We start from the raw sequence: 110,256 nt of genomic DNA on the forward strand, positions 1-110,256 counted from the left end.
GGCCTTCCTACTTGGGCTGGTTTTCAAACCATGATCCACAGATCTCAGCCTTCTGAGTCGCTATGATTACAGGCATGAGTCACCAATGTCCAGCTCTGTTTTTCTTTTTAAAGTTTTAATAGAATAAATTGTGCCTCCCTGAACCAGGGTCGGCTTGGTCCCCAGCATGCTAATCCCACTGGCTTATGAAGGAACAGCTGTTACCTAAACAAGACGCTCTGGTCAGGGTAGCATGACCCAGGGGAATATGATGACCTCAAAGATCGGTCACAATGCAACTGGGGAAAACAACCCACCTAATTTCCAAAAGTAAGAAAAACATGCAAAGAAACCACCCTAGGCAGTGGTAAAGGCAACACCACCACTTATTTAGATTAAAATATCTCGTTCACAATAAGAAAGGAGAGAATACATACTGCAACTATTTTAGATAAAATCGGTCTGTGCAGAAAACTATGATTTCAAAAAAAAAAGTCCATTTTTTTCCAATCTGCTTGAAAACTTTTATGCTTCACTTGTACTATGCCCAAACTAATAAACTATGTCTAAAACAGTTACTGGGAAAATATGGGTGATGCGGAAGTAAAAGATCATTTAAAAGAAACATTTCTTCCCCTCCACAACAAATTGTTTAAATAGGGATACAGGTGGACCCATTGGTCCAAAACGAACTTTACAACTTTGGTGGGGGGGGGAGGGTTGGGGGGGGATGGGATGGGAAGGGGAAACAAAGGAAGAGGCTACAATGCTTGATGAGAAATGTACTTATTGTCTTGCCCATGTAATTGTAACCCCTCTGTACAGTATTTTCACAATAAGAAAGAAACATTTCTACTCTCTCTAGATAGAATGAGAAATAAAATTTAAAAAGTCATTCCAGCATAATAAAAATGTGATCGAAGTGTCACTCTGCTGAGCAGGGTGGCTCATGACTATAATCCTAATCCTAGCTACTCAAAAGGTGAAGATTGAGAGAATCATGTTTCAAGGAGAGCATAAGCAGAAAGTTACCAAAATTAACCCAACTAATAAAAAGCTGGGCATGAAAGTATATTCCTGTCACCTTAATTATGCAGGAAGAATAAATAGAAGAATTACTGTCCAGCCTAGCCTGAGCAAAAAGTAAAGACCCTATTGGAAAAGGAAGGAAGGAAGGAAGGAAGGAAGGAAGGAAGGAAGGAAGGAAGGAAGGAAGGAAGGAAGGAAGGAAGGAAGGGAAGGAGGGAGGGAGGGAGGAAGGAAGAAGGGAGGGAGGGAGGGAGGGAAAGGAAGGAGGGAGAGGAGGGAAGGAAGAAATAGGAATGGGTGCATGGTTCAAGAAGTATAGATCCTGCCTAGCAAGTGCTAGGCTTTGAGCTCAAGCTCCAATATTGGCAAATAAAAGTCTTTCTAATATTAAAATAACATTTCATTTGGAGGACATACTTCCATGATTATAGAAGAGACGTTCTCTATTGCAATATTGAATCTCCAGAGCAAACATAATAGTTAAAATAGTTCAAAAATGAGTGAGAAATGATTTTTTAATCATCAGAGCATAACCAAATCATTTGTTGATGGTTGACATATTCTGTACTTTGTCCTATCTATTTTCATTTGTTTCTACTACCTTCTTCCTCATTTTCATAATTATCTTCTTTGGAATTACTTTAGACACATAATACAATTTATAACACTCACAGTACCAGAAAAATTGCTTTTATGCATAGATTTCATCCTTTTTTAACTTTTTTTTGTCGGTCATGGGGCTTGAACTCAGGGCCTGGGTGCTGTCTCTGAGCTTTTCTGCTCAACACTAGCTCTCTACCACTTTGAGCCACCGCGCCATTCAAACTGGTGCTCTACCACTTGACCTACAGCTCTACTTGCAGCATTTTTGGCGATAATTGTCTTGGAGACATTCCTGCCTGGCCTGGTTTTGAATCAAGATTCTCAGATCTCAGCCTCCTGAGTAGTTAGGACTATAGGTGTGAGCCATTGGTGTTTGGCTTTGTTATTAATTTCATTTCATTTATTTCATATCATACTATTTCCTTTGCCCTTCATTTGATCATCTAATGAAAATCCTTCTACTTCTTTTTTTTAATTTTTAAAAATAGTTTTTATTTTGTTTAAAAGAAGTTAAATAGTTTGAACAAATCTTACATATTTCTATCTGTCCTTAGAATTTGTCACCATGGTTAATATCATAGTTAGGTAAAACTGAAGCCTATAAAATTTATGATAATTAGACTTTTATGGCTCGCTTTCTCATGCTTTCTTTTTCTTCCTTTCAGCAATTGTCTTCCGTTTCAGTCTTTGTAATCTTCTTATCATTTCCTTTTCCCTTCCCTTCCTCTCTTCCTTCCTTCCAACTATTTCTAAGCCATGAATTCAGCATTCCACAAATATCCCTTTATTTCAAACGTTGTGCAATATATAAATGTACTCAGGAAGTATAAGGATTTCTCTTGTACATTTGTCCAGACTGGAAATAAGTCCTCAGAAATCACAACTGAAATTTTCCTTGTATCTGACGAGATGAAGGATTAAGGAATGCCAAAGGGTTAGAATCAAACAAGAAAATATCCATTTGCCAAAATCATTGTAGGAGTGGTACATAGAGCAAATCTTTGTGTCAGACCCAGTGTCCATTCATCAGTAACAGTAGACTTTCTCTTTTGATAATCCAATGGAGGAAATTCCCTGTATCCTGGCCAGCAGTGAAGAAATGTTGCTGGTGTGTGTGTGTGTGTGTGTGTGTGTGTGTGTGTGTGTGTGTGTGTGTGTGTGTGTGTGTGTGTGTGTGCGTGTGCGTGTGTGTGTGTGTGTGTGTGTGTGTGTGTGTATGCACGCTAGTACTAAAGCTTGAGCTCAGAGACTGGATGCTATCCCTGAGCTTCTTTTGCTTAAGGTGGGTACTCTAACTACTTGGACCACAGCTCCATTTCTGGCTTTTTCATGGTTGATTGGAGGTAAGAGTCTTGTAGAGTTTCTTTCCCAGCTGGCTTTGAACCATGATGTTCAGATCTGATTCTCCTGAGTAAAGTAGGCTTAGGCATGAGCCACTGGTATTTGGCTAATTGATGCTTATAAATCATACTACATAAAGCTACCTCTATTAAGAGCTAGCTCAGCTTGTTTTGGGATTTTGTTTTCTTTTCTTTTCTGTCCCTCAGGGGATTGAGCTCTGGGTCTGGGCACTGTCCCTCAGCTTTTCAGCTCCAGGCGAGCGCTCTACCACTTAAGGCACAGTGCCAGTTCTGGTTCTCTGGTGGTTTATTGGAGATAGGAGTCTTACGGACTTTCCTGCTCGGCCTGGCTTTGAACCGTGATCCTCAGATCTCAGCCTCATGAGTAGCTAGGATTACAGGCAGGCCTGAGCCACCAATGCCCGGCTGCTAGCTCAGCTTTTTAAAGGGGCAGGTGGGGTCTGATGAGATGTACATAGTCTACTTGCAAGTTTGAGACCCAGTGAGCTGGTGTTGGGTTTTTGCCACACCCACACATTGGTAACGAAGAAAATTTGGCTGCTAGGCACTCATGGCTCCTGCCTGTAATTCTAGCTACTCAGGAAGCTGAGATCTGAAGATCAAGGTTCAAAGCCAGCCCAGACAGGAAAGTCCATGAGACTCTTACCTCCAATTAACCACCAAAAAGCCAAAAGTGGAGGTGTAGCTCGAGTGGTAAAGCACTAGCTTTGAGTGAAAAAGCTAAGGGACAGAACCCTGGCCCTGAATTCAAGCCCCAGGACTGGCACAGATGTGCACATGCAAAATCAGCTAAGTTACTTCATGTTTCGGACCCTCATTTCATTAGTAACAAAGTGAGAAATTGGATCTCGCATGTCTCTTTCGACCCTAACATATATAGTCCATCAGGAAAACAATTTCAAAGGAAAAACTACAGTGGCATTTCTGTGAATGACAGTGGATAGAGTGAATAACCAGAGAAGGGGCGGGGGAGTGAAATATGGAATGCAACTGTTGTGAGCTGCTGGGCTGAATGAACATGCAAATACTGTTTTATGAATACATGAGATCAATTTAATTGACAAATTCCTGCCATGCTTGTGGTCTAGGGATATTCTATATGGACGCAATCATTTCTTCCTGGCAGGTCAGAACCTCTCCTGGGAAGAAGGCTGAATTTCAGCAGTGTGTTTGGGATCTCAGAGAATTTAGGGAAATGAGTGTTGACTCCAAAACATGATGACTAATGAAGCCAAAGGTTCTTTGTTGAGTTTCGTAAAAGCTGAACAGCCAGCCCATAATCACTGAGCTTATCATTTGCCTAAAAATGTCCCATACTTCCTTTGTGATAGAGCAAGTGGAGAAATAAAAAAAAAAAATCAGCAAGAGCTCTAATAAACCCAAATAAATCCTTGAAGTTTAGAAGAAATAATCCAGATTTTTGAGTGGCAAAAAAACAATAATAATTGAGATTTTAAGAGGAACAACAGGGCTGGTAAGGTAGCTCAGTAGTAGAGCGCTTGCCTTGCATGCATGAGACCCTGGGTTCGAATTCCTCAGTACCACATAAGCAGAAAAAGCCAGAAGTGGTGCTATAGCTCCAGTGATAGAGCACTAGCCTTGAGCTGAAGAGCTGAGGGACTGCACCCAAGTCCAGAGTTCAGGTCCTACAATGGACAAAAAAATTAAAATAATAATAATAAATTCCTTAAAAGAAAAGGAGCAATGCCCCTCCTCTCTTATCCCCCCTTTTGCTTTCAATGTATTTATTTTAGCTATATTAATTCTCATACTTTCCAAAGAAACTTGCTTTTATATTTCTTCAAAGCCCAACCAAATCCCAAAGTTGAAAAATGTCAGTTCTGTACAAGGCTCTCTGTGTAACATGGCTGTATTCATGCAGAGCGATGAGCAAGAGGATTTCACGCTCTCTCAGTGTGGTCACTGTTGGCAGAGCAAAAACATGAGTTCTATAATCCCTTCCATAGTTGCAAAATTGCTTCTGTGGATCACATCACTGGGACTAGTGACAGTGAAGTTGGACACTATCTTGAGTTTGAATGACAAAGACTTCAACATTCAAGAGGACTAAAGTTGCATGCATTCACATGCAATGATCTTATTTGTTGAAGGTACCAATTGCAAATGTGGTTGTAACACTGAATGAACTATGCATGAAATGTAGCTCATTTCATCTAACAGGGGTTTATTTGGCTAAGAAGGCACAAGCGTGATGTGTGTGCCAGGAAGATTGCTATTTAATAAGCGGGGAAAAATGGGGCTCATAAATGTTTGTGGAGGACTGGAATGTTCTATGCAAAGATGAGATTTCAGTGATGTATTATTTAAAGGTTAGAACAGCACTTTGGAATTTAAAATGTCTGATGCACTGTGCATCTCACAGCTGTATACAAATGCCCTCTGTTTGGAGAAAAACTCGGTGAATTCAATTTTCCTAGTGCAACTGAGAGGAGTTAAGAATCAACAACAACCCAGTCATTGGTATCTTAAGCATATAATCTAGCTACTCAGGAAGAGGAGATCTGAGGATCATAGTTCAAAGCCAGACCAGGAAGGAAAGTCAAGGAGATTTTTCTCTCCAATTATTGACCCCAAAAAGCCAAAAGTGGTAGAGTGCCAATGCCAGCATTGAGCAGAAAAGCTAAGAGACAATGCTCAGGCCCGAGTTCGAGCCCCACTACCAACACTAAACAAAAAAAATTAAAAATCTCAGGCTGATGGTAAATTAACATTGTATGGTCAGATATGAATGTCTTTGCAAGTGGTTGAATTCTATTTTCCTAAGATTCTTAATGAATGTGCTAGTGCAATACCTTATAAGTTACATAGCACATGAAAATTTTTATGATTGTAAACATATAGTTATTGAAGAAATAAAAATTATTTTGCTTTAAAAAATGAAAAAGTCAACAAACAAATAGGACAAACTTCCCCATAATCCTTTACTCTAAACCAATATTAGAAGGTAAATAAATACTCTGCTATAAAGTTTCTTCAGGAGTTTGGGTTTAGAAACAGTCAAAGGATAAAAATTTCAATATTTAGGGTAAAATCTTAAGTGTTCAAGAGATACTCAACTAGAGCTCACCTTAGCAAATGTGCTGGGGTGAGGTATCAGGAAGCAGTTTAATGCCTGTTTTCTTGGCATAGACAGGAAGCAAGACATCTCTTAGCATGTGACATTACTCAAATTCATGAAAGTACTGGCTGCAACAGCTGGGGTTTTTCAGAGCTTTTACCCATCAAGTTAGTCTGGATAAATTGTAGGTTGTTTTTCAATATGATTCTCCCTTGCTTTCCTACGAAGATGAAAGTCACAAGAGTTGCATAGTATAAATATGTGTATGAAAATTGTTATAAGCCGGGCGCCAGGGGCTCACACCTGTAATCCTAGCTACTCAGGAGGCTGAGATCTGAGGATCCCGGTTCAAAGCCAGCCTGGGCAGGAAAGTCCGTGAAACTCTGATCTCCAATAAACCACTAGAAAACTGGAAGTGGCGTTGTAGCTCAAGTGGTAGAGTGCTAGCCTTGAGCTGAAGAGCTGAGGGACAGCACTCAGGCCCAGAGGTCAAGCCCCACAACTGACAAAAAAGAAAAAAGAAAAAGAAAGAAGAAAAGAAAAGAAAATTGTTATAAGTTTATGTCCTGAGGCAATACTGACACATTCATTGGAGATCTATTTTGCTCTATTGATAAGTTTCAGGATAATTTTCTATGACAGAACTAGGGCTTGAACTCAGAACCTGGGCAATGTTTCTTAGCTTTTGCTCAAGACTGGTGCTCTACCACTTGAACCACACCTTCACTTCAGCTTTTTGCTGATTAATTGAAGATAAGTCTTAGAGACTTTCCTGCCTAGGCTGGATTTGAACCGTAATCTCAGATCTCAACATCCTGAGTACTAGGATTACAGGCTGGAGCCAGGAGCACTTAGAGGCCAAAGCAATCTTGAGCAACAAGAATAACATTGGAGGACATTAAACTTCCCAATGTATTACAAAGCTATACTAGTAGTAATAATAATGATAATATAATAGCAATAAACCACAGAAGAATGTCATAAAAACAGACACATAGGACAGATTAAAGAACTCAGAAGATTAAATTCATGCATTTAAGGGCAATTGACTTTTAATGAACTGTCAAAAACACACAATGGGAAAAGGAACCTCTCTTTGATAATGATGACAAGAAACTGAATATTCACATAGAGAAGGATGAATTTACACTCTCTTTACAGACCATATTAAAAAAATCAACTCAAATGGACTAAAGACAAAAAAAAAAAATCCAAAACAGGAAAACTACATAGAAAAAAAAATAAAAACCCACCAGGAGAAAACTCCATGACATTAATCTAGAAAATGATCATTTGGAAACAAATCCCAAGGCACAGATAAGAAAACCCAAAAGTAGGGGCTGGGAAGGTGGCTCAGTGGTAGAGCGCTTGCCTTGCATGCCTGAGGACCTGGGTTTGATTCCTCAGCACCACATAAGCAAAAAGAAAAAAGCCAGAAGTGGTGCTGTGGCTCAAGTGGTAGGGCACTAGCCTTGAGCTGAAGAGCTGAGGAACAGCGCCCAGGCCCAGAGTTCAGGCCCCACGACTGGACCCCCCCCCCCGAAAAAAACAAGAAAACCCAAAAGTAAGAGATTGGAATACTCAGGCTCTAAGTTCAAATCCTGAGACTGGCACAAGAACAAACAAGCAATCAAACAAACAAAAAAAGTTTGGAAATATTTCCTTTTTCCATTTTCTCAATCTTCTGGAAAAGTTTAGGGAGGGCTGATATTCAATGTGTAGTAGAATTCAATAGACACTTTTCTTTGATAAGCAAGTTTGTATTATTGATTCGATATTCATACTCATTATGGGTCTGTTCAGATGCTCCGTTTCTTCACAATTCCAAGATGAATGATTGCAGGAAATATCTCATGTTCCATGGGAGAGATAGATTTTCATTTTGGTTTGGGGCTGGAATCTAACTATAGCAAATACCTAACCAGGTAGTTTTATTTTGTTACCATGCCTAGCTGTAGGTAAGGTAAATACAGTTCAGACTTTGACATCTGGCCAGATGTGACAGAGCTGTACACCCGTGAATCCCTGTTTACAATCAAAACAAACAACACCAATCACCCATGGACATTCATGTTTCCCTTTATCTTTGTTCCTAGACAGTTGATGATCTGTTTTCTGTTCCTAAAGATTAGTTCAAATTTTCTAGATTTTTTGTTTGGATTCAGGACCTTGAATTTGTGGGGCAGGTGCTTTGTCCGCCTTGAGCCATGTCTGCAGCTCATGCATTTCATAGAATTTTATATAAATGGAATCATACAACACATACACTGTTTGCTCTAGCTTGCTCATTCATTGATTTTGTTATTCATCCACATGGATGCTTATATTGATACAACATTTTTATTGCTGACTCATTTCCTTTTGATGGTTACACAACATTTTGTTCATCCAGTCGTTTTCACCATTAATGCGTATATTTGGAGTATGAATTCCATTTTCTTTTGTTTTGGGAGTATATTCTTTTTGGTGTTTGTGCCATTACTGGGCCTTAATCTCAAGGCTGGGCTCTGTCCTTAGCTTTTTTACTTAAGGCTGGTGCCTTGAGCCACAGCTCCACTTCTGGCTTTTTGCTGGTTAACTGGAAATAAGAGTCTCATGGTCTTTTGTTCTTGCCCAGGCTGGCTTCTAAACATGATCCTCAGATCTCAGCCTGCTTTATAGCTAAGATTACAGGCATGAGTCACTGGTGTTCAGCTCGAAATCTTTTTAAACCCATCCCTAATGTAATGACTGCCAATCAATCAGTATTGAAGCAGGAGAGGAATTGTGTTGGCCTTCTCTGCTTTTAGTTAATAGCAAATATGTCTTAACAAGTTGTCTTTTTACAAATGAAGTTGTATTCCTATAAGATAATAGCTGATGGAATTTAAAAAAAAAATCCCTCTGATGCAACTGAGCTGCTTGTCCACAAGAATTGCCATTCCAAATTATTCAAAGCTTTCTAGGCAATGTTTCAGACAGAGAGAAAATTAAGCAAACATTTGTAACTAAACAAAATGTACAGTTGGACAAACACAAAGATTCTTTGTACAAATGTTTTATTCTAGCTCTGTTTTTTATTTGGGGGAAAATGTATAGCTCTGGAAGCAATTTAGTAAATCGATTGCATGTAAATTATAATTAACTTTGTACAGAGATCATTTGTATTCTTAAAAAGAGGTAGATAACTCAAGGACACAGGCACCATGTTCAAATCTTAATCTCAGAGTGCAGGGAGACAGAAATAGACCCAATGTGTTGATGCCAATTCTGAATGTGTAAGCAACTGTTTCAACTACCATTCCTGTTCCGTGTACTATATAGCTATTTGACAATAATAGGATCTAACACATTTATGGCTTTGAACACTGAGAGATTTCCTGAATAAGATCATTCTCATTCAATCTGCCCACTCTACACCATTGAGGTAAATTAGAATTTATACACCCTCAAGCCCCAAACCTAAAAATGCAATATCAAATTCAAAGTGTTTAAATATGAGTGCAAGTAAAATTCTTTAAATAAAAATAGCATCGTTCAAGGAGTAAAATATGTGGTTTGAAACAGAAATGAAAAGTCTAGCTTGAAAAAGAAATGCTGGTGTTTTTAGAGGGCCTGCCCTGTGCATAGTTGTTCAGGGATTTTTGATGCTCACGGCTTTGACTCAATGAACAATGGGTCTTGTGGTCCACATTCCCAGCCCATAGATGGCTAGGGAGAGATCAACAGGTTTCAAACTCATGCAAGGTAAGAGAGCAGGGAAAATAATTTAAGGAGAGAAAAGAGGGAGAAGATAAGGGAGAGCGAGGAAAGGAAGCAAGAGAAAGAGAAGGAAGGAAGAAGGAAGGAGAAAGAGACAGAGAAAGACAGGGAGAGGGGAAAGGAGAATTGGAGGGATCGAAAGAAAGAATAGAAGCATAGAGAAAAGATCAGGGGACTGAATTAAAATCGAAAACAAAAACAATAGGGCCAGATGCGGGGAGTTCATGCCTGTAATCCTAGCTACTTAGGAGGCTGAGATCTGAGGATCACAGTTCAAAACCAGCCTGGGCAGGAACGTGTGTGAGACTCATGTCTGATTAACCAATAGAAAGCTGAAAATGGAGCTCAAGTGATGGAGCAAAAAAGTCAAGTGAGCCAGGCACTAGTGGTTCATGCCTGTAATCCCCAACTACTCAGGAGGCTGCCATCTAAGGATTGTGGTTCGAAGCCAGAGTAGGCAGGAAAGTCCGTGAGACAATTTATCTCCAGTTAAACACCAGAAAACCGGAAGTGGATCTGTGGCTCAACATGGTAGAGTGCTAGCCTTGAATGGACAAGCTCAGGAACAGCATCCAGGCCTTGAATTCAAGCACCACAATTGACAACAAAGAAAAAAAGAAAAAGAAGAGAAAAGAAAGAAAGCCAAGTGACAGTTTGAACCTTTGAGCTGAAATCCCAGTACTGGCAATAAAATAACATAACATACCATAAAAAGAAGTTGCACCATGTTGTAGATCAAGGGCTGATTCCTGGAGGTGAAAATTGGGACATTAGACCATGTAGATTGACTCTAAATCCTGATGGCCAGTTCACCACGCGCAAAGCATTGGTGCCCAGTATGGCCACATTAGATCTATCAGTGAAGGCCCTATGGAAGCAGCTGCCACTTTCCATAGGACTACTCTGCTGGCTGAGCTTTCTCCTACTCTCTTTGCTATCATACTTCCTTTTTTTATTGTCAAGGTGAGGTACAGAGGGGTTACAGTTACATAAGTAAGGTAATAAGTACCTTTCTTGGCAAACTTGTTACCACTTCCCTCATTTTTCTCCTGCTTTTGCTTCCCATAACCCCCACATACCCCCACCACCAAGTCGTACAGGTCATTTCCAACATACTGTCTTGTGAATATCTCAGTTGCATTGGTATTGTATATATGTTTATTTGAATTAGGGAAGGGAAGGGGGACATCAGAATGGTGAGACAAAGGACAAAGGGAGAGCTAATGCTATCATACTTCTTCATCACCAGACTCAAATTTATTGAATCTGGTCAGAAGAAAGACTACATCCAATGTAAGTTTTTTCTTCTCTTCTGGGTCTCCAGGCCCTTTTGATCAAGCACTATCTGCATTCCCCCATTTCCCTCTTCTTACTCAGCCTAAGTATGTCATTCCATCCATCTCTTCTGCTGTATCTTCCTACATAGAAGACCTTCAGGATTTTGAAAGCTTCAGGTGTACTTACATTTTCACCCCTTTCATTTGTCCTCATCTTTGGCAAGCTGCCAATTACTCACACTCCACGAGGCCCCTCTCTCCATACCCTTGATCTCCAAATAGCTGAATGCAAGAGTGATGTGTGTGTGTGTGTGTGTGTGTGTGTGTGTGTGTGTGTGTGTGTGTGTGTGTGTGTGTGTGTGTGTGCGTGAGCACATGAGCACCAGTACTAGTGTTAACCTCAGGGCCTGGGAGCTGTCCCTGAGATTCTTGGCTAGAGGCCAGTGCCCTACCACTTGAGCCACAGTGCCACTTCAGCTTTCTGGTTGTTAATTGGAGATAAGAGTTTCACAGACTTTCCTGACCCAGCTAGCTTCAAACCATGATCCTTAGGTATCAGCCTCCTGAGTAGCTAGGAATATAGGTGTGAGCCACTGGCACCTAAAATGCCAGGTTTAAACTCTCATATACATGTGTGTGTGTGTGTGTGTGTGTGTGTGTGTGTGTGTGTGTGTGTGTGTGTGTGTGTGTGTGTATAAAACACTTTTCTGGAAGAGAACTTAGACTTCTGAAGCTTTTCAGAAGGTCTGATAAGAATTGATCTGATGTGTGGCCTTGTTCCTGTAAGAAATGGTATCTTACAGTTGTGAGGGGTGGCCTTGATCAAGGCACACTGGATTCATGAACTGCTTTAGTGAATGGCAGCTCCTTTGTACAACTACTTAAAGATAATAAAAACATTTTTTAAATTCTTGTAGGAATCTTAAGTTTCTTGACTCTGTGGGTTTTAAGAAACATTTCTCTATGCTCAAACATCTAGTACACTGGAAATCGTATATATTCTTGGAGAGATATTTAAATTGCAGCAGAGCAAAACAAAGAGTCTTTCTAATCAAACCAACCACACTGTAAACACATTCTTAAAGTTAAGCTAAGTACATTTTATAGAACCATTGGACTAAACTAACCTCTAATTATTCCACAACTATTAGTTCTCCAATGGCTAAATTGCAGCTTAACAACATTTTCCTTTCAATTCATTGCATTGAGTCATCAATAATTTCAAGACATTTTATTTTCAGTTAAAACTTGGTATGGGATAGCAGTAATCTAATTGTGGAAGCTACAGTGATAGCTAAGACAGAGACCAATGAGTTATCTAGAAATTACAGCTTTTTCAATAATAGCTACTTCAGATATGTATTGGTCAGGTTTCAGCTTTTAGTACTTAAAGTATTATTAAATACCACCATTCAGGACTATTTACTATCCTATAGTAATATAAACTATCTTATTATAGCCTTAAAGTATGAAACTAAATATCTACGTTTTATAAAATTGATGGCTAAATTTAAAATATGGCTTCTCTAATTTCTGAAACTATAGTGATTTCAGACAATTGAGGAAGAGTATAACCTAAATCACATAGAGAATGTTCCTTATTTGTGGAAATGTCGTGGGGGGTTTATGCTTTCTTCTCAAGAACTCTGCATTTATGCTGAGTGTGTACCTAGAAACAAGAGTTCCCATTGTTGGGATTTTCCTTTTTCTTTTTCTTTGTGATGGTGTCTTTTTTATTCTGAAGTTATTTTTTGATGCCAGGTCTGAGGCTTGAACTCAAGCACTGTCCCTGAGATGTTTTTGTTCAAAGGTAAGGTAGCTACACGTAGCTCTGCTTTTGGCTTTTTCAACACTTAATTGGTGATTTTAAAAAAGTCTTGTAGACTTTTCCTCTTTAAAACTGTGATCCTCACATCTCAGCCTCCTGAGTAGCTAAGATTACAGGTATGAACCACCAGCACCCAGGCTATTTTAGAGAGGTTTCAATTTACATGTCAATTTATAAGTGTGCTTCATCTTTTTTCACTGTAATATATAGATTTTATTAAATAAATACATGATGTTTATAATGAATATAAGTACTCGACTTTGGACATGAAAAATAACAGAATGGGACTCTTCCACGTGAATTTTCTTGTAAATATCCCAGTGTATACTATTTTACTATTTTTTCTGTTTTCATTTTATTTGTTTCACAAAGCTTGTCCAGTGTGCTATGTTTCTCTCAACAGAGTGCCTTTTTCAGATATTTGTGAAGACTGTGGCACAATCTCATTTTTAAAGTTTTTATTGCTATTATAAAGATGATGTACAGAGGGGTTACAATTATATAAGTCAGGTAAAGAGTGTTTCTTTTTTTTTTTCAGGTGAGGGGTAGGTTTATTCATCCTTCAGGCTGGCACCAGGCCATCTTGGCCCTCCATGCGGTGGGGAAAGGCCTGGGAAAGAGATCTGGGAAAGAGAGAGAGCTGGGAAAGAGAAGAGAAGGAAAGAGAGAGAAAAGAGCTAGAAAAGAGCAGAGAGAGAGCTAGAAAAGAACAGAGAGAGAGCTAGAAAAGAGAAGGGAGCTGGGAAAGAGCTAGAAAAGAGCAGAGAGAGAGCATCTGGGCCTGGACTAGGCCTTATCTAGGGTATGGGCAGAGAAGGGTGTGGCCACATCAAATTCAGATGTGACCTCATCGGATGCAGATGTGACCTCTTCCAGGTGTCCCAGTTGCCTAGGTAATGCAGGTACTGGGTGGAGACTTTGCTGCAAGGAGGGTGGAGTCTGCTCACCATCCAGGAGTGGACCTTACATTCCAGCCTTTTAATAATCATGAAATAGGGCGCGGATTCTCTCTGGCTACTTCCTGCAGACAAGGGGCATCGACAATAGGGGTAAAAGGCTGAAATTTGGTCCCCTGCCAGAGAAGGCAGTGAGCAGCAGCAGTCCCTTGGTGGCGTGAGTCCTTAGATGAAGTCTGGAGAAGTCTCATGAGCATTGAGGGGCTGGAAAAAAATACTAGAGAGCAAATAAATGGCAAGAGGAAGGACTTGGGCTGAAAATGTTGGTAGAAATGTCCCTAGTTACTTCTGACATCTGGCAACTAGGTAGAGAAGTCAGGTGACAAAGGCAAGAATATAAATTCCTGTTCAATTAATAGGTAGACAGGTATAGACATTGGATGGGCAGGCTTCTTACTGCTACTGACCTCCCGGCTCTGGTTAATTTTGAAATGGCAGGCACAAAGTAGCTGATGTGACATCATCTCCTCTTACTCCTCTCCATGTTCCCTTGTTCCCTAGGCTGGCTGAGTCTAGGTGCTCGTTGCTGGAATGGTTTGTCCCAGTTGGTATTCAAGGAGGTTTGAACTCAAGGCCAAGGCCTGGGCACTGTTCCCTGAGCACTTCTGCTCAAGGCTAGTGATCTACCACATTGAGTTACAATAGCACTTCCAGTGTTTGGCTGGTTAGAGATAAGAGTCTTGAGCCATGCTTCCAGTTTTCAGCCCAGGTTGGCTTTGAACTGAAATCTTTGCCACAAAAGCCCTTTATTATTTCCAATTAAAGCAACAAAGAGATCAAGTAGAATAAGTAGAGCTTACCTGGTCCTTATCAAGAATTGCCAACAAATATTCTGCAGTGACAAAACTTGTTAGATGTGATGAGAATTTTAGTACAGATAGGCCCAGTATTTTAGAACCATCTAGTCGGTAGAATACACAACACAAAACAAAAAAGGCAAAACTCAAAACCTAAAATTTTGACAATGTTTAGACATCTTGGCTAACAAAGCACATCCCGTGGTTGGGCCTCAGTTACCAGGGCCTGTGAAAAGAGCAACTTGTTAGCAAGGCACCTTAAAATAGATGGATGGAGTAGTAAGCTTGGTAGAAGGTTAAGGGCCAGATGGGGCCAAACCCTTAACCCACCATGTGGCCAAGATGGCGAACTCAAGATGGCGAATTTCTAAAAAAAAAATACAAAGAAACCCTGAACAAATAGATCAAGCCTACATTGGCTAGCCTTTGAGAGGGAACCTAGAGGGGGGTCCCCGGGAACTAGCCTGCATCGCACTCTTCAGGGCACAAGCCAAAATGTAGAAAAGAGAAAGGGAGAGATAGGGAAAGTTGGACATGAATGGCAGAGAGAGCAAAGACAGCCTGAAATTAAACAGACTTCTGGCCATTTACCATTGCAGTGGCAAAAACTGTCTACATCTGAGAATGGCATAAAATGAGGCTCTCTGGCTTTCCAGGGAGCGTGGGAGGCATTTCAAAGGGGATTCACAGCTCGGGCGTGACTTGCAGCACCCCATTAAATGTGTAGGAGAGTCAGTCTGGTGAGTGAAGGAGAGCTGACCATACAGAAGTGGCGTCCCAACTTCCCCCAGAGCACTCTAGAGAGAAATGGCCAAGCCCCCAAAGCCAAGCGTCCTTGGCTTCAGAGGTGACCGGCCTTTCAGCTAAGGGCCGTAGGAGCTCTCTGGCGTGGCACCACGTCTGGACAGAGACTGAGCAACAGAGAGCTGTAGAGAGTAGTTTCACTCACCAGAGTAGAGAAGTGGTGTGGACATGGATGTGAAGGCAGCAATGGTATCAATGCGCTGTGGCCGCAGCAGACAGACCGGTTCGCAAAAGGCCATCAGAACTGTGGGTATTCCTCAGAGCAAAAAGGGAAAAACAAACAGAAAAAGAAAAAAGAGGAAAAAAAAACAGAGAGGAATCCCAGCTATCCTGACTTTGAGCCCTTTATCCGAGTCACGGCACCATTTATGTTAGGTTTTTTAAAAAGAGATAACCGAGTAAGAACAGCACCACACACGTGGTATTCTGGTAAGGGGTAGGTTTATTCATTGTTCAGGCTGGCACCAGGCCATCTTGGCCCTCCATGCGGTGGGAAAAGGCCTGGGAAAGAGATCTGGGAAAGAGAGAGAGCTAGGAAAGAGAAGAGAAGGAAAGAGAGAGAAAAGAGCTAGAAAAGAGCACAGAGAGCTAGAAAAGAGAAGGGAGCTGGGAAAGAGAAGAGAAGGAAAGAGCCAAGAAATAGCTAGAAGAGAGCAGAGAGAGAGAGCAGAGAGAGAAAAGTGTTTCTTTTTGGACAATGTCACCCCTTCCCTCCCTCTCTCCCAGTGTTTCCCTCCCATCCCCACTCACAAGTTGTATAGTTCATTTTCCACATAGTGTCTAGCTTTCTGTACCTCCCCTTATCCTCCCAAAGACAGATAAATGAATAAACAAGACAAAAAGAAAAGAAAATGAAAAACAACAACAAAGAAAAACACACTTGTTTCCCTTTCCTGGAGTTCACCTCAAGGAATGTAATTTTATATGATCAGATGCGCATAGGCATTGTGCCTTTGTGTTCCTCTCCTAAAAGAGTCCTCCTTTGGTCTCATTGTGTGTGAATGCCTGGAATCCTGGATAATTTATCATGGCCCAGTGTATTTTAGATCTAGCTTCTGCATATGAGAGAAAACATGCATCATTTGCCTCCCTGAGCATGGCTTACCTCACTTAATGTGATTTGTTCTAGGCCCATCCATTCCCTGCAAATGACATAATACTATTCCTTCCAATGGCTGTGTAAAATTCCATGGTGTATAGGTACCACATTTTTTTTTGGATCCACTAATCTATTGTAGGGCATCTGAGCTGTTTTCACAACTTGACTATTGTAAGAAGTGCAGGAATGAGCATGGATGTGCACTATCCTGGCTGCACAAGCTCATTTTTACAGGCCCAACTTTAACACATGACAGAAATCGAAGTCTGTTTGTGGCTTACTGCACTTTCTAGATCAATAGAGCAGACCTATGCTAAGGAAGTTTCAGTCCATTTTCTAGAGTATACTTTTAGGTTCTCTTTGGATTTTGTACAATGCATCTTGATCATTCCTTCCATCATTCTCCCTTCATCTGTCCCAACCCCACCCATTCCCTCAAATCACCAATGTTCCTTGATCCTAGAGTTCAAATTACTTAGCAGTTTTTGGAGATTACGTAAAGATGGTAACAAGAAAGTCCCAGGATGGCATTGTCCAGTATCCCATGCTAAAAAGATTATGTGGTTTAAGCTTGACAAATGTAAAGTGACATCTATGGTGTCCTTTTGTAGAAACAGATAAAGGAACTAGTTCACTAAGGGAAAAAGAATCCTTCGCAGGAATCAAAGAGATGCATAATCATGGTCTAAAAAGGAGCAGGGCCAAGCAAAGGATCTTCAGGACAAGGCTCATAGGAGATGAAAGGGGAAGGTTTTAAATTCATTTCATGTTGACTACAGATAAGGAATTCACTAGATCAAAGCCCAGCAATATAATGGGAGCAAGTTGAGTACCAGTAGATTTAAAAACTTGTATTCTGTCAAGGGGTAATGTGTAAAATGAAATCCATTATTACCCTATACTACCATTGTTGGGCATCTTTCCAGAAGATTTCGAGTCAGGATACGGTAAGAACACTTTCACTTCCATGTTCATTGCTGTACTATTCACCATAGCGACATTACAGTAACAGCCAGAATGTTCTACAATGGATGAAGAAAAATGTGACATGTATGTGTGTGTGTACATATATATGTTCTACATACATTCCATTCTGCATGTGTATATAGAGAGATGAGTAAAAATCCTTTACATATAATTCATCAATATAATTCTGTTATATATAAATCATATATACATAATGCCATTATACACTAATTATGTTATATATCCTCATATGTATATATATATATATTATTCATCTATCAAAACGAATAATATATGTTATTTGCCAAAAAATGTTAAAAGAAGTCAATTGAGCTCAGAGAGATAATAGGTCCATGTTTTCTCTCATATGTGAAAGTTAGATCTAAATTATAATCATATATGGAAACATATGTAGGTTCATATGCATACACACAAAAACAAATTGCCTAAAGTATGATAGACTCAGGGAAGGAATTCAACAGTGTAACTCCTCTGAACAACTAATGAACAATTGCACAAATTTTTTGTGCAAGATTAGAAAACTGAAACATGTGTTTTCAGGTATATGTGAGATCAAGAGAGGGGGACAGATGAATGGAGAGAGGAAGGTCGTGTGGACACAGTCATAATACTAAATGAACACATGTGAACATGGAACCAGATAATTTGAGGATATGGGTAAGATTGGAAGAGAAGGGCAGAATGATGGAAGGGGTGACCTTGATCAAGATACACTGTACTCACAAACTGACATGTTGAATTGAAACCTCTTTGAACAACTACTTAAAGGTAATTATTAAAAAACAAAAAAGGAAGTTCAGCCAGGCACCATTGGCTCACACCTATAACCCTAGCCACTCAGGAGGCTGAGATCTGAGGATTGCAGTTCGAAGCCAGCCAGGGAAGGAAAGCCTGAGAGACTCTTATCTCCAATTAACTACCAAAAAGTCAGAAGTGGAGCTTTGGCTCAAGTGGTAGAGCACTAGCCTTCAGAAAAGAAGCTCAGGGACAGCACCCAGGTCCTGAGTTCAAGCCCCAGGACTAACAGGAAGAATATAGGAAAATAAAAAGAGCCATGGCTTTATGGTTCCCTTTGCTGTTAGAAAGTGTTTTGCCTAGAATTATTATAGTTTCTTATGTTTTCAAGAGAGCCAAAAAATCCAAATTTTCTTTTACAAACTTTTTTAATGAACACAATAAGTGTTGTTGAGACTTTTATCAAAACTATGAAAAATAGGGCGGCAGATTCAGCTCGGAGCAGTTTTCTTTCTTTCTTTCTTTCTTTCTTTCTTTCTTTCTTTCTTTCTTTCTTTCTTTCTTTCTTCCTTCCTTCCTTCCTTCCTTTCTTTCTTTCTTTCTTCCTTTCTTTCATTTTGTCAGTCATGGGGCTTGAACTCTTGGGCTTGGACTTTCCTGCCCAGGCTGGCTTTGAACCACAATCCTCAGATCTCAGCCTCCTGAGTTAGCTAGGATTACAGGTGTGAGCCACCAGCGCCCGGCTTGTAGCAGGTTTTATATAATTTCAAATATAATGAGTGCTCTGGCTACAAATTGCATTCTCCACATCTGGATAGTGAGTTCAAAAAGTGGACTCTAGTGTCCCCAGAAATATCTAATATTATACTAGTCACTTGGTAACACAGATTACTTCACACAAGAGTATTATTTTTTTTGGTAGAGGATTGGTACTTGGGCCTGAACTCATAGCCTGGACTCTGTCCCTTAACTTTGTTGCTCAAGGTGGCACTCTACCATTTGAGCCACAGCTCCACTTCCAGCTTTTTGGTGGTTCATTGGAGATGAGAGTCTCATGGACTTTCCTACTCAGGCTAGCTTAAACCACAATCCTCCAATCTCAAGCTTCCTGAGTAGCTAGGATTATAAGCATAAACCTCCAGCACCCAATAACAGTGTTTTCTGATGTCACAGATTGACACTTGTACAGAATATACTGTTAGGAAGTGACAGAGCAGGTTTTGTCAGAAAGAATGTTCTATTTCCTGTCGCTCCTACCTTTTGTTTTAGTTTCCTGGAATCTTGGGCCCAGTTCAAGTCCCCTTCCTAAGTTATGATCTCCTTTTCATTTTTTTCTCTTTCCTCCATCCTTATCATATTCATTAACCCTTGACCCTGAATCCTGGGAGAGGACGGGTGGTTAGCTTGATAAACCACAATTAGGGAACTCATCCTAGCCCACATTTCACAACCAAGGAAGCGGAAAAGTATTGGGTTGATTGAATGTGTCGTGGCCCACAGCAATTCCTCTTTGGAAAGATAGACTTTTCATTTCTCAATGCCGACCATCCACATCCTTAAGGTTATTATCCTAAGGTAATATTACCCTAACAGCCCAAGAGTTCTTCCAACTGAACTATTTCTCTGAAATAGGAAATTGTCTCCAGATTGTCCTCTCCTTCCCTGTCCAACCCTCACCACAAGAAGGACTAACCATCTAATGCCTGCTATGGCTGGGGATAGAGCACGGAGTTAGAGTCTCATGCTTTTCCCAGCTTCATCTCTCCTTGTCATTCTCCATTCTCGGCTCAAGTAGTCCAAAATATAATCAAAGAATTGCCAAGTGGGAAATAAGATTGTGGTCCTTCATTTCTCAATGTATGTGTGTTGGGGGCGGGTGCTCACACACACATGCATGCCCATGCTGGTACTAAGACTTGAACTCAGGGCCTGGGCTCTGTCCCTGAGCTTTTTTTTTTTTTTAAATCAAGGCTAGTGCTCTACCACTTGAACCACAGCTCCACTTTCAGGTTTTTAGTGGCTCATTGGAAATGAGAGTTTAATGGATTTCAGACTTTGAGATTTCAGCCTCCTGAGTAATTGTTATTACAGGTGTGAGCTACCTGTGCAAGGCTCTACAAAATTGTCTTGACAAATTGCATTTGTGTTTGTGAAACAGAACGATAACACATGTTGTGTCATGATTTTAATGTTTCAGATGAGGGAACTAAAAGCTACTAGTTAAAAATCAAACTATTCGCTGTCCTACCACTAACCCATAGCAGAGCCAGGATCCAAAGCCAAACCTTTAGCTTCTAAATCCAGAACTCAGTTCATTTTACCACATAGCTGTCCCTCATAAAGTTTTAATGAAACTTCCTCAAGGTAAGCCAGGATTAGCCCCAAAGTCTGGGATAGGGTTAAGACCAAAAAAAAAAAAAAAATAGAGAAAGGTACTCAACTGCTGGGGTGAAAAATTATAGAAGCAGAAGGTTGGAAGGGCTAATATATCAACTCTGTTTCTAATAATAGGCATTCCTTACTACTAAATTAAATATCCTGACATCAGTCTTTTCCTTTACCATTCATAGTTGTTCCTTCCAAAATCTCATTCTTTCATCCTTCAGAATGCTACCAGGATCCACACTTTTCTCCCATTTACATAGCTCTGTGTGTGTGTGTGTGTGTGTGTGTGTGTGTGTGTGTGTGTGTGTGTGTGTGTACTGGGGGCTTGAACTCAAAGCCTGGGTGCTCTCCTGGAGCTTTTTTGCTCAAAACTAGTGCTCTACCACTTGAGCCACAGCTTCACTTCCAGCTTTTTGGTGGTTAATTAGAAATAAAGAGTCTCACAGACTTTTCCTGCTGGTGTGGTTTCAGACAGTGATCCTCAGATCTCAGCCCCGTGAGGAGCTAGTATTACAGGCACGAGCCACAAGCAATCCAGCTAACACAGTTTTTATTACTCTGTGCTTGCTTACAGCAATTCTCCTAAGGCGTCAGACTAGTGTTGCCTTCCCCTTTAGCCTCAGAAATACTACTCTGGGCATCCGTGTGTGTGTTTTGTTGTTGTTGTTGTTGTTGTTGTTGTTGTTATTGGGGCTTGAACTCAGGACCTTATGTTCTCCATTAGCTTTTTTTCTGTGTGTGCAGTCCTGGGTCTTGAACTCAGGGCCTGGGCACTATCCCTGAGCTTTGTGCTCCATGCTAGCACTCTACTGAGCCACAGTACCAATGCCGCTTCTGGATTTTTGGTGGTTAATTGGAGATAAAGAGTCTCATGGACATTTTCTGCCCAGTCTGGATTCAAATTTTGATCCTCAGATCTCAGCCTCCTGAGTAGCTAGGATGACAAGAGTGAGCCACCAGTGCCTGGCTCTTTTCATCTTTTTATTCTGACTGCTTTATCATTCTTAAAATGTCTCATATATATATATGAAGGCTTGATACTGTCTGGTCTCACTGGAGGATAGGATGGAACAAAGGTTAAAAAGACAAGAACTAATTTGGATTATGTCATGTTTTACTTATAATCAGTACACTGGAAGCTTCCTTGGAGTATTGCATCACTGGTTCCCAGGGAACTGACCACCGCCCTGCAATCACTGTGCGTCACAGAAACAACCACAAGCAAACATTTCATGACATCTTAACCGACCGATGAGGAGAGTAAAGCCAAGTGTTAAAACTACTAGGGAAGCAGGGAGTCGTGGCTCATGTCTGTAATCCTGGCCACTCAGGAAGCTGCAATCTGAGCCTGGGCAACCTGGGAGGAAAATCCATGAGGCTTTTACTTCCAATTAGCTACCAAAAAGCCAGACGTAGAGCTGTGGCTTAAGAGATAGATGAGTTTTAAAAAGCTCAGGGACGGTGCCCAGGCTTGAGTTCAAGTCCTAGGACCAGCACACACACACACACACACACACACACACACACACACACACACACACACACACACACACACATTATGAAGAGAAGGTCTCCATCATGTATTGCATCCCAAATTCTATTTGCCTTAACTGAATTAGATGGCCTTGATGAAAACTAGAAATTTCAGGGGCTCAGAAAATAAGTTCAGCATTTCCCACTTGTGATTCTCTTCTGCAGTTTAGATAGATTGAAAGAAGGAATGAAAATTCTAATTCAGAAATAGTGTTGAGTGACACCGCTTTGAGAGACATGAATTCTTTGTTTTAGAAATTTACCTAGAGTCTAGAAACTCAATGGAAAGAGTTGCAGATGGGCACCGGTGTCTCAGGCTGATAATCAAAGCTATTTGGGAGGCTGAAATCATGAAGATCAAGGTTTGAAGCCAGTTTGACAGAAAAATCAGAGAGATGGCATCCCTAAAATAATCAGCAAAAAAAAAAAAAACCTCCAAAAGTATGGTTCAAATGGTAGCATGCTACCTGAGTTCAAACCCTGGTATTGGCAAAAAACAAAAAGACTTCTACATATGTGTACATATGTGTGTAGATAGATAGGTAGGTAGGTAGGTAGGTAGATAGATAGATACATAGATACATAGATACATAGATACATAGATAAATTATTTGTGTGTGCCAGTACTGGGGCTTAAACTTGGGGCTTGTTCCTTAGCTTTTTAGCTTAAGGCCAGCACCCTACCAGTTGAGCCCACAGCTCCACTTCTGGCATTTTGGTTGTTAACTGGAGTTAGGAGTCTCACAGACTTTTTGACCAGGCTGGCTTCAGACAGTGATCCTCAGATTTTAGCCTCCTTAGTAGCTAGGGTTACAGGCATGAGCCACCAGCCTAACCATGACTTTTTCTAGACAGGCCGAATTGCCTTTCTTCCTTACAACTCTCCCTCAGCCTTGTAATTTCCTCAACCACTCAACTCCCTTTCCAAAACCATCAGTACTTAAAAAAAAAATTAACCTCATCTTTTGTCTGTAATTTTTCAATTTGCATTCTCTCTGTGAGCCGCAGCAAACCAATTTCCAACATTACCATTCGGCTCAGAGGGCTTTCAGAAAGGTCACCAATGATCCCCAAATTTCCAGAGTCACATGATCTTTCTAGTTTTTGCTGTATTGGATTATTTTTACTTTTTTTTTTTTCTGTGTCCACCACAGCTTGCATACATTGGTTTTGGAAGCATTACTGTGCACCAAGCTTGACAATAATCTCGTGGATTTTTAAACATTGTGTTTCTAGGTGCTTCCTTTTCTGACTATTTTCTGTCTTTCCGGCAGTGACCCAATGTGTATCGAAACTACAGATGATTACAGTTTAAAAAAGCAAACAGTCTTTCAAAAAGAAATCTTGGAGGGGCTGGGAAGCTGGCTCAGTGGTAGAGCGCTTGCCTTGCATGCATGAGGCCCTAGGTTCGATTCCTCAGCACCACATAAGCAAAAAGCCAGAAGTAGCGCTGTGGCTCAAGTGGTAGAGTGCTAGCCTTGAGCTGAAGAGCTGAGGGACAGCGCCCAGGCCCAGAGTTCAGGCCCCATGACCGGACCCCCCCAAAAAAGAAAGAAAAGAAATCTTAGAAATATAAACTTAATGCTTACACACATAGAGTAGGATTGGTTTTGTTTTTATTTTTATGTCCATACTGGGGCTTGAACCCAGGACCTCCCATTCTCATCTCCTTTGGTTTTTGTCCTCAAGGCTGGTGCTGTACCACTTGAGCTACACCTTCACTTCTAGCCTTTTGCAGGTTATTTGGAGATAAGCTTTCTCTTGGATTTGTCTGTCCAGGCTGGCTTTGAACTGTGATCCTCAGATCTCAGCCTCCTGAGCAGCTGAAATTATAGGTGTGAGCCATTAGTATACAGCTGGATTGATTTGTAAATAGATGCTCTGTTCAACTTTTTAGCAGAGGCAAGCTTTTCATTTAGCAAAGTAATTTATCTAACTATAAACTTATCCAAACTTGAGCTAAGTCATTAAAGAAGCATTTTACTACTTAAATTAGTAAAGTATTACCTCTTGTTTTACTATAAACGTGCTTATTATCAAGATTTTAAGTAGCCTAGAAATAACATATGGAATGTATACCAAAATGTATGTTGTCACACATGCTGAAGCAATGAATTTGCCTGAATCTGAATTAATTAGGATGTTAGCAGATGCCACCTTCCATCAAGTGAAACATTCCAAATGATTATAAATGCATTGCATCATGAATTGTATTACCATCCTGATAATAAACAGAATTATCCAGAAAAGGGAAATTCCACCTTTTGTCTTACTCATCGTGTGTGTGTGTGTGTGTGTGTGTGTGTGTGTGTGTGCGCGCGCGCGCGTGCGTGCTGGTTCTGGGGCTTATGGCCCAGGTGCTGCCCCTGAGCTTTGTTGCCCAAGACTAGTGTTCTCCCACTTGAGCCACAGCTCCCCTTATGGATTTTTGGTGATTCATCAGCGATAAGAGTCTCCCAAACTTTCCTGCCCAGGCTAGCCAGATCTCGGCCTCCTGAGTACCTAGGATTACAGGCATGAGCCACTGGCACCCAGTCTATTTTGCTCATCTTTTGAAAACTAAAGGATCACTTTTTTCTTTTTGTTCAAGAAGATAATTCAAAATATTTCAGTATTTTGTTATTAGTTAAAATGTAAGTTTACTTAAGATATTCTGTGGGTTATACTGACAAACCCATAAATCTGTGCACAACTGACGAACACATAAATTAGTTTTTTTAACCATATTCTTGAGAATAATTTCACTATCCTTAAATATCCTTAAATTTCTTTGTGTGTCTTCTATTTATTTAACCTTTCCAACAACTTCTAATCATCTTAAGACTTTTTACTGTTCTGTTTTCTTATGTCTAGAATGTCAGATAGTCACAGCTATCAAGTTTAAGTCTATTCAGATTGTCTTATTTTTTACTTAGAAATATATACTAAGCTTTTTCCATATCTTTTGCAACTTGCTAGCGAGAAGGTTAATAAGATCTACATTACTGTCTCTCTCTCTCCCTCTCCCTCTCTCTCCCTTCCTTCCCCCTTTTAAATTCTTAAAAGGCAAACCAGCTAAACACCAGGGCTTCCACCTTGTACATATGTATTCTTTTGGAAGAGTAGGGAATAGACATTTCCTAAAGTGCAGCATAACTGGCCCTTTCTAGAAGGAAAATAAGAACAGAATCGTTGCCCGGCGGCTCAACTGACACCATGTGGCTCACACATGTGAAATCCTCTGAGGATTGCAATTCAAAGCCAGCATAGGTGGGAAAGTCCATGAGACTCTTATCTTGAATTGGCCAGCAAAAAAGCCAGAAGTGGAGCTGTGACTCCATCTTTGAATGGAAAAGCTCAGGGACAGTACCCATGTCCTGACTTCAAGCCCCAGGAGGGACACACACACACACACACACACACACACACACACACACACACACACACACACACACACACACACACACACACACACACACACACACACACACACACACGACAGAATTGTAATCTCCACTGGACAGCCTGAAGAGCCTGAAGCTTTGCCCTGGTTGTCATTTTGAACTGACTGAAACTACACATGAATATACAGGCCAACAATTAAAGACAGAGAACAGCCAAAGAGCACTAACCCAAATGCTAGAAAATTATGCCTTTTCTAAGTCCCAGATAGTGTTTAAATTCGCTTACCCATTAGTTAAAACAGAAAGAAGGAAAGAAAGAAAATTGGGGAATAGTTTTTCCATTTGTCAAACGTTTGTTTTGGGTCAGAAAAGGTTTCCACTTCACTGTAAAGGGCTAGGCCATTTTAAAGTCTTAGTGTGCCCTTCAATTAAGAGGCAGATATTATATGCAAATAACCATCTATAAAGGTAATATGTATGTTTCTGGTCAATTCCTTGAAAGCAGTATTTACAATCAAGCTAGGCAAACTTACAAAATGGCAAAGTATATGTTGAATTCACCCAAACAAATCATTTCCAATGTATGTTTACAGTTTATCATTGCTCTGGTGGGCAGTTATCTCATAAATTACAGCCTATGCATCCATAGTCAACATGAAATCAGAGAAAACCCTGAACCAGAAGTTAGACTGACTTTAAATGTTGAAGCCTTTCTACAAATGGTTTTCAAATCTTGTCTAGTAAAAGATATATATTAGCCACGATCTTGTAGCTCATACCTGTAATCCTTACTACTAAGGAGTGGCTGAGATCTGAGGATCCTAGTTCAAAGCCAGCCTGGGCATAAAAGTCTGTAAAACTCTTATTTCCGATTAACCAAGAAAAAACTGGAAATGGAACTGTGGCTCAAGTGGTAGAGTGTCTACCTTGAGCAAATAAAAACTTAAAGACAAAACTCAAAGACAGGACTTGAGTTCAAACCCCAAGACCAGCACGAGAATAAAGGAAAGAAAAAACTTTGTATTTTTTATTGATCACTGTGACCTTATTTCTAATTCTCACATCATCTTTCCCTAAGTGAATATCAGTGATTAAGAATTGGAAATTTTCTACTTAGCAAAAGCTTGAAAAATGAGGAGACAATTGTGTGGCAATGTTAAATAATTTAAAATAATGTCTTAAATAATTTTAAATTAATAATAATTTGTAATCACGGACTATTTGGGGGAACTATTGCCTCATGCTCTCCCTTGGCCTTTTTTCCACAAGGTTGATGCTCTACTAATGGAGCCACAGCTCCACTTCTGGCTTTTTTGTTGTTAATTGAAGAGAAGAATCTCCTGGACTTTTCTGTCCAGTCTGGCTTTGAATCACAATCCTCAAATCTCAGTCTTCTCAACAGCCAGGATTACAGGTGTGAGCTACCAGCACCTGGCCTAATTTTTCATGTTTTAAAGGACAAGAGTTATATAAACTGAATCAATAACTCCTTTATTGTATTTGTTTTAGGTCAGATTACTTCACCAACCTGAGACCACTGTCATGCAGAATTCTGTCTTCCTATATAACATGCCTGGATCACTGTGAAGCACGGGACAGTAGAATAGCAGCTCCCACATCTGACTGAGGTAAACAGGAAGTATCTCCATGTCTGTTTCCCATTAGTGATAGAACAAAGCCTTACCAGCAGCCATCTCCCCAGCCTCCCATCCAACCTCAGTTCACCCCTGCCAATCTGAACCCCCAAACAACTTCTCTATTACCTGACAGGAACAGAAGAGCTCTGCGAGACATGTAAGCCTAGCTTTTGACACCAACTTTCTGAAGATGTAGCACAATTGGCACAAGATGAATGAGTCAAGGAAGAAAGTCAAGAGACAGGATCATTTGCTCATCCTGATCTTGAATAATATCCATCCCAGGTTTCTTGTCTGACCCTTACCATAGGTGAGAATGGTCTGAATTTATTTGATGTTATTTTTCATGACCTTTCAACCCTGACACTCTCCTCTTTCCACATCTGCCTGATCACAAACTCCTTCAAGGCAAATCTCTGTTTCCTATTAAAATGAACATTTTGGCACTAATTTGGAATAGTGAAAGATAATGTTTCTGTTCAATTTTAAAAAAAATAGGAGAAAGAGAAGACACTTTGAAATGAGTTGAAACCTAAATATCTTCCCCTTCTATTGTCTCCAAATAGATGAGAGAGAGAGAGAAAGAGAGAGACAGAGAGACAGAGAGATCGTAGACAGATTTGTACAAGCACTAAGGCTTGAACCAAGAGGCTTTGCTCTTGCTTGGCTTTTTACTCAAGGTTGAAACTCTACCCACTTAAATCATGCCTCCAGTTCCAGATTTTTGCTGGTTAATTGGAGATAAGAATCTCTCAGATTTGTCATTTCAGGATGGAACATGGATCATATCTCAGTCTCCTGAGTAGCTAGGATTGCAGAAATATACCACCAGTGCTTGGCTTTCTACTGGTAGGGACATCTGTATCTTTGTTTATTTCTCAGAGAGGCATGTTACCTCAGAAAAAAGTCACATGACACTATTGGAGAGAAGTCATGTGATGATCCTTACTCTCAGACCCATCAATTTTACATGAGATTAACAAAAATAGCTAACTAATAAGGCAACATTGCTTGGATTGTGTTGACTTTTTTTATAAACTTGAAAATACACTACCCTTTGTTACTGAATCCGTTCTATGATAAACTCTACCCTTCCTATTATCCAACTCTCACCAGTGGCAATGATGTCGTGTTCTAGATTGAATCAGTGAACAGACTCTTCACTGCCACATTTTACATTCCTCACTACTTTCACTCTGTGCAGTTGGCAACATCTTCCCAAGGACCGGCATGGGATGAATGCTTTATAGCTAGTAACTGTGCAAGAATAGCTAAAAGCAAGGCCGTGGCCTGTAGCCACGTTATTACCGTTGAAGCTGGGTTTGTCTTGTGTGAAGAGAAGACCGTTGGATTGCCAGAGTCTGAAAGCAAAAGCAAAGGGTGCACGTGTCAGGCGGGAAACACAGAAATGGAATCGCGTAGGGAGAATGCCAGCATCTGGCCTGGCTGTGGATAATGAGGAGGGTACAGAAGGAAGTCAGCATTTCGCAGGAGTGCTGTACCACAGTGAAAGTTGATACTATAGAAAGTCTTGGAGCAGAAAGAAAGAATCAATAATCATGACAAAATTCTGTGGGAGGTGGATGGGGGGTTGGGGAATGCCAGTACTGGGGCTTGAACTCAGGGCTTCAAGTTCTCTCTTAGCTTTTTTTTTTTTTGGCTCAAGGCTGGGGCTCTACCGCTCAGGGCACACCTCCGTTTCCAGCTTTTTGTAGATAAGATTATTGGAGGTAAGAGACTCACACAGTTTCTTACCCAGGCTGGCTTTGAACTACCATCCTGAGATCTCAGCCTCCTGAGTAGCTAGGATTACAGGCGTGAGTCATTGGCACGCAGCAACAAAAATCCCTAAGTAGTCAAAACAGTAGCCTATGGTCAATGTTGACACTTAGGGAATAAAAAGAATAGTAGCTATTATTGGCTTATTTGATAAGTATAAGTATAGTTTAAGTGCTTTAAAGATCTTTCCTCCATTTATTAATCTGAATGTGAATATCTTGAATTCAGGGCATGGGCACTGTCCCTGAGCTTCTTTGTTCAAGACTAACACTACTACTTGAGCCACAGCTCCGCTTCTCTTTCTGCTAGTTAACTAGAGATGAGTCTCTTGGGTTTTTCTGCTTGGACTGGCTTTGGCTTTGAACCACAATCATCACATCTCAGCCTCCTGAGTAGCTAGAATCACAGGCGTGAGCCTGTAATTTGGCACCTGGCTTAACTTTCTTTATTTGGGGGGGGGGAGAGGGGGGTCAGTTGTGGGGCTTGAACTCTGGGCTTGGGCACTGTCCCTCAGCTCTTCAGCTCAAGGTGAGCGCTCTACCGCTTGAGCCACAGCGCCACTTCCGGTCTTCTAGTGGTTTATTGGAGAAAAGAGTCTCATGGACTTTCCTGCCCGGGCTAGCTTTGAACCGCAATCCTCAGATCTCAGCTTCCTGAGTAGCTAGGATTACAGGTGTGAGCCACCAGGGCCCGGCTTAAACTTTATTTCTTAACAGAAATTTTTCTTACAGAAACTTACTCTTCTAGAGGTTAGAAGTCCATGATGAGAATGCCCCAGATTTAGCACCCAGAAAGGCCCATTCCTCATAGATGCTATCTTCTATGTGTCCTAGCATGGCAAGACAGAGTTCCCTCAGGGCTTGATTTTTTGGCAATCGTGGGGCTTGAACTCAGGGCCTATGCACTGTATCTGAGCTTTTTTGCTCCAGGCTAGTGCTCTAACACTTTGAGCCACAGCTGTACTTCCTCAAGTCTTTTTTTTTTTTTTTTAAGGTCACTAATCTCATTCACGAGAGCTCCACCCTCAAAATCGGTTTTACCACCTTGAGGGTTAGGTTTGAGCATATGAACTTGGAGATTATATAAACATTCAGATTATACCTCATCATTTGTGGTTAGGCTTTTTTGTTTTAAGTTTGGCTTCTTTATTTGTATTATCTCTAAGTAATTGTACAAAAGAGTTGCCAGTCAACAAAGCAATTTGGGAATACAATGCATCTTGATCCATGTCACCTCTTTCATCATTTACAAACCACAGAGCGGCTCCATACAGAGTGAATTACATTACAGGAAGTAGAGTCCTGGGCTTAGAGATCTTGAATCTTGGGCTAGGAATGTGGCTTAGTGTTAGAATGCTTGCCTAGCATGCATGAAGCCCTGCGTTCGATTCCTCAGTACCACAAACAGAAAAAGCTTGAAGTGGTGCTGTGTCTCAAGTGGTAGAGTGATAGCCTTGAGCACAGAGAGGCTCAGGGACAGCACTCAGGCCCTGAGTTCAAGCCCCAGGACTGGAGAGAGAGAGAGAGAGAGAGAGAGAGAGAGAGAGAGAGAGAGAGAGAGAGAGAGAGAGAGAGAGAGAGAGAGAGAGAGAGAGAGAGAGAGAGAGAGAGAGAGAGAGAGAGAGAGAGAGAATCTTGAATCTTTTCATAATGGGCAATTGGCCTGCTTGGCATTGCACCAGAGACCAATATATGTATTATACCCATAGATAAGAGTGATCTGAACTTATTTTCACAACCTTACAATCCTCACACTCTTCTTTCTACATCTGCCTGGTCACAAACTCCTTCAACGCAAATCTGTCTCTTATTAAAATGGACATAGTATTTCTATGTTTCAAGGCCATTCTACTGAATAGATGTTACTAAATGTGTGTGTGTGTGTGTGTGCCAGTCCTAAGGTTTGAACTCATAGCACTATCCCTGAGCTTTTTTTGTTTAAGGCTCATGCTCCACCACTGAATTGAGCCACAACTCTTCTTATAGCTTTTTGCTGGTTAATTGGAGATAAAAGTCTCAAGGACTTTCCTCCCCTGGCTGGCTTTAAATCGTGATCCTTAGATCTCAGCCTCCTAGGATTGTAGGCATAAGCAACCAACATCTGGCTGTGTACTAAAATGTTTAAGCTTTATGGACTATATTCTCTTTTCAACTATATTACTCTGCCATTGTATTATAAAAGCCTTAAATAAACAATATGTAAATACATGGACATGATATATTCTAAGAAAACTTCATTTATAAGTAGCAGATGAAAACTAAATCAACTCCCAGGCGACTCATCCTTGACTAAAAAAATGTACTCTTTCACAAGACATCTAAGTCTATGAGACACCCAAGAATACTCTTCCAACACTATGAGTTTTCCATTCTAATTAAAAGCTAGATTTCTTTCCTAAAGATACCACATAATGACCATAGCAGATCAGAGAAAATACCACTTTTTTAAAACCATATATAATTGAGTGCCAGTAGCTCCTGTTATCCTAGCTACTCAAGAGGCTGAGATTTGAGGATAGTGGTTCAAGCCAGCATGGGCAGGAAAGTCCATGAGATTCTTATCTCCCATTAACCACTAAAAAGTCAGAAGTAGAGGTTTGGTTTACTGGTAGATCACTAGTTTTGAGCACAAAAGCTCAGGGACAGTGCCCAGGTCCCGACTTCCAGCCCCATGACCAGCAAAAACAAACAAACAAAACTGACCCATTTAAAAATTGCTTACTCAATCTTTTTTCATTTCTTATGTGCCAGGTATTACCCATGTTCTGGTAATATCCAGTGAACAAATCAAAAGCATTTATAGTATGGTAAAAGGAGAGAGATCAGAACCAACGAGTAAATGTAAACCAGTACTACGGAGGTAAAGAAATGGAATGACTTTATTTAGAAAGAATATTTCAGTCAGGTGCCAGTGGCACAGACCTGTAATTCTAGCTGCTCAGGAGGCTGAAATTTGAAGATTGTAGTTCAAAGCCATCCCTGGAAGGAAAGTCTATGATACTCTTATCTCCAATTGACCACTAAAAGGCCAGAAGTGGAGCTGTGGCTTAAGTAGTAGAGCCTAGTCTTGAATTTAAAAAGGTATGTGAGAGCTTGAGGCCCTGAGTTAAAGCCTCAGTACTGGCATGAGAGAGAGAGAGAGAGAGAGAGAGAGAGAGAGAGAGAGAGAGAGAGAGAGAGAGAGAGAGAGAGAGAGAGAGAGAGAGAGAGAGAGAGAGAGAAAGGGACAGAAACAGAGACAGAGACAGAGAGACAGAGAGAGGAAGGAAGGAAGGAAGGAAGGAAGGAAGGAAGGAAGGAAGGAAGGAAGGAAGGAAGGAAAGAAAGAAGGAAGGAAGGAAGGAAGGAAGGAAGGAAAAAGGAAGAAAAAGAAAGAAAGAAAGAAAGAAAGAAAGAAAGAAAGAAAGAAAGAAAGAAAGGAAGGAAGGAAGGAAGGAAGGAAGGAAGGAAGGAAGAAAGAAAGAAAAAAAGAAAAAAGAAAGAAAGACAGGAAATTTTGTAAAATAGAAATTTTTGGAAATTGCCTTTCAAAGTATAAGGGAAAACACTGTAACAGACGCAAATACACTATGTGCATCAATAATCCAAATGCAAATTAAAACAGCTGAGGCTGGGAGCCAATGGTTTTCATCCTAGCTACTCAGGAAGCTACAATCTGAAGATCATAGTTCAAAGCTAGTCCAGGCAGTCCATGAGTCTCTTGTCTCCAGTTAACCCACAAAAAACTGAAAGTGGAACTGTGGCTCAAGTGGTAGAATATCCGCCTTGAGCAAAAAAGCTAAGGTAGCCCTGATCAAGCCCTATTACAACCTTCCCCTTTTCCCCCCCCAAAAAAAATCTGAAAGCATGAAGTGTAATTCTGATTGTGGGCAAAGATCTCACCTCATACTCTCCTTTAGTACTGTACAACCGAAGGAAATTGACTTCAAGTGTATACATAATGGATTAATTATCCTAAAGCAAGTTGAACATTCTCTTTAATTTGGTTCATGAACCATTCCAAAGCCTCTGATGTATTCTGAAGGCAATCTGGCAAACCCTTAGGATCTTCTGGTTGTTTCTAGACAGGTTAGAATTAGCATACCAGAGAAAACGATCTGTTTGGCCTAAGGACTCCTCAGTAGCAAAAAGGCTGCCGACCTCTATAGAAAGCTGGGTTAAACTAGTATCACTGCTCTCATCTTACACAGGCATACAGACATGGCATTATTTACGTGGGCATTACTTTTGTATATGTCTGTGTTGATCCTAGAGGGCTTGAAATCAGGGCCAGGACACTGTCCCTAGGCTTATTTTTCTCAAAGCTGCCACTCCACCACTTGAGCCACAGCTCAACTTCTGGCTTTTTGTTGGCTATTTGGAGATTAAAAGTGTCACAGACTTTCCTACCCAGGCTAGCTTTGAACCATGATCCTTAGATCTTAGTCTCCTGAGTAGCAAGGATTAGAAGTGTAAGTCATGACACCTAGCTGTACAGAATAAAATTTTAAAAGACACTAAAATTCCCTTCAGATATATCTTCCAAGTCAAAGTTAATTGGGATGAGTGGCGTGATTGCTAAACATTCCGTATCAGGATATGATTGATTACTCTTTTGTCTCTGGCATTCCCAGACTACAGCAATCTGTAAGATAGGACCTTCCATTCCTGGAGACTGTTCCTAATTCCATAATAACTGGATGAAGAATCGGAGACAGGAGTGGCAATAAGATTGCTACTGTGTGTAAGAATGAGCTGTGTGTATGCACACATGGGCCAACACTGGATTTGGACCTCTCTCTCTTGCTTGGCCATTTCAAGGCTGTCACTCACTCTATCATTGAGATACAAGTCCACTTTCAGATTTTTGTTGATTAATTGGAGGTAAGAATCTCATGCATTTTTCTGCCTGAGGCTGACATGAACCTCAATCCTCATATTTCAGCCTACTGAGTAATTAAGATTAGAGGCATGAGGCACCAGCACTCAATTTGGGTGTAATTTTTTTTTAATATATATTTCCAACCTGGAGTGAGAAGGAATAAACCAAATGTTTCTGCTCAACTCTTAAGTGATTCTTCTTGCCATCAGTCCTTGTAACCTGATTTTTATTGAAAGTTTGTTAAAAAAAATTGACAGGCAGTAAATTTCTTTTCTAGACGAAAAGTATTTATTTAAGTAAATATTGTTATTTTCCAACTAAAAATAAACAGGTGATTCTAAACTTTGAAAGATATTTTATCAAGGACAAAAGCACCCCTCCCCTTTTGTGGAAAAGCTGAACAATTTTCTACTGTGTTTTCTTTTCCACTAGAGGCCTCTCGATCGGGTTCAGCCCTCAATAAGAAAACTCTGGGGTAGACCCATCAGCTCTGGGTACATCATTATTTTTCAGGATGATTGAGGATTAACAAATGCATTCTATTATCCACTTGTATTTATTAAGTCTCCAAATAAACATCATGTTATGCTTTGTGCTGCATGAGTCAAGTTACAAAAACATAGTCCTTACCCTCTAGGAAGAGATTACTTGTATTTTTCAGATAGATGAATGATGTCATCCATGCAGAGCTGAATGAGGGCAGATTTTATTCATCAGAGTATCAGCAACTCATTCACATCCCTTAGCTATTCTGCAGGAGATCACAAGCAGGAACTGGAGGAATTATTCCAGAAGGTATCCTGGTGGGTGACCATAATGCTTTGCTTCATGCCAGGAAGGAAGGTTAGTCACTGTGAAATCGGCTTTAGGAAAGTTTCCATTTCATCTCCTTTCTCAAGCCAGTTGTAACAAATTTCCTTAAAAGGCACTAGGTCTGGGATTACCTAAAAATAATTTGAGGTAGTACATGATGAACATTTTTAAAAGTGTTATAAATTTATTGGAATGCATAGCAAGAGACCTTGCATGCATCAAATCCTTAAAGCAATAATAGACACTTTCCATTTGTATACATTTTGGTTTTTTTAAAAGTGATTATATTTTTAATTTAATTTTTTTTCTTTTTGTCCTGGGGCTTGAACTCAGAGCCTGGGCACTGTACCTGAGCTACTTTTTGCTCAAGGTTAGCACTCTTCCACTTGAGCCACAGTGCCACTTCTGGCTTTTTCCATTTATGTGGTACTGAGGAATTGAACCCAGGGCTTCATGTATGCCAGGTAAGTACTCTACCACTAAGCCACATTCCCAACCTGAGAGTGATTACATTTTCTAAACCTGAGAGTGATTACATTTTCTAAATTATGTTGAGTGGCAAGAAGAAAGCTGAGCACTCATGGCTCATGCCTGTAATCTCAGTTACTCAGGAAGCTGAGATCTGATCATAGTTTGAAGTCAGTCTAGGCAGGAAAGTCTGTGAGACTCTTATCTCCAATTAACCATCAAAAAGGTCAAAGTGGAGCTGTGGCTCAAGTAGTAGAGCACTATCTCAGGGACAGCACCCAGGCCAAGAGTCCAAGCCACAGGACTAGCATCAAAATAACAACAGCAACAGCAACAATAATAATAATTAATAATAATGTTGCTCTGGTGTCAATGTTGTATGCCCTCCAAAATGCTCATGAGTTAAATGTGCTTCTGGGAACCTTTAGGAAGCAGGATTAGAAGCATGAAAGAGAATTGTGGGAAACCTCAGCCTTTTCTTCTTCATTTCCTTCCCAGCCGTAAGCAATTTGCTATACCACACACTACCACTCATTGCTGTCTAGTTCCTTCACCACAATCCTAAAAGCAATGGACTCGTCAGATTATGTAGATTGGAACATTTAAAACCATTAGCTACTGAGATGTACTATTTTTTGTTTTGTTTATGTGCCAGTCCTGGAGCTTGAACTCAGAGCCTGGGTACTCTTCCTGAGCTTTTTTATTGTAGTTGCTCAAGGCTAGCTACTTATCACTTGAACCACAGCTCACAGTGCTCAAACCACTTTGGTGGTTGATTGGACAGGAGACTCATGGACTTTCCTTCACAGACTGGCTTTGAACTGTGATCCTCAGATTTCAGTCTCCTAAGTAACTAAGATTTCAAATGTGACCCACCAGCACCTGGCTTTGTTCCATTAATTTTTATAAGAGGATGTTTCCTTTTGTTCCATATGAAGAGAAATTCCTTATGTGAAAGCATGTGGATCTGCAAAAACTTAAATAAAATAATGAATTCAAGCCCCAGTACTGACACCAAAACAAAAAAAAAACATATTGTTATAAAATGGCCAGTGATTTTTGCCCATAATAACCCTGAGGAAAGAAAACAGATATATTTGAAAAAGTAGAAAGTCCTCTCCAAAATATATTATAAAGCAAGCAAATAGCCAGGCGCCGGTAGCTCACGCCTGTAATCCTAGCTACTCAGGAGGCTGAGATCTGAGGATCGCAGTTCAAAGCCAGCCCGGGCTGGAAAGTCCATGAAACTCTTATTTCCAATAAACCACCAGAAAATCAGAAGTGGTGTTGTAGCTCAAGTGGTAGAGTGCTAGCCTTGAGCTGAAGAGCTGAGGGACAGTGCTCAGTCCCAGAGTTCAAGCCCCACTACTGACAAAAAAAAAAAAAAAACACAAAAGCGAGCAAATACTTTAGTTGAATTATTGTTTCATTGACTTAATTAATACTTATTAATTAAAAGTCTTTGTATTATTTCCTGTGCTGATATTTTATACTCATTTAAAAAAAAAAAGACAATTCTTTAGCCAGGAAATACATTTTTATATTTAAAGATAAATAATTAGTGCCAGGCATTGTTGTACATGCCTGTAATCTCATTCAGAAAGCAATAAGATCATGAGTATAAAGAAAAACAATTGCTTAATTATAGTTTTTACTTATTTGTTTGGTTTGGCTTTTTGTGCTGATACTGGGGCTTGAACTCCGGGTCTGAGCACCGTCCCTTAGCTTTTTCCACTCAAGGCTAGGGCTCTACCACTTGAACCACAGCTCCATTTGTGACTTTTTGGTAGTTAATTGTCTCATGAACATTTCTGCCTAGGCTGACTTCGAACAGTGATCCTCAGTTCTCAACCTCCTTAGCAGCTAGGATTACAGGTGTGAGCCTTCTCCAGTGCTTGGCATTGAATGAGTGCATTTAAGTAATGTGTTGATACATCCCTATATCATGATATATGAGTATTCACCGTTCTCTTACTGCTGTGTTTTGTATTTGTTCAAATTACAAAGGCTGAGTCCTGATGAAGGCACGATTCCCTTCGGTACACATCCTGTTTAAGTCATAAGAGGACCGAGCAGAAGGTTTCACCAGTGTAAGAAAGAATTAAGATCTTTTCTGTCAACATAGCTGCTTGAGGGGAGAACCTGCTTCAGGGGCAGCCACCATGTGCTACCAGGTTATTCGACCTCAGTTTCCCAGGAAAACCACAGATGCTCAAACTGTCTGAGTATTCTTCCGGGCTGCGTGATGAAATCCTGCTAAAACAAAAGGCTTTGCCCTCAGGCGCATCCCGTGATGCACCAAGGGCTGTTTTCCTGACCAGTGCCTGCTTCAGCCAGGTGCTCTGGCCTCTGGTGATGATGATCCACTTAAACTCTTGCCTCCATTTTGAAGGAGACAGTGATGTAAGACTGTGAAACTAAATTCTGATTAATTGGAACGAGGGTCAGTGATACATTCAGGATCAAATTCGGCAGATGGCTCCCTCTGTCAGTTGTACACCCTTCTGTAGAAGTAAAACTTTACCTTGCCAAGTAATTTCTGATTCCTGGGGCTCATTCCATCACGACACTCCTGATCCCAAAGGTCATTTCCAGCACTAAGATTTATTTTGAAGTAAAAAAAAAAGGAGTAAAGCTACAAGGCCCACACTGGGAGTTCTATTGAATGACAGGAAAGCAAAAGAGGCTGGGGGGGGGGGGGGGGGAGGGTGGACACCAGCTTGGGGAGAGTGGGTCAAAGGAGAGGGTGAAAAAGCTTGAAAATACAACAATGAAATCTGTTGACATTGAGGAAAGAGAATGGCAGAGAGTCATGAAGGGGGTTAAGTTTTATTGGGGTACACTGTGACTTTGGTGACATCACAACCAACTCCATCAACTACAACTAATATGTACTTACAAAAACTATTTTAAAGAACTTTAAGTATTTTTAAGGAATTAGAAATGTTAACTACTCTGATTTGATCACTGTATTACCATGTTTGTGTATTGAGTTATCTCACTGCTGCTGATAAACTGGTAAACGTGAAATAATAACCTTATTTATGTTTGCCAGTCCTGGGGCTTGACTTCAGGGCCTGGGCACTGTCCCTGAGCTTCTTTTGCTCAAGGCTACCACTCTACCACTTGAGCCACAGCACCACTTCCAGCTTTTTTGAGTAGTTTAATTGAAGATAAGAGTCTCATGAACTTTCCTGCCTGGGATGGCTTTGAGACATGATCCTCAGATTTCAGGCTCATGGGTAGCTAGGATTACAGGGGTGAACCACTGACTCCTGGTTAATTCATAATTTTTAAAGCCAGGCACTGGTAGTTCATCCCTAGCTACTCAAGAGGCCAACATCTTAGGATCGAAGGTGGAAATTGGGACAGGCAGGAAAGTCCACCAACAAAGAGCTAGAAGTTGGAGGTATAGAGTAGCAGTCTTGAGTAGGAAAATGAGGCTGTGAGTTCTAACCCCAATACAAAAAAAACTAAAAAATTGTTTAAATGTAGAGGTAGAGCGAATTAGTAAAGGCTATCAGGCAACATTCTTATTTTGGTAGAGTTAAGTTTATTGACTCCTCTTGTGTCTTCAACACAACAATGCATAATACCAATTATTATGAGAGTCCAAATATGTAGTTTTTATATGAAATTTTGCTCTTTAGGCTCCCAGTTGAGGGGAAAATTCTCCAATCCGAGCAGCAGAGTAACGCTGGGCTCTAACAGACATCCTATAAACACTGCTGTGAGGAGAAGCAATTATGATACAGAAACAAAGAGCATCAGGACCACACAGATGCACATCTTTCATGGACACTGAGCCACCCATGTATACCAATACCAGCTTCCATACCTCAGTATAGGAACGGGGTCTACCTGTCTTACCTCATACGAATTCTAACTTCCTCCTGGAATTCCATCATCATCCAAAATATACAATCCTGTTTTTTTTTTCATTTCTTTTTTATAGTTTTATTATAAAGGTGATGTAAAGTTACAAAAGTCAGGTAAAGTGTACATTTCTTTTTGGACAATGTCAACCAATGTCCTGATTTTTATTAATTTTTGGTAGATGATAGATAGATAGATAGATAGATAGATAGATAGATAGATAGATAGATAGATAGATAGATAGAATGGATGGATGGATGGATGACAGATATATAGTAATAGATAAACTTGTTCTGGCATAGTAATTAGCAAAATAGTAAAGTTTGAGTCCACATAGATAAAGAGAATTACTATAAGAACATGAACAGAATCAGATTTCTTTTTTTTTCTTTTTTTCTTTTTTTGTTGGTCGTGTGGGCTGAACTCTGGGCCTGGGCGCTGTCCCTCAGCTCTTCAGCTTAAGGCTAGCACTCTACCACTTGAGCCACAGTGCCACTTCTGGCATTATCTGCTTATCTGTTGCTGACAGGGCCTCATGCATGACAGGCAAGCACTCTACTACTGAGCCACCTTCCCAGCCCACAGAATCAGATTTCTAAAAGGAAAAGCGAGGAGAAAAGGAAACAGAGAAGAGAGGGAGAGAGAAAAGGAGGAAATGATAGAAAAAGAAAGAAGAGGAATAAGAGAAAAGAAGAGGGAAAAAGTGGAAGAGGAGAAAGAGGAAGAGGAAGGAAGGGACAGGAGGAGGAAAAAGAGAAGGAGGAGGAGGAAATGAAAAAGACAGGAAGAGGAAGAAGAGAAAAAGGAGGAAGAAGAGAAGGAAAAGAGGGGAAGATTATATACAAATGATTCTTTGAACAAGCTGGAAATACTCTAGCCAGTAAAGAATGATTTAAGACTTAACATTAAAAATAGGTCTATAAGGATTCAGGTGGACCTGTTGCAACAATGAGAAGTACAAAATGTCATGTCAAAACCAGCTTTACAATGTCGGTGTGGGGGGGGGAGGGGGTATGATTGGGTGGGGGGGAGGGGGGAGGTTGGGAAGGGAGGTGAAGGGTAAACAAAGGAGGAGGCTGCAATGCTTGGTAAGAAATGTATGCATTATCCTGCCCATGTAATTGTAACCCCTCTGTACAGTATGTTCTCAAATAAAATAAAATAAAATTTTAAAAAAAAATAGGTCTAAGAAATACATTGTGTGAGTAGGGCAGAGGTGATGACTTGATAGGAAGAAAGGAAATAAGTAATGAGCAGTAAACAGAAAAGAGGGACTAAGCTGAGGCCACAGAAAGATGACTAGAGAAGAGAATGAGAAAGTACACTTACCTGTGCACAGAGACCGGCCTTGCAAGTCAAGTAGGAAATTGACAGCTTGTTTCAGAGTTTAATTAGACATAGTAAAATGGAAGCTGAAATGTAATCTACTCTTTCTTATTACTAAAATCTTAAGGTCAGAAGAGGGGAATTTGTAGGAAAATGAGAATGTGGGAAGCTCCAAGAATTTAGCAGTTGCTACATAAGAAAGCCAAGGTGCTTGGCACCAGTGGCTCACACCTGTAATCCTAGCTACTCAGGAGGCTGAGATCTGAGGAACGTGGTTCAAAGCCGGCCCAGGCAGGAAAGTCTGTGAGACTCTTATCTACAATAAACCACCAGAAAACCAGAAGTGGCACTGTGGCTCAAGTGGTAGAGTACTAGTCTTGAGCTGAAGAGCTTAGGGACAGCACCCAGGGCCTGATTTCAAGCTTTAGGACTATCACCAAAACAAAAAATGAAGCCAAAGTAACTGGATACCTGTGATTCACACTATAGTCCTGGCTATTGAAGAAACTAAGCCATGAAGATCACAGTTTGAAGATAGAACAGGCAGGAGAGTGTAGGAGACCCTAATCTCCAATAAACTACCAAGAAGATACATGTGGACCAAAAAGATACATGTGGAGTAGAGTGATGAACTTGAGTCAAAAAGCTAAGAGACAGTGCCCAGGCCCTGAGTTCAAGTAAGGTACAAAAAAAAAAAAAAAAAAGACAGGGGGAAGGAAAGCGGGAAGAGGAAAGAGAAGGGAAGGAAAGAGAATGGAAGGGGAAGAGGAAAGGGAAGGGAAGGGTAGGGAAGGGAGAAAGAAAGAGAGAGGGAAAGAGAAAGAGAAGGAAGGTTGGAAGGAAGGAAGAAGGAGGAGGGAGGGAGGGAGAGAGAGAAGGAAGGAAGGGAAGGAAGGAGGGAAGGAAAGGAAGGAGGGAAGGAAGGAAGGAAAAGGAAACCAAAGAAGATTTCAAGCAAAGGACAACTGATTGATATTCTGATTTAATAGCTGCAGTACACAAAGTACTGTGGGGAAGTTGAAAGGCCATAATGTCAAGCCTTGAGCTCACCACTTATATCATCTTAGGCAAGCTCTACCTTTTTGGTCGTTCTAGGGTTTGAACTCAAGCCATTCTACCACTTGAGTCAGGTCTCCAGGCTACAAGCTCTTGGCTTTGTTGTCTTCCAGTACGAAGGTTTGAACTCAGACAATCATATTCACTTGGCTTGCTTTTCCAACTGGTACTTTACTATTTGATCCATGTCTCCAGCCCAGCTTCTTGTTCATTACTTTGGAGATGGAGTCTCTTGGACCTTTCTGCCTGGGATGGCTTTGAACCTCAATCCTCCAGGTATCCATTCCTTGAGGAGCTAGGATTATATTTCTGAGCCATTGGTGCCTAGCCTGCTCTTGGCATTTTTTTTTTGGTTTGGTCAGTTGTGGGGCTTAAACTCAGGCCTAGGTGAAGTCACTGAACTTTTCTCTCAAGGCTAATGCTCTAGTGGAGCTACAGCTCCACTTCCAGTTTTCTGGTAGTTACTTGGAGGTAAGAGTCTCACATACTTTCCCATCCAAGCTGGCTTCAAACCATGATTTTCAGATCACAGCTTTCTGAGTAGCTAGGATTAAAGGTGTGAGCCATCAATGCCCAGCTCTCTTGGCTTTTTATAAGTAAGAGAACCTAAATCTAATGAGTATAATCACATAAAGTACATAGGCTATAATTGGGATTTAGTCTTACAAATTGTGGTAATACACTATGAAAATGATGTTTATTAAGACTAAAAAAAAAAAAAAAAAGAGCAGAAGACCAGGAGCTGGTGGCTCACTCCTGTAATCCTGGTTACTCAGGGGGCTGAGATTTGAGAATCATAATTCAAAGCTAGCCCAGTCAGGAAAATCCATGAGATTCGTATCCCTAATAAACTACCAAAAAGGCCAAAAGTGGAGCAGTGGCTCAAGTGTTAGGGAGCTAACCTTGAGCTAAAGAAGCCCAGGAACAGGCCCTGAGTTCAACACACCCAATGCCCCCCCACACCCAATGCCCCCCACACCCCTGCCAGTTCACAAATTAGGGTTGTGTGTTGACAGAGAATGAATGACTGAGCCAACAGACAGTCTACCCAGGACAATTCAACTATGGAGTCCATGATGCTAAAATATGTGTCCCTGATTTCAGGCAGTTTACAATTTTGTTAGGAAAATATGTACAATGCTGAATAAGAAGACAACAAAAGATGACATAGTAGCTAGGTGCTAGTGGTTCATGCTTTTAATCTTAGCTACTGAGGAGGCTGAGATCTAAGGATCAAGGTTCAAAGCCAATCCAGGCAGGAAAGGCAATAAGATTCTTATTTCCATCTAACCACCCAAAAACATCCTAAGTGGAGCTGTGGCTCAACACTGGCCTTGAGCAAAAACACTCATGACAGCACTTGGTCCCTGAGTTCAAGCCCCAAGGCCAACAACAACAACTAAAAATCACAAAGGAGCTATGATGCTTGTTAGATGAATGTTAGACAGGGAATATTCTTTCAGACTTTCTTGGAAGTAAAGGAATTTGAGTTGAATTGGTTAATAACAAAGAAAACAAGCCAAAATAATAAGACCAGAGTTATGAAGCATTAGCCGAGTACCACGGAGTTCATGCTTATAAGTCTAGCTAATCAGGATGCTGGGACTTGGAGGGCCATGGTTCTAAGCCAGCCCAGGCAGATAATTCTGTGAGACTCCATTTCAAATTAATGAGCAAAATGCTAGATGGGAGGTATGGCTCAAGTGGTAGAACACCAACTATAAAGAAGAAAGTCAAGTGAGAGCAAGAGGCCTTGAGTTCAAACATAAATATTTAGATTGCTTATCCCTACTTATGTCAGAGTTTCACAACCAAACGTAATACTAATTTAGTACACTGCTTACCTTTACCTGCAAATAATGATTCCGTTCCAACCTACTGGAGATAACTCAATGAACACTTTATTGTGTTTCATTTAAAGAATATTTTGAAATAAACATTTGAAAGAAATAATTATTGACTATACCAATCAGAAACCACCAATCCATAAAACAAGAAGTAACCCAAAGTAAACATAACTATATTCCCCTAAAATATTTTACATTTTGACAAAAAATAATAATACTTTATTAAAAGGTCTTACTTTTAAATGTCACTTCTTGCTGGACACTTGTGACCCAGTGTAATCCTAGCTGCTCAGGTAGCTGAGATCTGCAAATAGTGGTTCAAAGCCAGTCTAAGCAGAAAAGTCTGTGGACTCTTACCTCCAATTAATCAGCAAAAAAACCCTAAGTGGAGGTGTGGCTCAAGTGGTAGAGTACCAGCCTCGAGTGAAAAAGCCAAGTGAGACTGAGAGGCCCTGAGTTCAAGCCCCAGCACAAAAATAGAAATAAGTTTTTTTTTAAAAGTAAAAAAATAGAAGTAAGTTAAATAAATAAAATGTCACTACCTTAATGTTAATGTTTATTTCAGGTGTAAAGTCTAACACAATTATGTTGTTTCAAACATGTTTATTTTCATCAGTTTTTGAAAGAAATTAGAAAGTCATCAAAAGACTTCATAATACTACTTCATTATAAAATCCTTTATTTCCTGGGTTTCATCTGTTTTTGCTTTTCTTATTATTTTTTTTGCAGCCCTCTCTTAGGTTCTATGTTCTTCTCCTTTTAGACTTGCTTTGCTTTAACGTAGGCAATTTGAGTTTGTTTTTTTGTTATTAAAGAATCCTAAATAATATATAATTCATGTCATTGTCTTTCCTAACTTTCCATCCCCACAAACAAGTTCTCTGGAAAATGAATCCTGCCAGAAAAAGAGATAATAAAACTGATAACAAACATGAATCATGGTTTTGATAGTGGAATGTATTATTCCTGCCAAATACTGTCTGCATTTTTACAAGAAATGCTTTACTGTAAGAAATATTTTGGATATAGTACAATAAAGTCTTACTGAAAAGTTGCTCAGGAGCCCTGGTGGCTGATGCCTGTAATCCTAGCTACTCAGGAGACTGAGATCTGAGGATCATGGTTCAAAGTCATCTCCAGCAGGAAAGTGTGTGAGACTCTTAACTCCACTTAACCACCAAATTAACTAGCCACAGCCAGAAATAGAGGTGCAGCTCAAGTAAGGTGCTAACCTTGAGCAAAAAAAAAGAAACTAAGGAACAGCACCCATCCCTGAGTTCAAGTCCCAGTACAGAGACAAAAAAATAAGGTTCTATACAATTAAGGACAGTTAATGTGAAAAAAAAGTCAAGTTGGCATTCATCAAATAGCCTCAAAGAGCATCGTTTTTAGTTCTTTTGATGGTACTGGGTTTTGAACTCGAAGTCTCTCACACTCAGTAGGCTTGCTTGCTAGGGTGGTGCTCTATGATTTGAACCACATCTCCAGCCTGGATTTATGCATATTATTTTGGAAATGTCTCACACGCTTTTCTGCCAGGCTGGCCTCATACCTCCAAATCTCAGATTCCTGAGTAATTTTGATGACAGGCATGAGACTTCAGCACAAACCAGCCCAAAAAAAAGTGTGTATGTGTGTGTGTGTGTATACGCGCATGCATATATGCTCATACCAGGGAACTGTCCATTTGCTGTTTTTGCTCAAGACTGGCACTCTATTACTTGAGCCACAGTTCAATTTCCAGTTTTTTGCTGGTTCACTAGAGATAAGAGTCTCATGGACTTTCTTGTCCAGGCTTGCTTCAAACCACCATCTTCACATCTCAGCCTCGTGAGTAGCTAGGATTACAGATGTGAGCCATTGGTGCCCTGTTCTGCTATTTCTTCTTTCTGTTACAGCATCTGATGGTGACATCAGCCCCGTAGTTGCATCTGTCACTTTGCACAGGGAGCTGTGGGTCATCAACAGAGGCTGGACCCCCTTCTTGGGGACTTTGTTCCACCGTGAGCTCCCAGGTCCTAGAGAGCTGGTACCATTCTCCATCACATTAGAGACTCAGAAGTCACTCTCTTTTTTTTTCTCCTCCAAATATCTGGAAGTTCTTCCTAGTTTAATCCACTGAAACCCAGGAGTCCTTACCAGAACCTTTCTCCCTTCACAAGGAGATTCCCCAAGAATAAAGCCTTTCAGTGTCTCCTGGGCATTACTGTATTTATCTAGAAACTGATTCATTGGCCAGAGACAAAGGCCATCTAACGCCTCTGAAACCATTTGCTCTGGCCCTATCAAAGCCACCACTGGCAGGACTTGAAATTGAATAAATCTGGGAGTTTTCTGCACAGCAACATAAGCATCATCAGTACCAGCAAATATCATACACCAAAAGGCCCTTGGCAGAAAATTTTAAAAACAAGGTTCTTCCTCCCCTGAAAGGAACTTCTCAGGTGACTGGAAGATAATCACTTTCCCTGCTAGAGCTCACGCTATCTTTGAAATGGAGTATAAGCAAAATCTGCAAATGCTATACTTAGTATCAACAATTCTCTTCTGGTAGTAGCCATCAACCAGAACTAAAAAAGAAAAACAAGAAAAGAACGTGTGATCACAGGTACACATAAAATACTGGGGGGGGGGGGGGCGGGGGGGAAGAAGGAGGGTTTTGTTGTTGTTGTTTGTGTTCTGATTTTTTTATTTTGGTGTCTATACTGGGGCTTGAAGTCAGGGCCTGGATGCTCTTCTTCAGTCTTTTCACTTAGGCTGGTGCTCTACCACTTGAGCCACAGCTCCACTTCCAGCCTTTTTGTTAGTTAATTGGAGATCAGATATCCATAGACTTTTCTGCTTTGAACCTCAAACCTCAGATCATAATCTTCCGTTTAGAAGCATGAGCCACCTGTGCCCAGTTGAGGGTTGATCATTCTTTTTGTTGTTAGTTCATTTTTTGTTTTTGTTTTTGTCAGTTGTGAGGCTTGAACTCAGAGGCTGGGCACTGTCCCTGAGCTTTTGTGCTCAAGGCTAGTGCTTTACCACTTTGAGCCTTAGCCCCACTTCTGGTTTTCTCGTGGTTAATTAGAGATAAGAGTCTCATGAACTTACCTGCCCAGGCTGGTTTTGAACCACAATCCTCAGATCTCAGCCTCCTGAGTAGCTAAAATTACAAGTGTGAGCTACCAGCACCCAGGTAACTATATACTTTTATTTCAGGGATTGTTTAATATTTTTATCATGCTGAGACCCTATAAGAACAAAGGCTTGGTTAGAGTGCCTACTACATTATATGCACTAAATTTTTCTCATAAATGAATACAGAAAAATTAAGGGACACTAATCCCTTATGAATTACTATAACGTAGCTCTTCTAGATAGAGGCACAGATGTGCATGGATCATTCACTGATTGATCATTCACTCAATAAATGAAGAGGAGTGACTATGCTTAAGAATTGTCAAGGAGGGGGTAACAATGCTTGATAGGAAATGTACTCATTACCTTACTCGGTACAGTATCTTTGCAATAAGATACTAGAAGTTGTGGCTCAAGTGGTGGAATGCTAGCTTTAAGCAAAAATAAATATCTTAGGGAAGTGCCCAGGTTCTGAATTCAAGTCCCCTGGTCCAACAAAGAAGAAAGAAAAAAGTATATGTTTGGAATAGATTTAAATTAATTTGGAAATTAACTAAACTATATAAAATAACTATTTAAACCAGATGTTATAACATTTCTCAGACAAAACATATATTTTGGTCATTAAAAATTTTTAAAGAGATAGTTGGATGAAAAATTAAGTGAATTGGTATTTTTTGGCTTGTCCACCTAAGTTCAGTAAACTCAATTAACTACAGAACAATTCACATGTTCAAATATTTGTTTCAGGGGAAATTCTCTTGAACTCTGCTCATCTTTAAGTTCAGAAATTGTCTTTAAAAAGCCACCTGTATTTGGAATGGGTTCCTTATGTTGTTAAAAATGTTTACTCTTTTAATTAAGCTTGTTTTACTGAGTTCCTTTGATCTGAACATGACTGGATGACAACTCTTGGGGAATTTAAACTATTACCTTACAGAGATACAAAGGTAGTGATGTTTTAGAAGGATTTTCCTTATATAATACATCAGAAATTATCTCTAGCTGGGCATCAGTGGCTCATGCCTGTAATCCTAGCTACCTAGGACTGAGATCTGAGGATCACAGTTCAAAGCCAGCTCAAGCAGAAAATTTAATGAGACTCTTACCTACAATTAGCCACCAAAAACTCAGAAGTTGAGGTGTGGTAAAAATGCTAGAGTGCTAGCCTTAAGCAGAAATGCTAAGGGACAGCACCTAGGCCCTGAGTACAAGTTCCAGTACCAACACATGTGGAAAGAGAGAGAGACAGAGACAGAGGGTGGGGAAGAGAGAGGAAGAAGAAGGAGGAGGAGGAGGGAGAGAGAGAGGGAGGGAGGGAGGGAGGGAGGGAGGGAGGGAGGGAGGGAGGGAGGGAGGGAGGGAGGGAGGGAGGGAGACATCCCAAGTGATCAGATAATTTGGGACTTATTGATAATTCCTTTGTGTTGACTTTCTTCCCTATGGATACATTAAAGAGCATTCTCAATAATCTCAGCCAATTCCAGAAAATTCCTAAGAAATTCTTAAATTAGATCTGACTTTAAGAAAAAAAAACCCAGGGCTAGGAAGGTGGCTCAGTGGTAGAGTGCTTGCCTTACATGCATGAGGCTCTGAGTTCAATTCCTCAGCACCACATACACAGAAAAAGCCAGAAGTGGGCACTGTGGCTCAAGTGGCAGAGCACTAGCCTGGAGCTGAAGAGCTGAGGGACAGCGCCCAGGCCCAGAGTTCAGGCCCAACAACTGACCAAAAAAGAAAAAAAAAAAAGAGTCCAGTGTCTGATATCTTTCTATGATAAACCTTTTGTTATATTCTTTCTCTTTGGTAGAAGTTTAGTTTGTATCTTTTACCCACTTGGAATTTATCACATTTAGCCCTAATATAGACAGGCAAGATATAAATTATTTGACCCCCCCAAGGCTGGGAAGGGAGGTGAAGGGTAAACAAAGGAAGAGGCTTCAATGCTTGGTAAGAAATGTACGCATTATCCTGCCCACGTAATTGTAACTCCTCTGTACAGTATGTTCACAAATAAAATAAAATTAAATTTAAAAAAAGATATAAATTATTTGAATAGCACATGTTCTGTGAATAAGTGTTTAAATGAGAATAACAGAAAGCTTGACTTTTTTATTGTGAAAATAACATACAGAGGGGTTACAATTACATGGACAAGATAATGAGTACATTTCTTATCGAGCATTGTTGCCTCCTCCTTTGTTTCCCCTTCTCATCCCTTCTCATACCCCCTCACCCACCTCACACAATCCTCCCCCTCCCCCCACCAAAGTTGAAAAGTTCATTTTTCGACATAACGACTTGTACATCTCATTGTTGCAATGGGTCCACCTGTATCCCTATTTAAACGATTTGTTTTTCCCCTTCCCCTCCACAAATTATACCAACATCAAATACAGTGAAAGCAGGGGTTATACTGTGGGGAAGGGACATACGAAGAAACAAATAAATCATCTTATAAATATGTTAGAAACAATTGCATGAAAGAAAAAAAATTGAATCCTTATCTTGGAGTTCATTTCCCTAACATCAATTTATCTGACCTTTTCTGCTTGACTCAGACATACATTGGTTATTGCAAATAAGGGAAACCATGGGACCTATGTTTCTTTGGGCCTGGCTTACTTCACTTAATATAATTTTTTCCAAGTCTTTCCATTTCCTAACAAATGGGGCAATGTCATTCTTTCTGATGGAGGCATAGAATTCCATTGTGTATATATATATATATATATATATATATATATATATATTATATATATTATATATATATATCACATTTTCTTGATCCATGCACCTACTGAGGGGCATCTGGGTTGGTTCCATATCTTAGTTATGGCAAATAATGCTGCAATAAATATAGTTGTGCTGGTAGCTTTAGTGTGGTCTTGTTTGTGATCATTTGGGTAAATGCCCAAAAGTAGGATTGCTGGGTCATAGAGGAGCTCTATGTGGAGTCTCTTGAGGAACCTCCATACTGCTTTCCAAAGTGGTTGAACAAGTTTACACTCCCACCAACAATGCAGTAACGTTCCCTTCTGTCCACATCCCCTCCAGCATCTGTTGTTATTAGAGTTCTTGATTATAGCCATTCTAACTGGGGTGAGGTGGAATCTCAATGTTCTTTTGATTTGCATTTTTTTTATGGCTAGAGAAGTTGAGCATTTCTTCATGTGTCTATTGGCCTTCCTTCTTACCTCTTCAGAGAAGTTTCTCTTTAAGTCCTTAACCCACTTATTTATTGGGCAGTTGTTTCTTTGAAGATTTGTGGTTGGGGGATTTAATTTTTTTAGTTCCAGGTATCTTTTAGATATGAGGCCCTTGTGAAAGCGTGACTTTTACCTGCATTAAAAGGACATCATTAGAATACTTGTATAGCTTGCCACTACTATGAGTGTCTTATATTCCTAGGTAAGATGTATTAAATATATTCCTCATTTTTGTATGGATGTATGTCCATACAGGGACTTGAAGTCAGGACCTGAACACTCTCCCTTAGAATTTTTGCTCAAGGCTAGCACTCTACCACTTGAAACATAGCTCCACTTCCCATTTCTTGCTAGTTAATTGAAAATAAGAGTCTCATGGGCTTTCCTGTCTAGGCTGGATTCAAACCTTGATCTTCAGATCTCAGCCTCCTGAGTAGCTAGGACTACAGGCATGAGCCCTTGGTGCCCAGTTATTCTTTCATTTTAAAATAATTATTTGTGTATATATCTATAATATAGTATCTAAGTCTTATTAGTCTTTTTCAATCAACTCGATAAATTTACCAAGTTGTAAACACTATAATAAACATTTCTTGCTTACTTGCTTTCAAGCTCCCTAGGGCTTCCCCTTCTATTCATTTTCACCCTTCTTTCCTTTGTTCAAGTTCCCTAGATCCCTTTTCCTTCCTTTCTTCTTTCCTTCCTTTCTCCTTCCTTTCCTTACTCCTTTCCTCTCTCTTTATTCCTCCTTTCTTTCTCTACTTTCTGTCTTCCTTTCTCTTCTGTCTTTTCTATTATTGGTCTTTTCTTTCTCAAAAGTATTTCTGTAAAGGCCTCTTATTTGTGTACTAGCCAAGTATAACATTGTAATGGCCAGTCTTAGCCATTAATAATCATGTTCACATTCTAACAAATGAAGGCTTCTTTCTCCAGAAAAAAAATATTTTTATAGACAACATTATCATACACATTAGTTTATGCATACGTAAAACATGCAGAAAACTTTTTCACAACCAGGTTCTGGTGGCTCATGCTTGTAACCCTAGCTACTCAGGAAGCTAAGATCTGAGCATCACAGTTCAAAGCCAGCCTGGGCATAAAAGTCAGATTCTTTATTTCTGATCAAGCACCAGAAAACCAGAAGTGGCGCTGTGGCTCAAAATGGTAGAGTGCTAGCCCTGAGCAAAAGACCTAAGGGACAGTGCCCAGGCCCTGAGTTCAAGCTCCATGACCAACAAAAAGAAAAGAAAAAATAAAACAAACAAAAAGCCTTTTCACTCTAGTCCTCTAACTCCCCAATTCCAAAGTATTTTTTTCCATCCCAAAGAGTTTATTATTTGAGGGCTGGGAAGGTGGCTCAGTGGTAGAGTGCTTGCCTTGCAAGCCTGAGGCCCTGGGTTCGATTCCTCAGCACCATATAAGCAAAAAGAAAAAAGCCGGAAGTGGCGCTGTGGCTCAAGTGGTAGAGCGCTAGCCTTGAGCTGAAGAGCTGAGGGACAGCGCCCAGGCCCAGAATTCAGGCCCCACGACTGGACCCAAAAAAAAAAAAAAAAAGAGTTTATTATTTGAATTCCTTGTGTATCCATTCACTTTCCCCATGAATTTGTGTGGTGGATACAAATACACTGCATCATCTTACTGTTTTGTCCTTAAATATTAAATAAGACATCAAAATAAGCAATATCCAAGGATACCAGTACCACATGCACTGTTCTCTTACTTAATATGCAATGAATAGGAAATACACTTTTTTCACAAAATATGTTCTTAATATAGACTTTCTTCATGTTCTGTTTCTCAGCAGATAGTGTTCTATTCTATAAAAAAAAAAAGTATTTTAGGCTATTTCATGTTAATAGGGCATTTCTCTCTTTTTTGCTGTTTCTGATCTTTTTCATGCTTAATATCCTATAAGCTATAAAATGCAAATATTTCTGTAGGATGAATTACCAGATGGAAAACGATAATCCACAAAGAAAATGCATTTGTGATTTTTTTCAAACACATTTGTAATTTTATAGATGTTCTGTCAAACTGCTTTCAAAGTTGTTAGGATTTATCCTCTAGCAGACAGTGTATGAAAAAGCATTGATTGGCCCCCTCCCCCACAGAGTGCAATTACAGCTACAGAGTTCCATTGAGCTTATGGATTTTGGTCAATCAAATGGATAGAAATTACATTTCTTAGCCAGGTGTCAGTGGCTTAGTCCTATAATTCTAGCTACTCGTGAGGCTGACATCTGAGGATTGTGGTTTGAAGTCAAGTGGTACAGAAAAGTCCATTAATCAACAAAAAGCTAGAAGGGGAGTTATGGTTCAAGTAGTAGAGTGCCAGTCTTAAGTAAAAAAAAAACTGAGGGAGAGTGCCAAGGGCTTGAATTCAAGCCCTACTACTAATACACACACACACACACACACACACACACACACACACACACACATACAAATAATACAAATATCTTAGTATAAATAATTTTTAACATCTTTTTGAGTCACCCAGATGACATATTTTCCAAAATCACCCTAATATATTCCTAAATACTCTTCATAGTTTATATTCATTTTTTTTTGTCTATTGCCTTATTGATTGCTCTCGCTAATTTCTAGAACCTTGGCATACTAGATTAGTTACAGTATTTGTTGCTTGTAATTTGACTTGTAAATATTTTTACCTGATAGATTCAAGCCCACACTTGGGCTTGAATTCAGGACCTTGTGCTCTTAGCTGAGTTTTTTTGTTTTTTTTGTTTTTTTGTTTTTTTTTTTTTTGTACTCAGGGTGGTGTCTACCATGTAAACCATACTACCACTGTTGGCTATTTGTTGGTAAATTGTAAACTAGAGTTTCACAGACTTTTTTGCCCAGGCTAGCTTTAATTTTGATCCTCATATCTCAGCCTCCTAAATAGCAATAAACCTTTGTTCCATTTCTTATTTACCCTATACTGCATGCAACATATATACAATATTACTTCCCCCCCCCAATATCTAGTCAGTTAGTCCAACATTACTCCCCTATTACTTGAGATGATGCCATTATAGTTTGTTTACTAAGTGCATGTGGGTCAGCTAATATATTTTCCTCTTTAACCTATGCCTGCTTATGCTCCAGTAACTACTGAAAGGTTTTACTAGCCAGGGTTCTCCAAAGAAACAGAACCTAACAAATACACTGTATTAACAGAAAGATTTATTTTTATGGTATTGGCACAACTAACTACAGAGGTTGAGACATGTCAACATCTACCCTTTGCCAGCTACTCAAAAAAAAAAAAAATAACCCACAGTGGTATCATACAAAGGCCGGACGGCTGGAGAACCTCTGTTATCGATGCCAGACAGAAACAATTGCAATCAGGATTGCAAACCAACATCACCAAGGGCAAGAGAAATTTTAAGTTCCACCTTTGCAGTCAGGCAGACAGTGAATTCTCCTTTTCTTTATATTTTTGTTCTATCTTTTGGGCCAACTCACTGAGAAGGGCAATCCAGCTCATTTAATCCACTGAATCAAATACTAATCTATTCCAGAAGTACTTTCCCAGACGCAGCCAGAAACAATGCTCTACCAGACATCTGGGTGTCCAGTAATCCAGGCAAGTTGACAGGCAAAATCAATCATCCCAGGCATTCTAATACATTTCATACCTACCCAAGCTCCTGTCATTCTTTTGCAAAGTTGGATGCCGATACACATAAGCACATCTTATAATCAGGCCCAACAGTCTTTTTCAAAGTAAAAATCAGTTGAAAGTTTTTGTTGGGTTCAAACTGAACTTTCCGTATTGTGTCTTATCATTTATTTACACCCTTTTTGAGATCCTTTCATGAGTTTGTGCTCTTCTTCAACACAACTGAATTTTGTTTGCTCAGTTGGTTTCCAGCTTTCCTTCTTTTGTTGATGTTGTAAACAGAAGCTTTTCTTCCATTATATTTTCAAACTGGTTTTTGTTTGTAAATTCTTGAGCTATAAATTCCACTCTCCTGTTAAGGATGTACTAATTTTTCTGTTGATTTTTTTTAGGTTTTATAAGTATGTCATACCATTCTCAAAGAGTAAGAGGTGTTTTTTTTTTAAATCTTTAGTTGCACAGAGGATTTGCCATTCAACGAAGCAGTTCATGAGTTCCATGCATCTTGATCAATGTCACCCCTTTTTCAGCAATCTCCCTCATCCCTCCCAACCCCACCCTTTCTCTCAATTCTCTTAGTTTTGTAGGATATGCATCGAATTGTAAGAGTATGTCCACCCACTTTCTCCTTTCATTCATCTGGTCCCCTCCCTTTGATCCTAGCCCCTCCTTGTAAGCCCCAATTTCTAGTATTTACTTTGTTGGACCTTGAGGTAGCCTTTCTAAGGAATTACACTATTTGACTTCTTCCCTGAATCTACCATATTTCAGCTAATATGCTTATGTACACTTGGATACCATCCCACAGCATTTATATATTTATAAATTAATCCTCAAATGAAAGAAAACATGTGTCCTTTTATCTCTCTGGGCACTTAACATGATTTTTTTTCTAGATCCTACCATGTCCCAAAGAGTAAGAGTTCTAGCCAGGCACTGGTGGCCCACACCTGTAATCTTAGCTACTCAGGAGGCTGTGAGCTTTCAAAGCCAACCAAGGCAGAAAAGTCCATGAGACTCTTGCCTTCAATTAACTACAAAAAGCCAAAAGCAGAGCTGTGGCTCAAGTGGTAGAGCACCTGGGAGACAGTGCCCAGGTCCAGAATTCAGACCCCAGGGCTAGAAAAAAAAGAGTAAGGGTTCTATGTCTTCGTTTTAGTTTGTCTGAGTGTATTGGCTAACAACTCAACTCCCATGTTAAATAATAGTTTTAGCAATGAGAATTGCAGTCTGTCACTAGATTTAGTGAGAATACTTGTTAATATTTCCCAATGATCCTAAGACTGTCTTTTAGAATGATATATTAAGAAATTATTTATCTACCCCTATGCTAGTTACAAAATCAAGAATAGATATTGAGCTGGATGCTTGTGGCTCTTGCCTATAAGCCTAATTACTCAGGAGGACAAGATCTGAGGATAGATCTGTGAGTTAGAAGCCAGCCCCCGCAGAAAAGTCTGTGAGACTCTTATTCCCAACTAACCACCAAAAAGCCAGAAGTGGAGCTGTGGCTCAGGTTGGCAAAAAACTAAGGGAGAGTGTGAGACTTCAAGTTCAAGCTCCAGGACCAACACAACACACACACACACACACACACACACACACACACACACACACACACACACACACACACACACACACACACACGAGCAAAGCAAGAGTAGGCAAGAGAATTGGGGATTGGTCTGAAACTTGAGAAAGGAGAGGAGAAAGAGAAGGTAAGTGTACAAAATGATCCTCAAAGTGCAGTGTGGCACTGGAAAAAGTTACGACCTGGCCAAGAAGGTGTGCCAGAACAATGACTGTGCATTAGTGAAGATACACTAGGCAAAACTGTTGGAGCTTGAAGGTGCCGCAGGGCCAACCTACTGTCTGGAGTAGTCTGTAATGCCTTCGCATGTGCTGAAGGTGTAGATGGCTGTGGCTGCAGCTAATAGCAGGCTCTCTTGAAGTAGTATCTGCAGGAAGATTTTCCATGACTACCACACACATTCTATTTTTATTCAACTACAATTTACATAGAGAAATGCAGATTTCAAATATACACTGAGGGGCTGAACACAGCTGGGAATGTGGCTCAGTGGTAGAGTGCTTGCCTAACATGCATGAAGCCCTGGATTGGATTCCTCGGTACCACCTAAACAGAAAAGGCCAGAAGTGACGCTCTGGTTCAAGTGGTAGAGTGCTAGCCATGAGCAAAAGAAGCTCAAGGATAGCACCATAGGCCCTGAGTTCAAGCCCCAGGACTGGCAACACACACACACACACACACACACACACACACACACACACACACATACACACACACATACACACACACACACACACACACACACACACACACACACACTGGCAACTGCTGTCCTGATTTTTATTACCATAGTTTATTTTGCTTGCTTTGAACTTCATATAATGGAAGAAGAGTACATGCTGTGTTTTATTTCTGGTTTCCATCTTGTAACACAATGAGTTTTTATATTCATGCATGTTATTGCATGTCAGTAGTTTTAAATATTTTCTTCCATTATAAAATATGGGCTTTGGGGGTACTTCTGGTACATTTTGGTATAATTTTTATTTTGTGGCCATGTTTTCATTAGCATTTGGTAAATATCTAGGAAGAAAATTGCTGTATGCTAAATGTACAAGAACCTGAGTTTTTCATATCATTTGTATGATTTTTTTCCCCACAAACAACTGACTGTTTGATTTGGTATTTAATTGACTCTATATTGTATTTTGGAGTAAACTAACATCTTAACAGGATGAAATCTTAAGAGTTAGTGAACTTTATGCATCGCCTCATTGACTTTACTTTTATTTTTCTGCTGGTCCTCTTGAAGTCAGTCTGGGTGCTGTCCCTGAGCTTTTTTGCTCAGGATAGCACTCTGCCTCTTGAACCACAGCTCCACTTCAGCTCTTTGCTGGTTAACTGGAGATAAGTCTCAGAGACTTCCCTGTTTGAGCTGGCTTAGAACTGTGATTCTCAGATTTCAGCCTCCTGAATAGCTAGGATTATAGGTATGGGCCACCAGTACCTGTCTGACTTTTATTGTCTTAGAAATGTTTTGTTAACAGCATGGGAGATATGTAATTGCTTGTTAAATGGATCCCTAAATGTGTTTTAAACAGTCTTGTTTCCAGATTGCTATTGTTGTTCATTGGTATGGAAATAAAGTTGATATTCACAGTCTGTGGACTGTCTAAAGGAATTTATTTGTTCTTCCTGTTTATATGTTTTGTTCATAGATTCCTTTGCGTTTTATATATATATATATATATATATATATATATATATATATATCATCATGTCTTCTAAAGACAAAGATCTAAGTTCTTCCTTTTGAAATGTTATAAATTTGATTTCTTTCTTTATCCCACTGAGGACCAGCTCTGGAGGAAGGCAAATGAAAAGAACAGACATCATTGTCTTGTTTCTGATCTTCAGAGACACTGTTGAACATTCATTATTAATTCTTTTGTTATTATGGATAACATGTGTATGTGCCTGTCCTGTGGCTTGAACTTAGAACCTGAGTGCTATCCCTGAGCTTCTTTTGTTCAATGCTACCCCTCTACCACTTGAGCCTCAGTTTTACTTACAGCATTGTTTTTGTTTTGGGGGGTTTTTTTGGTAGTTTATTGGAGATATGAGTCTCACAGACTTTCCTGACCAGGCTGGCTTTGAACCGTGATCCTCAGAACTCAGCCTCTGAGTAGCTAGGATTACAGGCATGAGACACCAGTGCCCAGCTTAGTAGGTTTTTTTGTTTTTTTTTTTCGTTTTTTGGTTTTTGGTTTTGGCTTGGTTTTTTTTTTTTTTTTTTTTTTTTTTGATGATCCCAATAGTACAAGATTTTTCTTTATGGGCTGGGAAGGTGGCTCAGTGGTAGAGCGCTTGCTTTGCATGCCTGAGGCCCTGGGTTCGATTCCTCAGCACCATATAAGCAAAAAGAAAAAAAGCCAGAAGTGGCGCTGTGGCTCAAGCGGTAGAGTGCTAGCCTTGAGCTGAAGAGCTGAGGGACAGAGCCCAGGCCCAGAGTTCAGGGCCCCACGACTGGACCCCCCCCCCCCCAAAAATTTTTTTTTCTTTATCTGGCTATTAGACAAAAGGCTATTTATTCTGATCCTTTCTAAGGCTGCATTGGGTTGAGTCCTGTCCAGTGCTTTAGTAATAGTGAACTCTATCTACACAGAAATGCAACTAAGAGGCTTTGAGCCTAGTTAGGAAGTTCTCATCCAAGTACTCAATTCACTGAGTTACTTGCCTCTAAGAAATTCCAAACAAAAGTATCATTTTTTATTTTGCTCCATTCATGAGGTTTTGTTGTTGCTTCGTTTGTTTTTTGGGTGTGCAGAAAGACAGTACTGGAACTTGAACTCAGGGCTTGGGTATTTTTCCATAACTTTTTCACTCAAGGATAGTGCTCCACCACTTAAGCCACAGCTTCACTTTTGCCTTTTGTGGAGATAAGAGTCTCATAAACTTTCTTGCCTAGGCTGGCTTTGAACTGTGATCCTCAGATCACAGTCTAAAGCTATTCTGTGCTCTATCCTGAGATCTAAAGTCTCCTGGACTACTTACAAGAACCTGTCTCAAAAAGGAATTTCTTGCTATTGTTTCTAAAGTATTTATAAGGTGATTTTTTTTGTTGCTTTGTACATCCTTCCCCCATGGTATAACCCCTGTTTTCACTATATTTGATGTTGGTATAATTTGGGGAAGGGAAGGAAAAAAACAAATTGTTTAAATAGGACCCATTGCAACAATGAGATGTACAAGACGCTCTGTCGAAAAACGATCTTTACAATTTGGGGGCGGGGAGTACAGTTGAGGAGGTGGGAGGGAAAGGATGGTAGGGGAAAAACAAAGGAGGAGGCAACAGTGCTTGATAAGAAATGTACTCATTACATTGCTCATGTAATTATAACCCCTCTGTACAGTATTTTCACAATAAAAAACGTATTAAAAAAAAAGAAACGCAAATATACTCATAAAACAAGGGGGGAAAAAAAGGAGTCTTTAGAGCTGTGGCTCAAGTAGTAGAGCACTAGCCTTGAGTGAAAAAGCTCAGGGACAGTGCCCAGGCCCAGAGGTCAGGCTCCAGGACTAAGCAGCACGCACACACACACACACACAGACACACACACACACACACACACACACACGCACGCACGCACACACACACACACACTCATTTTGCTTACTGATTTTATATACTTTCCGGAGAAAAAGGAAAGGAAAATTTCCCAAACGTACAAGCATATTTGATTAGTCACCTAAAAGTATCTGACAGAGACCTAAGTTCTATCTCTTATCTAGCAAGATGGAAGGAGTGACATTGGTCAGGATGCATTGTATTCATAAACTGATAAATTGAATTGAAACAACTACATAAGATTGTGTTGTACAACTACATAATGATCATTTTAAAAAGGAAAAAAGGACACTATACTTAATCTATGTTCTCAGTCAGGATTGAACACAATTATAAACATAATAAACATACAATATAAATTATTATATGAACTTTGTTCATTTATCTTATCAAAGAATACACATGGAGTATTTCACCATAGTTCTTACTAAGATATATTGTATTTATAAACTGCTTTGTTAAATGGGAACTTCTTTGTACAACTACTTAAAGATGAAAAAAATAAAATAAAAAGAAATTCAACTGCTGATTGATTACTGGAGCAACTCAGTTGATTATCAAACCACTTTTTAGTTTTTCCAGATTTGGAAGCTGGAAAGGACATAATTAAAATCAGCATTCTAAGACTGTGGAAAAGAGGCAGAGAAATTTGGTGGGCAGTGGTGAGAACTGAGGAATGAAGAACACCTAATAGAGTTGGAAGAGTTAGGAGGGGTTAGAAGGGCAAGGATCTATTTCACTGTGAAATTAGAGGAGGCATTGAAGCTGAAGGCTGGCTCCTAGTGAATTTTCTTTGGGGAGTTCTAAGTAATCATTGGTACAAAGGTCACAGAAGTATCTTATGAAACCAACCTCTTAGGACTCTGGTTATGGAACTAATCAGCCAATCGTCAAATGAAGACTGAGACCATAAGGTCATGAACCTAGGAGAAAAAGATGAAGATGAAACATGCAAGGAAATAAACACAGAATGTTATTTTTATAGAGATTCAATATTTTACGATGTTTCTCATTCTTTAAATACAGCTTGGAACTGGTGATTAAAGAATTTTACTTTTAGTCCCTCCCCCACGGTATAACCCCTGTTTTCACTGTATTTGATGTTGGTATAATTTGTGGAGGGGAAGGGAAAAACAAATTGTTTAAATAGGGATACAGGTGGACCCATTGCAACAATTAGATGTATAAGACATTATGTCGAAAAATGAACTTTACAACTTTGCGGGGGGATGGGAAGGGATGAGAAGGGGAAACAAAGGAGGAGGCAACAATGTTTGATAAGAAATGTACTCATTACTTTGCCCATGTCTAACCCCTCTGTACAGTATTTTCACAATAAAAAAGAAAAACAATAAAAAATACCCCCAAAATAAAGAATTCTTAAACCATAAAAAAGTTTTACTTTTATATTCTGTAACCTTTCTCTCTCTCAACACATAATATGATGCTAAATTGTTTTTCCTTACATGTAGAAAAATGATCATTTTAAATGACATTAGACTACAATAGGGCTATTAGTTTAAAAAATGTCATTACCTTCACTTCTGTAATTGTGAAAAGGAAAATAGAATGACTTGGGAACATAGTGAAAATTGAATTTAAACAGTTTCAAAATAAAGCACTTTCAGCCAGGCACTGGTGGCTCATGCCTATAATCCTAGCTATTCAGGAGGCTGAGATCTGAGGATCACAGTTCAAAGCCATTCCAGGCAGGAAAGTCTATCAGACTTTTATCTCCAACTAACCACCAGAAAACTAAAAGTGGAGCTGTGGCTCAAAGTAGTAGAGCATATCCTTAATCAAAAATGCTCAGGGACAGCATCCAGTCCCTGAGTTCAAGCCCCATGACTAATAAAAATAAAGCACTTTCAAATTATTAGTGAGAAATTTGGGCCATCTTTCCTGACCCTAATAATTATGTAATTTGTTTGTGTTTATTTGTGGATTTTTGCATGCATGGGCAAGGTTCCTGGGGCGCTAACTCAGGACTTCATGCTCTCACTTGGCTTTTTCCATTCAAGGCTGGTGCTCTACCATTTGAGCCACACACTCTACTTTCAGCATCTTGAAGATTAATTGAACATAAGAGTCTCACAGGGCTGGGAAGGTGGCTCAGTGGTAGAGCGCATGCCTTGCATGCCAGAGGCCCTGGGTTCGATTCCTCAGCACCACATAAGCAAAAAGAAAAAAGCCGGAAGTGGCGCTGTGGCTCAAGTGGTAGAACGCTAGCCTTGAGCTGAAGAGCTGAGGGACAGCGTTCAGGCCCAGAGTTCAGGCCCCATGACCGGACCCCAAAAAAAAAAAAAAAAAAAAAAAAGAGTCTCACAGACTGGAGCTCTACCACTTGAGCCACATTTTCACTTCTACTTCCAGCTTTATGCTGGTTAATTGGAGTTCAGAGTCTCATGGACTTTCTGCGCAGGCTGGCTTCAAACCTCCTCCTATCTCAGCCTCCTGAATAGGTAGGATTTCCGGTGTGAGCCACTGCTGAGTTACTGAAATAAAAATTTTATAATGTATTTACTCCTTCGATAAAGGAAAGGAGGCTGGACGCTGGTGGCTCATGCTTGTAATCCTAGCTAGTCAGGAGGCTAAGATCTGAGGATCCCAGTTCAAAGCAGCATGAGTAGGAAAGTCCATGAGACTCCTATCTCCAATAAACTATTCAGAAAAAGGCAGAAGTACTGCTCTGGCCCAAGTGTTAGTGTGCTAGCCTTGTGCAATAAGAGGCTCAGGGACAGTGCCCAGGCCCTGAGTTCAAGCCAGGACTGGCAATAAAAAAAAAAAAAAAAAGATGAAAAATATCACTTTACAAAGTCAATGTGTGTTTTTATCTAACCATAAATTGACCTCTTTACCTTCCCACCCTCTTTTCTTCTAGGTCCTTCAGTTGGGACCTTTTTCATTTAATATATTGGGCATTGCCAGGCGCCAGTGGCTCAAACCTGAAATCCTAGCTAGTCAGGTGGCTGAGATCTGAGGATCACGGTTCAAAGCCAGCCTGGGCAGGAAAGTCCGTGAGACTCTTATCACCAATTAACCACCAGAAAATCAGAAGTGGCTCTGTTGCTGAAATGGTAGAGCTGTCGCCTTGACCTTGAGCTGAAGAGCTGAGGGACAGCGTAGAGGCCCAGAGTTCAAGTCCCACAACCAACAACAACAAAATCATCTTGACATATGAAAGTAGTGAAGTATTATGACTCTCAATTTAATATCTAAACTTTCTGTGAGGCAAAAACTAATCTGGAACTTCCTTCAGTAATATATTTACAAAATAAACTGGATAAGGAATGTTTGAAATAGTAACATTTTTAAGCCTGTTGCACATCAGGCGCTGACAGGAATCTGAGCTAATGATGATTGCTCTTGAATAGCTTGTGGTAGTTGAGCCAAATATTTACTCAATTGTTGTAATAAAATGCAAGCAATAACATAGTGAAACAGCCGTGAGCTGGTAGATCACACCTGTAATCCTATTGACATGGGAAACTGAGATCTGGAGATCACAGTTTAAAGCCAACCCAGGCAGGAAAGCCCATGAGACTTCTATCTTAATCACACACACACACACACACACACACACACACACACAGAAGTAGAGCTGTTTCAAGTGGTAGAGCACTAGCCTTGAACACAGAAGCTCAGGAAGAGCATCCAGACCCTGAGTTCAAGCTCCAAAACAGGCATCAAAAAAAAAAAAAAAACCAGATAGTGAACACATACAATATAGGTAGATGATATGTTCCAGCAAAAGGGAATGGGAGGTTGAGGTGTATAACATGGGAAATGTTGGACTATTTGGGAAACAGAAAATAGCTGGAATAAAGACTATGTTTAGTGGCATAGTGGCAGATGTCATTTAAGAGATAATTTTGGAGGTTTGGGGACATAGTCAAAGAGTAGAGTTCCCAACTCTGAGTTCAAATCCATTACTGTGGGGGGGGGAGAAAGGGAGGGAGGGAGGGAGAGAAGGAAGGAAGGAAGGAAGGAAGGAAGGAAGGAAGGAAGGAAGGAAGGAAGGAAGGAAGGAAGGAAGGAAGGAAGGAAAAGAAAGGAACTGTTTAGTTAATTGGGGTCACAGGTGGTATGTTGAGGCTTAAGACTTTCACTCCATAAATATTAGGTAGCCCCTAGAATGTTCTATAGTGAATAAACCATGACAAAATGAGGCTTATACATTTTAGAAAATAAATATTAGATATCAGAGTAGATATTAGAATTGAAGATAGATATTAGAAATAGATATTAGAATTGAAGATAGGCTAGCTAGGGTGAAGATTAGAGGCCACCCGGTTAGAAAATTAACACACTGAACTGAATGAAACTCTGAACACAGAAAACATTACCAAATGTTTCACTGTGAATTTAAAGTTGGCTTTTTGAATGTGTGGGGAGAATGCCCTTTGAACTTTAGCATAAGGACGTCTCAGATTTGCCATTAGCTTCCAAAAATGTGAAAACTGTACTATTCTTTACATAGCATAACACTTAGATACCCTTGAGCTATTTCATGGGAAAATGGAATCAAAACTAGTTTCCTCTTGAAAAGGGCATATGCAAAGACAATCTATTTTATTATAACCTAAGGAAAATATGAAGTGTTTTTTATAGAATCTTCATGTTCTCCATTAGAAAAGAACACTAGTTCTTTATGTCTGGGGGTTGGGAGGGAAGGTAAAATCCATTGCTAAAATGACAACCCTAGTGTAGAAAAAAAAAATCCACAATCTTGACTTACAGGCTAAGAAAAAGCCGGTAAAGCTTATTGGAACAAAACAGCACATTCACTTAAAAAAAAAAAAAAAAGCATGAAGAATTCCTTTTCCCCTCCATCCCATCCAGATGCCCAAATACCCTCCCTTAAGAAGAGAAGAGCTCTTTGCTTTTCAGGCAACAAAATACAATTTTTTGTGTGTGCTGGTACTCCAGCTTGAACTCAGGGCCTGGGCACTTCCCTTAGCTTCCACACTTAGATTGATGCTCTACCATTTAATCTACAACTCCACTTCCTGCTTTTGTTGTTACTGTTGTTAATTGGAGATAAGCATCTCCTGGCTTTCTGGCCTGGGCTAGCTTCTGTGATCCTCAGATCTCAGCCTCCTGAATAGCTAGGATTACAGGCATCAGCCACAGGCACCTAGCCCAAATAACTCTTGTATTGAGTCCCTCGTTACATTTCCTTTTTTTAATGGAGATTTTATTTCTACATTTGTAGTTGAGTAGGATGTTTATTAAGGAATCTTGTAGTAAAAAGATCTGTTGCTATAACATCTATTTTATATGTTCCAATGTCCAATGTCCAATGGAAGTAATTTCATGGCTATCTTGACTACTTCCCATGAGTAAAGTATTTCTTTAGTAAGAGAGGGCCTATGCACATCAGGTCTTCCACGTGAATAGAATAAATTAACTCCTGCCTCCAAACTGCTGAGAAAAATAAAGCACTTAAGAAGATTAGAGTCCGTTTTCCTTCCTGACAAGCCACACTGAAATTACATGAGATTAACTCCTTTAACACCATTTCCCATTCTTTAAAATTGTCGACTATTAAGCCAGGCTTCAGTGGCTCACACTTACAATCTTAAGTCACTCAGGAGGATGATTTCAGATGGTAGTTGAAAGTCAACCCCAAGCAGAAAAGCCCATAAAGCTTTATTTCTAATTAACCAGCAAAAAGTTAGAAGTGGAGCTGTGGTTCAAGTGGTAGAGTGCCAGCCTTGAGCTAAGCTGAGTTCAAACTATAGTCAAAAATAAATAATAGGGCTGGGAAGGTGGCTCAGTGGTAGAGTGCTTGCCTTGAATGCCTGAGGCCCTGGGTTCGATTCCCCAGCACCACATAAGCAAAAAGAAAAAAGCCGGAAGTGGTGCTATGGCTCAAGTGGTAGAGCACTAGCCTTGAGCTGAAGAGCTGAGGGACAGTGCCCAGGCCCAGAGTTCAGGCCCCACAACCGGACCCAAAAATAAATAAATAAATAAATAAATAAATAAATAATAATATTATTTTAATAATCATTGAATAATAAACTAATGACTATTTCGAAGCAGCATTTAGATCAGGTGTGCTTTCAGAAGACATTTCAGAATGCTTAGAGAAGCTAATATAAGCACCATTTAAAGATTTACAATGGGGGGGCTGGGAAGGTGGCTCAGTGGTAGAGCGCTTGCCTTGCATGGATGAGGCCCTGGGTTCAATTCTTCAGCACCACATAAGCAAAAAGAAAAAAAAAAGAGTTATCAGTAAAGATTTACAATGGGGTGAGGGGCACTAAGAGATGAAGTATCATACTATTGTTCTTGCAGCAAGCATGAATTAATAACATGGAAAGATGGTGTGGTCTTTGACATTTGGCTGCATATTCTTTTTGCAGGTGGCATTTTAACTGAAATAAAAGTTTGAAAGGATATAGCACTGTTAATCCCTTACACGCAGAAATATCTTAACTGGCTTTTGATATTTGTCATTGTATCTTATAGAGTGCTTTGAATATCAGGCTGCCTGAACATGCATTGATAATTGTTGTATATCTGGCATTGTTTTTCAGTCTACTGAAAAGTTCGTAGATTACACAGAAATCCAGATTACAATAGCGCCACAAAATATCAACCTATAGTCAGGTGCTGATGGCTCATGCCTGTAATCCTAACTACTCAAGAGGCTGAGATCTGAGGATGGCAGTTCAAAGCCAGTCTAGGCAGGAAAGCCTGAGACTCATTCCCAAGTATCTACAGAGAAAGCCAAAGCAGAGCTGTGGCTCAAGTGGTAAGAGTGCTAGCCTTGAAGCTTTGAGCACAAAAGCTCAGGGACAGCACCCATGCCTTGAGTTCAAGGCCCAGGACCGGCACCAAAAGAGGAAAAGAAAGAAATTTTAAATATTTCAAAGTAGGCACCAGTGGCTCATCCCTGTAAATCCCAGCTACTTACAAAGCTGAGATTTGAGGATCATGGTTCAGAGACAGCCAGCCAGGTAAGCCCACGACACTCATGGTGGTTAATTAGAACCAACAAAAACGCAGAAGTGGAGCTGTGCTTCAAGTTGCAGGGCTCAGCCATGTGCAAGAAAACTCAAACAAGAGGTCTAGAAGAAAACTCAAACAAGACTTCAAGCCCCAGTACTGGCACATGCACATGCACATGTGTGTGTGTGCGCACACACACACACACACACACACACACACACACTTTTAAACAGTTCAGAAGTACTCAGAGAAAAAGTTTTTTTCCTACACCTTCCTCCAACCTCTTTTTGATCAGTGTTTGCTGAAGTAGACTCTAGATAGTTCTCAAACTTAAACCCTAACTTAAACCCACTACTAAATTCCCAGATTTAGAAACAATTATTTATCCTTTCAAGGTGTGTGTGTATATGTGTGTGTAAACCCTCTAAAATGTAAACTTAATATACACTTAATCTGGGCACTGTTGGCTTATGCCTGTAATCCTACCTACTCAGAAGGCTGAGATGGCTGAGATCTGAGGATCATGGTTCGAAACCAGCTATAACAGGAAGGTCTATGAAACTCATCTCCAAGTAACCAAGGAAAACTGAAACTGAGGTATGACTCAAGTTGTAGTGCCAGCCATGGGCAAAAAGGCTAAGGAAACATAACAAAAGACTTAAGTTCAAGTCCCAGTACAGGCACAAACAATAATAACCCAAAGCACATGCTTATGAATTGATGACATGTCCCACATAAATGGAAAACACAGGTCACCAATTCTGTCACAGTATATTAATAAAGTCCCCAGGCTGGGAAAAAATCACGACAAATACTATTATTATATAAACTGATTTTCCACATGAATGGTATCCATAGTGACTTGGAATAAACTTAGTGATCCTTTCTTTATACATGGGTAAACTATTAAGTAAATAAATATATCTACAATTACAGTGCCATCTACAGGCAAAGAAAGTAAATGTGTGGTAGCATGTAATGCTTTTTGTATTTTCTAATGGCTACTTTACATTTAAAGGCAAACTAAATTTGATCACTTAAAAGTTGTGACTGAAAATCACAAATTAACTGATTATATTTGCAAGACACAATTTACCTTATGAAGTATTGCTAAAACATATTTTATACATTTTATTTTTACTACTACTGAATAAAGCATCTCTCATTCCACAAATACCTTAAAATTGTGAAGGTAATTAAAAAAAAAAAACAATGGTAATACTTCAATATCTCAATGTTGAGTTTTTGAGACTGGTATATTGCTAAAGTATACAATGACCAAAAGAATAATGTGTGTGCTATATGTGTTTTACATATATATATAATGTAATATATACATATACATATGTATATATAATTCCAAATGTGCTGAGCACCAGTGGCTCACAGCTATAATCTTAGCTCATCAGGAGGCTGAGATATGAGGATTACATTTCAAAGTCAGCCCAGGCAGGAAAGTTTGAGAGGCTCTTATCATCAAAAGCCTGAAGTGGAGCTGTGCCTCAAGTGGTAGCCTGCTAGCCTTAAACCTAAAAGCTCAAAGACAGCAACTAAACTCTGAGTTCAAGCCCAGGACTAGCTCATATACTAATAGAATTTATCATGATATTACCAGCAATGAGAAGATGCTCAGATCAGATTTTTGCAAGAAGTATATGTTGGTCACCTCACCCCACTCTAAATTTAATTGATATAAACTGCTTACGATGGTTTATGATATGGGATAGTTTAACAAACATTTTCCAAATGCACAAATATTTCCTTCCTCTAGCAACTTGAGATGTGAAAATAACCCTACTGTCACTTACTAAATTGATATTATCTTGATTTTTAAAAAGAATCAATAATATATCCAAAGTCACAAGAATATATTTAAGATGGAGTCTGAATACAGTTGTGCCTATCTCTAGAAGCTATGGTTAAGATAACAGCAAAAAGACACCAGTGAAAGCAAAAAGCCAGGGGATCAACAGACATTAAAATATAAAAAAATGTTTGAAAAAAATCTGGTTTCAAGCTTTATCAAAGATTATTTATCAGACGTGGGAAACTTTCTGTTTGTGGGCTCTGCTGTAAGGCACTCAAAATTTGCCACAGATACATAATACTTCTTGTAGCCTACAACCAGTCTGCCTATATTAGTAATTTTGTCTGGTCATGGGCATTCCGGATGTCTCATAAAGGAGTAATAACTATTCTGAGATAGCTATCATGAGAAGGAATGGTATTTCCCATGTATATTGCTTTGATCAATGATTTCAAAACTGGGAAAGGATGACAAGAATAATTGGCACACTGTTCATCTCCTTCCCTCTAACCATGCGTTTAGGGTCACTCCATTTCACTTTCTAAGCAAAGGGCAAGAAGATATGAACCAAGGTTGCATCAATTGCCTTACCTTTTACTTTTCATTAGCCTATGTTCCTAGTAGTTTAAAAAGACATGCTGCATACCAGTAGCTCATGTCTGTAAAACTAGCCATGCGAAGAGAGCTGAGGATCAAAGCTCAAAGCCAGGCTGATCAGGAAAGTCCATTAGATTCTCATGTACACTTAATCAGCAAAAAGCTAGAAGTGAGGCTGTGGTTCAAGTGGTAAAGGACCAGTCTTGAGTGAAAAACTTTGTGAAAGAGCCCAGTACACACACACACACACACACACACACACACACACACACACACACACACACACACACACACACACGTCTAAACGCTATAACACAGAATGAAAGCCATTGAAAGAACATGAAGTTTGGAGTCATACAGATCTTAAATTCACACCATCAGACTTGCTGCATATCCCTAAAACTTTAAAACATCAAATCCCAATTTATTTGGATGTTATAAAAATTAAAAAGAAGCTGGTGACTCATGCCTGTAATCCTAGCTACTCAGGAAGCTAAGATCTGAGGATTGATTCAAAGACAGCAGGACAGGAAAATCCATGAGACTCTTTTTTTTTTTTTGGGTCCGATTGTGGGGCCTGAACTCTGGGCCTGGGCACTGTCCCTCAGCTCTTCAGCTCAAGGCTAGCGCTCTACCACTTGAGCCACAGTGCTACTTCCGGCTTTTTTCTTTTTGCTTATGTGGTGCTGAGGAATCAAACCCAGGGCCTCTGGCATGCAAGGCATGCGCTCTACCACTGAGCCACCTTCCCAGCCCCGTCCATGAGACTCTTATCTCCAATTAACCACCAGAAAACTGGAAGTGGCACTATGGCTCAAGTGGTACAGCACTTGCCATGAGCTGAAGAACTGAGGGATAGCACCCAGGCCCAGCGTTCAAGCCCTACAGCCGACAAAAAATAAAATAAAATAAAAAAAGACAATTACAAAGCTCCTGGTAGATACTCAGAAATATTAGCTCCTCCTCTGGCCAGGAGTGACACATGTAAGCCAAGTGTCCATGGCTCAGGCCTGTAATCCTAACTATACAGAAGGCTGAGATGTGAGATGCAAAGCCAATCTGGTTAAAAAAGAAGGAAAAAAAAAGTCCATGAGACTTGTATCTCCAGTCAACCAGCAAAAAGTCAGAAGTAGAGCTGTGGCTCAATAGGTAGAGTGCCAGCCTTGAGCATGAAAGCTACTGGACAGCTTCCACACCCTGAGTTCAAGCCCCAGTACTGGCATACAGGAAAAAAAAAAAACCCTGACATGTGTATGATAATACGGAGGGCATCCACTTTAAACATCATGCTTCATTATCTCCCTCAGGCACACTGTAGCATAACATGAAGCATCAAGATCAAAGGAGATGGCAAGGGAGAAGTTTGCTGCATGGATGTGAGACCCTTCCAGTTCCACAGCAGTGTCATGATCTCCAGAAAGCTGGTGTGTTAGCTTGTGAGGCCATTTGAGAATCTGTCGGTAGCATCCTGGTATGTTCAGTTTGAGGGTCGGTACTTTAAAACGACATGTCTGTAGCCCATCTTGACTAAGTATTTCCTGGTACCACTGCCCTACTTTATTCTTTGGGTATAAAATGTTGTATCCAAGAACTGGCAGAACTACCTGGGAATGAAGAGGGAAAAAAGAAACAATAACAACAATATACATATGAAACAACTTTCATTAGAATAGATGATTATATGTTACTTCTGTGACTGAGACCTAGATCTGTAAAACATCAGTCTCAGAACCTAAACATTATAGGCAGACTAAAATATTCTTTGAATACCACACTATGATACCTTTAACACTGCCTGGTAATGAAAATAGCTAATGGAAATAAAGAACTCAGCTGGACATTGGTGGCTCATAGCTATAATCCTAGCAACTTACGAGACTGAAATCTGAGGTCCCAAATGGAAGCCAACCCAGGCAAAAAAATCTGTGAGACATTTATCTCCTATTAACCGACAAAAAGCCAGAAGATGGAACTGTGGCTCAAGTGGTAGAGCTCCACTCTAGAGCAAAAAAGCTAAGTTTAAACCCCAGTACCCAAATTTTAAAAAAAGAAGAGTTAATAAAAATGTATAGAATTATAAACTGAATGTGTGTGTAAATAAATAAGTTAATTTAGAAATAACTTAAAAGCAGGAAGTGTGTCAGGATTTTATCTTTGGTGGGCAATGTCCTTAGTAATTTATACGAAAAATTTACCTGGTGCATTGCATATGTATTAGCTGATTCCTCTTCCTTAGTCACCAGGTGAACCTAATTTTAAAAAACATGATGAAAATATAAATGGTTGCCAAACCTTTTACACAACTGCAATTTTCCCTAACTCTGCTGGGTATTATTTGATTCTTATACTGAATATGCATATATGAAAACAAGATCTTTTCCTAATAGCCTGTCTCTGGAGACAATTAGCTTCTAATAAAAATTAGAACAGTTCTTACTGCCTTCTATACTAATCACTAAAGCTGAAAAACAAAGAGAATGGGAAGCTGCTATGAGACAATACTGTTATTGCAGACTTTTTTTTTTGGTACTGGTGTGGGACTTGAACTCAGGGCCTGGGCTATGTCTAAGCTTTTGTGCTCAAAGCTAGTGCTCACTCTCGTAAGCTCCACTTCCAGCTTTTGTGGTGGTTAATTGGAGATAAAAGTCTCACAAACTTGTCTGTCCAGATTAGCTTCAAACTGTGATCTTCAAATTTCAGCTTCCTGAGTAGCTAGGATGACAGGAATGAGCCACTGACATTTGGCTTCTTAGTCTTACCATCTTCTCCTAACTTACAAAGGGTTTTTTTCCTATTTATTTACGTATTTATTTATTATCTTTTTTTAGTGTGTGTGTGTATGTGTGTGTGTGTGTATGTGTATGCCAGTTACTGGGCCTTGAGTTCAGGGCCTTGATCTCTTGCTTGGCTTTTTTGTTCAGGCCTGGTGCTCTACCAAAGCTCCATATCTTTTATATTTTATTTGTAAGAAGGGTGTTTGACGTGTTACTTGTATGATTGTTTTAAGAAGTGTTTTTTTTTTTTTTTAAGGAAGCTTTGCTGTCTTTATGTCTTTCATCCTGTAGCATTGACCAATCTGAGCTAAGTTCAATTGTCAGCAGATGAGCATAATAGAAATAAAGAGATAAATTAATAACGTTTTAACGTGTTCCCCAAATTAGAGCTTCTGAAAATGACTACTCCTCATGCTACCTCCACACCCACGGTCAGATGATACTTACTTTACTACTGGAGAAATGGTCATCAATGTCTTCCTCCAAACACACCAGATCACCCTCCACTACCTTGCATCCATAGGTGGCAAGTCTGTAAGATGCTGCCTCATTCCAAATCTTGCTGCTATAGGCATGGACATAAAATATGCGCATGGAGTGGGGGAAAGAGAACCAGGCCTGAGTACATCCCTCCTCTGTCATGCCAAAACGATGCAGGGACTCCAGCAGTGCCCTTTCTCGAACTTTGAACTCGGGCATCAATGAAAGTGTACCCTTTGCGTCCTCTGAAAATGAAGAGCAAATCAGATCTTCAGTCACTCATAGAGGTCTTTCTTATGCTGACAGAACAAAAGGCAATCATACTAAGAACAAGCTGCTCAGAGCTCAGCAATATCAGTTAAATCTAGTTACACCTCTTAAAACATTTGGGTGTGTGTGTGTGTGTGTGTGTGTGTGTATGTGTGTGTGTGTGTGCATGTGCACACATGCTTGTACTGGGGCTTAAACTCAGGGTCAGGGTGCTGTCCCTTAGCTTTTAAGCTCCAGGCTGGCACTCTACCACTTGAGCCACAGCTCCACTTCTGGCTTTTTGGTAGTGAACTGGAGATAAACATATCATGGATATTTGGCCTAGGCAGGCTTTGAACCACGATCTTCAGATTTTAACCTCCTGTGTAGCTAGAATCACAGGAATGAGCTACCAATGCTCATGCCTGTGGCAAAGGATTTTGACCAAAGAAAAACAAAAAACTATTTCTTTCCTCTCCTCTAATCCCAAGGAGTAATTACAACAGATCAAATTCCCAGAGAGCTGGCAAAAAAAAGTAGCACTATCATGTAATAAAATAATTCAAAATATAATACTTATTACAATGGATTTCTTTACACACTCTGAGCAATAATGCTTTCCTGCTGTCCTAACATTTAGATTATGCATCCCTATTGCTATACACAGAGTAGAAAGCTTTACATACCAGTTTGAAGAAAATATTTCTTTGCGTTGTTTACAGGATCATCCAAGTCTTCTGGTGTAAGAAATAATTTTATTGCTTTCATCTTGCAAAACCAAGCAAGCAAACATGTTAAAGAAAACGTTAAATTATATTTGTGCGTGTATGTGTGTATGAGAGAGAGAGCGAGAGATAGAGAGGGAGAGAGAATCCCAGGACTTGAACTCAAGGACTGTGCTATCCCTGAGTTTTTTTGCACAAAGCTAGTGTTCTACCACTTGAGCCACAGCTCTGCTTCCACCTTTTGGTGGTTCATTACTGGTTTTCCTGCCCAGGCTAACTTTGAACTGTGCTCCATAGATCTTAGCCTCCTAAGTAGCTAGGATTAAGAAATGAGCCACTAGCACCCAGCCAAATTACATTACCACCCCCCGCCCTCATTGTGGGGCTTGAACTCTGGGACTAGGCACTGTCCCTCAGCTCTTCAGCTCAAGGCTAGTGCTCTACCACTTGAGCCACAGCGCCCACTTCTGGCTTTTTCTGTGTATGTGGTGCTGAGGAATCAAACCCAGGGCCTCATGCATGTGAGGCAAGCACTCTACCACTGAGCCACCTTCCCAGCCCCATCCTTCTTTTCTTCCTTCCTTCCTTCCTTCCTTCCTTCCTTCCTTCCTTCCTTCCTTCCTTCCTTCCTTCCTTTCTTTTTTAAGATGCCTAAAAGGCTACCTTCAAAGGCAAGGCATTCAATTAATGATATATGATGTTTGATCTGCTCTTCAGACTTTCAAGAATTAAACAATATTTCACATAGAAATAAACCTTATGTACAAAATGAATACTTAGTTTTAAAATGTCACAGATGGGTAAAAGTACCTCCTCTCTAATCACTTCTCTGAATGTACTTCCACTATTCTTCAACTGAAATATGAATACAATTGGACTTTCCTCTTGGGGCTAGCTTTCAACTAGGATGCTCAGATCTCAGCCTCTTGAGTAGCAAAGATTATACAACTGAGTCACTCACACCTGGCTATAATTGTAATTTATAGTATTCAGAGTTGACCAACATGCACAACAAAAAGTAAGAACAGAAGCAAGAATAGGGCAATGAAACAAACCATTGGTTTCATTTATATTCTCAGATCCCTGAATTCTTTTCTCTTAAAAATTGTTGCTAGGTCAGGTGCTGGTGGCTCACTCTACTCAGGAGGCTAAGATGTAAGGATCACAGATCAAAGCCAGCCTGGGCAGGAAAGTCTGTGAGACTCTTATCTCCAATTAATCTCCAAAAAGCTTAAGGTGAGCTGTAGTTTAAGTGATAGAGCGCTAGCCTTGAGCAAAATAGTTCAGGGACAGCACATAGGCCCTGAGTTCAAGCCCCTGGACTCACGCACACACATACACACACACACACACACACAGGTGCACACACACTTGCCTGCATGAAAAGTATAAACAGTACTCAGGCCCTGAGTTCAAGCCCCACTACTGGGACACACAGACACACAGACACACAGACACACACACACACACACACACACACACACACACATGTATATGGACATATTCACACACACAAATACTTTTCTGTGTGTTTGTGTGCCAATTTTGGGGCTTGAGCTCTGGGCTTAAGAGATGTCTCTTTGTCTTTTTCCTCAAGGCTAACACTCTACCACTTGGGCCATAGCTCTACTTCTGGCTTTTTGGTAGATAACTGGAGACAAGAGTTAGGAGTCTGCCCAGGCTGGCTTTGAAACTCCATCCTCAAGATCTCAGCCTCCTGAATAATTAAGATTACAGGTAGGAGCCACTGGTGCCAGGCTACAGACATACTTTTAAATGCAACTTATTTGTGATGTATATTTATAGTTTCATTTGAGACTAGTCAAATTTTGTTTTCAAATTTGCCACTGCCCTCTAAACTTGGGTTGATTTATATGATTTAATACCTGATTTCTATAGGATATGCTACCTCCAAGTCTTACATTCAGTTCACAGGGGATTTAGAAAATGTTGATTCATTCTAGGTCAAGCTTTCAAGTAAGTATTAAACATGGGGCATGCATATAATCTGCTTTTCTGCACATGATACCAAGATTACAGTTGCTTAATAAATGTTCAATATGTATTTGGGGCACATGCATGTATATGTGTGTGAATACGCATTTATTTGCTGAGGATAAGAGAACCAGGGGCCGGCTTAAACTAGAAGTAAAAATGACTAAAAAGATAAGATTATATCTATAATATACCAATAATTTAAAATCCATACCATTTCACTCTTCAGCAAAGCTAATCCAATTTGGTCTGTGTGAACTTTCCTTCCCTTTCCAAATCTCTGTGGTCCATAGTAATTCACAAAGCCTTTACTCTATGAACAGAAAATAATTAAGAAGTCATTAGTAAGAATTAAATAAGTTAAGAGTTTATCTAAATGGTATCAAAAATGTGAATGGGGTTGAAGGCATGGCTCAGGTGGTACAGCGCCAGTCAAAAAGCAAAAACGTCAGATAATGAATTTGAGTTCTGGTCTCAGATTTAAAAGGAAAAAAGCATCAAATATTTCTCTTCGTATTTACTACAAAAATTCTTGTAATCAGGCATTTGTACAGAGACCAAATAGTCTGAGAAATACTATATAAACAGAAAAGAACACACAATTAGAAGTTAGCACGTAATTATGCCCATAACCCTAGCTATTCAGGAGGCCAAGATCTGAGGATCAACAGTTGAAAGCCAGCAAGGTAGAAAAGTCCATGAGATTCTTCATATGTAGAAGCTAGATCTAAAATATAACTGGACATGATAACCTATCCAGGACTCTAGACATTCATACACAGACCAAAGAAGGATATACTTGGGGAGAAATCCAAAGATGTAACTTCTCTACATTTAAAGTACTATCTATTGAAATGAACTCCAGGAAATAGAAACAGGGCCTTTTACTAGTTTTGTTTAAAAAAAAAAAAAGTCTACAAGATTCTTACCTCCAACTAACCAGGAAATAGGCTAAGAGTGGAGGTGTAGCTCAAGGGATATCACCATGTCCTGAGTTCAACACACACACACACACACACACACACACACACACACACACACACACACACACACACACACACACACACACACACACACACTGAGTTAGCACATAAAACTATTGAAGAAAGCTTTAAAAACATGTCAACTTTCTAGTCACATTACTGAGAAGGTTCCTGGGATATTCCAGACAAGTTGTAAACACAGTAAGATTGAGTGGTCTCCCAGTACCTGGATTTGATCTCTGCTCTAAAGTGCTTTCTCATTTTGAGACCCTTCTGCCATCAGGAAATGTGGGGAAAAGAAACAGACTTCTTTTCCAACTCACTAAAAATCCTGGCTTCTTTATAAATTCACATATTCTTCAGTCTCTCTCGGTTCTTACAGCCTACACGAAGCTGCAACAGAACTTGCGTGCCAGGGCAGCAACTCAGAGTTTGCCTCTTGATAGAAGTGAATTTGGATGCAAGTATACTTTTTGATACAAGTGATATAAGGGAATTCTAAGGTCATGCTTTTGAAACTGCTCTATTTTTCATACAGAGGAGAGAACGAACTTACTATTGCAACTTTTAAAGAGACTCATGGAAGACAATCTTCTACATGCACATTATGAGAAATGTACACATATCTTTACACAATCATTACTAAACCCCAACCCAAGGACTACTAAATAAAATAGGCTAAGACACTATCACAATACAGGACAAAGGGAACTGTATCTTTACAGAAAAATTAGATAGATTTTTGCAGACAGATGAAACACTTTAATTAATTAATTAATTCTCCCATGTATTTTGAGTTATTTCAAATGTAAAATAAAATGTCAGATAACTTAGAATAGCTAGAATTTTATCTATCCCTCCAAACTACTTACATATACCAAACGATTCACAACTATTAATGTTATAACTCTAAGAAAACCTCTAAAGACATCTCCTTTTCAAAGCTACTTGGCTCCCTTCCCTCATCATGGGAATTGAACTGGCTAAAGATTTTTTTTTTCATTTTTGGTGGTATTGGGGTCTAAATTCAGGGCCTCTCATTTGCTAGGCAGGCCTACTATCATGTAAGTCACACCCCAGCCCTAAGGCAAAGATTATCTAAGAACTTTTTTAACTATTAAGTAGTAGAACAAGGAGTTTTAACTCAACATGTCTGTGTGTGTGTGTGTGTGTGTGTGTGTGTGTGTGTGTGTGTGTGTGTGTGTGAGTATGTGTGCGTGTTTGTGCCAGTCCTGGGAACCATCCCTGAGCTCTTTTTGCTCAAGGCTAGCACTCTATCACTTGAGCCACAGCTTCATTTCTGTCTTTTTTGGTTTTGGAGGTAAGTCTCACTGACTTTCCTTCCTGGGCTGACTTCAAACCACAATCCTCAGATCTGAGCATCCTGAGTAGCTAGGATTGCAGGCCTGAGCCACCAGTATACCCAGCAACATAACGACTTTTATAAGTACAATGCATCATGATCGGTGTGTCACCCCTTTTCAGCATTCTCCTCCACATCTCCCAGCCCCACCCATCCATGTTCACATACGTACAGTGAATATTATGACCAAATAAGCTAAGATTATTTATAATGAGAATTTCATAATAGGCAGGTGGAGCCTCATAAATATCGATGCAAAACTGGTAACGAATGCAATCCAAATGCAGAGAAACACACTCCATCTTCAAAGAGATATTATTTTCAGAACCATTTCACAAGAGTGGAGGGTGTAAAATTTTTAGATAGATGAGTCATGAAAGAAAGATAAAAGAGTATACAGAGCATATGATTTCAGGCATTGAAATATACGTAGGTTAAAATGCTGAATTTAAAAGGTCTTTAGCTGGAAGACAGTTCTTTAACTGTAAGCCACGAAAACGCCTAGCTTTGTTTGTTTTCCTATTAGAGAGGTATAAAATTGGGTAAAAAAGATGGTGTGGTCAGGAACTTGGCTCCGATCCTCTCCACGCTGGCTCCAGGGCAGAATCACTTAGCAAGCTATTTAAAAATAGCCATGCCAAAGCCACAGCCTCAAACGTTCTTAATTGATTTCGAAGGAGAAATTGACTGCCGACATTTTTTAAAAGCTCCTCAGGTTGAGAATTACTAGTCTGCATCCGGGGTTGGCAAATGACTCCAGCCCACCAAGTCCTATTTGGCTCAACACTCATTTCTGCAAATAAACGTTTACTGGAACACAGCCCTGCTCATTTATCTGTGTATTGTCTACAGCCATTTTGACACAATGGCAGTTGATTCATTCCAACATAAACCATATGCCAGCAAAACCAAAAATATTTATTATTGGCCCCTTGTAGAAAATCTTGCTGACCCTCTAGTTTAGATGAACAGACTGGGACTATGATTATATAAACACACTTGAATGCTTGGCAGATGTCACTTATAAACCTAAGTCATCTTTGCGTGTGTGTGTGTGTGTGTGTGTGTGTGTGTGTGTGTGTGTGTGTGTGTGTGTGTGTGTGTGTGTGTGTGTGTGTGTGTGTGTGTGTGTGTGTGTGTGTGTGTGTGTGTGTGTGTGTGTGTACTGAGGCTTGAACTCAAGACCTGGGTATGAGCCCTAGCCCTGAGTTTTTTCAAAGGCTGGCACTATATCATCTTGAACCACAGCTTCATTTCTGGCTTTGTGTGGTTCATTGGAGATAAAAGTTGAATCTCTGAATCTCAGCCTGCTGAGTAGCTGGGATAATTAGGCATGAGCCACAATGTATGTTTGGTCTTAATATAAAAGCATGTTAAGAAAAAAAAAACAGAAAATGTCAAATGGCCCTCCTTATTATATTATTATTATTATTATTATTATTATTATACATGTAGATAAAAAGATACAAAAGGAAAAATATTTCCTTTCTTTCCACAATGCAGAGAGGGACTATAAAGATTTTCCTGTAATACTGTATGTATTTTCTTACCTTAACATTTTCTATTGCCTCCAAAATTCTCTCTCTCAAATTTGCAGAATCATTGATTTGATTTTTTAAATCTCTGATGACAATATCAAAGTGATTTCCCTTGAGCTGACCAAGTCTAAGGGCATTGCCCACAGATCGAATATTAAACACATTCATCCTTTTCTTTTCCATTTCTTTCTCCACACTTTTCAACCTAGAAGTGATAAATCACACAGGCTCAATTAAATCTTTCATCTAAAAATTAACACAAGGCTTTAAATGATTTAAATGATAGTTGCCAGGCAGCCCCTCTGATCAAAAATACAATATTTTTAATATTCCAGTCTTAATGTTATTGCAAATATTCACACTTAGACGATTATACTTATTTAAAGAGTTATTTTAAGAACTTGAATAATGTTGTGTGTGTGTGTGTAAAGTATACTTATAGGATCATTATACTTATAGGGTTAATATTGGGTTACTATAGAATTATAGAGTTGTTTGGGGAACTTGAAAACATATATATTATATAACACACACACACACACACACACACACACACACACACACACACACACACACACACACACACACACACACACACACACACACACACACCAATGTAGGCCTTCTGGCTTATTAGTTCAAGTGATCCAGAAGTTCTGATCTATCTGTCGTAACTCTGCTCCTTGCTGTCTCAGTCAAAAATTGAAAAAATAAAAAGTATTGTTTTTAAAACCCACTGGCACTAGAGAATTTATTCTTATTCAATTTACTCTTATTCGATTTATTTTTCTTATTGCGGGGGAGGGGTAATGGGCCTCGTGCTTGCTAGGCAGGTGCTCTACCACTTGAGACACACTCCAAATCCCTCACTCAAACTTTTAATTTTTCCCCAACATCTAAGAAGTGAATTTTTCCTTTAGAATGGTAAAAAAAAATATGTTAAACAATTGACTTACCTAAAGGAAGGTTAAATGTGAGTACTTTACATTTATCAGGGGTATATTTTAAATCTAAGAGTCCACAAAAATAAAGGCATAAAAGCATCATAGCAATTAGGAAAAATAACTTACAATACACTTTCCAGAATATAAATGCGTATTAGAATATAGTATAGAGGTTTAGAAACAATTTGGAGAATTTAAAAATCCCCCACTTCTCATTTTCTATCCTAAAACCTTTTTTTTTTTTTTTGTCACTCATAGGGCTTGAACTCTGAGCCTAGGGTACAATCCCTGAGCTCTTCAGCTCAAGGCCACAGCGCCACTTCTGGTTTTCTGGTGTTTAATTGGGGATAAGAGTCTCACGCACTTTCCTGTCCAGGCTGACTTTGAATCTCCATTCTCTTAGCTCAGCGTCCTGAGTAGCTAGGATTACAGGCGTGAGCCACAGGCGCTCAGCTCCTCACCTCTCTCTCTCTCTCTCTCTCTCTCTCTCTCTCTCTCTCTCTCTCTCTCTCTCTATATATATATATATATATATATATATATATATATATATATATTTATTTATTTATTTTTTTTTTTTTTTAGTTGTGGGGATTGAACTCTGGGCCTGGGCATTGTCCCTCAGCTCTTCAGCTCAAGGCTAGCGCTCTACCACTTGAGCCACAGTGCCACTCCTGGCTTTTTCTGTTTATATGGTATTGAGGAATTGAACCCAGGGCCTCAGGCATGCAAAGCAAGCACTCTACCACTGAGCCACCTTCCCAGCCCATCCTCCTATATTTTTATGTAAATGTAAAACATAAAATTACTTATGAAGAAGACAATCACATTACTAATGTAGAATGTATTGCTTGGTCTATAACCAACTGATTGACAAATTATACTCTCAATATCATTCTGGGTTTTAAATCTATTTATCTGATGCAATATGAAAGTAAACGCAAATTTGTAAGCCCACCTACTTAGGAGGCCAAGAGTACCACAGTTCAAAGCCTGTGTAGACAGGAAAAATGGGATTTTGTCTCCAGTAAATCATCAAAAAGCTGGAAGTGGAATGGCTCAAGTAATCGAGCTCCAGACTTGAGCACAAAAGCCCAGACCCTGAGTTCAAACTACACACACACACACACACACACACACACACACACACACACACACACACTTAAACTTCTGTCTTATAAACCAATAACTTATTACCTTTCTGGATTCACTTTTTTAACCACCACTGACTGATAGGTGACAGCTTTCTTATCTTTAAGGCCTGCATAGCTAAAATCCGAAGGAATCACTCCAAGTTTCATGGCTAAAAAACCAAGTGCTTCAAACATTTCCAGGTTTTCCTTTCGTAGGGTAAAAGCTGAAACAAAAGTAATTCTGAATTACAAAAGGGGCAGTTTCCATTTCTAGCACACTAGCAGATTATGATAAAGGATCAAGTCTGTAACTCAAAATATTTGCATCAAACATTTTCATCAAAATACAAATATACAAAATATACAAATATACAAAATACAAAATCACCATTATAGATCTCAACTGTCATTTAAAAAATACTGATAACTCCTTGGAGGCTTCACACTGTTTCTCACATTTATCTAAAGAAATGATAATGATTTATTAAATTACCTGTATATACAACTTTCCTTTCTTGGCCTTGAAGAGGTCTTTTTCCAGGTGTGTGCACCTTCTCCCGAAATCTTACAGTTATCACATTTCCATTATTCCCACTCTTGAAATTTCCTTCAGGAAACGACTTGGTTTCTACCAGATTCCCAAATTTCTTGTTGACAAAATGATGCACAGCTTTTCTGTGATCTTTGTTTGCATCAGGTTTAAACGTGAATTTCGAATTTTCTTTCTTTGCATCCAAGTACTTAAAAAAGTCAAATGCTTCCTCTTCAGACACCAAATGACAGAGTTCTTTACACTCAAGATTAGGTTTTACAACAATCTCACTGTTTTTACCGACCGTGATTAAGAAAGGAAATTTCTGCCTGACAGCACTGTGCACGGCAGCCCTGCGGTTTTTCTCAAGGAATTTGCCCAATGACAATTCAGGAGTTGCTTCCACTGACTCCCTTTTCAAATTCCACTGTTCTTTTATCTCTAGGGCAAATTGATTCAATTGTTCATTAGTTTTCTCATCTAAAAAACAACTTAATAAATCAGTTTTTCCTTCCTCCCAATTGGAATTCCCACCAGTGGTACTGTCTTCTTTTTCTGAATCAGACTGAAGTTTGTGATCGCCTTGGGAGCACCTAGCCAAACCAATAACTTCTTGATTATTTCCATCATCAAAGGTTCCATTTTGAAAATCAAGTTTAGGCTTCTTGGCGATATTATCTGGCTCAGGTGGTATTTTACTAACTTCCGGAAAAGGTTCATCAATAGCCTTATTAGCTAACTGCCCCTGTCCATCAATCTCAATGACAATAAAGTCACTTGGTGAGTTCTTTATAGTACCCTGAAATCCAATATGATCATTAATGAAACATAGACTACTAAACCTGATTCTATAATCTGCATCTTCTTCCATTCTTGAGTAAGAAAGCCTACAAAAGAAACAAAGTCATCAGGAAAGTTGTAGATAACCAAAAGGGAATTGCTTCACAAGATTTCTCTGGTTCTGCCTCCTTTTCTATAGTTAAGTCCCATTCAATGACATTAATAACCTATCCTATGACTATATGTAATGTGTACTTGACTCTCCTATAATAAGCAGAGTTTACAAACAATTTCATATTTAACTAATGGTTTTTCGTTGTTGGTTTTATTTTTTCTGCAGGTCCTGGGGCATAAACTCAGAACCTAGGCACTGTCCTTGAGGGGTTTTTTTGTTGTTGTTTTTTGCTCGACTAGTGTTCTACCAATTGATCCACAGCTCCACTTGTTTTGTTGTTTTTCTGGGGGGGGGGGGGATGAGGAGTTGGTGGTTAATTGGAGATGAGGGTCTCACAGCCTTTTTTGCCCAGGCTGGCTTCAAGCCACAGTCCTCAGATCTCAGCCTATTGAATAGCTAGGGTTACAACAGGTGTGAACCAGTGGCATCCAGCATTACCTAGTGTTTTTAACCTATGACTTTTCACTTATTATAGGATTCTGTCTACATCAGCTACATCCCTACACCTGAATATTCTTAGACATCATGAAGTCTTCCGAGTTCCTATTTCTTTGTCTAGCCCATAGTTCATTCTCTATGTGGCATTCAGAATACTGTCAAACATTAGGATTAAAATGGGTCAGTTTCAGTGTACCTTTAAAGTAGTATTTGGAAGCTGAGTGCTGGTGGCTCACACAATCCTAGCCACTCAAAGGGCTGAGATCTGATGATCAGGGTTCAAAGACAGCTCAAGCAGAAAAGTCTGTGAGACTCTTGTCTTCAGTAAACTGAAGAAAGCCAGAAATGGAGGTGTAGCCCAGGCAGTAGAGTATTAGCCTAGAGAAGCGACAGCCAAGAATGCAAGGCCCTGAGTTCAAACCCCAGTGCTGCCATCAAAAATTTGTATGACCTTTATAATACTAAAATAAATAAGAAAACAAAAGTAAATAAATAAATAGTCATTGTAGGCCCCCAAAGAAAAGTCCAGAACATAGATTTGTTTTACAATGATTTGTCTAATCTCATTCCTATAGCCTAAAATTCCTCGCTAATTCTACAGAGATTATGGTTAGATTTTTTTATATTAGACATTCAAACATGAGAAGAACAAGAAGACTAGAAGAAAGAGTCGAAATGGATAACGAGAAGTGAAGATCTCCATATCAACTTTAAAGGTAAGCTTAAGTTAGTCTTGGAGCTTCATTAAGCCTTCTGCAAAGCTCCCAGGAGGACAGATTCAATATTCTGAGGCTGATTCAGAGATTTTCTGCAGCTTCACTGGCATTTGTAGGAGCAACAGACATGTGCAATACCATGTGGCGCTGTGGGAAAGATGAACTGTTCCTGGAACCTAAGTGGCTCTCTGTGTTATCCATGCCATCCAGCAAATTATCATCATCTATACCTTTTTAAGTTTGGGGATTTTGTTGTTTTGTTTTGTTTTTTGCCAGTCCAGAGAGCCTGGGCTGTCCCTGAGCTTCTTTTGCTCAAGGCTAGCACTCTACAACTCTAGCCACAGTGTCACTTCAGGCTTTATTCTGTTCGTGTGGTACTAAGGAATTGAACCTGGGTCTTCATGCATGCTAGGCAAGTACTGTACCACTAAGCCACATCATCTAGACCTTTATCTTGTTTCTACTAACCTGAACCAATTTAGAAAACGCTCCTCTCCCCAATCCTTCCCACTGTGCCATATAGAGACTATATACACATTCTGTATGTCCGACTTCTTTAGGAGATATAAAATAACATATTAATTTCCTTTAATTGCTTAAACTCCTACAGTCGCCTCCATTTCCTACCCTAATTGATTTTTCCAAACTATTTCTTCTTCCTCCTCCTCTTCTTCTTCTTTTTCTTCTCCTCTGCTTCTCTTTCCTTCTTGTTCTCCTCTTCACCTCCCCCTCCTACTCCCCTTCCTTCCTTTTTTTTCTCTCTTCCTTTCCTTTCCTTTCTTCTTTTCATCCTTTCCTTTCTTTCTGTTCTTTCCTTAAAAGTCCTGATTCCTTTGGGACTCATGCTACCAGGCTTTATCATCTGCTAGCACTATCTCTCTGTGATTCCCAGATAACTGTTCATTTGCTAATGAGTTCTGGCTCACCATCTTCCTTTCCAACACAATTTATTTTGTAGTCACCCGTGCAGATCATCTGCTTAAGGTCCTGATCCCTCAATTCCTCACTTTTATCCTTTACTTTCCATCCTCATTTTGGTCATCCACTTTAATGGTTTTAATGTTGACTTTTCCATCATCAAAAATTGCCCTGATCCCTCTCATTGTCCTTTTATTGCTACTGTAATCCAAAAACCAGGGGGTTGGGGGGGTGTGTATCAGGGGAGGGTAATAGAACCCAGGGCCCTGTACATACCAAACAGGCATTATACCACTGAGCTACATTTCTGTACCCGAATATTCTTAGACATCAGGAAGTCTTCTAATACTTGTTTCTAATACCCATGTTCATTCTCCATGTAGCATTCAGAATATTCCTTTAAAAAGTAAACCAAGATGAATGGAAAGGAAGAATAAGACAATATAGTTATCACATTCAAAGTATATATGTGAAAATAGAAGCCAGTAACTTGATGGAAAGGGTGGGATTGGAATAAATGAGGGAGAATGATGGAAGGGGTGACCTTGATCGAGTGGCACTGTACTCATAAACTGACAGGATGGACCCGGGCACTGGTGGCTCACACCTGAAATCCTAGTGATTCAGGAAGCTGAGATCTGAGGATTATGATTAAAGCCGGATCAGGCAAGAAAGTCTGTGAAACTCTTATCTCCAATCAACCAGCCAGAAATAAATAAATAAAGCTGGAAGTGAAGCTGTGAACTGTGGCTCAAGTGGCAAAGCATTGGCTTTAAGTGAAATAAAAGCTAAAGGAGGGCATCTTGGCCCTGAGTTCAAGCCCCAGTACTGCCATAAATTAATTATCACATAAAAAGTAAACCATCAAGTTTACATTTCTAAGCCTTCAAGTTACATTTATAATAAAGCTTCAATTATATACTCTAGCTTCCAAAGACACTTTGATTCTGGACCCTGTCTTTTGCCTTCTGCCTTTATTCTTTTATCCTCTATACGCATCACTCTGACCTTCAAAACCTTCACACCATTTCTGCTGTTCAGTTGTTCCTTCCTTAACCATATGGCTGCACCTCTTAGGATTCACGTTCTCAGAGGTTTCCTCTGTCCAATAACCTGTAAGAATCTCCAAATCATTTCTTCCATAAACCGTCTGATTTTCTGAGTAGCAAATCTAGCTAATGTGTTTCTCATTCATTGGCTATCTCTCCCAACCTAATGTCAACTCCCCGTTAACAGAAAATGTATATTCTTTATTCACTGCTGAAAAAGTCACATTTAGAATAATTTCAAACACTTATTAGGTCCATAACCAATACTGTTGAGTAAACAAAACAACCATTACAAAATAAGAGCTCTAAGAGTAGAAGGAGGGGATATTGATCAAGTTGCACTGCACTCATAATCTGACTTGTTGAACTGAAATCCACTTAAAATAATTCTTGTACAACTACTTAAAATAATGAGTGAATGGATAAATAAATAAATAAATACAATAAAGAAAGCCATTGCATCTAGGGGAAAAAAAAGGAAGAATAAACAGAAAGAAAGAAGGGATTACTTTTGCCTAGAATAATCAGGAAGGCAAGCCAGGGACTAGTGGTTCATGCCTGTAATCCTAGATACTCAGGAGGACGAGATCTAAGGATGATGTTTTGAAGCTAGCCCAGGCAGGAAAGTTCATGAAACTCTTACTTTCATTTAACTACAAAAAAGCTGCTAGTGTAGCTGTGGCTCAAGTGGTAGAGCGCCAACCTTGTCCTGAGTTCAAGGCTCAGGACAGACAAAAAAAAAAATCAGGAAGGCAGATGGCAAGTACCAATCATTTAAGTCCTTGATTCAAGAGAAAGAAAATAGAGGACATCTTAAGTAATTAATGTACAAACAAAATATGCAATGTGTTTTATAAGAATAGAGAGTTCACAGGGCAGTAGGGGCAGGGAATTGGTAAAATGATGGAAAACACAGCTGGGTTAAAACGATGAATGGTACTGAATGCCCAGCTAACGACTTAAACTCTATTTCACTATCAATGGACCACTAGAGGTGTGTGTTTGAGAGAGACACAATCCAAAAAGACAGGTGTTCTAACAAGTCTCTGATGGAATGGTGCAGCTTGCACCTTGCGGGTGATGGAAAACAAAGTAATGGAGGCCACAGTTGTTCGGCACAGACCTTTGAAGAATAATGGCATTTTCTTTCTGCAAAACCAAAAAGGAGGGGGGTGGCCAAAAGCATTCTCAGCTAATGAAACAAGCATACTTGGGGAGAATGTATGGATAGGGGAACTTGGCATGGTGTGTGTGTGTGTGTGTGTGTGTGTGTGTGTGTGTGTGTGTAAAGGGTTAGGCTAGCTATTTAGGAAGCTAGCACTGGAGGATCATAGTTGGAGGCCAGCTTCCTATGGTGTGTGTGTGTGTGTGTCTTAGGCTAGCTGTTTAGGAGGCTGGCATTGGAGGATCATATTTCGAAGCCAGCTTCACACGGTGTGTGTGTGTGTATGTGTGTGTGTGTGTGTGTGTGTGTGTGTGTGTGAAGGGTTAGGCTAGCTGTTTAGGAGGCTGGCACTGGAGGATCATAGTTTGAAGCCAGCTTCGTAAGGTGTGTGTGTGTGTGTGTGTGTGTGTGTGTGTGTGTGTGTGTGTGTGTGTTAAGGGTTAGGCTAGATTAGTTTGAAGCCAGCTTCACATGGTGTGTTTGTGTGTGTGTGTGTGTGTGTGTGTGTGTGTGTGTGTGTGTTTAGGGTTAGGCTAGCTATTTAGGAGGCTGGTACTGGAGGATCATAGTTGGAAGCCAGTTTTGCATGGTGTGTGTGTGTGTGTGTGTGTGTGTGTGTGTGTGTGTGTGTGTGTGTGTGTGTGAAGGGTTAGGCTAGCTGTTTAGGAGGTTGGCACTGGAGGATCATAGTTCGAAGCCAGCTTCGCATTGTGTTTGTGTGTGTGTGTGTGTGTGTTGGGCTAGCTGTTTAGGAGGCTGGCACTGGAGGATCATAGTTTGAAGCCAGCTTCGCATGGTGTGTGTGTGTGTGTGTGTGTGTGTGTGTGTGTGTGTGTGTGTGTTAGGCTAGCTGTTTAGGAGGCTGGCGCTGGAGGATCACGGTTCGAAGCCAGCTTCGCATGGTGTGTGTGTGTGTGTGTGTGTGTGTGTGTTAGGCTAGCTGTTTAGGAGGCTGGCACTGAAGGATCACAGTTCGAAGCCAGCTTCGCATGGTGTGTGTGTGTGTGTGTGTGTGTGTGTGTGTGTGTGTGTGTGTGTGTGAAGGGTTAGGCTAGCTGTTTAGGAGGCTGGCACTGGAGGATCATAGTTTGAAGCCAGCTTCGTAAGGTGTGTGTGTGTGTGTGTGTGTGTGTGTGTGTGTTAAGGGTTAGGCTAGATTAGTTTGAAGCCAGCTTCACATGGGGTGTGTGTGTGTGTGTGTGTGTGTGTGTGTGTGTGTGTGTTTAGGGTTAGGCTAGCTATTTAGGAGGCTGGTACTGGAGGATCATAGTTGGAAGCCAGTTTTGCATGGTGTGTGTGTGTGTGTGTGTGTGTGTGTGAAGGGTTAGGCTAGCTGTTTAGGAGGCTGGCACTGGAGGATCATAGTTCGAAGCCAGCTTCGCATTGTGTTTGTGTGTGTGTGTGTGTGTGTTGGGCTAGCTGTTTAGGAGGCTGGCACTGGAGGATCATAGTTTGAAGCCAGCTTCGCATTGTGTGTGTGTTGTGTGTGTGTGTGTGTGTGTGTGTTAGGCTAGCTGTTTAGGAGGCTGGCACTGGAGGATCACGGTTCGAAGCCGGCTTCGCATGGTGTGTGTGTGTGTGTGTGTGTGTGTGTGTGTGTGTGTGTGTTAGGCTAGCTGTTTAGGAGGCTGGCACTGGAGGATCACGGTTCGAAGCCGGTTTCGCATGGTGTGTGTGTGTGTGTGTGTGTGTGTGTGTTAGGCTAGCTGTTTAGGAGGCTGGCACTGGAGGATCACGGTTCGAAGCCGGCTTCGCATGGTGTGTGTGTGTGTGTGTGTGTGTGTGTGTGTGTGTGTTAGGCTAGCTGTTTAAGAGGCTGGCACTGGAGGATCACGGTTCGAAGCCGGTTTCGGGCAGGGACCGTCCCTGAGCCTCCTCTGATCACCCAAAGGTCGGGCGCCGAGGTGCGGCTCCGTGGGGGGGGGTGCCAGCTGCGGTGTGGGGGGGACCCCTAGAAGCCTCGGGCAGGTGCCCGCGGCTCTGCGCGCGCCGGCCGCCGCCGCCCAGCCCACACCCGCGGGCTGCAGATCGAAAGCCTCTTCCCATCCACAACCGTCCCCGACACCAGGCCTCACGCTGCCTCTCCGCGCTCCGGCCCCGCGCGTCCCCCGCTCCCGGTGCGATCGGAGCCCGCACCTGGCGGCCGCCCTACCTGCGGGCCAGGTGAGCGCCTCCGCCGAGCACCACGCCGGCCGCGGGTGTGCGCATGTCCGGAAGAAGTAACGATTTTTCTGCCTCCGACTGGGACCTACTTAAAGGGGCAGGCAGGCACAAGGGGAGCTTTTCGAGGTGTGGGGCCGCTGGGGGGCGCGTGTAGTAATCGAATGAGGAGACAGGGAGAGGCCGGGTGGGGCGGGACGGGGGCGTGGCGGGTGAGGAGGGACCAGGGGGGAGGGAACAAGGCGGATCTAGAGAACGATTGGGAGGAGTGGGGGGTGGTGGGTGGATCGGGGGCGGGGCTAAATGGATCATGAAGCCAATCGGGAGGCGGAACGTGCTAGGGAGGGCGCGGAGAGGCGGGCCTTTCCCGTTGGTTCCGCCCCGCGCTTCCGGGTGTTGGTGCCTTCCGTGGTGGTCTTGGTGGAGCCCGCGGCCCAGGCTGGCTCACGCGCGCAGGTAAGGGGTCCCGAGCGTGTTCATTCCCCGCACCGGCGATCTGCCGAGCCCCAGGCCCCCTCTGCCCCGCGGTCGTCGCGCGACCCCCTGCAGAACGCAGATCGTCCGTCTGAGGGTCCGAGGGAGCGAAGTTAGGACGTGGGTGCGGGGGGACTGGGCTCCACCCGCGTCGGTGGGCCGGCCCAGCGGCCTCTCGGGAGGCTGCGCTCAGAGGATCACGGTTCGAAGCCAGCCCTGGCAGGACAGTCCTTGAGCCTCTTCTCTGCCGTTAACCACCCAAAAGCTGCAAGTGGCTCTGTGGCTCGACTGGTAGAGCGCCAAAGAAGCTCAGGGACAGCGCCCAGACTTGAGTTCAAGCCCTGGCACCGGCCCACACAGAAACCACCATTGGTGGGACTTGGGGGATGAACCTTAGGCGTGAAGGGGAGTCAGTGGGCCCCACCTGGGGCTCGGGCGGACCTGCCCCTGGGGGGCTCCTCAGCTCCCCGGAGGGGGTATGTTTCTGAAAGGAAAGCGTTTTTTCTTGAACACCAGGAACCTGGGAGCTTGGCAGCCAGAGAGGAGACAGAAGGACCATAAGCTAAGCCCTTGGGAAAGCGAGGAAGCAACTTTAGCCCTCTGGAATGGACAACAAATGTGGCCCCCCACCCCACCCCACACACCCACCCGGATTCTTTTCCCTCGCCAGAAGGAATCTTTGAAGATCTATTTGTTTAAGAAGTTCAACTTTTTAAAAAAATCTTAAAGAATTCTTTTGTGTTTGGCCGGCACGGGTGGTTAGCACCTGGTAATCCTAGCTACTCAGGAGGCTGGGATCTGAAGAGGATCGTAGTTCAAAGCCAAAGTAGGGAGGTCCTTGATACTCCCCCCAATTAATAAGCAAAAAGCTGGAAGTGAAAAAGATAAGGGGCCATGCCCAAGCACCCCTGTGTTCAAGCAAGTCCCAGTACTGGTACACACACACACACACACACACACACACACACACACACACACACACACACACACACACACACACACACACACACACACACACACACACACACACCCCACACACCCCAAATATTCCTGTACTCCTGCTTTAATGCTAACTCATTGGAAGTTTGCTCTCCTGTCCTGACAGGCTCCTGATTTTCCAGGCTAGAGTTTCTCTTTCCACAGTCTTCATTGATCTAAATACTTATCAGGAAATCTGTTCATGTTAAAAAGACTTAGTCCCATCTTTCCAGTCTCCACATCAGCACAGAGGATTCTGTTGGCAGTACCTCAGAAAACATCCAATGTCCCAGGACTTTTGCACCTTCTCTCTACTATGCTCTGGTCCAAGCCTCTGGTGCCTCTCACCTGGATTATTAGTGTACCTTTCTAATTAGTCTCTTACTGCTTCTCTTCCTTAGTCTAGCATCCTCTCCAAAGTGTCCTTTTTTTTTTTCATTCCATTTTGTGTCATATAGCTTGCTCTAGAACTCATTCATTTGGCTATTGCTTGTCTTCCTCTATTAGAATGGAAGCTCCATGAGTTTATATCTTTTTTCCCCCGAATTCTTCTAATGCCTTATGTCTAGGGACCCAGATTACAATTTAGCACAAAGTAGACATCCAGTAATATGGGAGTGAGTGAATGATGTTAAATATTTTAGTGTGTTTAGGCATTTTAAAAATTATTTAAAATTTTTAAATATATATTTAATGTATAGCACATCAACACATATTCTCATTGTAAAAAGTCTCTGGAAAGTATCAGCTTTTGTACATAAAAAGGATGTTGAGATACTCAAAACCACATATTGATGGTCATCTGGCATATTTTACAGAGAATGAATAGAAATGAGTGATATATTTTTAAAAGTAATAAATATATTTAAAATGTCTTGCTTGACAAAATAAGACTACCCTAGGCTGGGAAGTTGGCTCAGTGGTAGAGCACTTGCCTTGCATGCATGAGGCTCTGGGTTCGATTCCTCAACACCACATAAGCAGGGAAAAAAAGGGAAGTGGTGCTGTGGCTCAAGTGATAGAGCACTTGCCTTGCAAGCCCTGGGTTCGATTCCTCAGCATCACATAAGCAAAAAGAAAAATGCCGGAAGTGGTGCTGTGGCTCAAGTGGTAGAGCGCTAGCCTTGAGCTGAAGAGCTGAAGGACAGCGCCCAGGCCCAGAGTTCAGGCCCCACAACCGGACCAAAAAAATAAAAATAAAATAAGACTACCGAAAAGTTTATTATATTCTCAGATCTCATTTTTGTAACATACTAGTTCTCCAGTATTCTGGAAGCTGAGCTTAAAAATAACTGCACATTTGTTTAAAGAAAAGTCTGCCAGAAAATAATAATTTCTATTTTTGATCACCTATTACATGACAAAATGAGGCTTTATTACACTTGATGATTTTGCTAAGCATGGGTGGCTCACACCTGTGATCTTAGCTACTCAGGAAGCTGAGAACTAAGGATCATGGCTCAAAGTTTGCCTGGGTAAGTAAGAAAAGTTTGTGAGATTCTTAATCTCCAGTTAATCAGCAAAAAAGATGGAAGTGGAGCTGTGGCTCAAGTGGTAGAGTATTAGCCTTGAGCAAAAACAGCTCAGGGGCAGCACCCAGGCCCCAGGAATAACCAAGACAGACAAAAAAAAAAAAATGGTCATCTTAATTATTTCAGAATTCTTTTTTTTGGGGGGGGGGAGGTCTGGTCCTGGGACCTGAACTCTGGGTCTGGGCGCTGTCCCTCAGCTCTTCAGCTCAAGGCTAGCACTCTACCACTTGAGCCACGGCGCCACTTCTGGCTTTTTTCTTTTTGCTTATGTGGTGCTGAGGACTCGAGCCCAGGGCCTCAGGCATGCAAGGCAAGCACTCTACCACTGAGCCACCTTCCCAGCCCTATTTCAGAATTCTTAGATATTAGAATCACCATTTTTCTCCCCGATCAGAGTGCTAAGGAGGTACAGTCTTAAAGCTTTAGTGATTGTTGTGACCAAAGTATTTTGACCTCTTCTCTGGGGCACCATAGTATGTCTGTTTGAGAAGAGACATATGATTGGGAACTCATTTGGGTTTCACAAGCTGACACTGACTTTATTATATTTCGCAATTTCCACCTGAATTAGGTTGGTTCATGCCTATAATCCTAGCTACCTAGAAGGCTGAGATCTGAGGATCATGGTTTGAAGCCAGCCTGGGCAGGAAAGTCAGTGAGACAGTTATCGCCAATGAACTTCTCAGGAAGCTGGAAGGGAATCAATGGCTCAAGTAGAGTGCTATAGCCTTGAGGGGAAAAAGAAAATGCTGAAGGACAGCACCCAGCCAGAGTTCAAGCCCCTGTACACCCATACACCAGCATCAGAACAAAGTCCTTCAGTGTGAGTTGATATTTACAGATGAGGAAAGAAAGCAAATTCAGAGGACAATTAGATGAAGTTAAATTTGAATGTCTTAGGAAACCAAGTAGTTGGCTTTGGAGTGTTTTTTGTTGTTGTTGTTGTTGTTGTTGTTGTTGTTTAGGGTATAATCAGTTGCCAGCATTTCATACAATACAGCAAATATTGATCTATCAGTTTGCAGATGTCATCTCTGAAACCACTGTAAAATTTAACAGAGAATTACTCGTATTTCAGGAGTGGAAGATGAACAAACCCATAACCCCATCAACATATGTGCGGAACTTGAACGTTGGACTAATTAGGAAGCTGTCAGATTTTATGGACCCTCAAGAAGGATGGAAGAAATTAGCAGTTGCCATTAAAAAGCCATCTGGTGATGAAAGATACAATCAGTTTCACATCAGGTAACACTCAACATTCTTCTTTTTAAATGTTTACATCACGGGAATGATAAAGGTGTAAATAACTGTCTAATATTGAAGTGAAGTCTAAAAACTGAACCTCTGAATTATGAAGAGACACTATGAGCCTTTTATGGTTTTCTTTTGGGGAGGGTTTTGTTTTGTTTGATGGATTCGTAGTTGGTTGGTTGATTAGTTGTGTGTGTTTTTGTGTGTGCGTGTTGCTTCTCAGGCTAAAACTCAGGGTCTAGAAGCTATCCATGAGCTTTTTTGCTCAAGACTAGCCCTCTACCACATGAGCCACAGCTCCGTTTCCAGATTTTTTTTTTTTCTGGTTAATTGAAGATGAAACTCTTTACTGCTTGGAATGACTTTGAACATAATCCTCAGATCTCAGCCTCCTGAGAAGCTAGGTTTATAGACGTGAGCCACAGGTATCTGGCCTGGTTTCTCTTTTTCTTTGCAGTTTTTGCTCTATTCCCCACGTGTGTGTGTGTGTGTGTGTGTTTGTGTGTGTGTGTGTGTGTGTGTGTGTGTGTGTGTGTGTGTTCACTGGGACTTGAACTCAGAGCTCTGCACTCTTGCTTGTCTTTTTCACTCCAGGCTAGTGTGTGTGTGTGTGTGTGTGTGTGTGTGTGTGTGTGTGTGTGTGTGTGTGTGTGTGTGTGTGTGTGTGTGTGTGTGTGTTCACTGGGACTTGAACTCAGAGCTCTGCACTCTTGCTTGTCTTTTTCACTCCAGGCTAGTGTTCTGCTATTTGAGTCACACCTCTACTCTCTGTTATCATCTCTGTCTTCTGCTCTTGCCTATCTCCTGTCTCATTAATTCTTGCAGGTTATCTTGCTGTCTCTTTCCTTTAATCCCACGGGTGATGCCATGAGTTAAGCAGGGGCAGAGGGGATTAATTCCTGTTTTCATGTGCTAATTTTATTTCTTTTTATTTGTTTTAAGGAGATTCGAGGCATTACTTCAAAGTGGGAAAAGTCCCACATCTGAATTACTGTTTGACTGGGGTACCACAAATTGCACTGTTGGAGAACTTGTGGATCTTTTGGTCCAAAATGAGTTTTTTGCTCCTGCAAGTCTTTTATTGCCAGGTAACTGGGTATGAGCAAGGTATCAATAGAGTAGAAGGATAAAAGCAAGAGTAAAAGCGGGCGCGTTTGTGTGTGTATGTGTGTGTGTGTGTGTGTGTGTGTGTGTGTGTGTGAGTGTGAGAGAGAGAGAGGGAGAGAGAGAGAGAGAATATGAGGGAGAGAGAGAGAGAGAGAGAGAGAGAGAATATGAGGGAGAGAGAGAGAAGATGGGCTTGAACTCAGGGTCTGGATACTGTCCCTAAGCTGTTCTGCTAAAGGCTGATACTCTACTACCTGAGCTATAACTACTTTTGGCTTTTGATGTTTAATTGGAGATAAGACTCTCGCAGACTTTCATGCCAGGGTTGGCTTTGAAGTGCGATCCTCAGATCTCAGTCCCCTGGGTAGCTGAGCTTACAGATGTGAGCCACCAGCACTCAGCTTGAAACAATTCATGTTCTTACCTTTTCGCTAAACAAACCTGAAACATGAGTCTCTTTCATTCTTTTCAGCTTGTATTTTATTCTATTTTGCAGATGCTATTCCCAAAGCTGATAATATTCTCCATCCTAAAGAAGCAATAACAGTTCCACAGAAACAGATGCCTTTCTATGAAAAAGAAAAAATATCTGTGATACCCGTGCAAAATTTTGAACAAAACTATGTGCCACCGGACTCCACAAATTCAGTGAATGAGAATGTAGAAATCAGTGACATACGTAAGTAGCATTTTCTTTCTTTCCTTTAAAATTTTCAGTATGTTAATTTCCTAATTATCATCCTTACCTGTTTATTCCAAGTAATTAGCCTTTTTAGTCTTTTCCATGAGTGAATTCATTATGAACACAAATCACTGCTTTAAAGTAAATCTGTCCTGCTTGCGAAGCAGCCAGGGGCATTAACAGTACTGATTTGTGGGGGTTTCCTTCTAATTTATTAAGCACCTTTTTCATTCCATTAATCAGGGAGTTATCTGTGACTGTAGGCAGCAGGACATGCAAATATGCCGAGAAAGAAATAAGTAGTTTTAAAAAATGCTAACTGGAAAAAAAAATGCTCACTGGGCACCAGTGGCTGATAACCATAATTCTAGTTACTCAGGAGGCTGAGATTCTAAAGATCACAGTTCAAAACCAGCTCAGGAAGAAAAATCCATTGAGACTCCTACCTCCGCTTAACCACCAAAGAGCTGGAAGTGGAACTGTGGCTCAAGTAGTAGAGTGCAAGGCTTGAGCAAAAAAGCTCAGAGATAGTACCTCGTCCATGAGTTCAAGCCCCAGGATTGGTACACATACACACACACACACAAATGCAATTGTAGAGATTGGACTTTATCCAGTTTTATATATATGTGTGTGTGTATAATTTGGATATATATATGTAAATAGTTTGTGAATTTGATATATATATAAACTATCCAAATTTGTGATTTATGTGGATAAAATGTATTATATATGTGTACATACATATTGACATATATTTTGCATATGTATCTTCAAATTGAGAAAATACAGAATTGATACCAATTTGATTTTTACTTAAGCCCATTTTTTTGCATTTTTGACATTATAGGTTTTCATAATTTTTCATTTTATGAACTGAAGAGTGTCACAAATGATTTTGATGAACGCCCCATTTCTATGGGTGGCAGTAAAATGGGTGAGGGAGGATTCGGAGTTGTGTATAAAGGTTATGTGAACAACACAGCGGTAGCAGTGAAAAAGCTTGCAGCGGTAAGTTCTATCTTCAGAAGTGAGAGACTGAAGGAAGAGCTGCTTCCTAGGGTTCCATGCAATGAACTTTATATTAACCTTCACAAAGGTTATTCATGAACTTCATGAAGTTTGTTACTGAGGTCTATGTTTTACTTAAATACATGCTTTCTAAACTGGTAGTTCTTAACATTTAAAACTCTGATGATCTTTTGAGACTTACGAGCTTCATGCCTGAGAGTAACAGTTGCACACATATATGTATGATCACACATTTAATTTCGAAATATTCACTAAATCAAGTGGGAAAGCCCTATTCTATATAGTACTTTATACAGCATCAAGATTGAAATGGTGTTGGGTGCCAGTGGCTCACACTTGTAATCCTAGCTACTCAGGAGCCTGGGATCTGAGGATCACAAAGTCCATGGGAACCTTATCTCCAATTAACCAGCAAAACACCAGAAATAGAACTATGGTTCAAGTGGTAAGGGACATTACAGAGACCCTGAGTTCACACACCAGTACTGTCACACACAAAATAGATTAAATGGTAAAATACTAAAAGTATTTTGTATATATGTATAGATATAGGTACATACACGTACACTTATTTACATTGATTTTCCCATTTAAAAACAAAGCTTAGAAAATACACATGAAGAAGAAAGCATTGAAAATTTTCTTGTCTATGCCCTTTGTTCTCATTTCTATTGCAGTGTTCACTTTTTATTTAGTGACGTGTTATATTTTAAATGTGGGGCTATATCCAGAAAATCTCAAAAGTTCCATATGATTATAGTACAGGCACTTGTGTATTACAGATGTTTTTGCAGGTTTTATTTTGTCCTTGCATTCAGATTTGCTTATATTTTCTATTAAACAGTATTTTCAAAGTTTCTATGCAATGTAGTTATAATTCAAAGAGATTTTTTTTTTCTATTCACTAACAAACTCTGGACCTTGAGCAACTCACTAATACTTCTAGATACCAGTTGTTCTATAAAATGAGAAAATAGCATTGTTTCTGTTGTGTATGTGTTTGTGTGTGTCTCCTGGTACTGAGGCTTGAAGTTCAGTTCTCATGTTCTCAGTTTTTTCACTCAAGGCTGGTGCTCTACCACTTGAGCTACACTTCCGTTTTCAACTTTTTTACTGGCTAATTAGGGATAAGAGAGTATCAGGGACTTTCCTGCCTGTCTGCCTTCAAACTGTGATCCTCACATCTCAGGCTCCTGAGTAGAACAGATTAAAGTTGTGAGCCACTGGCACCCAGCTTACTTTACTATTTCAATGAGAACAAATCAGCCAATTATCTCATGAGCCTCCTTTTATCTTTAAGAGCCATGGGGTTATTGCAATGTACTACATTGTATTTTCTTTTCAGATGGTTGACATTAGTACTGAAGAACTGAAACAACAATTTGACCAGGAAATAAAAGTCATGGCAAAGTAAGTGCTAATGTGACAGTGTGATACAGAGGAAAAGCACAAAGCAATTATAAAGAACCTGGTTTCTTAACCAAAATATGTCATCAACTGTAGATATTTGCAAATACAGCATAAAAATTACTATATACTGTGGTCTTCAGTTCTATAACCAGATTAAACAGCAGTCAATATTTTAAATCACAACAAAGTTACATGGAATTTCAGCTATTCCATCATCCTGGTATTTTGCTCCCAGAATTCATGAGAGACCAATTGTGGAAATACCTTAGAAAAACTCCTGTAATCCTAGCTTCTCAGGAGACTGGGATCTAAGGATTGCACTTTGAAGCCAGCCCAGACATAAAAGGCTGTGAGACTCTTAGCTTCAATTAACCACTGAAAAGCAGGAAGTAGAACTGTGGCTCAAGTGGTAGCACACTAGCTTTGAGCAAGAAGAAGCTAAGGAACAGTGCCCAGGCTCCAAGTTTAAGCCCCAGGACTGGCACCAAAAACAAAAAACCTGTTTATAGAATAATAGACCCTTAGGTAAGTTAGTATTTATAAAAGAACTGAGGCTTTCTGTTTCTGGTTTGGAATACAAATATTCACTTTGACAGGCAAAGATGTTTAGAAGTATTATAAAGTTTCAACAAGCTTCTTGAAATCTATTTTATGCTGTCATTGAAAGTGGAGCTGAACACAGATAAGACTCAGCCTACTCTTTAGTCAAACTGTTTCCCATCCCGGTGATCTGAATTATTGACCATTGACCATAAAATAGAGAATCCTGCTTCTAATGTCAGTCAGTATTACTGAAAAGAGAACTTAGTTACAGAAAAATATTAGCTTATAATAAACATATACAAACATAAACAGGAATTGTAAAGGATATGTAACATTTTCTTTGATCTGATTTTCTGTAAATACTATCAGTTGAATAACTTCTTCCACTGAATACATCACTGTCTATTATAATTTTGCATAGAAAACCATTTGTTGCAGGTGTCAGCATGAGAACTTAGTAGAATTGCTTGGATTCTCCAGTGAAGGCGATGACCTCTGCTTGGTATATGTTTACATGCCCAACGGTTCATTGCTAGACAGACTATCATGTTTGGTAAGATATCTGTTATTCAAGATTGCCTGGACTTCTGCTTCTAGTTTGGAATAAAAATGCTCATTTTCTGACAGGATCATTTAAGCTATGTTAAACTTAATATTTTTCCTGCTCTGTATAAATATATATAATTAAAGCTCAGTGCTGTGGTTTGTGCCTGTGATCCTAGCTACTTAGGAGATCTGAGGATCATGGTTCTAAGCCAGCCCAGGCAGAGAAATCTAAGAGACTCCTATCTCTAATTAAGTAGCAAAAGGCCAGAAGTAGAGGTGTGGCTCAAGTGGTATAACACCAGCCTTGAGTGGAAAACGCAAAGGGAGTATTAAGGCCTTCCCTTCTAATCCCAGTCCCAACTCACACAAAATAAAATATATGTGTGTATGTGTGTGTACATATATACATATATATGTAAGTATATATATATACCTACATGTGTATATATACATACAAATACATCTATAGTTATGTCAGTTCTTAGATGGTAATTTAAAACATAAAATTATCCATCAAGGATAGACATTGAAGATGCCTTTACACATATTTTATCTTCAAGTAAGAAATGCTAAGCCCCATTTGATCTTATTTAGAGATCATTTTTTTAACAACCTAAAAATTTATAATCCTGAATTGTTATTTTTTTTTTTTTTTTGTCAGTCGTGGGGCTTGAACTCTGGGCCTGGGCGTTGTCCCTCAGCTCTTCAGCTCAAGGAGAGCGCTCCACCACTTGAGCCACAGCACCACTTCCGGTTTCCCAGTGGTTTATTGGAGATAAGAGTCTCACAGACTTTTCCTGCCCAGGCTGGCTTTGAACCATGATCCTCAGATCTCAGCCTTCTGAGTAGCTAGGATTACAGGCGTGAGCCACTGGTGCCCAGCTATAATCCTGAATTCTTGGTGATACAATTTTCAGTGGCTGCCTGGCAAATTAGTCTTTTGTATATTTCCTATGTATGTGTTATTCTCCTTTTTTTCAAATTGGTCTGTCTCTTCCTAAGGATGGCACTCCACCACTTTCCTGGCACATGAGATGCAAGATTGCTCAGGGGGCAGCTAATGGTATCTGTTTTTTACACGACAACCACCACATTCATAGAGATATTAAAAGGTAAACATTAATATGAAAAAGCTTTTGGAAAGCCATCTTGGAAGAATCACTTGCTTTCTTTTTGTTCACTGTTGACATGAGGTCTTAACCTAGAGGGCTAGGTGATTTTTCCCCATCACCCCATGAGAGAAGTCTTCCCACTAAACAGTTCTCCTCTCCTTTATGCCAAACCCAGTGGCCTATTTCCAGTATTCACTCTATTTGACTTTTTTTTTTTTCTTTTTGTGGAACCATGTCAACTCCATTTCTTTTGAACACATTCACCTTATGGAAATTAGATTGACTTCTTGGTTCTAAGATCACTATTCTATTTTTACTCACCTTCATCCTTCATGAATATATTTCTCTTTCTTTCTCTTTATAATTATTATCTTTAAGTAGTTGTACAAAGGAGTTGCTACTTAACAAAGCAGTTTATAAATATATCTGGATCAGTGTGACCCTTTTCAACATTCTCACCCATCCCTCCCCTACCACCTCTTCCCTCACTCTTCTTTATTTTGTAGGATATGCCTTAGATTCTTGTCTGTGTTTTCCCCGCCTCTTCTCCCCTTCATTTTTCTACCCTTGGCCCTCAACTCCCCACTTCTTTCAAGTACCTGCTTCCTGATGTTTTATTTTGTTGAACTTTGATTTGGGCTTTGTAAGGATTTACACTACTTGAGATCTCTTTTGAAGCTACTGTATTTCAGTTAATACATTTCATACACTTGAATACCACCCAGTGATATAAAGGAAAACATGGATCCTCTGTCTCTCTGGGCCTGGCTTAACTTCACTTAACATAATTTTTCTCTAAGTCTTTCCATCTCTTTACAGATGGTACAATATCAGTTCCCTTTATTCTTATGTATTTATTTAGTTAAATATTTTCCTGCTGGGGCCTAGGCACTGCACATGGTTTAATTAAGGAAAAGTAGCATATGTCAAATTTAGCACTGATCAATCACAAAATCGTAGTCAAATTTTGGTATTTAATATTGTAGTTAATATAAATATAAAGAAGGTTTCCCAAGAAAGTTACGCTGAGACCTAGGGAGTGTGCAGGAAATAAGGGAGTATATTTGAAGGAAGTTATAGAAAGAAGATGGATGGAAAGAGGAACAGTCCAAGCAGAAGGAACCACATGGTTCCACTCTCTCATGGAACCACTCTCTCATGGTGTCATGAGAGAGTATGGATGCATAATGATTAGGGGAAGTGAGGTAAATTCAGTATGACTGCATGAGTATGACAGATGAGAAAATCAAAAAAGTATGCAAGAAATCAAGTCCTGTGGTTCCTGGTAGACCCAGGCAAACATTTTACTTTGATCATAAGTATAATGAGATACCGTAGAAAATTATAATAAGAATGCAGCATTATGGCCAGGCACCAGTATTACACACCTGTAATGCTTGCTACTCAAGAGGCTAAGATTGAAGGAGGAGCAAAGTTCGGAGCCAGCCCATGCAAGAAAATCTGTGAGAGTCATATCTCCAGTGAACCAGCAAAATACCAGAAGGGAAGCTGTCACTCAAGTGGTAGGGCACCAACCTTAACAAAATAACTAAGGGATAGCACCTAGGCCCTGAGTTCAAGCCCCAGTATCAGCATCAAAAAATGAAAAAGAAAGAAAAAAGATCTTAGAGCCTTAATTTTGCCAGGATTTCAGGTAACCTAATACAAAAGAATGGCTTCAAGAAATGAATGATTGATGTACTTGAGTTTGTAAATGAATGATTGATGTACTCTGGTTTGTAAATAAATTGAGAGGTGTTAGGAATGGAATGAGGAAAAATACTTTTTAACTTTTTTCAAACCCAGATACAGAAGGACAGTTGTGGCATGTTGTCCCTCACTGGTAGAAAGGTATGAGTTAATCTTATGGAAGAACCTTTGGAAGGGAAGTGTGTTTACCTCAGACTAGGAAGAGGGAGGGGAGCAGAATCAGAAAGAAGTTCAATAGGGCACCAAAACAGAGTGGAGGAATTCAGAATCTTCCTCAACACAGTAGGGCAGGGATACATGACAATAATCTGTTACAAAATTCCAAGCACATAAAAATGACAATTGTTTAAAGAGGGAAATGCTATTAGCATGCGTGCTAATATGTGTGTGTGTGTGTGTGTGCACATACATATGTGTATATATGTGTGTGCACAGATATGTATGTCCGTTCCGTCATATGTCTATCTAAACAACTGTTTGACTTTGTTGGGAAGAAAAACACTGCTTTCTCCAAATTTGACTATTTTTTCCAGTGCAAATATCTTGCTAGATAAAGACTTTACTGCCAAAATATCTGACTTTGGCCTTGCACGTGCTTCTGAGAAGTTATCCCAGACAGTCGTGACTAGCAGAATTGTGGGCACAACAGCGTACATGGCACCTGAGGCACTGCGAGGAGAAATAACTCCCAAATCTGACATATACAGCTTCGGTGTGGTAAGTCACACACAAGAATCAGTCTTCCACAGCTGTGAAATTGAAAGAGTATTTTAATATGCCTGTCTTGCTTAGTTCTCTTGCATAAAGATCTAAACTATGCACATTAATCTGCATCATAAAGTTCATAAAAACATTGCAGTATATAAAAAATTTAGTTGATTTTTTAAAATTACTGTGAGAAGTTATTTCCTTGCCATGAATTATGCTGGAGCTTAAATTAAGTCAGTGTGCAAAATGAATCATGTCATATAATACGGACTTTCATTTCCCACTTTTTGGCATTGTCTGATCTAATAGTCTGTTCCCGTGTGTGTGTGTGTGTGTGTGTGTGTGTGTGTGTGTGTGTGTGTGTGTGTGTGTGTGTGTGTGTGTGTGTGTGTGTGTGTGTGTGTGTGTGTGTGTGTGTGTGTGTGTGTGTGTGTACACGTGTACCAGTACTGAGGTTTGAACTCAGGGCCCGAGCACCCCGCCCCCCCCACCTCAGCTTTTTCTGTTCAAGGATAGTGCTCTACACTTGAACCACAGCTCCACTTCTGGGTTTGTAGGGGTTAGTTGGAGGAAAGAGTCTCATATTCTTTCTTGCCCAGGCTAGTTTCCATGATCCTCAGATCATGGATGAAATCCTCAGATGTTAGCCTCCTGAATAGCTAGGATTACAGATGTAAGCCAACAGTGTCTGGCTTCCTAATAATTTTTAAGACAGAGTAGAGGGTAGAGAATGAGTTGTCAGAGAAACTAGGTTGGTCTTTCTTCTGTCTTTTTTTGTGTGTGTGTGAAAATACCATTCAGAGGGGTTACAATTACATGGGCAAGATAATGAATACATTTCTTATCAAGCATTGTTGCCTCCTCCTTTGTTTCCCCTTCCCATCCCTTCCCATCTCCTCCTGCCCCCTCACCCCCCTGTCCCTGCGCCAAAGTTGTAAAGTTTGTTTTTCCACATAACATCCTGTACATCTCATTGTTGCAATGGGTCCACCTGTATCCCTATTAAACAATTTGTTTTTTCCCTTCCCCTCCGCAAATTATACCAACATCAAATACAGTGAAAACAGGGGTTATACCGTGGGGGAGGGACATACAAAGCAACAAAGAAATCGTCTTATAAATATGTTAGAAACCATAGCAAGAAAGAAAAACATTTGAGTCCTTATCTTGGGGTTCATTTCGCCTAACAACTTATCTGACCTTTTCTGTTTGTCTCAGACATATACTAGTTATTGCAAATAAGGGAAACCATGGGACCTGTGTTTCTTTGGGCCTGGCTAACTTCACTTAATATAATTTTTTCCAAGTCTTTCCATTTCCTAACAAATGGGGCAATGGTCATTCTTTCTGATGGAGGCATAGAATTCCATTGTGTATAAGCACCACATTTTCTTGATCCATTCATCTACTGAGGGACATCTGAGTTGGTTGCATATCTGAGCTATGGTAAATAATGCTGCAGTAAACATAGCTGTGCTGGTAGCTTTAGTGTGGTCTTGTTTGTGATCATCTGTCTTTTTCAATTACATTTCTTAGATGAAAATGTAGCTTCATGGCACTTAAGATATAGGATTGTAAAATAGTCCTAATATTTATAAAGAAAATGCTTGTGAAGAATCCCCTGACACTGGGTGCCAGTTGCAAACTCCTGTACTCAAGCTGCTCAGGAGGCCGAGTTCTGAGTATCATGATTCAAAGCCAGTCCAGGCAGGAAAGTCCATGAGACTCTTATCTCCAATTAGCTACCAGAATGCCAGAAGTGGAGGTATGGTGGTGTGGCTTTAAGTGGTAGGGCACCAGCCTTGATGGAAAAAGTTCAAGTACAGCACCCAGGCCCTGAGTTCAAGTCCCAGTACACACACGCACACACACACACAGCCTCTAAAAGAAATGGATAGATATGGAAGTTCCCAGACACACGTTGGGTAGAGCTAGTTTTTTGGGTTTTTTTTAACAAGTTGTCAATAGAAAAAAATGGTCATGGCTAGCATGGACTCAAAGCATTCATGAAGGAAAAGAGATGAGAAACGCCATGTTCATCAATCAGATCCATACTCCTTCTATTAGATTGTCTTCCTGTTATACTAATGGATCTTTTTGGTCTTCATAGGTTTTACTAGAAATAATAACTGGACTTCCAGCTGTGGATGAACATCGCGAACCTCAGTTATTAGTAAGTGATACATTTGTTTTCTTTTCAGTCCTTTCCTCTTTGCATTTATAGTCTAAAATGTATAAAGTTATATTTGGCACCTAGAAATTGCATTTTCTATGGGCAGTGTTTTCTCTGGCACTATATAATGGCATAGGGAAAGGATATTAAATATTTCTAGGAAGTGGCGCTGTGGCTCAGGCGGTAGAGTGCTTGCCTTGAGCTGAGAGCTCAGGGACAGTTCCCAGGCCTAGAGTTCAAGTCCCATGACCAACAAAAAAAGATAAAAGTAAATATTTCTAATCGAAGCTCTGCCATGAGTTAGGGGCTGGTGGCTCCTGCCTTTAATCCTAGCTTTTCAGAAGGCTGAGATCGGAGGATCATGGTATAAAATGGGCCTAGGCAGGAAAGTCTGTGACACTCTTATCTCCAGTTAGCTACCCAAAAGCCTTTTAAGTGAAGGGATGGCTCAAGTGGTAGAGCACCAGCACTCAGAAGAGAGGTGGAGCTTGAAGGGTGCCATCTACAGGAAGAAATCTCTGCTGGCTGAAGGACTACTTAGAAGTTGGATAGCTGGGCACCTCTGGCTCACACCTGTAACCCTAGCTTCTCAGGAGGCTGAGATCTGAGGAGCACAATTAGAAGCCAACCCAAGCAGGAGACCCTCATCTCCAACAAACGGCCAAAAAGCCGAAGTGGAGCTGTGGCTTACATGTTAGAGTGCTAGCCTTAAGCAAAAAAGCTCAAGGACAGCACCCAGACCAGCATAACATAAACAAAAACAAGCATAGGAGTTTGAGGTTGTAGCTCAGTGGTAGAACTTTTGCCTAATTTGTAGGAGGCCCTGAGTTGGACCCCTAAATCTGCAAAATAAAAACAAAAATAAATGACGCAGGAGAACCAGGAAGAAGATAACAGAAGTCTCAGAGATAAAGAAGATGCTACCATTTTGTTTCACCAAGTTGTAGCTTATATTTTTTCAAGACCCACCTGTATAAAGATCTGGATTTTCCGTCCCATTTCCTAAGATAGACATGCCCTTCAGAGTATATGAAAGCCTCTAAACTGACTTGAGTAAGGATGAGGTACAAAAAAAAAAGCATCTCTCTCCACAGATAATACTCTTTCATACATTTGAAAGATTTGATTGTGGTATGAGTATAAAGTAATATGGTTTTTAATATAAATAAAGCTAAGATCCTTCAGGACACCTTTATATTACTAGATTGTGCCATGGTCTGAGCACTCTTTAAATTCACCTTTAAATTTCAACTCATAAATAATTGTTTCCATCATTGTATTAGTTTCCTTAAAAAAAAATAGCTTCCATTAAAAAAAAAAATCCCAAAGTCAGGCACTGGTGTCTCACGCCTATAACCTTAGCTACTCAGGAGGCTGAGATCTGATGATCACAGTCCAAAGCCAGCCCAGGCAGACAAATCTATCAGACTTTTATCTCCAGTTAAGCCAGCAAAAAGAAACAGAACTGGCATTGTGTTTCAAGTGATAGAGTACTCATTGTGAGTGAGAAAGCCAAGCAAGAGTGTGAGGCTCTGAGTTCAATCATCAGTACACACAGAAAATCAGATTGCCATGAAGAATGTGGGTTGAGGTGACAGAAGGAATTCTCTCAAGGTCTGGAGACCAGAAATCTGAAGTTAGGATGCCAGGAAGGCCCATCCCCTATTCAAATCCAGGGGAGAACCCTTCCTTCCCTCTTCTGGATTCTGGTGGTTTTAGGTGGTATTCTTTCTTTTGTGGCCCATCATTGCAGTCTCTGCCTCCCTGTCACATGGTCTTCACTGTGTCTTCTTCCTTTTTTTTTGTCTGATATGAAGACATTTATCATTGGATTTACAATGCACCTGGATAATCCAGGATGTGTCTATCCCAGGATATACAACTATAACTATGAAGATGTTTCCTTCCAGATTAGGTGACATTTGGACATCCCAGTAATTAGGACACAGATATATATTTCTAAAGCCACCATTCAACCCAGTGCACTACCTTCTCCTACCCTTCTCTCCCAATTCATCTTTTGTGTGTGTGTATGTGTCAGCATAGGCCTGGGCACTGCCCCTAAACTCCTTTTTGCTCAAAGCTAGTGCTCCGCTACTTGAGCCATAGCATCACTTCCACCTTTTTTCTGTGATTAATTTGAGATAAGAGTTTCACAGACTTTCCTGCCCAGGCTGGCTTTGAACTGTGGTCCTCAGATCTGAACCTCCTGAGTAGCTAGGATTACAGGCATGAGCCACCAGCACCTAGCTAGTTCATTGCTCTTTTATCCTGCCTTGTCACTTTATTTCTCCTCTTTTCTTCTTTGAATCAGCAATCTGAGTACTTACAAGGAAACTTTTCAGGTGCAGGGAAGGGATCTGGGTCCTGAAGTTGGAATGGCACCATCAAAAGTGCATCAAGAAGCACATCCCTGGGCTAACAGCCCAGGGAACATCATTCATGTGAGCCGTTAGCTAATTGCATAAATGCAAAAGCCACAAGGCAAATGGTTGAAAAATATAGGGGTATAAACCATATATGTGTGTATGTATAAATATATATGCATATATATGCATGTACGCATATATACAAATATATCAATACATATATGTATGTGTTTCTATAGTAAAATTTGTTTTGTACGTCTTCAATTCTTAATAAGGTAATAAAAAGAAGATAGTGAGAAGGAAATATATGTTATCACAAAGTACTTGAAATAATTAAAATGTATGTCCTGTTCTTTTACTTTCATTTGAAACTCCTAACGAAGTTTTAATGCTCATTTTAAAGCTAGATATTAAGGAAGAAATCGAGGATGAAGAGAAGACAATTGGAGACTATGTTGACACAAAGATGAGTGACGCTGACCCCTCTTCCGTTGAGACCATGTACACTGCCGCCAGTCTGTGTCTGCATGAAAAGAAAAACAAGAGGCCAGACATCAAGAAGGTTTGAATTTCTTGTAGTTACTGAAAAAGTGAAGGGGGAGCTGGGTGTGTAGCTCACGTCTGTAATCCTAGCTACTCTGAGGAAACCGGCCTTGACAGGAAAGTCCATGAGACCCTTATCTCTAGTTAACCAGAAAAAAAAGCCCAGAACTACATCTGTGGCCCAAGTGATAGAGTGCCAACCTTGAGCAAGAAAAAGCCCAACTGAGAGCAGGAAGTCCTGAGTCCCAGCATCAGTGCTGGTACTGGTATGAAAATTAAGCAGTAAAAACTGAGGGGGGAGGGGCTTAGCATTTTCCCCAGGGGTTCATTTTAAGCCCAGTGTATAATGTTCTTTTATTTGTTCTGTTTCTTTCCACAAAAAAAAGGTTCAACAACTGCTACAAGAGACGGCAGCTTCTTAAAACCATTGGAATAAGCTCTTGGATTTTTTTTTTTTAATGAACAGCACTCTGACCTGTTTTTACAACTGTTTTTATTTCCTTAATGTTCTTAGCAAAATGCAGCAATTCTTCAATTGTTCATCCTGTAACATAACCAGTGAAAGAAGCTGTAGCATGTAGAGACTCAGGCATGTCCGCCTCTGTGCCCACAATAAGGCCTGAAATATCTCCTTCAAACAGCACCAAACACAGTTCGAAAACACAAAAAACACTGGGCTAGAGGAGGGAAAGACCCAAGCTTGAAACTAGGTGGATCCTATTCATCTGCTGCAAAGCTTTGATCAAACTCTTTGCTGCTTTCAGCCTTTAGATTTATTTCCCCCTTTTAGCATTGGACTAATCTCTCCCGTACCTCCCTAATGAACAGTCATGAAAACCAAATGATGCAAAATATATACAAGCACTTTGTACATAGTAAAGATACATTGAAAGTTTATGGACCTTGCCAGGCTCTGGTGGCTCATACCTATAATCTTAAGATACTTCAGAGAGTGAGATCTGAGGATCACGGTTAGGAAAATCCATAAGACTCTTAACTCCAATTAACCACCAAAAAGCATGGAAGCAGAGCAAAAAAGGTAAGAGACAGTATCCTACTTCAAGCTCCAATACCAGCACATACCCCCGCAAAAATTTATGGATGCACTAATGAAATCTTTTTGCAGTCATTTATAGGATCATGTTCACAATATACTAATTTCAATAATCATGTACCACAAGGGATCCACAAATGATAACCCCTTGGATGGCTATTATTATATCACCTGACAAGAGCGAAAAGATTTTGCACATACAATACGGGCCCTGATCAGCCGACTTTGGGTATCATAACTGAGGAATTCTCTAACCGAAGTTACAGAACTTGCTCCTATGAGCCCTGAAGAAGTTAGTAGCTGTCGTGGGAGACCTCATTGTCTAAAATGTAAGAGCAATCTCTAGAAGGCAAGAGCTGCCATCCAACCATCAGTCAGCAAATGGGACCATATTTGTACGGCCACAAAGAACTGCATTCCACCAAAATCCTGCAAGAACGTGGAAGAGTACTGCAACGTTGAGATAATGTCCCAGCCCTGATGACACCTAGATTGCTGCTTTTGTAGATCTTCAGGGTGCAGATCCATTAGACATGGGGCAGGATATCAAGTTGCATAAAGCTATTGAATTTGTAGTCATTTATCACCACAGTAGAAAATGAATACAGAGGCTCCTGTCATGATTCTCTTGTGCTAATCCCAGCATCTGCTGCCCACGGTCCAGGGTGTGTGGAAATTTTAGACTAATTACACAAGGGGTGTAGTGTGTACTGGTTTTCACTGGATTTCTTATTTCATCAGGCCCCAGTTCTTGTAGTTTATATTATTTGTTTTATTATGGACAGAGTGTCAGTAATAGTTATAAATTTGTTTTTTATGACCTTTATCTATTTTTTTTCTTTTAACCAGTACCAGAGTTTGACTCAGGACCTTGTGCTTACTTGGTGCTCTACTATTTGAGTCATGCCGCCAGCCCTTAACTCTTTCCTCTATATTTAAAATTCTTACTTGATGTTACTGGAAAATGCATAACTTTGGATGTACAGAAAGAAGGGTTTACTTAAACATAAAAAACTGGCTGGTAGCCAGGCACTGGTAACTTAGGCCTGTAATCCTAGATACCCAGGAAGCTGAGATCTGAAGCCAGCCTGGGAAGAAAAGTCTGTGAGATACCTATCTAATTAACCATCAAAATGCCAGACTGGAGGCATGGCTCAAGTGGTAGAGCTTCAGCCTTGAATGAAAAATCCAAGCAAGAGCATAAGGTCTTGAGTTCAAGCTTGTTACTAGAACAATAACAAAAAAATTAGTTGATCAAAAATGGCTATTCATGGAAGGAATGCCTAATGTCTATAGTTCTTCAGTCACCCAGAATAAGAACACATAAACTGTAGCACATGACGGGCAGCTCCTGTAATATATGGCTTAGCTCTTCCTAAATGCTCTTCTGAGAAACACACAGAATGTCTTTATCAGGACACTTTTACGAATTATGTAAGCAAAAAGAAACATCTGCTAATTGAAAAGTATAAAGGAGAACAAGTAAAATGGCTTAGTCCAAATTATTCACAACAAAAACACATAATTTGAGGCAAAGTATGATTTATAACACTGATAATTATAAATATAACTGATCATTTAATTTTAAATTTGATAATATATTTCTTGAAATAAAATCTTACATGTAAGGAGCCCATAGCTCACACCTATAACCACAGCTACTTTGGAGGCTGAGATGTGGGAATTTCAGTTTGAAGCTAGCCTGAGCAGGAAGATTTATAAGACTCTTAATCTCTGATTAAACAACAAAAAGACAAAAGTAGAAGTATAGTTCAAATGGTAGAGCACCAGCCTTAAGCACTTACAGCTTTTTCATTCAGCTCAAGGCTCATGCTCTACTACTTGAGCCACAGCTCTGCTTCCAGCTTTTTGCTGGTTAATTGAAGACCAGAGTCATGTGGACTTGTCTTCCTGAGCTAGGTTTGAACCCTGATCCTCAGAACTCAGCCTTTTCAATAAATAGAGTTACAGGTCTGAGCCCAAGCATCTAGGTTGCTCTGTCCATTTTTGACCCTGCAGCCTTATAAAATAGCCATAGAGCTCTGCTATCGATAAGAAGTTTGCACTATTCCACTGTAAGAATGGGCCCAGATAAGAAAAGCTTTTTAATAATCTAAATTCTGTTCTCAGAAAGTCAGTATGGAAGCAAGAGTAATGAATTTTCAAAACTAATGCTACAATTTCATTCCTCTGTTCATATTAAGAAAAAAAATTAAGCCAGATGCCAGTGGCTCATGCCTATAATCCTAGCTACTCAAGAGGCTGTGTGTATACATGTGTATGTACACACACACATACACATATATACACATACATATACACACGTCCCCAAGGAAGATATATAAATGACCCACAAGCACTTGAAAAGATACTCAACATTACTAGTTATCAGAGAAAGGCAAATCAAAGCCACAGTGAGATACCACTTTATCACTTTATACCCATTAGAACTACTATAATGAGTTAAAAAACAAAAACTCAAATAGAAAGTGTGTCAGTGTGGATATAGAGAAATTAGAGCCCTTATTCCATTGCAGCTGATTTGGAAAATGGTTTGGACGTTCCCTTAAAAAGAAAAAGAGAATTGCTATACGACACAACATCTGAATGCAGTGCCATATGATACTGTGTTTTGGATATACACACCTGGGGCTGTACCAAAACAACTGAAAACTGACACACACACACACACACACACACACACACACAAATGCTCGTGCAGGCTTGCTCATAGCTCCTTCCAAAAGTTGCATATGTTCCCAGGAACATACAGTGGCCCCCAACTGCTGAGTTCATCTCTTGATTTCTATGCAGAAAGTCTGTGCTTCTATTTTCCCCTTTTTAATTTTCCTTTTTAATTAGCATATAATTAAATAGTGCATAATAAAGGGTTTCGACACAGAAAAGTTTCATGCACAAAAGTATTTTGATCATATTTACCTCCTCTCTTCTTTCCCCACCACTCACCTATCCACTTTGCCTTTCCTATTAACCTTCATGGTAATCCAATTTTATTTGTATGCTCTTGGCTTTTTTATTTTATTTTCCTCTTGCTTCCATAAATTCAGGAAGCCATGTTATACTAGTCCTTGTGAGACTGGCTTACTTCACTTAACATGATGTTTTCCAGTTCCACCCATTTTCCACCCAAGTATAGAAGTCTCATCCACTTAATGGCTGAGTAAAACTCC

The 110,256-nt window shown here is 40.2% G+C and overlaps 2 protein-coding genes across 10 annotated transcripts; one reads left to right on the top strand and one right to left on the bottom strand.

The window, feature by feature from the left end:
• Nucleotides 1-49,518: 49,518 nt before the first annotated feature.
• Pus7l (pseudouridine synthase 7 like) lies at nt 49,519-87,865 on the bottom strand. 6 transcript variants are annotated; one of them, XM_070039272.1, is made up of 10 exons: nt 87,831-87,865; nt 80,399-81,324; nt 79,970-80,129; nt 77,841-78,033; nt 74,159-74,257; nt 71,911-71,992; nt 70,943-71,220; nt 69,917-69,970; nt 59,213-59,283; nt 49,519-49,703 (listed from the first exon to the last, which is right to left on the bottom strand). In XM_070039272.1, the coding sequence occupies exons 2-9, from the start codon at nt 81,306-81,308 to the stop codon at nt 59,251-59,253; spliced, it is 1,809 nt and encodes a 602-aa protein (XP_069895373.1). In that variant the 5' UTR covers nt 81,309-81,324; nt 87,831-87,865; the 3' UTR covers nt 49,519-49,703; nt 59,213-59,250. The 6 variants fall into 6 exon arrangements, with proteins under 6 accessions (XP_069895373.1, XP_069895380.1, XP_069895385.1 ...); XM_070039279.1 differs by lacking the exon at nt 49,519-49,703 and adding an exon at nt 55,278-55,338; XM_070039284.1 differs by lacking the exon at nt 49,519-49,703 and having other exon boundaries at nt 58,755-59,283.
• A 352-nt stretch (nt 87,866-88,217) lies between these two features.
• Nucleotides 88,218-107,891, top strand: Irak4 (interleukin 1 receptor associated kinase 4). Of its 4 annotated transcripts, XR_011376016.1 has the most exons (13): nt 88,218-88,294; nt 91,901-92,070; nt 93,019-93,164; nt 93,680-93,862; nt 94,716-94,876; nt 96,243-96,307; nt 97,289-97,403; nt 98,399-98,508; nt 100,752-100,935; nt 103,037-103,099; nt 105,872-106,030; nt 106,398-107,050; nt 107,138-107,891. XR_011376016.1 is itself a non-coding variant. In XM_070039294.1 (12 exons), exons 2-12 carry the CDS (start codon nt 91,910-91,912, stop codon nt 106,431-106,433), a joined length of 1,383 nt encoding a protein of 460 aa, XP_069895395.1. In that variant the 5' UTR covers nt 88,218-88,294; nt 91,901-91,909; the 3' UTR covers nt 106,434-107,891. The 4 variants fall into 4 exon arrangements, 3 of the variants coding, with proteins under 3 accessions (XP_069895395.1, XP_069895401.1, XP_069895406.1); XM_070039294.1 differs by having other exon boundaries at nt 106,398-107,891; XM_070039300.1 differs by lacking the exon at nt 88,218-88,294 and adding an exon at nt 89,065-89,138 and having other exon boundaries at nt 106,398-107,891.
• Nucleotides 107,892-110,256: the final 2,365 nt, after the last annotated feature.

This window comes from Dipodomys merriami, unplaced genomic scaffold (assembly GCF_024711535.1).
Source record: "Dipodomys merriami isolate MVZ:Mamm:240054 unplaced genomic scaffold, mDipMer1.0.p SCAF_10, whole genome shotgun sequence".
In the NCBI taxonomy this organism is placed as follows: domain Eukaryota; kingdom Metazoa; phylum Chordata; class Mammalia; order Rodentia; family Heteromyidae; genus Dipodomys; species Dipodomys merriami.

Excerpts from the sequence above, each read along its gene's own strand:
- Pus7l (XM_070039252.1), bottom strand. The coding sequence starts at position 81,308 with ATGGAAGAAGATGCAGATTATAGAATCAGGTTTAGTAGTCTATGTTTC. Across the intron at positions 71,221-71,910 it reads GAAATATTTTCTTCAAACTG|AGGACGCAAAGGGTACACTT; the intron begins GTATGTAAAGCT and ends CTTCATTTTCAG. Across the intron at positions 69,971-70,942 it reads ACCATTTCTCCAGTAGTAAA|GTTCACCTGGTGACTAAGGA; the intron begins GTAAGTATCATC and ends TTTTAAAATTAG.
- Irak4 (XM_070039294.1), top strand. The coding sequence starts at position 91,910 with ATGAACAAACCCATAACCCCATCAACATATGTGCGGAACTTGAACGTT. Across the intron at positions 96,308-97,288 it reads GAAATAAAAGTCATGGCAAA|GTGTCAGCATGAGAACTTAG; the intron begins GTAAGTGCTAAT and ends CATTTGTTGCAG. Across the intron at positions 106,031-106,397 it reads AGAGGCCAGACATCAAGAAG|GTTCAACAACTGCTACAAGA; the intron begins GTTTGAATTTCT and ends CACAAAAAAAAG.